Here is a 144,179-nt window from a genome sequence, read left to right on the forward strand (position 1 = left end):
TCTCTCCGTTCTCATCTAACCTGACCTAGATCAGCAGCAGCAGTATTTGACAAGATCACAATTCCCTAAAAGACCACATTCATCTGGTTTTCCTCCTTCCTTCTTTGTTGGTTCCTCCTCACTCTCCCAATCTCTTGACATAGGAGTAGCCGGGGTCCTTCCGGCTCATCTCTATGTGTCCATACCACTTTCTTAGAGATCTCATTCCATGATTTTATATTCACCCACTGCTACGGGCTCTGTGTCTGTGTTCCCTCTCCACCCGCCTCCCCCAAATTCACATAAGAAAGCCCTAATCCCTAATGCGATGGTACCTGGAGGTGGGGCCTTTGGGGGATGATTAAGCCAGGAGGGTGGATCCCTCAGAAGGGACAGGTGCCCTTCGGAAAAGAGGAAGAGACCAGAGCACTCACTTTCTTTCTCTCCCTCCCCACCCATATGGGGATACAACTGAAAGATGGCCACGCGCAGCCAGAGAAATAGCCCCCATGGGAACCTAACTCTGCTGGCACTTTGACCTTGACTGACCGGCCTCCACAACCGTGAGAAACAGATTTCTGTTGGACAATATAAGCACCCCCACTCTGGTACTTTGTTAGGACAGCCCGAACAGACTAATCCAACCTCATTCTTACCGATTTCAGTGCTCTTCATCCTCTTCTATCTAGGATATTCTTTCAACTTAAAGAATTCCCTTGAGCATCTTTTCTTGTGTGGGTCTGCTGGCAACAAATTCTTTGTCTTTATTTATCTTAAAATATCTTAATTTCACATTCATTTTTGAGATATATTTTTTGTAGGATACAGAATTCTATGTTGACAGATTTTTTTCTTTCATCACTACAAATACTAACTCGTTGTCTATTTTTTTATTTTAAAAATTTCTTTTGATGAGAAGGTAGCCACCATTCTCACTTTAGTGCCCTGCATGTCCTGTCTTTTTTACTCCTGTGATTTTAAATCTTATTTTATGTTTAATATGCTCATTTAGCAGTTTAAATTTATCCTGCTTAGAATTCACTGACATTCCTGGATTTGTGGGTTGCTGTTTTTGAGAAAAACTGAAAAATTTTGGCTAATATTTCTCCAAATATTTTTTTGTCCAATTCTCTTTCTTTTCCTTCTGGAATTCCAATTACATGCAGGTCACCTTTTTTAATACAGGTCATTGAGAGGTTTTTTTTTTTCCAACACCTTTTCCTCTGGGTCCCCATTTGAATGAGGATGTGTCTTCAAGTTCACTCATTATTCTTTGCTTGCATCCAATTCTCTGAATTTTTGATTGCATATAGTGAGTATTCCAATTATAGGTTTTCCTTTTAAATCTCTTCTTACAGTTCCTATATTTCTCCTGAAACTTTTGTCTCTTTACTAATTAATCCATTATTCCTACTGATTCTTAAAAAGACTTATCAAATTTATTTTAGAGTGATTGTCTGCTGCTTCTAACATCTATGTTAGCTGTGTGTCTGCTTCTGTTGACTGATCATTTTTGTTTGATTATGGGTCAGAGCTTCCTATTTTTTTTTTTTAATTTCATGTAATTTTGGACTGTATGTTGAACATTATGGGTGATTTCTCATATAGACTCCAAATTCTGTTACTCTCCTCTGAAGAGTATTGTGTGTTGCTCTAACAACCTGTTTAATTACTGGCAGATTATCTTAATTTTAGGTTCTGTAATGGTGGGTCTATTTCAGTTTTTCCTTAGTTGTAGGGCGAACCTCTTAGTGCTGTGATATAGCTCTACTCCTAAAGTATAGCTTCTGGAGTTTCAATAGAAAGTCTGAAACCAAGCACATCTAACTTGGAAAGACTTGAGCTGCAGTGGGAAGCTGAAATAAATCTCTGCTCAGTTCTTTCAGCTTTCCAGATGTTGCTTTTCTCTATGCACCTTGGAGTTTTGACCTTCACATGTACAATTAAGGAGTCAGGCAAGAATGCAAGAAGTTTATACACAGATTATGGGCTCTCTATACTCTGTGACTCCTTTTTTCCTCCTCATTTCCAGCTTCTCTAGAAGCCTCAGCCCAGTAAGACTACTGCGTGCTGCTGGAGTCCTCACTGTGTATGGCGCGGAACAGTGAGTGCCCTGGGGGGAGGGGCCTGTATAAACATGATTCTCATCCAGTGTAGCTCCCTCCTCTAAAGGGTTGAATCTCCTCCAGTGTCTGTCTGTTTTAGGCCACACTCCCGTGCCTCCAGAGCTTATAATTACTCTCAGGACAAGAATTAGTCTGATGCAAGCTACTCTGTGATTATCAGAGGCTGGAAGTTCTGTCTTTTGGCTGTAGATACCCTCCATTATCTGACAAGTCCCCCAAATTATATCTACAACTCCAATCTCTCCCTGATGTCCAGATTTGTGTACCCGACAGTTTCTAGAAATTCAAATAGGCATTTCAAAGTGTACATGACAAAAGTAATGTCATGATCATTTTCCTCCCAAAATTACTCCACCTACAGTCTTCCCTGTCTCAGTAAGTAGTACCTCCATTCTCCAGAGCGAGCTTTGGAGGCATCCTAGGCTGCTTCTTTTTCCGCACATTTCACACTCAATTCATTAGCAAATCCTTCAACACATATCCAGAATGAAATAGCACATCTTAGATTTCCATACAAATAAAATGAAAAAGGAGGGTGGGTAGGGGTATAAATGAAATAAGATCAGTCATGAGATAACTGTAGCAGTTTGGTGATGAGCATATGGTCATTTGTTATTATCCTATTCTCTCTGATTGTATAAATGTTTGAAATTACATATGTCATAAGCCACTTCCCACTACCGCCATCATTACCAGCCTGGCGCAAGCCACCACCGCCTTCTGCCTGGGCTGCTGCACGTGGCTTCTGTCCTTGCTTCCACACACATGTGCCACTCTCAGCTCAAAATCTGCTCCTGGCTTTCCAGCTCATTTACTTAAAACACAAACACCTAATAATAATCTACAAGGCTCATTATTGCCTCTCTGTGTTCATCTAACTTCTCAACACTCTTGCTCATAATTATTTTGTAGAATGTCCCCAAATTTGAGTTTTCCTGATGCTTCATCATGATTAGGTTCAAATTATGTATTTTGATGGAAAATCCACTCAAGCAATGGAAGAGTTTGTTTAGGATCCACTGTAGAGATACCATTTGCCATGATCTTGTAATTGACAGATAATCTCTGCAAATATCCTTATCGCCAATGAATTTTTACCCAATGGTTTTAGTGCCTATGAATGATCCTTACATGACTTAGTCATTACTCTGGTACTGAAACAATGGTGATTTTCCACAATTATTAGTTGGTATTATCTGTAAGCAAGTACTCTCCCCTCTCCGGGCTGGGACCGCCCTAAGGGCAGAGGTCAGTGTTGGCTTCCCCACGATAGGAGGGGATGAGCTCTGGGCAGAGACTGACACAATGTGAGAGAAGTGAACTAATACCACTAACAATAAAGAAGGCAGGCAGAGGAGCAGGCAAATGTGCTGTATAATAAGACGGCTGGAGATTGAAGAAGCCTGGTGCATTTGAGGGAAGAGGAGGGGGCCAGGAAGACTCAAGTGGTCAGGAGGAGAGGCTGGGAGACAGAGCTGGAGATAGCAGGGCCCGATCACAGGCGCCTTCTGGAGCTCCAGCAGTCTGTGTTCTAAGAACAGCGGGAAAGCAGTGATGGTCTTAACACAGGAATGACCTAATTTGATCGGCCTTTCTAAAAGACCAAGTCCTCTTTCCATGTTCACCCTTCAGATGTTTAAGATTCACCAAGTTTGATAGTAAGTTGGGTTGATGAGGGTAGGTGGCAAATGTAATTAGAGCCAGCAATTTTACCACTGAGGGTTTATCTTTCAGATATACTTGCATCTGTGCAAAAGAAGATAAGTATGATGTTACTGCAACATTATTTATAACAGTAAAACACTGGTACCAATCGAAATGCCCACCATCAGGGGACTAATTAAATGTTATAGCATATCCACACAGTAGAATGATATGCAGTTGAGAAAAAGAAATGAGAGTGGTCTTTACTTATAAACATGGAATGATTTCTAAGAAATAGGTGACATGACTAAATTATAGAATAGTGGGTCTAGTATATTTCCATTTCATGTGGGAGATAGATACAATGGCTTATATCGCCATGAACTCTATCTTGAAAGGTTATAAGGCAAACTGGTAATTGATTGCCTGAGGAGGAAAAGAAAAACTTTAAAGTGTCATCCTGTTGACACTTTTTCATATTTATACCCTAAAATCTATTTCCTATTCAAAAATAAAACGAATAATAAAAGATGTCTCTGGCTTCTATGTGAAAAAAACAGAAACTGAGAACCAGTTGGGGCCTGTCTGGTCATTCACGTGGCTGAGCTGGGTGGTAGTGGGAGAGGTCCCACTGGAGCCCCTTCTGGCCCAGAACCTCTGTGTGTTACTGTCTCTCACGCCCGGATTTTGGGGAAGAAGCTGTCCCAGTAAAATCCCCTTGTTAGGCCTTTAACACTCTGGCCGCTGACCTAGCCCATAGTAAAGGACTATTTAAGGTGTCAAAGGCAGTGCTCAAGGACAAATTCTCAGGTACGTTCTCCACACTAGCATGACAGGGACACGTACTGTCCCGTGGCATCTTTGCAGGAGGTGGGGGGATGGAGAAGTTCTGCCGGTATGGGAGCAGGCAGTCCGTTTATACCTCAGACCTTAATTAAGCACCCTAGTTCCCCCTCCTCACCCTTCCTCTTTATTCAGTTCCCTAAAGCATATGGCACATGTCAGCTGGTGCTTAAAGGCCACTGAAGCTTTCTAGACCAGAAGCAGGCAGGGTCAGCGTGGGGGGCAGGGGCACTGTCTACCCCTCCAGCCTGCAAACTGGACCAGGAAGAGGTTAAGGAAACCCGCAGGGGATTGTAAAGTTGACTAGCTGGTCTAGCTATGTGCACTCATGGGGAACGCCCCACCCCAGCCCCCCTTTCCCGGGGGCTAAAGACAACCCAGAACCAGAAAGGCACTAAGTACTCTTGAGTCGGCGCCAGGTCTCCCAGACTCTTCTTCCCTCCAGGTTTGAGTCAAGAACAGGGCAGTGACTTCGATCCTTTAAGAGCTTTGCTGGATGGTGTCCAAAGTTCAGCCTGTCTGTCTGTAATTCTCTTTGAATCTTCTGAGGTTTCCCTATTCTTGAACACTCCCCTGCCCCTCTCCTTGCCTGATGACTAAGCAGTTAGGGAGATACTATTTTTTTCCACCACATACCTGTTATTTGGGTAGAGATTTCTTCTTATTTCTCCAACCCAAGAGAACAAACTACCTACTTCCTCTTGACTCATGGTCTGAGACACGGTTGGATGTGGAGTAGAATGGACTTGCCACAGAAAACCTTTTAAAGAGAAGGCTGGGTATAATTTAAATGCATAATGGAGTTCTACCCCATTTGCCAAAAGCCATCCTAAAGCTGATACAGTCTGTTAAATACTGCTAATTATACAGTGGAAACACGCACCCTTGCAGACGTGAAGTCAGAGAGCTCCTGCCATCCTGGCTGCCTGGACAGATTTACCTGAGCACAGTCACAGAGGAGCCACTGGAAATTACCCCAGCCAGGCCAACAGCGCCTGTGGATGGCTCCTCATCCTACAAAGAACTTACCTGACTCAGGCATACTAAGAACCAAGCGAATTCCAAAGTGTACACATATGAAAAGACACCAAGTGGCTACTAAGCAACTCATTTCCCTTTCCAGAATCTCCTGGGTCTTCTCCTTGTCCAGTCCTCCTTCTTCTCCACCACTATCCCCCCAGCTCCTCATACCCCTCCCTCTCCCATGCCCGCATCCCCACTGTTCCTGCTCAAGCTATGATCTCAAAGGCCAATGGTAGCCACCCTCCCCGCCTGTCTTGGCAAACCCTAATTGCTCCTGCTGGGACTCTGCGGTACCTCGGACCACAGACTGTGCTTTCGATCCTCTGATTCCACACTGCTTTACAATCCAAATTGGTTCCATCCAGGCAGCCTATCAAGGTCCTCCCAAACAGGGAGTGAAAAGACCGGCTGATCAACCAACATACTTGATGTTGAAATGGAAATTCAATGGCCCCATGCCTCGGTAAGAGCACCTATAGCTGAGGTTTGGTACCCCTGCACCAGCATCTGGATTCAGCATCATCTCCCTGGCACATGATCTGAGGGATGCAAATGGTGGTTTTCTCCTGCCCAAACAAATGTACCAGTCTGGTTATCTAAAGAAAGTAATGACTGACCTAGAGCTTTCTCTCTTGGAATGGGCACTACCATCCCCCAAGGACTGGAGTGCCAGGGGATATTCATGAGGACCACATTGCAGGACAGCTTCAACAGAGACCAGTCTGACCCCAAGCCCCCAGCCCCAGATGTGCAATAATGTAGGCGAGAACTCGTTGCTGTCCACTTGGCTTCCAGGACAGAGTGAGAACCACAGAGCTTATGGTGTCCTAGATCTTAGGGTCTATACTGCTTTGAAAGACGCTACCTCTGAAATCCACAGAAGTGCCCCACGGCCCTAAAGGGACCACTTTCCTTCTGCAAGCTGGCTGGGTTGACCCCCTGCTGCCACCCCAAACACATACATTGCAAGGTTTGCCAAAACCTGTGAAAAGGAGAGAAGGAGAGCTGCTGATCGGGATGGGACTCTGTAAAAGTTAAAAAAAAAAAAAGGGCAGGGAGCATTTCGAGGAAAACAACTTAAAAATTAATAAGCTCTCAGGAAAGGAAGGCATTCGCAAGAGAATCGATCCAGCTAGGTCTTCTGAGCACCTGTCATGTGAGCGAGAGACATTTACTGCATGCATGCCATGCATAAGGAAATGCTGAAATGGACACGAAGACATAGCATATATAAAAAAAGAAATGTTTGGGAAAACCCAAGTTTAGCTTCTGACTCAGAAGCTTATAACCTAAGTGATGCAAGTCCAATCTAGACCACTCTTCCTGAAGGCCTGCCATCCTCACAAACGAATGCCCACGTCCCTGTGTCCCGGTGCCCCGTACAAGTGTCTGTGCACGAAGCTCGTGAGCATCCAACTGCTGCTGCCAGTTAGTGCCATGGGGGTAGGTAATTTTCAATAGGGGTAGATGGAGAAGACTTTGCAGAGGAGATCGAATTTAAACTGGGTCTTGAAGAATGGATTAAATCTGGGTGTGCAGAGCAAAGGCTGGAGAGCTTTCCAAGGCAGAAAGGAGCTCACAATTTAGCAAAGAACTTAGGTGTACATGGCCCCAATTATAATATGATGAATGCTCTCTCAGCAGTATAACAAAATACGAAGGGCATGCCCAAAAGGGGCCGTAACGTTTGGGGAGAATAAAGGAAGACCCATGGTGGTGGCAGTATCTGAGCTGGGCTTTGAGGAATGAGTAGTGTTAGACCAGTTGATCAAAGGACATTTAGGACACTAGAAGCAGAGGAGGCAAACACTGAAGCCAGAAAGAGCAAGTTCAGGGCAAGAATGCCCATGCTGGGTCAATAATTTAATATTATTTAAGATCCCATCTTCTTTGTACATGCCTCCTCCTGCTCCCACCCTGGCAGCCTTTCCAACAAAGCTAGACCATGAAGATTAACGACGACCGGAAAGGAAAGGATGCATACTAGAGTAATAACACAGGTCTACTGGCTGTGACTGTCAGAGTCTTTATTAGTCTTTGGCATCTCTAGGAAGACGCCAAAAGCAGTCTTGAAAGTGCGGTTTTATTGAGAATGAAAAAGAAGTTTTAATGCCAAAAATAAAGTTCAGACACTTGAACCTGGAGTTTTATTCTAAACCATAGATACAGGGAACTTGGGATTTGATGTAAGGAGAGTCTCTTCATTAGGGAGAAAGTGGAATGACTCCTAGGGTAGGAAGAGAGATTTAGGAAAAGAGCAGGTTGTAAAGAAGAACAGCTTCTACTTCAGCTTCTTACCTCTCAGGGTCAAATCTTGTGTGTGTGCGGGGGGGGGGGGCGAGGGAAGGGGCAACAGAGGTGGGAACAGAGAATCAGACAGAAATTGCATGGTGGGTTAATAAACCATTTCCTAGGCATAGCCTGGGCAAGACTGCGAGTCACGCAGGGCAGTCCTACCTGTGCCTCGGAGGCATGCCCAGGACAGCACAGAGGCACTTAGCTCAGCTTCGACAGAGGGAGAAATCAACAGTTGGAGAAAGCGCTCAGCTTCCCAAAGCTGGAGCAAGATGTTCAGGCCATCTCAAAATTCCAACCTCCTTCCCTCCCAACTCCCTTACCCCCAGGAGCCAAGCAGACCAATGGTCCTAAAGTTAGAAAATGGAGGCTGTTGGAAGGGAAAGGCCTCGAGACCAAAGGCAATGGCAGAGTTGCGGTCTGCAGCAGACCATGCTAACAAAAGCCAAGGAGCCACTCCATCAACCAGCAGATTCAGCAAGGACAGTGGCCAGCAAACAGACGGAAGGATGGAACACCAGCAGCAGACTGTCCGAGGACCTGAGCAAAAACCCTGGGGGACCCACTTCCCCTGTCATCCAGAGATGACCTCTGCTCCCCTCATTTGCTAGGTGCCATGTGAGGGAAGAAAATAGAGGCTTTGAAAGCTGAGCGTCTATTCCAAACAGGCCGTCTGCAGCCCAAGATAGACTGAAGAAGAGAGTTATCTTTGATTGGCAAGTTTAAGGCCATCTACCTCTTCCCACGCCCTCCCAAAGCCAGATGGGGCTCAGGAGGGATTTTAAATTAATGATATGAAATGCATAACTGCAACTTTGTTTGCATAGTCTGAGTTTTAATGTGTGGGAGGTGGGAAAAGAGAAGAACATTGATGGGGTAAGGTCTGAAAGCCCACAGGGCACATGGTCTCAAGCAGCAGTTTGCTGGCTGACAATCACCCTGGGCTTTCTGCAATAAAAATGCAGATCCCGGTATTCCAATGCCAGACTTGCTAAATCGGAATGCTCCAGGGGAGGCCGGGGAAGCTGCGTTTCAACAGCTCTCCTTGCGACTCCAACTTGGACACCACATGCAAACACTGGTACAAGCATTCACCTTGGACAGAACATCAGTTCCCCAAGACCGAGGGAAAAGACAAGGGCTGTGAGTGCCCAGGGCAACTGCAGTAATTGGAGGGGTGGCAGCAGTGAGTGAGGAGGAGGGATGGGAAATGAAGATGGCTGGTAAAAACTGGTCTCAACACACTTTGCTGCTCAGTAGATAGGAAGTTGTTATGCAGGTTACAAGAAACTTTGTCTTAATTTTCCTGTTGTCTTTTTTAAAGCAGGAGTTACTGAGCCTGTGTGGGCTGTAGGAATGGGCACGTGGCGACGGAGAAGGAAAATCTGGGAAGGAATAACTGACTAGAAGCATGTTAGAGAAGCCTTGCACAACCAGCGAGGGCGCGGGGCACGTGACTTATCCCTGACATGACAACTCTCCCTCTGCCCCTGGGCTGAGGTGAAGAGGAACTGGCAGTGAGGAGAATGGAAGTTTAGGAGTCACTGTGGCAAGAGCAGGTTGGCGGGGGAGGGGGGTCCCCTAAGGGATGGATGGTAAAGACGTGTCTCACAGTGGGTCAGCTTCCCTTGCAAATTTTAGCTCCCATTCCACATTTAGTAGAGACAAAAACACCAAAAGGCTTTCTTCAGGGAGGGCAATGGTGACTGGTAGGAATGAAAGGGAATTTCATGTTTTCTTACTGTACTTATGAATTATTCAGAAGTTTTGGTTTTTATGAAATAATGTCCTTCTATAACCCTGGAGCTTTTTAAAAAATACCCAAGGCATATTATGACATTTTGGATTATAGGTAAAATGTATAGTAATGCTTTTGGATAATACATTTATAAGCTTGAAAATAAGAAACTATAGATCCTGACCTAATAACAATTTATCCAAAACATTATCAAGGAAGTAATCACAAATATTTTAATGTGATATTACTAATTTATTAACTTTGCACTACGTAGGCCAATATACTTTCTATGTTCACTGTACCTGAACAATTACTGCTAGTTAATCAATAAAATTTTTTGGTTCCATGGCACACTTCTATTCTATTTCATGGACACTTGGAACTAAATGTTTCTTTGTCTTGTTTGTTGCAAGGGTCCTAAATAAACACTCAATTTACAGTATATAAAAATTATTCAGGAAAAGGATGTCTAAATTTTTTAATTTCAAACACCAAATTTTAAGTAGACCAACATAGACCTTTTGTGTTGCTCAAAGCAAGTGAAATCACATTACATGTCCATTGCGGCTTGCTGAATGGTTTAAAAATTTTCAGAGACTTTTAAGATTTGTAATAGCTTTTTCTAACTGAAGGTGCTGTTACAGAAATTTCAAACACTTCCTGATGAATACACATATATATCAAAAGTAAAAGTAGAAAAAATATAGCAGACAGTGGTTTTGTTTGTTGTAATGCAGGTGTTCTTTTTTGTAGGTGGTGGTGGTGTTTTATAAAAACAATAGGTGTATTAGAAGGTTAATAAATTAAAATAGTCCCATTTACTGGGTTATCAATAAAGACAAAATATTTGTGCATTTACATGAATGCGATAATCAAAATAAGCTATATGACCATTAAAGATGATTGTGAGGAAGAGGAACCCATTTAAACATATATTCAGGGAGAAGTATATTCAGTTTCTCTGGAAAAATGCGGTAAAGAAACGTTGGGCACACAGAATTTGAAGGCCGAAGTCAACTCCATTTTCTTGGGCTACCAAGCCCAGCTGTATCACCAAAAACAAGCTTCCTAACTTCCTTCCTCACAGATTCAGACTCTCTAGACAATTTTTGATTCTTGTAATATAGAAACAGGACACAGATAATTGTGGTGTTTCCTTTTTTAAAATGTGTCAGTTACGACATACCATGATCAACCAGATTATTGCTAAAGCATTATTATTGGTAAAGCTTCTCTAAAGCACTCCATGCTTCTAAAAATGTCCAGCACAAAGTACAGCAGGAATACAGAATCTCTGCACTTAAAAGTCCCAGAAAGGTTTTGGAAGTGGCATTAACGACTGTGAGCGTTCACCGTTAAGAGATTTCTCTGAAGTGAATGCTTCTTTTTATCTCATTTATGAGGTGGGTTCTTCTAGGTCTTGTACAAGCCGGGCTCAGGGTTTAGAGGGTGTGCATTCCAGTTATGTGATAACAATGGCCAGGGGCAATGACAATGAGGAACTGAAACAGCAGACAAGATACATTCCTTTGGTTTTAACCCACCTTCACAGTGTGTTAGAATAGGCTTCTACTTAATGCTCCATGAATTAAACCTATTTGAACGATAGATCCTAGCTTAGCATCTCTTCAGCATCTGCACATTTTCCACCCTTCACTGGCGCGTGCACACACGTCAACACAAAGCTTGGGCGTGGCTGGTTGATTGCATTTAGGGCCCCAGTTCTGCACCCCTCCTGTTACCTACCCCTCTGCCATTTAACGCTGTAGTGCCTTCCCACTCTGTGCTTAGCTGCATGGCTTGTGTCTGGAAAATGCTGGTCAGCACAGGCACGCAAACCCAAAAGGGGCCTGCAAGATGGGGCTCAGCTGCCGCAGCCCTCGGCCACCTCCTGAAGACGTGCCTGGGCTCGCTGACGGAGGCGGAGAGAAACGTGGAGCAGGTCTGAGTGGCTCCACTGGAGGCCAACTCCCCCTTCAAGGCCCATCAGGCATGACTGGAAACCTGCCCAGAGCCGCCCAGTCTAAATCATTGCTCTAACCCATAAACCAAACGAATGTTCGCTGATGCGCGCCACTGGGTTTTGGTGGCGGTTCTGCATTACTTTTGTGGCGACAGATCATTGCTACGATGGGTTTTCATTTATTTGACATCTCTCTCCCAACTTCTCTGAGGGGAAGAGGTGGTCAAGGCCTTCGCTGTCAGCATCTTCTTACGGTCCGTAGCAGGGAGGCAGTCATCTGAGCACCTACTTTATGCAAAGTGATCACTCAAGAGCTCTCATTTCACTCCTCTAACCACCCTGAAAAGTAACTTCCTCATTTTGGGGAATTTGAGAAAATGAGGAACTTGAGGCAGACTGATTAAGTGATTTATCTCAAGTCACCATAAATTGGCAGAATCAGGGCCCAAATCCAAGACCTCTGAGACCAGCTGCATTTTCCATTACATCAGAAGTGATAACTATGGTTTAAAACTAGCAGAATGCTATTCTGCCCGAAGTCATTAAAGACAGAAAAAAAAATGTTTAAAGAAGGCAATTGAGTTTTTATTCCATCATCCAAGATAACTGAAATATTTTACCATTACAGGGCTGTTTTCTTCAAGCATTCCACTCTTAGCATTCTTGTTGCTTAAATGGCCTTTAAAATATTACTATTCCCAGTTGAGAAATACCCAGACAACCAGAAACTAAATCACTTAGACCCTCCACCATTTCCCTGTTTTATCTTAAAGGATTTTATGCTCAACATTCCTCTTTAGCCAATCACTAATTACTGTAAATTTGTAAACTTGAAGATTAGTTGTTGTTGGCGGTGATACTAATTAGGAAAAAAGGTACACCCATACAAGTATATATTCGGAATAGTGGATACACAAAATATGAACTCATTTTCAAAGGTGATTTTTAAAATGTAGTAACAAGCCAGAATCTAAGACATCTCTGCCTTGTGTGATTTTGGTTCTAAAAAAAGTTTAGAAACAAATCAATTATTCTAAGGAAACGCAGTATTATTCTAAGGGTTTCTTTAATTGCTGGGAGTTGTAGGTGTAGGCTGGAAAAGAGGGAAGCAGGATATAGAATTGAGGTTGACATTTTGGCAAATGAAAATCACACCATACAAGGTATTATAGACATGGCTAGAAACTTTGAACTCCAAATTTAGTTTACCAAATCTAGCTTGATTTTAAAATATTTGATTTTATACCTATGTTAAACTTAAGCAAAAGGATACTGGAATTGTAAGACAGGAAAATGATGCTTTAGATAAAAGGTAGTGTAAAGCAGTTTGCCAGTGGTCATTTTAAAATTTAAAACCTAAATTTTCCTTCCCTCATACACTCTTTTTGCATGTAACTTGTAACAGAAAATTCTCCCTTTGACAACTTCGGAGCACAGCAAAAAAACCCCACAGTGGTTTTCAGGCCACTAATTCTGTTACAGACGAAAGCATTCAATTATCTATATAAAATTCAATTCCTTAAAAATGTGTTTGTGACTAAGTATACTTCTTAAAACATGGCGCTACCACATGCTATTATTCAAGATCTTAATTTAAAAGTTGGAAGTAGCATGTGGTTCTTGGGTAAAACAAAGACACTAATCTTTTTTTCAATATAAAAAGGCAACCCTAGAATATTTTTATTCCAAATGTTAAGCTAGGCTTATTTAAATTTTCATTGTCCCACTGCAGCCCCAACATACTTAAAAACTGCAAACCATTATGGCATTTATATTTAAAATAGTGTGATCAAATATAGTTTAGAGATAAGATTTCTCGTGAAAAAAACTTTAACAAGATTTAAAGTCAGAGTGAATTCTAGGTTAAGTTCAAGATAGGTGGTCTCAATTGTGAATTTCTGCAGAGCAGCAATAAGGCCACTGATACTTGCTAACTACATATATACAAAATTCACAATTTCAGAGGGTTCTCTAGATTAGTAATTTTTTTAAGTAAGCAAAAGTTAAGTTTCACTTAATGCACTTAAATGTTTGAACTCCTCCCCTTCCCCTCAAAACCATCAGCCCATCCTTGGCCGGGGTTACAGCTGCTCCTGTCCTTTGCTCTAGCTTGCCTGCTCAGCAACACAAGCTCACTGAGGATTATGAAACCCAAGGTGTTACCTGTGGCTTTCACCTCCTGGAAGTCTAGGCTCTATTATTAGATGCGGGATTCACAGTAGCACCTACCCTAGCTTGTGGTCGTCAGTTTCTTTACTCACCATGTATAGAAATAGCTCATGTCCAGCTTTCATACACATTCAGACCCACAAGCAACAGTTCTGTTCCAAGACCTCATTTTGACTGGCTTCAAAAGTCGTTTCCATCTGTCCCAATTCAATGCATCCTTGAAGACTGTGCTTAAATGGTATCTTGTCCATGCTCTTACAGCACTACGTTGTTCAGAAGCACCTTTCCCTCCTTTGTGATAGCTTTCCTAAGTTTTTTAAGGGACATTACCACATAGCACAAAGGAGGGTGCAGAAGCAGCCAATAAAACGATTACAGATTGTACGCACTGGCAAATGCCTACCTGAGCTTCATGTATTCCATAACCAATAAACGGCATGTAGCTAGGACCAGAGCACAGCAACACATTCTCCTGTAGCTTCTTAAAGAGCATGCTTAGTTTGTTTTGGCTTATCACTAGACTTGTCACTCATAAATCTGATTCAATGTTCTTGCTTTCTATCAACACGGTCAAGTATTAAGCCTTCCTATGCGCAGACTAGCATAACTTTTGCTTCTTTACCAAATCACTATCAGTTTGATCAATTCAACAAATGCTTCCATACCTATGCACTGTAGCAGAAAATAGCTCTGTTGTCTGCCTTTGGCTTTTTCTTTTGAATCCCTACATTTGTGAATTTATTTTTCAGGTTTGGTTCATATTGTGTATTTTGATAAAAAGGACGAGAGTCTGTTCAAAAGGAAGCTGGACAACTGCATGGTGTGACCACGCTTCTGAGCAGCAAAGGAGCAGTCTCTAGCCCTTGGTGCTTAAAATGACTGCACTGGAGTCCAACAGTTTGAGACGAACGTGCCTGCTTACCGCAGCACTAAGGGCTTCCAATCTGTTTAGAAGCCAGAAGGAAAAAAGGATTTGCCAAGTGAGGAGAAAGCGCAAACATACAACACATTATTTCTCCCCTACTCTTCAGCTCCTTGAGGAATACGTGCCGTTAGGGACACTAGGGTTGTTACAGAAACCTCCCAGTGCAGATAACCAGTGTCACGAACAGGCTGACTGGCAGGAATGTTCCCAGGAATGAGGTGGTTGACAATGGAAAAAAAAAAACTCTGCTAGTCTGTCAGCTGAAGTGATGTTTTAAGTTCAATGCTGGGAGGTTCCTTTTAGGGTGTTTACAGAAGAGTATAGTGTAGCATCTTAAGCAGAATTTGCTTAAATAGGTTTTCTACCAATACAAAATTGTGGATGAAACCTATGCTAGACTCTGGGCTGTTCAATGCCAAGTAAAGTAGCGTATTTTAGCTTTTGAGGTCCTAAAGCATGTCTGTTTTAAATGGTTTGGAGAAGAGTCTGCTAGTCAGAAAATTATTGCTTCATCCTAGGAACTGAGCTCTTACAAGGCACAAAGAAGTCTGGTTGATCTAAAAACTATTTTTTAAGTGTTTCAATTATTTCATGATGATAGAATTATGACTACACTGTATCACCTAATATTTTCCAATGAGGTCTTCTTTAAAAAAATAGCATTTGCCTCTTTATTAAGAGTACATTTTGAGATTTAATGTGAACTTTACTTTCTAATCTGTTTTTGTTTACAGCAAAGATCATGTGATGATCAGGCACAAGCAAGCTCTGAAATAAACTCAAATGCACATAACTTACCAGCACAGGGCTGGGGGAGGGGTGTGCTGTGGGGGGGGGGGGGGGGGGGCGGGGTATATATTAAGCAATGCATTTCTGTCTGCCAGGGCAGTGGGATTAATTTCTTATATAACACCAAACTTACAAAGGAAAAAGATGTTCTCTTAACCGTATCTCCATTATGTAAAATCCACACAATAATTTTGTTTCCATCTAATTTAGAGCACAGATAAGCAAAACATAATCCCCTCTAAAAAAGAAAAAAGATCAATTTAAAATCAAAACCAATTAGTCCCATAATAACATAGTAAACAACTCAAATGGCTTTTTGTTTTAATGCTAGGAAAAACGTTCACCTTTCAAAGGTGAAAGTACTGTTAACACAGGTGAAGAGCAAACAAGGTAAAAAGTGAAAGCACGTACAGACACACACAAATACATATAAAAATTGACCAGAAATCACAGAACAGTTCAGCGATATTTTCTTAAGTAGAACTATTTTTGTACTTTAAATAGACTAAAATATTTGGTGTGGGCGGGGGAAAAGGAAATCAGTATTTCACAATTTTAAATTGAAAACCAGCTGTAATAAAGCCTCAGCTCATTATTTAATTTTTAAAAAATGGAACCACATCATACTTTTGACAATCACAGGATTCAAGCTTACAAAGAACACGTCTACCATCTACATCACAGTGCACAGCGAATGCAGTCTGAGGACGACCCCGGGGAGGCAGGAACAGCCTCTGCAGCCACCCTCCTGCATTACACAACTAATGTCGCCTTAGAACGCCGCGCCCCCGTGGCCGGCGTACGGGCTGGCAGGCGCCCGGGCGCAGGCGGCTGTCGGAGGGGCGGGCCCTGCGCAGGCCGTCCAGTTCGTCCCCCTGCCAGTGGCGGACGCATTTAGTTATCTCAGTACATTTACAGACAATGTATATAATACCACATTCTGGCTTTTTGAGCAGGATAGTCAGGGGAATGTACTAGAGGATAGAGTATCAAAGGCCGTATTTTCCCTTAAGAGAGAAGAAATCCACACCACCACTCAGTTTTCACTTAATGTGAAAAACTTCAATTTCAGATAACACTTAACCCCACAGAGATGTGACTTGTACTTACATACACACACAGGGCCTGAAGAACTTAGCTATCTAGTTGCCTCTCTTCTACCTCATTAAACCACTAGTTTCCTTCCTTGGATTTCTGTTAGTCACACCACCATGTTGGTACCATTAATTATCATTTGTTAGGAATGTCACGTTCTGCCCACAGTCATGATTGAAGGACACATATCCAAGTATTAGAAATGGTGACAGCCACAGGGCAGTTGAATTTCATCACAACTGTTCCACATTTGAGGGAGTGAGGGGAAATCCCAAGAATTACCTAGCGTCACCAGCTCCTCCTGGGGTGCCTGGGGCCTTCCTGGGCATAGTGCTGAGAGGCCTGCATCCGAGGAACCCCAGTTCCAGGCACACCAGGGCAGTTGCTCACCCTAAAGATACCACCCACTCCTCCCTTGGCATCTCTAGAGAAACGATAAAAATTTTCAAGAGCATAAGGCTACCTATGTGGGCATCAGTTCAAAAATACCTTTAGGACACTTGCTAATGGCTAATTCCTAGGAAGTCCATAAATAACTTGTGCCAATTTTAAAAATAGTTCGTAGTACTTCAGTAAATTTGTGAGCAGTGTATAAAAGTTCATCCTTGTAAGCTGTTTTCAGACAAATCCTCTGAATATTCTGTTTTTGTCCAATTATGCAGTATTTTGCTATACCTGTTTGAAGTTTCCAGAGCTTAATGATCCAGTTTTACGTCTTTTCATACATTTTTTTAGGTAAAAACACTCATTGCCAACTATTTCTCCCATTCTTGCTTCAGCTGCCATAAAGGAGACTACCATACTAGAGATATTTCCCTCAGATCACAAAGGCCTGAATTATGTTACTTTTAACTGAGCTCTACCAGAAAGTCTGGCCTTGGGAAAGACAGCAAAAAGGATATTCTCAGATATAAACAATTTTGCCTACAATGCTGTGATCTAGTTCAACAAGCACAGAACTGCTTTCATCTTAATCTCTGTAGTTTTTCTTGTTTTGCCCTCTTGTATAAGAATGGTTAGTGTCACTGCTTCACTATCGCTAATACAAAGATACAAATATTTATGCCTTAAAGGTCATGGTCAAAAAAGCAAAAAAATGAAGCCTGAGGTAAAAATGGTCTAAAAAATGACCGATTTGGGTTTTGCATTTTGCCAAGAAATAGGGTTTTAAAAAAAAGTTTTAAATCCATGCATGTTATCTACTTGCTACATATGATAATTATTTCTTCCAATTTAAATTAATCTGTGTATATATTAGTTACATAAACCAACAAATTACTACATTCTTAAAGCAGGTACATACATTCACCAGGAAAAAAACCCCTATTCTTTCTCACCAATATTTTTTTCTGTTTGAACAGTCCAAGAATGTTAGTAATGAAAGTGACAAACAGATTATTTTCTTAGGGACTTATTCAAAAGAGAAAAATCTGTTTAGAAGAGACTTTAGTAGGACTTCTATTCCTACAGATAAATGTTGAGAACCAACTCTATGTTACAGCATTGTAAAGGGTAGAACTTAATATAGAACCAGAAATGTGGCAAGTTCTCTAGTGACTAACGTTGTAAAATAGCCAAAAGCTTTAAAGTCACAGGGAGAAAGAACAGTAGAGTGTGAAATGGAAAATGTTATTTTTATAATTCTAAAACTTTAATTTTGTTCTTAAATCAATATATTATGGATTTCATGATTCCATAAATTATCATCTTTAATTAGAAATAGAAGTAAATCCCTACCCCCAACTCAAAAGACCAAACTGGAAATTTTGGAGAAATTAAGAACTTACTTTTTTTTCTTTTTTGGAGGTTAGGAGAACATCATTTTGGGGGCATTTCTTTTGCAAGAAAAATCTAACAGTCTTTTGTGTGCAGCTAATGGATCCTTCTCACTCCCCTCATCAGTGGCACTCTCTTCCAAGGGCATCCTCGTATCTAAGTTAATGGTAAAATTTTGAGTCTACTTTGGATCTCACAGTAGCAAAACAACTGATATCGAAATGAACAGAGATCCTCTGTGAACCAGAGATGGCCCAAAGGACCTGGGAAAGTCTGTTGAGCACAGCTAAGAAAATCAGGTCTGCCCCATCTTTAGGCTACCCTTAAAGACAGGAGAATTTATCTTGGTAGTGGTACTTCCCAGGGTATCTTGAGCAGCTATCTTACACTAAATGGAAAAAAAAATTAAGGGCAGGGGGGAGCCACAATGTAACATTAAAAAAAAAAAAAAAGTTAACCCTAACTTAGTACCTTCCAGAGACCACTGAATGTGTAATAATTTAAGGAAGGGGTATATGGCAGAGCTTTATTTGATGATGATAAATTCCAGTTATGATTCTTAATTGTCATGCTGCCTAAAAATGGCATACTAACTGAACCACCAAATTAGGACTCTGGCAGAACGAAACAAAGTACTCTGATGGTCTATGAAAGGAAAATATCTGCAAGCAAATTAAGAACTTTTTACTGAAACAACAGAAACTATAATGATCCCTACTCTTAAGGTTTTTCTATGAATGTACATGTATGTATATATAAAGCCATACACACATTTTATTTCCTACTAAAAGGATTTAAGGCAGTTATTCTATCTATAAAGTTACCTATAATATCCAAGATAAAACAATTCCTACTCAAGAAATTACGTGAACATGTTAGACAAGAAGTCCTTCTCATAAAGGCCATCTAGATCTACTATAGTTCACATTTTCTGGTTGAGGCTACGAACACCAAGAGATCATCTGTCCCTCAATCCCCCTACATAAAACATAGTCTGAACAGACAAACTATTCATAGAAAGCTTGAAAAGGAAAATCTAAAAGGAACTCAATAGTAGGATTCTGACTACCTCTAGAGACCACACACTCATTGTTACTTTGGATTGTACTAAGGACAACAAGCTAATATGCTCCAAGGTAGGGAACAGGACTAGTACTCTAGGAAAATCAGTGGTTGCAACTGCCAGCAAAGTTCACAATCCTAAACGTAAGTTTAAATAAAATCTGGCGCTTTATGTTATTTGCTAGTCACAAAGACAGTAAACTGGAGGTAATTTCTCCTCTTCATTGATTAACCAATTTGAATATCAACCTTCATGAAGAAATTAGAACCCTGGGTATCAATAGCACCATCCTTATTTTGGTCTTTAGTAATCAAGTCAAAGGAGAAAAACATTCTAATGTATGCAGATAAAACATGGTTGGCAAAGAGGAGGGCAACCAACAAAACCACTAGAAACACATGTCAAGAGAAGGGGAGAAAGAATAAAATTCAGCTGACAAATATGTAAGATTTAGCAAAGTAAAAGCTCATGGAGGAAAGAAAATGGGAAATAGTATATGTCTAGACAGCAATGTGTTATATCGGAGTGGAAAAAAAATGGCCTTGCATTTCAATGTCCATAGACTACTTAATTATCTAAAGAGATACGGGGCAAGGGGATACGAGGAGGGGGAAAAAATGTTCAGCTATAAAAGCAAAGACAAATTTTATGTACAGGGAATAGTCTTGTGTTACTCTATATTCCTGCCATCAACCAGACCAGAAGGGTGCCTATTATTGAATGAATGTTCCAAGCAATTAGTTATTTAAAAAAATAAATAAATGACAGATCCTAAAGGTATATTTGGATAGCTTTTGGAAGAGGTAGAGAAACCAACTGGGTATATATACTCTTTTTATTTGATTTCAACTAGCAAGAGACTAGATTGATTGTTTTTCACCTTCAAAGTTTTAGTCTTGATGTAACTGACAATCAAGGTACAAATAAATTGAAATTACATTAATTTTCACAAAGGAGAAAATCTGACAATATTTAAAACATTCATGAATGAAGTGAAAAAGGATGTGGTTTAAGGTAAAAGAAAACCTTAGATATTCAAATTTGCAAATATATACTTGGAATACAGAATAAGACTATTTAGCTTTCAAGAAAAACTAGGCAGATTTCCTTCCTGCAAAGTGAGAGGTTCCGAGAGAGAAAGTAACCCCCATAAGACTAAGCACAACTTGAGAGTCATGACCAAATCCCAGTCCTTGTTTTATTACTCAGTGCCAATCACAGTGGCTAGGTGAAGACTAGGCGCCAATAAATATTTATTGAATGACTGCATACCATAACGTGTAATTAACATAATTAGTGTAGTTCAAACCTAACCAGCAAAGTTTCTTAAAGATGAGAAAAGAACATAAGCAAGGTTATTCCAAAAAGTGGTCCAAAATCCAATTTTTTCTAATTTTAACTAGTGGTTATAATGACTTTTCAAACCTTTTTTTCTAAGCAGTAAAGTGTTTTTGCTTTTTTTTAAATCTATGCAGAAATCTGATATAAAATTAAGATGAAGCTGCCACTGGTTGGACCCAAGTCAGTGGGAATGCCACCACTCTCCGATTGCCAAGGCCACCCCGAAGGCGGCTCTGGAATCTAATCCACTATGAAAATTGCCACTCATCTGCATGTCATAGGCAGCACAGTTATTCAGTTCTCACACTGTAAAACTGAGATTTCTAGCACTGTGAAGGAGAAATTCTAAATCATGTTGCTAATTCAAATAAAGTCAAAATTTAACAGAGAGGTCTCATCACTTAGAAAAATGAAAACAACCCCTATAAAGGGGATAAAAAGGGAAGGGTCAACATTAAGAGGCCACTGCAGATAAACAGAATGCAGAAACAGCACTGCATTAAAAAGCCAATTTGGAAAAATCTGCTGGTTGGGATTACTACTTGGGAACTACAGGTGCTCTTTTGTTGAAATAGTCCAAGAAATTTAAATTGTGAACAGCTCAATAAATAGCTGTACATTTGGGGAAATCCCTGAATGTGAAGAAGTGCTTTTTGGGTTCAACATCTTCAAAAAAACTCTGGGGAGGCGCTGCTTAAAAACACCTATATTGCTAATGCAAAACGAGCTAACTGTGCCTTTCTGTTAACTACAGTAGCCCCCCACGACCCGTTGTTTTGCTTTCTATGGTTTCATTTATTCCTGGTCAACCATGGTCGGGAAATTCCAGCAATAAACAATTCATTAAGTTAAAAAAAAAAAAAAAAGGCAAACATGACCATGACCATTAAATATAGTCACACAAATGTAGTCATCACCATGAAATCAACTGCTCCACAGGTATAACTGCTCAATACAATAGGTGTTTCCTAAGAGCTGAGTCCCAGCTTCATGTCTGTATTGACATGCTATAGTTGGCACTGCTTCACTTAACTTTACCAATGCAAGAGTAAGGACCTTCCACCAGTTTCAAAGTTACTCCCTGCCCCCAGAACTGTTCCCAAGTTCTCAAGCAAGTAAACACCTAAAAAGGGCAGAAGCTCCCCTGGTTATCTCCAGTAGATCTGAGAGCAGTAATAACTGGGACATTTACCCAAATCACAAGATGCACTGGAGAAGTAGCAATTAGTGGGTAGCAAGAAGTCTGGAAGCAAGCAGCCAGACACTACAATGGTGAAAACTTGCCCAAGGCAGATCTAAAGAAGTGGTTAAATGGTACTGACCAGGTACAAATGACAAACTTTACAGCAAGGGGTTGAGGAAGAAGAAACATTACTGAGAATGACACGAGAAGCAGTATGTCACAAAATAAGGCCACCTTCAACTATTATAAATTATAGAACCATTCTGACCATCATGTTGGATCTGTACAGAGGTTTATATAAAGTATCAATATCTAATAATGAGTTTCCTCTAAAAGGAGCCTTTACATTTGATACCATTCTCTTTGCCAGGAATGCCTATCTCCACTGGCTCTCCGCACGGCTTACTCCTTTCTCATGCCTGGTGTGTTAGCTCAAGCATCATTTCCGTAGAGAAGCCTTCCTTCTGTTATGCTCTATCATCCTATTTATTTCCTTCATGGGCAAGAAAGCTGATTAAGGGTTATAATAACTGCTGTCTCAGCAAAGGAGGGGACCCTATTTGACTTTGTGCACTTTTACCCAAAAGCGAAAAAAGTTTCTGGCACATATAGCAGTAAACAATAAATATCTGAATGAATTAAAAAAAAAAATACTACATGTTTACAATATAACATACAGGTACACACAAATATTGGAAAATGAGGAATACCTAACAGAACACAACCAAATGCTGAAAATATCAAAAATGACACCTGCTGAGACAGGTGAATATGGTTTCAAAGAACAAGTACCTAAGATATTTATCTTCAAAAGTATAAAAATTTACTAGAATAAAATCTGGAGTGGTTATTTTCATTTCTACTGAGATGCAAACAAGTCATGTTTATACAGCAATGCTTTAACATCAGACTTAAGAATTACTCGGTACAGGATGGATGACCAGCAGAGCTCTGGACTCTCCTCTCACTGCAGAGCAGAACATGGGGCTGGTTCTAATAGTCAACCATATAACCAAGGTTAGTTAAGAACAGCTCAAATCGTAGGTAATTATAAGCTAAAAAAAAGTTGCTAAACTGCTTCTCTCAAAACTTTTAGTAAAATAAGATTTTACAAATTGAATACAACATACTTTAAAAACAGATGGTCCTTATCTGCTGATCATACCTCAGCATCACTTTTCTCAGTATTTTGCAGGAGCAATTACATTTATAAAAGGTCCGTTCGTAAAAACAATCTAACTAAAACAAGTGAAACTCAAATCAAAGAACACTAGGTCTGCTTTGAAATATTTTAAAATATCTTTTAAAAAAAGTGTTTACATCTATAGATTGGCTTTAAAAAAGGGATAAATACACTGAAATAATTGCAGCATATCCCTGAAAATAATTATACTGCCACCTGTGCATTATTTTAATGAGGTGTAAGGATAAATCAATAGACTGTTAGGTCACATAAAGTCAAGTATCATCTGTTGAAATGTGGTGTTAAGACACAGCAACTTACTCCATGTGAATTCTGACTGCCGCCCAGAAGTGACTGGTGCTGGCAGCGGCCGTGCAGCCACGGCTGGCGGTGATGTCATGCTATGCTGTTTTGGTATCAGGACAGAAGCAGGAATGGAGGTGAGGTCTGGAAAGCTTTTCTGCAAGTCTTCCTTATGTAATATTGAGCAGTAAACAAACAAATCAACAAGAATAAATGTTTAAGACCCACCGAACACATTAAGGTCAAGGATTTCAAAAGTTAATCCACTTTTCTTCCCCCAAGAGTTTATTTTTGGTAAAAGGCAGAAAAATTAGTTTTTCTACAAGGGAACTCTGCTTCTAAATGATAATTTGAAAATCTTGATATATATTATATATTAAAAAAGACACACAAAAATAACGGAGAGGTGGGAATAACAGATTAGGTACTGTAACTTTATAAAGGCTTGCCTAATCAAGAAGCAGCACACACGCCTAATTTATGCAAACTAAAAATGTATATAAACAGCACAATACTGTGATACTGTATCATGATACATTACCTGTACACATAACTACTACTGTTATTAATAAACCTTTGGGACACTCAATTTTATGCCCAACAAGCCATCAGTAAGTCTTTAAAATCTTCTCTTCCTCCTTTATGGGAGGGTATTTCTAGACACTAATTTTCCCATCTAATATTTGAATATAGGAAACTGATTCCACAAGGTGCTTTAATTGATGAGACCTCAAGTGCTGTTCTTTCGTTTGAATTTTTGGATATAAACAGTCCATGGGGACCACACACAAATACTATGACAGAAGAGTTGTTACATTAAGTCTTTTGATGGGACTTGATTGGCGACGAAGCTTTATGACATGCTGGAGCAACGCACTGAAGGGGATCCCATCTGAGTTAATACTTTGTCCAACCACTGCAGAGGTCCATTCAGATGGAGTTCAATCCAGCAAGGAGTGCTCGTTACCGTCTGCCTTCTGTTTAAAAGAATACAAGCAAATAATTATGAAATTAAAAGGACATGGGTATATTTAGCTGGATACACTAAGAATTTAGATAAAGTAGAAGGTTGCCTATACTGAAACCTAAATTCTGCTGAACAAGTATTTAGTGTGGATATCTAATTATTTTGAAAACTGCTTTATCCTCAAAGTCTAACAAAGTATTTCCAATGACTTTTTTTCTTTTAAAGAGTTTTATAAAAAAACTTTTTTTTTTTTACCCTCGAGTTAGTGGCGTGATCTTATTTTTTACCATCTAAAATGGGGTACCTTTACGAGAGAATGCAGTCGCTATTAATAATCATGCCAGGGCAAGAGACGTAAACCAGGACTGTTCCATGTTCACCGGAATATTTAGTTGCCCTACTTATTTATCAACCAAAGAATAGAAGACATTCAAATACCAAATGAAGTCTAATTGGCACAGCGTTCAAATTTAAAGAATATTGAAACAAAATTCTAACCCAAGCTTATCACAGAATGTTCAGAGCTGTAGTTCAACTTTCCCAGACAAAGCCAACAGCATCCCTTTCAGCAACATCATGGAGACTTTTAGTAAGAAACACCCTTCGTTAATTCAACAAAAAGGGCAACTGTCTGGGAATCACAAATTGTTCAATGACATCCTGTCACTTCTATGCGCTGATTTCAGTTCTGTTTTATTTAATATACAGTCAGTCAGGAAATCTGCTTGCTTCTTCAGCATGTCAGCCCCTTGCACATGAGAAAAGGCCACTGTCACATTTCAACTCCAAGCAACACACACTCAATTTAATTTAAAACTGGATTTCAAAGGATGTGGTTTTTTTGTAGCAGAGGGTGTCAGTGCCCCATTATAAACTTCAAATTTTTCAGTATTCTCTAGACATCTTCCACCTGCAGGTACCTGCATTTATCTGCCTGAAAACTCAGCCCTGTGCGCAGCAGCAGGCTGGGAGTGCCAGGATTTTAACATCCCCAGGAGCAGCCCTCAAGCAACAACACAGGAACTGGCATTTAAATGCCCAGTTTCCTTTCCCTCTGGGTGGGATAATTCTCTCTGTTCTTTCCCATTTTCCAAAGTTTCCCTAAGGGAATAAGCTAGTGACCCATGTACTACAGTTGATGGATTAATAATGATATTGGCTGCCTTCCCTCTCCTACCTCACTTCCCTACTTCCTCCTTCTTCACCCGTGTCTCCTACATTTCCTGAACAAACTCTTTGCACTCGAGTCCTTGTCTCAGGGTCTGAGACACTAAGCCATTTTGATACATGATCATTCCTAAATCATGATACACAAAACCTAACAGTTCCAAATCTGATCTGTACAGACTCACTGCCCTGTTCTGATTTAGATACTGTGTATCATCCTAGGCACGAGCACACTTCACAAGATGCCTCGCTCATTTATCCATGAGGCAGAGGCAAGACTGGCCCTTTCTCATCTTTATTTCATCTTCCTCTCAGTTCTCTCTCTTTTGTTCTTCACACACAGTTCCTGCCTTTCATCTCTCCCTTGTATCAGGCCTTTGGCAGTAATTCTGCCAAAATCTCTTGATTTTGCCATTTGCTGAATTCTGGGTATTTCCCAGTTTGTTTTCACTCCTATCATTTTACTACTATATTTTTTTAACCTTTAAGAGTAATTCTTAATCTAGGTCACCAAAGGGTAGAAGTAAGTTTAAGGCTGTCCCTACACCTATTTAGGCGCAAAACTACACTTGAGGCATTATCCATCCCACTAGCTGTTTTAGCTACTCCGGTACTGGTTCACTCATTTCTCAATAACATATGAATTCTTTACACATGTATATCCCCCCCCCTTCTACTATATTCCTCATTTTTATGCTAGGAATTGAGCTGGCATTAAAGAAATGGAAAAATATTGATAGTTTTGGAAATCCAACCATTAACTCTACCTCCTCAGTTCCAGTGTCATTAAAGATAAAAGGATAGTTCACAGACATGAGTATCTGAAGTTATTTTAATCTATAAATGTTCAAGGAAACTTAATTATCCAAAGTAGATGCACCTGACTCCACACCCATAAAACCATACTATATATTACTGCTTCTCATAATTACAGATTTTAAATTATCTCTGGGTGAAAGAATGGCAGAGTCCACAGTAAATGAAGGGCACTCTCTCTCTAACAATTAAAACTGCTCTTAGCAGGAGACCTATAGAAGGTAAATGTGGAATTCTCCCTCAACTATTCAGTTCACATTTAATTCAACTGAATTTCTATCATGTTCTGCTACACTCTAATCATTTGAAGGAAAAAAAGGTCTGACCTGAAAACCTGGTATCAGATACTACTATCTGAATTTAATTTTAATACCAACTCAGGTCAATTCAAGTACAAAGGCAAAAAAAGAACTCAGCAGTCTTTAGAGGTATCACATCTCCAAAAGCAAATGGTTAGCAGGGGTGTCCAACCCGTGGCCTGCAGGCTGCATGTGGCCCAGGACGGCTATGAATGTGGCCCAACACAAAACTGTAAATTTACTTAAAACATTATGAGAATTTTTTGTGATTACGTGTCACAATGTATTTAATGTGTGGCCAGATAAAACTCTTCTTTGTCCAGTGTGGCCCAGAGACACCAAAAGGCTGGGCACCCCTGGAAGCAGAGGGAACTATAGCAAAGTCACAAAATAAATTATTCTACTAATATAACATGGATAAAACTGTGAGAAGTCCTCGGTCTAGGATAACAATATATTTTTATAAAAGTATTCAACCAGCAGACCTCAAATCTCACCATCTCGAAAGTCATATACCTCACACTACTTGTTTAAGATCAGAAATCAAGTCCAAATGAAATTAAATAAATTCTGAATAAGGGCCCAAGTTGAGAAATAAAACAGGAATACTCTCACTATACTATACGAAAGCCTTCTGAGGCAGGCATTCAAAGAGTAAACAATGTAAGTTGGAGAAAGATTAAGTATTTTACTTATGATTCTATTCTTTAATATGCTGAGGAAGTCCTTGTTTTCTCTGACATGGAACCCAACCTGTGTAATTTATCTTACCCCCAATGACAAATTTGCTTTTGTAAAACTCAATTATGCGATTGTTACCACTATCTTTAGAGAAGAAGGTAAGAGTCAAGGAGAGCCTTCCTCACATCCTGTCTCTACCACTCATAATGTGTCCTTGCACAAATTACCAAATCTCTTCTAAACCTACTTCCAAATAAGTATTAACCTGAACCACTTTATTTACAAAGACTGCAACCTTATAAAGAAAGGACAGTAACAGAATTCTAAACAATGTTGAAAGGCATGAGGTACTGCATTTAAAATACAGCACAGTTCCTGGCACCTAATAAGGACCCCTTCTATTACTGAATAAAGTTCTACTTCTTACTCTTACATGCAAGTGGTCTTAGTTTATTTGTTTAGCTTTATTCTTCTGTATTTTCTATACTCTGGGCAGACCGAACTGCTATTTCTTTTGCCAGGATCATCATGTGCCACATCCTCATAGCTATGACTACTAAAATACTATGCATCTTTTAGAATCTACATGCTCTCTGCATTCTTTACCAGAAGCCTTCACTGAGCACCAGTGAAAACCTCTCTCCCTCCATGAACGACATAACCCTTCCAATATACCTTTTATGGTACTGAGCAACCTGTAGGTACTATGTTACAGTGCCTGTCTATACATGTCTCAATTCTATCTTCTACACAGGCAGTGCAGGAATTTGCAATATTTCGAATTTAGGTCTTCAACTTTCTTTTGTTATTCCACATAAAGATCTGCTGACTCCATGACCTCAATGAAAACAAATACATGTGAACTCCAGAATATGCAAAGAATGGGGGGAAAAAAGAATCATATGGAAATTTAAAAACTGAATATTTCATACCGGTATTCTGCTCCCCACCCTTTCACAAAACTCATTCTTATGGTGCACATTCTAGTTAGCTGATACACGGCTTCAAAACCCTGATTAACAGACTGAGCCAGAAGAGCAGCAAATTCCTGGTTGTTGAAGATCTTCAGATTACAGCCTGTGATTGAAAAAAGTAAAAAAAAGGAAAAAATAAGTGTAAAAACAGTATCACTGTAAGAAAATAATTTTCAAAGAGCTACAGATATTAGAATACGAGCATGCAAATCATATCCTGACCCCTTAAGTTAATAGCAAGTAGAAAAGCTCAGCAAGTTGATATGAAAGGTTTATTTACATTGTTGTGCCCATACCTGGTGGAATTTTACACACTGTTGCAGGGTGCCAGCCGTATCTCTGATTACAATTGGGGCTCTGCACAAAGATTGCACTATCACTTAGGCACTCAGCAAAAACTTCCCCACCTATGTAATATAAGCGTACTCCTCTTCCTGAAACAAAATACATGGGATTAGTTTTTAACATTCACTATTTCAGTATGACTGTGGAATAGTCTTCTTGGAGAAATACTAAAATAATATAAGGTATTTAGATGATATTTTCCACAACTATGCTTTTTTGAAGTCTAACATTAAAACATAGTACTGAGTAGTTTGTTAAGTATTTTTTTAACAATGATTTTATTGATTTGTAAAAATAATACATGCTTATCAAAAATATTTAAGCGATATAGAAAAGTACATGGACAGTAAAATGAAAAGTATCATAAATTATATAGTTTAAGTAAAAGAAGTTGAGTAAATTTTAATGGAATTAACTAATGCTCAGAGAAATATACCTTCATTATAATAAACAGTATTTCCTTAAAGGTCCCACTAAAGTTACAGAAAAAAGGTAATCAAGAGGTGAGAGAAAGGGAGACTATCTTTGGTGGGCCTGACTTAATCAGGTGAAGCCACTTAAAGGGGACTGGGCTATATCTGGTGAAAGTGATTCAAAGAGTGAGAGAGTCAACGCAAGAGACTCTCCAATGCTCCGTACAAAGATGGAGGGCGCGCCACTTGGCAAGAAATGCAAGTGAATTCTAGGTGCTAACAGCAGCCTCTAGCTTACAGTCTGCAGGAAACAAGGACTTCAGTAATACAATTTCAAGGAAGTAAAGTCTGCAACAATCATATGGCTGGAAGAGGATCTCAACCTCCAGATGAGAAGGTAACTCAGATGACACTATGATTTTGCCCTGTGAGACCCTGAGAAGACTCCTAAATAATCCTGGAGTTTTGACCCACAGAAACTGTGAGATAAAAATACATGTGTTGTTTCAGGCTGGTAAGTGTGTTACATAGTAAAAAACCCCGTAACATATGGTACCGTTTCTAATACACTTCTGTGTATAGTGTGCACTTACACTTTTGGCCCAAATTTTCAGGAAAAAAATATTTCGTTTTAATTGTTCGTTTGTTCAACCAACCAACCAATTATTTATTTATTTGTTTATATTGAGAAACAAAACCAATTCTCATATTCCAGGGTATTATTTTGCATACAAATATTGTTATTGTTTTCCAGAGTTACTTTTAACGCCTAAGCATAAATAAAAGAATTAAAAACATATATACAGATAGGGAATTAGTACTATCCATGTATAATGCACACCCTACTTTCCTCTTAAAAATTTGGGCTAAAAAGTATACATTATACTGGCAAAATATGGTAATAACAGTACCAACAAGCCAGACTTAACATTAACACAAAATCTGGTGCCCTGTTCTCTTAGGACTACGGAATATTTGTTTCTAAAAGAAATCATGTACTTGACCATTATGAAAACATTAAAATAACCATGTACTTGATTATCAGGAAAACATTACTGGTAAGTTTAAAACGTAGAGGTTTTTTTCAGGTTGTATTCTTTTGATCCAATAATTAATTACAGCAATCTAAAACTCTGCAGAAATGAATATGGTAGAGGAAATCTTCTGTTAAGTTTTTATGCAGAACCCCAATTAAAACACAGAAAAAACAACCATGTTAGCTAAAGTAGGGTGGATATGCAGAAGCCTCCTTACCTACCAGACACCTTGGTATGCTAACAAGATTATGTAAAATTTATCAGTCAAGCAAGATTTGAGAAATTCCACATGGAGCCAACTAATGGACCTCTTAAATCCTTAACATTTGCAGTATCACACTCACTGTTTAGTGACCAGCATTATTTATCATAGGAGGTGATGGCTCATTAAATGGAAACAGAAGAAAACTATTGGTAAAGAAAGTTACTTTAAGGTGATGAGAACTACATTCAGTTATATCAGTGGTGCCCAAGTATTTTTCTACCTCAGTCAAAAACAAATACTGAAGACCCCAAGAGTTTTTGTTCATGTGAATGACATCTATGGAAACTTACCATATTATATATTAAAACTGAGATTCAAAAAAATTTATTAATTCATTTAAAACTCAAAAGGAAAAGAAAAAAGAAAAAAAAAAGCGAGAATAGTAGCAATGTATTTTTGCAAATCTCTTTCATGTCTGACTTAACAGAAGAGAGGTGGATTCTCACCAGTCTACACTGAGTATCTTGCAAGATCATATGCCATTTAGCCTCTGAATACTTCACTGTTTATGTGACAGAATGGGAGTAGAAACGGTAAACAGCATCCTAACACCATTATGAAACTAGTTTTCACCTTACAAACATGCTTAAAGGTTGTCGGGACTACCATACTTTGAGATCCTCTGAATTACTTTTTGAACTTCATTAAATGGTAACTCTCGTTTCAGGTATCTTGCTTCAGATTAATAGTGAGATTTAATGTATGAACTCACTGAAGAAGGGAATAAACAAGAGATGTAAACAAACAAATAGAATCAATCATTTGTTGAAAATATAACCCTAAAATCTGAACATGACAATTTTATGACTGGTGGAGACTCATCATAGTAAAGTCATTTTAACACCTATTTATTGAAGGACCTCCCAGTATCATGGGTGCCAAACAGAAGTCAAAGAGAAGAGTTTGCAGATAAAAGGATCAACAGTATCTATCAAAAGAAATGAAGCTGTGCACTTAAACTGAGAGAGAAGGCAGGCTTTCTTGCACACAATCTCTTGATGTGGTAAACCACATAATGCTCACATTATGAATATATGGCATTGGTTTTTCACACAAGGGAAAAAGAAAACATACCTATATGTCTTCTTGTCATTTCAACTGTAGCATTTCGGTTGACGTTGGAGAGTAAACCTAAGCAGAACCTTTCTGAATTTGATGGATCTGTGAAGCCGTCTACAGTGAGCGAGGGCTGTGATGCATGGAAGGTCTCTCCAACCCTCTGGTTTAATTCATAATAGGCTATTGAACACCAAAATGCAGGTTCTGAGTAAGTAACTGGCTGCAAATCTGGGGGGAAAAACCAAACCCATAAGAGCAAGAAATGTTGTGTCAACAGTTCAAGCCAAGAAGAGATGAATATGATCATCTCTTACATGCTCTATGCCAGCCTATCCTGGCAAGAGCTCAGGAAGTAGACCTAATATCTATATCGCGAACTCCAGTTTCCATAGATCATACCAGATTGTCAAATTTTTCAATTTCCCCCATCTCATTAAGTCATCCAATCTTCAAAGCTTTTTCTTTGTTTTTAAAAGACTTTATGGGGTTTCAGTTGTTCTCCTAGTAGTTTTACACTAGTTCCTATTCAAATAGAAAGCCACCATAGATAAAGTAAATCAATTTGCATAATAAAGCTAATTTTTGGTAGCATAAAGTGGAATAAAGCTGGAGCAAAAATTATTGAGTCAATAGCCACAGGGGAAAAAACTGTTATAATACAATACAAAAATGACACTTTTGATATTTGTCAATTTTAACGTCAGATTCTCAGGGGTTACCCTGGTTATACCCATATAAAACCCCCACATAGATAAGAAACAAAGTAATAAATACAAAGAGTGTGCAAGTGGAGAGAGAATATGGAATCGAAAGAATCTACATATTTCCTGGGAAAACTAGGATCACATGTATATAACTTCTGCAATTTTGATTATAATCCATTACAAGGAATATCATTTAAAAACATTGACCATTATGCAGAATAAATTCCAAATGTGTCACCTGAAGAGAAACTGTGAAAGAACAAAGTAAAATAAAGGCCAAAAATCAACTACAGAATGTTTATAAACATACACACATTAGCTCTTATATACACACAGCATTCCAAATCACATAACACATATATATATACACATAAATACATACATAACACATTTATATGTAACTATATATATATATATATATATATACACACACACACACCTCATATTAGTAACTGCTATTATAAAATATATCATTAAAAAACATACCCACAAAAATCGTCATAATTGGTCATAAAATTTACCATGAATAAAGAATATGATTTCTATGAATAAACAGATTATTAGTTTCTTATACTATGTCCCAGTAGAAAATAGGCTGAGTAATATTGAGGCATGTTACCATTATCATTTTTTTTAAAAACACTCATTTGAACCATTACTTGGTTATTTATTGAGTTCCCTTTCTCATGTATAGATAAAATAATGACCAGAGAAAATATTTAAGTGATACAGTATAAAAACAGTGATGGAAAAGAGTTTGCAACTTACCCAAACTATGATTAACAGGGGAAAGAGTAGTAGGAGATAGTTCAGCTGGAGATCCTAAAATAAAAGGAATCAATTTAAAAATAGATGTGAAAGTATTTCCAGAACTTATGACCAAGTAATAATAAAACTGGTTGTAACTAATTATCATAAGTAACACATACATAATTTACATCCCAAGAATTTAAAAAAAATACAGCTGCTTTATGTGAGAATAACTTCAGAGGCTTCAATATATAAAAGGTAAAAAAGAATATAAAACAGTCCTGGCTTCTAGTCAGAGTTACCCTTCCCAAATGCATCCAATATATCTTTCCAGAAATACTCTATGAACCATATAAGCAAGTATGTTCTGTGTGCCCTGCTTTTTATATACAAATGGTAACACAATTCTGAACTTTGCTTTTACATGAGTTATTCTACCAGAGGTGTTGATAAGTTTCCTTATTAATTACTTATCCATATGATTAGCCGCATAACATTATATTACAGTATATATGATCCCATATAGATAAGTAATATGCAGGCTATTTTCAATCTTTTCCTTAAGAACCAAGATTGCAATGACTAATCTTGGATATTTGCATACTTTTAGTCATATCTGAAGGATAGGCTCTTAAAAGAGAAACTGCCAGGTTAAAGTACTGTGATTTTGTAATTTTGATAGACTTTTGCCAAAACTGTCATCTCTAGAGCCTGTACTGGTTCGCATTCTCAACAACGAATGGTGAGGGGGTGCTCATGTGTTATTAACAGGCGAGTGCATGGTCTTAACAAGTATAGTTTTAATCTGTGTTCCTCTTATAAATGACATTGAGCAGCTTCATACTTGTTTAGAATGCATTTCCTTTCTGTGAATACTCTGTTCTTTTTGTTCATTTTTCTACTGTGGTGTTAAACACTTCTCACTGATCAACAGAGGGCTCTTTATGTATTACAGGTAGGAGTCCTTTCATGGTATGAGTTTCAAATATTTGGTTATCTGTTTTATGACTCTTAATCCTAGTTCTGATTAAGTAATAATAAAAACACCTTTTATGTGATATTTACCAATCATTTTGGGGTGTGTCACACTTTGATAAAACAGTGGTAACAGTGTATATTCCTGTCTTACTCTTAACTTTAAGGGAATACTTCTAGTTTTTTCATACTAAGTGTAATGCTGGTTTTGAGGATGAGAGAGGTAACATTGCTTACTTAGGTTTTTCGCATCAATATTCTCAACCAATACTAGTCTGTAGATTTACACTGCGAGTACAATGTTATGCTACTTCATAAAGACAACCTCAACCATATAGAAGCTATATGACTTTCCTATGCTCTGTAACAGTTTAAATAGCATGTTAATACATTCCTTACAGTTTGGTGGAATTCCTGTGTGAAATGGTTTGCAGTTAAAAATTTTCTAGGGCTTATTGTAAGATGTTTCTCTACTTCTTCCATGAAAATTGACTTAAGATAGCTCTATTTTCTGGAGTCAGTTTTGTAAGTTATATTTTCTTAGAAAATTACTCATGTCTTCCAGTTTTAGGTAAACAGGCTAAAACTAAGCAAGAAAATATGGGGAGGGGACACAGATTCACAAAGAAAAAGAAGGTACAACCACAGACACAGAAGAAAAAAAAGGAGACCACTCAATTCCATGCAACTAAATTAAACAAATTTTTGTTAATTTGTTAAATAATCATATATAATTATACATTTTGTTTTCTGATCGTCATTCTCAGTATCTTTTGGAAAAGTGATCTAAAAGAGCATGGCCTACAGCGCTCAGGCCTCACATACATAGCAATGGTGTCAATGCAGAGTAGGGCAGGTCAGACCCCCTCGAGCCCCTCTGCTCCCCACACCATGAGAACCGGAACATGAAATGCCAGGAACGTAAGTGCAATGGGAACCCCCAGGTAAAACAGAGATATTAAAAATAGAGAATGGGTAATAATTAATTTTTAGAAGACAGGAAAGTCTTCCATAAGAAAATTAATTTCTTATGTCCTTTTTCTGTTGTTGTTCCTCATTTTGAAAAATCTGTTGGCAAGTCCCAATAGGTACAAGTAAGAAAGGTCAAAATATATTTAGAACAATGAACTAAAACTCACTGCTGTTTCCTGAAGCTGTTATAAAATAAACAAAGCCACTATTAGACATGGAGGAAACTGCCCAATTTTTCATTTTTAACCGTTTACTCTTCTTTTAAATACTTATCAAAAATGACCAGTAGTTACAGTTCATTAATTTAGACTAATAGTTCAGTCAGATGTGATAAAAACAATTACAGATTACAAAAACAAAGGTTCGTTATAACCATAAATTTTTTAAAAAGTTAATTAAGCTAGTAATTCATTAGCTAACTGAAATTTTTAGAAACATTTTCTAAAATGCATGCAGGTCAACTGATAATTAACCTACTATTTATTCATACATGCATGCTTCTACTGAAGTCTGGAGCTTCCTTCCTGTTATGAGAGGTAAAAAATACCCTATTTAGCTAGTTTGAATCAGCAGTTTCTGTTACTTGTAGCTAAAACATCTAAAGAAATCTTTGTATACAAGTTCCGTGTTACTCTCTAGAATTACCTTATATACGATACCCAGCATCCGACTTTAACAAAAAATAAACAAAACATAAGAATGCATAGAAGTACAAAAAAACTGACCAATAATCAAGAGACAATCATCAACAGAAGCAGATCTACATATGAATCAAATACTGGGATTATCAGATAAAAAATTTAGACTGTAAGTTAGACCCATGTATAATTATCACTTGATTTTCAATAAAGAAGCCAAGGTAAATCAACAGAGAAAGAAAAGTCTTCAACAAATGGTGCTACCACAACTGGACAAAGGTCTACAGCAAAGGAATGAGGAGCAGAAATAGTAAATATGTATGTGAAATATTCCCCTCATTCATGGTTTCACTTTCTGCAGTTTCATTTACCCATAGATATAAATCATCCCTCTGTCCGGCATACCCACACTGTATACACTACCTGCCCATTAATTAGTCACTTACTAGCTGTCTAGGTTATCATATGGAGTGCTGTGGTTTTGCTGTGCTGGTGTTCAAAATGGCCTTAACCACAAGAATAGCTACGCTGGAAATTCAGATATGCCAGAGAAGCTGGAAAGCGCTTCCTTTAAGTGAAAAGGTGAGTACAGTAAGATATTCTAGAGAGAGATCACATTCACATAAATTTTACTACAGCATACTGTATTAAATGCTCCATTTTATAATTATTGTTGGTAAGTTCTTACTGGGCCTAATTTCCAAATTAAACTTTGTCACAGGTATGTAGAAAAATGGTACATACAGGGTTCTGTACCATGCACAATTTCAGGTATCCACTGGGGTCTTGCAACATATTACCTGCGGATATAGGACTACTCTGCCCCTCTGCTACCCAAACCATGAGAACCGTAACATGAAATGCCAGGAACATAAGTGCAATGTGAACCCCCAGGTAAAACAGATATATTAAAAATAGAGAATGGGTAATAATTTTTAGAAGATAGGAAAGTCTTCCATAAGAAAATTAATTTCTTATGTCCTTTTATCTTATGTGTATTTATGTGTATTATGTGTTCTTATGTGTATTTATCTTATTGCTCTTGCCATGTTTCAGCTACATTATAAAATAGGCATCTGTGCATTAACTGGAATCCTTGTGGCCTTTGTTTCTGGCTTCTTTCACTTAACACTTTCAAGGTTCACCCATGTTGTAACCATGGATCAGTACTTCATTCCTTTATATGACTGAATAATATTCCAATGCATGGACATAGCTGATTTATCAATTCATCATTTAATGTATAATTGGGTTGTTTCCACTTTTACATGAACATTTGTATACAAGTTTATACAAGTGTATAAATTTAGTTTTCAATTTTCTTGGGCATGTATCTAAGAGTGAAAATGCTGGGTCGTTTTTCTGTATTTTAAGTTTCCAAAGAACCTGAACCACTTTATATGCCCACCAGCAGCATATGAAGACTCTAACTTCTCCATATCCTTATCAACACTTGTTATTGTCTGTCTTTTTTTATTATAACCATTCCAGCAGGTGCAAAGTGGTATGTCACTGGTTTTTATTTGCATTTCCCTGATGCCTAATGATGCTGAGCATCTTTTCATGGCATTCACTGTTATTCATTTATTTTTAATCCTCATCTGAGGACACACTTATTTATTTGAGAGAGAAACACTGATGAGTTGCCTCCCACATGCACCAGACTGGGGATCGAACCTGCAACCTAGGTATGTGCCCTGATCAGGAATTGTCTCAGGAACCTTTTGCTATCCACGATGATGCTCCAACCAACTGGGCCACTCAACCAGGGGTAGTATTCACTTTTAAATGTATAATAGCAGTTGTCCATCATGGGGCAAACAAAAACATGGTTGATTCAGGGATACAGTTCTTCAATATACAGATATGTAAGAAAGATATATTTGGAAAGCCAAATATCATTTGCATTAAGATATACAATGTTATTTCCAAAAATCATTGGATCATCTATATTTCTTGGTCATCTACTGCTCTGAACAGCTATGATAAGCTATAGCAGAAGCTTTCTTGCCTGGAAGTCTAAATAATGGAAGGATGTAAACAACAGAATTATTCTCAAAGCCTGCCCACTTCCAATGTTAATTCATTTAAAAATAACTTAGATTATTGTAACTGCAGAAAGCTTTAATATAAACTACAGAACAGTGATGATATAATTTGTCAAGTTGTATGTAATATTAAGGTGTCCAACTCTTAAGATATTGACAGGTTGTAATGGATCAAAACAGACAATTACCAATGACATCACAGCTATTTCACCAGCAACCTATCAGTTCTGGTGGATTATACATTATTATATAACAACTGTCCTAAAGCTTTAATGTGTGCAATATTTATTATATGTTAAAACTTTTCTCCATTGTGTTTGGAGTCAATACCCAAATATTAGAAATTAATGGAATTAGGTCAGGTACAAATATTTTTTGGGGAGGTTTGATAAACAATTTACTATAATTCAGAATTTGTTCTTACATTAAAGGAGCACTGAAAAGCTAAGCTCCATCCCTTACCTCCCAATTCCTCTGAAAATCTGTGATTGGGTTAATTACGGTCTTTCATCACAAGGACATTTATTCATAGGATAACTAAAACTTTTCAACAGACGCATAGAATACTAAAAAAGAAAAGTATCTGAGTGTCCTCAATTTTCGTTTACTCTACCAAGAGAAAATTCTACCGATTATTTTGCTGAGCAGCATATGTTAATTTTTCATGGACAACAGGGCCCATCGATTGTTCAAATATAATTAAATCAAAGTAAAAGATTTTCTGATGTGCCCCAGCTTCCCTAAATTTAAGAGTCACCAATAACTCGTGTGAGTTTCAAACAAAGCAAAAACGTTTATCTAATTACTGAGAGATTTTGAAAGGTATTTTTTACCTGTATCCATACTTTGGTTCAACTGTTGATCACTTGTTTCTCCATCTTCACTGATGTATCCAGGGGGTGGCGTTTCTACAGAAGTTCAGAATAAATCAAGTACAGTTACAATTTAATCTCACCTTTTCTTCCAGCTACCAAAAAAACCCAACGAATTGCTCCAAATAACAAATATAAATGTTATATAACATCATTATAAAAAGCAGTATTGGATACTAAGAGCTTAGGATTCAGGTTCTGCTCCAAATCTTGGAGGTAAATCCTTAAAGCCTACTTGAAATACAATTGAGCTCTCTGGGCATATTTTCCTAGCTATTATTTACATATCTGGCTCATTCTCATATGTATATTTTCTGGGGCAAGAGCCAAAAATATAACTTCAAAGATGTCTCAGTTCTGGATCATTATGCTTCGAAGACATGAGTACCTACAATGTTTTGGGGTGTTTTTTTTTTTGGTATACTAATGGCCACATGGATGAGTACCTAGATGATTATAGGACCCCCTGCCCCCAATCCATACATGAACAGTTCCGATTACAAAGCAATACAGGCTTACACCTTTCACTAAATTTTACAAGGCAAAATATGGCAATATAGTTTAGGATTGGTCTAGCTTGAATTCTACCCAAAAAGTGTACTTCCCCAGAAATTTCTAACCATTAAGTCCTGCGTATTAAAGCAGAAAATTAAATTCAAATACAAAGTACTGCACAAAACTGAGGTAAAATACCTCCTGAAAATAAGTAAGATTCTAGTGTGTTATTTCCAACATGTTTTATGAACAAAATATTTATTTAGGAGGCCTCTGAATACCTGAATGAGCTTCATGAAAATAAAAACATTTATACAATTCTATCAATTATAATTTCAAGAGCAAAAAATAAGTTTAAATAATTATCAACAGTTTAATATTTACATTGCTGGACAGTTTTAAGCAATTCAAATGCAAACACATAAAAAGAATTTTGTAATTACCAAAAGGAGGACAGAAAGTATGTGAGTTAAAAGTTTTCTTCATTAACCCTATACAATCTCCTTTCAACAAGCTAAATACAAATTTTAACTTCTTAATATCAACCTTTTCATTTAAGTGTCAGTACCCCAAAATTTTTAATACTAAAGTTCTATGAATAAAATAAAGTACCTTTCTTCCTATGTTCAAACAATAAAAAATAATAAAGTAAGTGTAAATATATCAGTATTTCAAAGGTTAAAGCTGATGCAATCAAACAGAGCTAAGCTTTTGCCAGTCTAACCACCCATGTCTCAAAGTTCTAAGTAGGAAGAAATAATAAATTTTGATGTACTTTATCTTATTTTATTTTTCTCATCATGTATCTATAAACTAATAATTAAACTATTAGCATTTTGGAGAAAATATTAAAATTTCTTCTGAAGTGGAATAAAAAGTAAGCCCTGAGGTTTTGTTGTCAGTCAGAGCCAGATAAACCCCATTTGTCCAGAAATGCAAATAGGTACAATCCACTTTTGATTTTCTACTTTGTAAAATACCCAAATCTAAAAAAAATAAAGGAAAAACAAGTTCATACATCTCCACAAGCGAAAGCCACTAAGCATTTTGATTAACATCCTTCCAAATAATTGCTGAGTAGATGATCTTTTAAGAATGTGTGTTTCCTTACCCCTCAGTTTCCTAGTATTGCTAAGTCAGCCCCACTTCGAAGATTTAAGTGCCTCCCCCTCCTCATGCCCCAACCCTCCCCCTAGGGAAGGTGTCAGCCCTGTTCTCCCCTCCCATCCTCGCCCCCACATTGCATTCCACTCCGAGCACTACTTCCTACCTTCTCAAAAAGTTTGTTTCCTAGCAACAAAAAAGCAGTCTTAAATTCCTCTTTTGGAATAAAATAGTAATCAAAGAAAATGAACATTAAAGCAAGTAATCAAAGAAAATGAACGTTAAAGCAATTAGAAGACACTTTCTAACTTTAAGATTAGATATTTTGAAAAATCCTTATGTTTAAAAAATTGTTTTCAATGAACAGGCACTATTTCCATGATGAGACACATTAATGTTTTTTACGCACTTAAAACTCTAAGTTTCTTAAATACTTTCAGTTATGTAAGAGTGGGATAGAGGACTATTACAAAAGGAGAAAAAAAATTAACACAAAAAAATCCAAAGTATAGCTTAATCCTCATTCCAATATTATACCTTCAGGTCCTGTTTTAAAAAAGGGTGAGGCGAGGACAGAAAGGTAAGAAAACATTAGTTGTTTTCCTAAAAAATAGTGAAAATTAAGAGTAGGTAGGCTACCATATCATAGAATATGTTGCTGGATCACATAATACAATAATTAGAGCAGGAGTTACTGAGTCCCAGATAAAAAAGAACTAAAATAGAGGTTTTCTGATTTTCAACATAGGTATTGCTAGAGCTGAAGAACTAAAATACTTATCTCCTATAGAAATGTTACGTTTTTATTAAACATTATCTATGGAAGTAATTATCTGGTCAATTTTTAATTACATTTGCTTCAGGAATAGTCTTTTCCTGTATCATTTATTTTGCTTATATTCTACATCTCTCTTAGCTTCAACAACTAAGACAAACTTACTAAGATCTTTTCTTTTCTGCTTCTCAGAGTACTTTGATAAAAGCCACTGCAAAAGAAAATGAAATATGAAGTAAAACTTTTCTCCAGACAAAAGTGTTTCAAGTACTAGGTTTATACATTTCACAAAATAATCACCCAACAGATCATACTTTTCTATTTAAAATCCAAAAGCATTTTTTAAAAGGTGAAGCCACAGTTTACTAATACTTAAATTTTAGTTTATGAACAAAATTTGTACCTATCTCAATTTTTAGGAGATTCAGAAGGCAAAAATACCTGGGATATAATTACTCTGTGGTTCAATTCCCGCTGGGAAATTAGTGTTTTCTGGAATGGAGTGGGTATAATCATCCAAAGGTGGTAGTTCCGTTAGGATCTCAGTGTGCCGTGGCACTAATACAGGAGGCAGAACTAAAAAGGGGGGGAAAAATCCAAGTTAATGGCAAGAAGCAATGGGTGGGGGCCAGGATCTTTATTAAAAGTTTTCACAAAAAAAGGAAAAAAATAGCCTGCTTTAATTTTTTAATTTAGGGCCTCCCTATTTGGTATTATACTAGTTATTAAGAAACTGACAAATCTTATTATAATTTTAACTTACTATATAGTTCACAATATAAAATTTGAAGATCCAATTTATCTTGTACTTTTGAGCACAAGGTGATCCTGGTACTACAGTCCCATAAAAGGTCGAAAACCCCCATTGGAAAGGCTGGGAAAAGATTTGCAAAATCATATGTAGGGTATTTTCTATAGATATAGCTACAGTCCTGAAAAATTTCAAGTATAGAAACAAATAAACAAAGTCTTTCTATAAGTTTTACTGAACTGCTTATATAGGAATGATGTCATCAAACTACTTTAAAAAAATAAAAACACTCAGAGAGCAAACTGAGTGAAAAGAGTTAATGTAGCAGACAGGTAAACAGATTTTTCAGTTTACATCTAAGGAGACTGAATTTGTGGAATCAGAATTTCCTGTATAGGTACTTTAAGGTGAAATAGTATGCTATCCCAGAAATTATCTTTCCCACTAAGATACACTTTCCATAAAATATTTTAAAAATTAAAAAAGTATTTTTAATGGCTATCAAGTAATATACTGAATTTAAGGTAATTAGAATTTTACACCAAAATTTTCTTGGGTCAATTAGGTACAAGAGTACCCAATACACTTAAGTTCAAGTACTAACTTAAAAAAAAAAAAAAAAATCGTTTCCCACCTGGTGTCTCAACTCTCTGGTAGTGGTAAGGGTTTACACATACTTCATCCTTTTTAAGATTAAAAGCATATTCGCAGTTTTCAATTGCTTTGAGTTCATGATGACTGTGAAGATCAGGCCAGCGCCATAATCGGCAATATATAACGTGTGGCAGCCCTTTCCGGTGAGATACCTGAAGACGACCATCAAGAGACCTATTGGGAGGAAGCAAGGGGAAAAGAAAGGTGGGAGTTTTTAAAAAAGCAGGAATAGTCAACTGGACTAAATTAGTTACATAAAAGCATAAAGAAAGGAATGATAGACATTTAGTTAGTTTTAGTGAGTACAAGGAAGAAAAACGTACTATTTAATGGATCTGACATAAAAGTAAACAGCAGCTCTAGCAGATGTTTCTTAAAAACATGCCACACAAATGACTCAAGTGTCAGTGAATGGTTAACCATTTGGGAAAAAATATTCTTAAGAGTATCATATAGTTGCACTTGAAAAACTGTCAACGTTTATCTTTGGTAAATCAAACTCTTATTCAGGGATTCTTTTAGGGCCATTAATTCTGTAGGTGACTAAATTATCAAAAAAGGAACTACTGTGAAGAATGATAAATACCAACAATGATATAAAACTTATTACTTAAACTAATGTAACTCATTGCCCAGCTGTGATTGTGTTGAGTACTGAGGAATATTTCTATAGCTCACACATAAATGCAGATGGTGATGGACATGATAAGATGAAATGGACAAATATCAATATGCTCAAAAAGAGAATGAGGTGATTTAAAAAAAAACATAAAAAACGAGTTAGCCTCGTGTTAACCGTGTCAGTAATCAACTATGTTTTTATTAGTATACAGATGAGATTCGGATGACAGCAAGAAATTTAGCAAAACCTGGTTATGTATCTATTGAAAAATTAGGCCAACAACAGATCTCAAACTAAAATGAGAATATAATTATCAAAGTTCCTATTCTTTAGGGGATGCAATAATTTAAAGATTCGAAATCAGAATTTCATTGATCAAAATTTCCACTGAAACATTTAATATACTTTTAATACTGGCAAGCAGGTATTTTAAATGCCATGCCTTATTTTACATTAAGGTAACATCCTAGGCAAAATTATACTAAGCAACCCACACTATAGGTCTTCCAAAACACCCCCACCCTCCCACAAGACTGCTAGGATTCGACAGAGGGCAGAATATTCACCTGGTTTGTTCAGAGAAGCTGTAAAGGCCTGTTGTATCCCACTGATCTATCGTATTTGGTGTACTCAGTCCCCAAATTTCAGAGCAAGTGCTGTGCATAAATTGAAAAACAAAAAATTGATGTGAACATGGAAGCATGGTTATTCAAAATACCATGATGTAAAACATGAAAAATGTACAGAATACTTCCTTCACCCAGAAAATATACATTGCTTCACTTTTTCTCGGCATTTAGTGCAGGTTTCTATATTTTCTATATGAAGGAAGCCAGTAAAATGGAACATGTGACTCCAGATAAGTTATGATTATGTTTTTAAAATGTGAACACCAATGCTCTCTAGCTTAATGAAGTCATACCTATAACGCCCTTTCCAATTTCCTGTACTCAGAAGAGATTTAAAACCTATGCCATTAGCCTGACTAATAATGCTTCATTTTATAATTCAGTTTTTTTTTTAACCATCTAAACACAAATGTCAACCGGTATTTTTAATACAGGAAAATTTTCAGTTAAAACAGACATATATCCACAGTTAAGATTTCCAAATTATTTGTTTGAGATACTTACATATTCAGTTTTATAGAAATTATTGTTCTATTATCAGTACAAAGGACAAGGAAGTTGATTTTGAACACATTCTAATAGAGCATACCGCCTTAAAAGTCTTTAAGAAATTTCTATGAGGACTAAAGATACATGAAAGCACCAAATTCTTAAAATAGTATGAATATGAAAAATCTGTTTTATCTAGTTTTTTGTTTTGTTTTTTTAATCAGTACACCTGAAAGACACAGACCAGAAAGAACTCAAAATTTTTCTTCCCCAAATCCTTCCAGAACCTGGGAAGTCCAGAGATAATTCTCCCTGTTTCCCCTGCCGCTACTTCATTTTAACTTCTCATCTGTGGGAGAAGGAAAAAAGAGGACCTTAAAGGCAGTCTGCAATGGAACTTGTGACTGCCAAGGTGTCTCTCAGGTCCTAAGTTTTACTTTTAAAAATTGGAGTCAAAAAAGCTAATTACTGCAACTCAATTTCATTTCTTATATACTATAAGATCCTCAAAATTTCAAGGAAGAGAAAAAAAATTTCAAAACAACTTTTGAAAATAAAATCAAATGATTGAATTCCAGATGTACACACTGCTGATGTATGAGCTTAACTCAATCAACATTTCAAAGGACAGTGGTGAAAAGTGCCGTCTTCCAGTAGCTAGGCAGCATGCCTCCATCCTTGGCTCCAGTACTACAAGGGCCTCTTGCACAGCCAGTGGGAAGCAGAAGCATCTCATGCCATGCTTTGGGGCTATAGTGACTGTGATACTAAACAGTTTATTTTTTTTAAATGTATTTTCGGACACTTCCAGTACCTTGAGGTATTTTACAAATTCTCTAGCTTTTATGCTACAGAGGTCTATCTTTCATCTCCCAAACTGCAAAAGTCAGAAAAAGCCAAAAAAACTGGAAGATAATTTTTGAACTTTTCTCCCCCCCCCCAAAAGGTGTACTAACTAAATAACTTTTAAAAACGTTCTTTTATTTAAGATAATTACCAAATAGCTACTGGAACCTTATCGCACCACGTACTTTAAAATGACAATAAAATCAACTAAATTCTAGAATCTTATGAATCTGAAATTAAACTTCAGAAGGTATAGTATACAACTTTATTCTTTCTTAAAAAATAATTCACAAAAAGTGATTAACAAAAGACTAGATCAAAAGGCTATTCTGCTCTTACAAAACTATACTGAACGTTTCACTCTTACAACTCTGGAACAGACACAAGAACCAGAATCTAAAATAGAGCATGAAGAGCTTAACTCGTGCTTTATTCGAGCTTTGAAATAGAGAACAATAAACAATAGTTGTTAAAAACATATAACCAATCTAGAGGCAGACAGACCCAAATCCCAACTTCAGCTCAGACACTTTCCAACCGCCAGCATAGGGTATATTTAAGCCTCAGTTCTATTACAATATTCTCTCTCACCAAATTGGAAGTTGTATTTAAAAATAAATCTGCATCTAGTCGGTAAAATTTTTGCTTTTTTATTTAAGAAAAAATATTTCTAAAAAGGATCCATTTATAACAAAATAGACAAAGCACCTATAATGTTAACTATAAATGAGTCAAAATTACACAAACATTTAATTATTACCAAAAATCACAAAGTAGACTGAGCAAAGAAAAATACGCACATCTTCCTACAAAGACAACACCATAATGACATCAATTTTGCCAAATTTATGTATTCAATGCAATCTCAATTTTAAAAATTTAAATTTTAACCCTGACAAAATTATTCCAAAAATAACATACCAAAATAAACAAGGATGACCAGGAAAACTCTGACAAAGGAGAGTAGAGACTGGACCTAACAAATTCTGAAACACATTATAAATCCTTAATAATGAAAACAGTATGCAATTAGCAAAAGAATACACAAGCAAAACAGAGTAAGAAGTTCTGCCTTTACAGTAGCCTCAAGTAGACAAAACTTCCTTTGAATAATAGCGACAGCCTCTGAACATAATAAAATCAACTATTTGAAAATACAGTACAATCAACTACCTAAAAACAGTGGAAACAAAAAAACTGAAGTCCATCTAAGGGGGGAGATGTATTGAATGAGACCTGTGTCGATGATGTGGCTTGGTAGACCAACGGGCATCCCGCATTCTACACCTAGGCAGGATAACTAGGACTGTAAGCAGAAAACTACAGTTTTACTGACCAGCAGAATCAGAGAATGGAATTGAAAGAGGGCTGGAAAAATTATGGGAAAATCTGTAAAAAAGGGAGTAGGAGGAGGAAAAACATCAATATATGAATGTGGACTCTGCCAAAATCCTGGACTGACCCCAAAATCAAACATTTGGGAGAGAAGGCAGAGGCCTGCTGAGAACCAGCACTTGGAAGACAGAAAGGACTAGCTGAAGTTTCAGCTGTTCTTACATCACAGGCAAACTGGATATTGAGGCCACCCAAAACTATCAGACACTCTTTAGTAGAGGAAGATAACAGAATTTAGAGTCTCTACAATATTTTGTCCCTAAAATCCATTACAAAACCACCAACGAATGAAGAAATAGGAAAATGTTACCCCTTAGCCAAGAGAGAAAACACCCAGTAGAAACAGACACCCAAGATGAACTAATACATGAGGATTTTACAGTAACTATTTTGAATACATTCATGGACTTAATGAAGATGTGAGAATCTCATCTCAGTAACAGGATCTAAAAACAACAATCAAATAGAAATTCCAGAACTAAAAATTACAAAATCAGAAAAAAAAGAATTAACCTGATGGTTGGAGAAGACAGAAGAGTCAGTGAATTTAAAGATGTATCGATAGAAATTATCCAATCAGGAGAACCCAAATTGAAGACTGTATAACAAAATCAACAACCTCAGTAACATGTGCAGTCCCAGAGAGAGGGGAAGCAAGAACAGACCAGAAAAAAATATCTGAAATAATAATGATTGTAATATTTTCAACTTGAGCGAAAAAACTAAATTTATACTTCCAAGAAAACTCAGTAAATACCAAGCTGTTGAAATACAAAGAAAAATCACACTTGGGCACATTGTTATCCAACGCTAAAAACCAAAGATGAAAGTGGTGAGAACTACAAAAAAACTCTTGGCACAAAGGACTCCATCCAAACCTCTGCACTGAGACTTAATCAAATTCTAGCATGGCTTCTGGAAGCCTAAAGCAGCATCCTTGGTATGATCCAGACCCTTTTCAGTTGTTTGAGAAAGCTCAAGGCTGCCAAAAGAATTTACCACTTATTTCAGCCAACACCTGTTAATAGGCCCCTGATCTCTTTTTTTAGAGTATTTATTTAAAAAGCTCTCAGTTTTAAGTCCTCCATCTCTCCTACAAGTCCGAAAAGTCTTTTTCAAGAATCTGAAAACCATTCCTTTGAAATGTAATCAGTCATCAGGAAGGACAAGGCTTCAGTCTACCTGGAGGGAGGACAGAAGCCTAACTTTGATAAATGTCATTTAGCACGGGGGTCCCCAACCAGGCAAGGGAGCAGCTGCTCACAGTACCGCATGGCCTCTGCCTCTTGTCTCACCCCGCCCCCCTACCTGTCCATGGAAAAACTGTCTTCCATGGAACCGGTCCCTGGTCCCAAAAGGGTTGGGACCAAAGACTTAGCAGACACAGGTGGCCCAGTCTAACACTGACCAACCCTCTTACTCACTTTTGGGGTAATTTTTTATCTCCCTGCTCAAGTCCCCACTCATCCCTCCCCTCACACACTCCCTTCCCCCCTCCCCGTCACTTCTGTGAAAATCAGAACTGAGCTCAGCTCCATCCCCTACTGCAATGCTTACTGAATAAAATCTATTTTTACCCCTTTTAACCAATGTCCAGCTTTAACTTGACAGCAGCCAGAGCATAATCATCCATAAACACGTGAATGATAATTTCTCACCAGAAACAACGGAAGCCAGAAAGCAACAAAACATCTTTAAAGAGCTGAGAGGGAAAAGAAAGCTCAACCTAAAATCTGTACCCAACAAAAAACTCCTCATAAAAAAAGTCAAAAACATGTTCAGATAAACAAAAACTGAGAAAATTAATTTCTAGTAGACACTGCACAAGGAAAATGTCTTCATGGTAAAGAGAAATGACAACAGATGGAAACATTAAATCGCAGCAAAAATTAAGAGAACTTGAATGTACAGGAGGCATATAGGTAAATGTAAAAAAAGATATTCTTGTCTTCTCAATTTCTACAAAAACTCAGAGATTACCAATTACAGCAAAAATTATAACTCTAAAAGTATGTGGATGTAATTAATGTAACAGCAACAGAAGCAACAGTAAGTGTTAAAAACAACTACACTGTTGCAAAGCTAAGGATGCACACTGTCATTGGGAAAAGCAACCCCTCATCCTCCAAAAAGGAAAATTAAAGTGAAATACTAAAATATAATTAACCCCAAAGGAGAAAAGTGGGAACAAAAAAAAACCCCAGATGATAATGATAAGGGCAAGATGATTTAAGAGGAACAGCCTAGCCAGAGACCCCTCCCAGGTTAACTGTTAATCATTGCTTATCTGTTCCTGTAGCCCGTTTTCACATCCCTTCCCCTGCCTGGGTAGCACATCAATCTCATCAATCTCCCACCTGAATGCTAATCCCTTCCCCCACCTGGGAAGCCCATCCAATTCCCGCCTGAATGCTAGGGCTTATAAACCCCTATCTAACCCCGATTCGGGGCTCAGAATTTGGAGACTGCCTCCTCTGAGCCCGTGCGTGTGAATAAAGGCTTACTCCGTTCCCTGAATCGTGTTTTAAGTCTGGCTTTCCGCAACATTTGGTTCCCTGACCAGGAAACGACTCACACGAGCAGGCCGTTTGCCTCCGGTGAAGATGGCTGGGGTCGGCCAGGCGAGCCCGGACTCCAGAGGGAAGCACGTGCCCCGGTGATTTCGGGTCCCGAGGGACTGGGCTCCCCTTGGCCCCGACCTCGGGCCGTTCCATAACCCGGGCACTCGGGGAGCGGACCCAAGCCTACCTGAAGGCGCCAGATTGGTAAGTTCCCCGGGGACCAGACCCGAATCAGACCCACCTATAAGTGGTGGAAGGAGAGGCTGATCACCTCTCAGGCCGACCGGCCTCTGGCACAGTTTCCCTGTCGGGAGGGAAAGTGTTAACCTCTGTGTGATTGAGTGAGTGACTGACTGTGTGGCTCCACAGGCCAGCGGTGTTCCCCCGAGCCTACTACGGAGTCTGAGTGAGCCCTAACCTGCGGGTCCTCGGTCTGTCATACGGCATAACGGCTGGGAAGCTAACCCGGACTCGACTCGGGCAGCCTTAGCTAAGACAGACCCAAGTCCCTCGCAAGAGGAGAGGCCAGGCGGGAGAAAGTGAAAGTATCCCTGCTGCCCCCGTTTGTCTGCGCCGTTTCGGGAGGGATCATGGGGGGCAGACAGTCTACCGTCTTAGATTGCATGTTAAGGAATTTCGACCGGTTCTGGGGCCAGCAGCCCGATATGGATCCGGGGCAATTAGAAATTTTCTGTTCCGCTGAGTGGCCCAGGTTCGGGGTAGGCTGGCCTCCTGAAGGAACCCTTGACCTAGACATAATTAGGGCTGTTCATCTCATAGTCACAGGAAGTCCAGGACACCCAAACCAATTCCTCTACATAGAAAAGTGGCAGGAGCTAGCGCAAGAGATGCCCGACTGGCTCCGGAAGGGTGCGGGGGTCAAACCTCGTCACCTAGGCGCTACGGGAGGGCGAGCCAGGGGAGCCCGGAACTGTTGCTCCCGATCAAAGGAAAGGGATGTAACCCGCATCCTAGTTGCCAAAGCAGTGGCGAGACCCCCTATCTATCAAGGCCCGCCAGAAGAAGACCCCCCGGTGCAGCCTCCCCCTTACCCAGCTAGGAACTTGGGAGGTCAGGCAGAGGCGCCTGAAACACCGCCCCCTTCAGTCTTGCCCCCGCAGCCCGAGGCAACAGCGCCCCCAGAATCTCCTATCGCCTCCCGCTTAAGACACCACCAGTCCCTCCAGATGCCACTGCGGGAGACCCAGGGCCCGCCACGAACGGGGCCTGATGGGACCTTATACCCGGGACCGGTCGTGTTTTACTATCAGCCCTTTACCACGACTGACCTCTTGAACTGGAAACACCACACACCCTCATATTCGGAGAAGCCCCAGGCACTCCTAGACCTAATGGAGTCCATTATGCAAACTCACCGGCCAACGTGGCACGATTGCCGCCAATTGCTCCTAACCCTTTTTAATACGGAAGAGAGGCGCAGAGTCTTCCAGGAGGCCCAGAGATATCTAGAAGCCAACGCTCCAGTGGGCACAATAGACCCAGCCCAGTACGCTCGGGTGGCAGCCCCAGAGACCCAACCCGACTGGGATCACAACACCGAACAGGGAAGAGCAGCCCTGGACCGGTACAGGGAAGCCACCCTCCAGGGGGTCAGAGCTGGGGCCAGAAAACCGACCAATATGTCAAAGGTGGCCAGTGTTGTCCAACGGCCAGATGAATGTCCCGGGGACTTCTTAGAAAGGCTCCTAGAGGCCTACCGGATATACACCCCCTTCAACCCAGAAAGCCCAGATACACGGCTAATGGTAAACACTGCTTTTGTCTCCCAATCGGCCCCTGACATCCGCAAAAAGCTCCAGAAGCTAGAGGGCTTTGCAGGCATGAACATCAGTCAGCTGGTTGAGGTAGCAAATAAAGTCTACAATAACCGGGAGGAGGCCGCTGAGAAGGCAGCCCAGAAAAGATTAGAGAAAAAGGCCGCACTGCTAGCACCCGCCCTCAGTCAGCCGGCAGCAAAAGACAAAGGGGGACCGAAAGACCAGAAAGGGCACGCCAAGGTAGAGAGAGACCAATGTGCCTATTGTAAGGAAAGAGGACATTGGAAAAGAGAATGCCCGCACCGGAAAAAGAAGGCTGGTTCGGTGCCCTCTGAGCCGGCGCCCACCATCCTTAGCCTGGCGGGCCTAGACTCAGAATGAGGAAGACCGGGCTCCCTGAAACTAGGCCCCCATGAGCCCATGGTCGAAGCGATTGTTGGGGGCCAGACTCTCTCTTTCTTGGTAGATACCGGGGCAGAGCACTCGGTCGTCACCACCCCTGTAGCTCCCCCATCCGGACGAGAAGTCACCATCGTAGGGGCCACTCGTCAGCCAAGTAGCCCAAAACGCTTCTGCCAGGCCCGAATTGTTGATCTGGGAGGCCACCGGATTAGACATGAGTTCTTATACCTACCTGAATGCCCTGTCCCACTGTTAGGGCGAGACCTCTTATCGAAGCTGGGAGCTCGAACCACCTTCCAGCAGTCAGGGGAGGCCTCGCTGCAAGTGGACGGCCCTAGGCTCATGGCCCTCATTTTGCCACGAGAGGAAGAATACCAGTTGTATTCTGGGGAATCTGGTGACCATGGCCCCAGACCTGAGGCTAGAGACAACCTGCTGCAGGAATTCCCCACGGTCTGGGCCGAGGACAATCCCCCTGGACTAGCCAGAAACCAGGTCCCAGTAATAATTGAACTCAAACCGGGGGCTAAACCGTGCCGCCAGCGCCAGTACCCTATCTCAAGGGAGGCCCGCCTAGGAATATCGGAGGTCATCCAAAAGCACCTCCAAGAGGGTATATTGGTCCCCTGTCAATCAACGTGGAATACCCCGCTCCTGCCAATCAAGAAACCTGACGGAACAGGGTACCGTCCAGTGCAGGACCTCCGGGTGGAAACGAAGCCGTCGTCATACTGCACCCGGTAGTCCCGAACCCATACACCCTACTGAGCCGACTCCCGCCAACCGCCGCCTGGTACACATGCCTAGACTTAAAGGACGCCTTCTTCTGCATCCCGGTAGCTCCAGCCAGCCAACCTATCTTTGCCTTTGAATGGGAAGACCCGCCTACGGCGGTAAAGACACAGTTGACATGGACCCGGGTGCCACAGGGATTTAAGAACTCCCCCACGTTATTCGGCGAAGCGCTAGCCCGGGACCTGCAATCTTTCTCAGACGAGGGAAAGGATTTAACTCTACTCCAATATGTTGATAACCTCCTCTTAGCTGCCCCTGACCAGAGCCGATGCCTAGAGGGGACAAGAGCGCTCCTAAAACTGCTAACCCAACAAGGGTACCGAGTCTCACGGAAAAAGGCACAAATCTGCCAACAAGAAGTCAAATATTTAGGGTTCCTAATTTCCCAAGGCAAAAGATCCCTAAATACAGACCGGAAAATGGTCTTTACCCGCTTCCTGGCCCTGAGCGAACGAAGACAATTACGTGAGTTCCTGGGAGCAGCCGGCTTTTGCAGAATTTGGATCCCGGGGTTCGCAGCCAGAGCAAGGCCACTCTACCAGGCCCTGCGTGGGCCAGACACCTTACCCCTGGCATGGGGAAAAGAACAGGAACAGGCCTTTGCTCAAATAAAGGACCTCCTTAGTAAAGCCCCAGCTCTGGGCCTACCAGACCCCAGCCGGCCCTTCTATCTACACGTGCATGAAAAGGACAAGGTTGCTCTGGGGGTCTTAACTCAATCAGCCGGACCTTGGGAGCGCCCAGTGGCTTACCTGTCTAAGCAACTGGATAACGTTGCGGCCGGGTGGCCCCCTTGCTTGAGGGCAGTTGCAGCCGCGGTATCCCTGCTACAAGAAGCGGACAAATTAACTTTGGGGCAGGAGACCACTCTATTCGTTCCCCATAGCATCCATAGCCTCCTGGCAGGACAGGGGAACTGATGGCTGTCCAACCCCAGACTGACACAATATCAGGGCATACTCCAAGAGAATCCTCGGGTCCAGGTAAAGACTGTAAAAAGATTAAACCCTGCAACCTTCCTGCCGACCGAACTAGGGGACCCAGACCACTGCTGCCTAGAGGTTACTGAGGAGGTCTATGCCAGCCGACTGGACCTGCGGGACCAGCCTCTGCCCAATGCTGACGTGACCTATTTCACAGACGGCAGCAGTTATATGAGAGAAGGGGTCCGAGTGGCACAGTACGCAGTAACCACGCTTGACCAGGTGGTAGAAGCCAATAACCTTAATAACCTAGAGACCGCGGTCACCAGACGAGCCGCTGCTCGAGTGCTGCTCCTCCAGCATCACCGATACCAAAGGCTCCCGACCCAACCCCAACAGAGTGACCACCATGGCTTGTGTGATGATGCTAAGACTCAGGCCAATCTCGTCTAGCATCAAAGGGGGGAATGATAAGGGCAAGATGATTTAAGAGGAACAGCCTAGCCAGAGACCCCTCCCAGGTTAACTGTTAATCATTGCTTATCTGTTCCTGTAGCCCGTTTTCACATCCCTTCCCCCGCCTGGGTAGCACATCAATCTCATCAATCTCCCACCTGAATGCTAATCCCTTCCCCCACCTGGGAAGCCCATCCGTTTCCCGCCAGAATGCTAGGGCTTATAAACCCCTATCTAACCCCGATTCGGGGCTCAGAATTTGGAGACTGCCTCCTCTGAGCCCGCGCGTGTGAATAAAGGCTTACTCCATTCCCTGAATCGTGTCTTGAGTCTGGCTTTCCGTAACAATAATAAAGAGTAAAGTGTAAAGCCAATCATATCATTAAACATTATACACACCTTATACTACATATTCTAATTACAGGCAGAGACTTGTCAGAATGAATACAAGATGCAAAATGTCTACAAAAAAAAAAAGATGTTGTCTAAATATAACACGCAGATAAGCTGACCATGTAAGAATGGAAATACATAGTTCATGCAAGGAATAAGTTTAATGATAAAACATAATATCAACATCGGAAAGAATAAGACTAAAACTATCGCCAGAGATTCATCGGAAGACATTAACACTCCTGTATGCACCTAAAAAGAGTTTCAAAATAACATGAAGTAAAAATTGACAGATCTAAATGAAGAAATGAACAAATAAGCAGAGTAATATCAGTAACTGCTTGGACAGCTAGACTACAAAAATTTAAAAACTATGTCACAGAGGAACTGCATAGTGTATCAGCCCCCTTTATCTAACTGATACTTACAGAATCCTCTTTAAGCATAAGAAAAGAAGGAGGAAGAAAGAAGAAGGGGGGAGGGGGAAGGAGGAAGAGGAGGAAGAGAAAGAGGAAGAAGAAGAAAGGAGAGACATCACATGCTGCAGCCATTTAAAAAGGGCAACTAATTTTAAAATTTTGGAATCTTACAGATTCTGTTCTTTGAACACAAGAGAATTAGAAACCAATGACTGAAAGATACTTAGAAAAGTCCCAAATATTTGGATATTAGCAACACACCTTAAAATAACGCCCGTCAGAGAATAAAAAAATAAATTAGAAAATACTGTTAACTACATGATAATGAAGCTACAATATAAAAAGTTGGAAACAGAGGAAGCTAAGGCTAAAGTAATGCTTAAAGGAGTGGTTCTATGGCGTGGCTGGTTAAAGTACTCGTTTTGTAAAGTAGTAAAGGAAAGTTTATTGCTTAATGTTTACATCAGGTGAAAAATATTTTAATTAGTAATTTAAATTTAATTCTAATTAATATTATACTGGAGGTCCTAGCCAGTGAAATACAGCAAGAAAAAGTAAAGACAAAAATATTGGAAAGAGAAGGAATAAAACTTTTTTTACACCAAACTCAAAGAAATAGAAAGTGAAATGGTAGTTGCCAGGAGCTGGGTTGTGGGGGAATGGGGAGATGTTAGTCAAAGGATACAAACTTCCATATATAAAATGAATAAGTTCTAGGGATTAATGTACAGCATGGGGACTATAATTAACAATACTGTGTCACATATTTGAAAGTTAAAGAGTGTAAATCTTAGAAGTTATCATCGTATACATACAAAAAGGTAATTATGTGAGGAGATGGAGGTGTTAACTATTCTGATAATCATTTTGCAATATGTGTATCAAATCATCACATTGTACACCTTAAACTTACATATATTATATATCAATAATCTCAATAAAGCTGAGAAACCTGCCTGCTTTTTTTTGACAATGACGTAATTGCTCTGAAGCAACCTCTACAACTCATTAGTGAATTTAGCAATGTTGTAGGATAAAAGGGCAAATTACAAAAATCTGTATTTCTACTACACTAGCAATAAACAATTTGAAAATTAAAATTTTAAATTCCATTTACAAGTGTGAAGAAAAAAAATTTTTTAGATAAAAGGTTTAATGGAAGATCTATATACTAACACCTAAAAACTTTGCTGAAAGATATTAAATAAACCTAACTATATAAAGAGACACACAATATTCAAGGATTAAATAACTCAGTGTTATGATGATTTTTCCCTAATTCCCTAATATTTGGTCTATTTTATTCAAATCCATTGCAATCATGACTTCAACAAGGTATTTTTATAGCAGTTGACAAGCTGACCTGAACTATAAATGGAAATGTTAAACTCTTGATTAGCAAAACAGTCTTAAAAGAGAATTACTGATATATATAAATGAATCCAAGAAATATTTAGATGGCTAAGAGAAGCTGAATATAAAAGACTGAACAAAAGTACTGAATGATCCCATTCATATGTTTTACAAGGGGCAAAACAAGCTGAAAGTGAAAAAAATATATTAAAAAGGGGTTGCCTCAGAGGAACCACTGGGAAAGAATATGAAAGAACTTTCTGGGTGGCAGAAACGTTCCATATCCTGATATACTGTATATCCATTTGTCAAATCAAATCCTACTGGGCACTTATGATTTGTGTACTTCAATAGTTTACAACAAAAAACACAAAAGAACTCAGACAATAAAACAAATTTTGGTGAGGGGGGAGGGGGCGGGGGAAAGTGGTGGGGGGAGGGCAGAGACAAATGTAAAAAAAACAAATAAATTTTGGAATGGAAAGTAGCAACAAAAAAAATTCCTATGGTAATTTAATATATAATAAAGCTCTCTATGAACTGATCTGGAAAGCCCTCTAAAATATATTAAGTAAAAAAGCAAGTATATTATGTATAGTAAGTTACTTTTGTGTAAAAACAGACAAATAAAGTTATAAGTATTTGTGTATGCATACAGGAAAAGATACACACATATACATCATGAACAGTTACTTGAGGTGGGGGAAAAGAGAAAGGAGACTTTTCAATGTTTGTCCTGTTTGTATGTACACATGCATATTGTATGAGCATACATACAGAGATGATAGATTTTTAATACTGAATGCATTGCCTTTTATAAAGATTAAACAAATGAAGCAAAAGAAAATACTGTCACAGAATTAAATATAAGTCAAGTCACCTTAACATTTTCCTTAAAAGATACGCTTTTAATCTCAGATACCCAAGCGTAAATACACGTTGTTATTTCCTATTCTGTGTCATTTCAGTTCATTTTGGGCATTACTATATGAGACAGTAAAATGCCAGTCTGAGCTCTGTTCATTATCTTCTTGCACAATGTCCTCTATCTAACATGGGCCTTTGATACCCATTTTTTTTCCATATGCACTTACGTGGGGGAAAGGGGAGGTGTTTGGGAGCTCCTTCATAGCCACTTTTACCTTAATTACTAATTCTTTAGGTATGTCCAGCAAACCAGGTCAATTTTTAAGACCTAGTAGTCTGAGATTTAAATCAGGAGGTTTTAATTACCCTCTCTTCATTAAAGATTGATTCTCTCTAACCAAATTTTATTTTCCCTCTAAAACCCTGGAGTCCCAAAGGTCTCTGTGTACATACCCCCTAGCAAACAAGGTATCTGATGACTAAATTACTATTTTTATAGCATAAAAACTGGTCACAATATTCCTAGTCAAATTCATAATATTTTAAATAACAGTGGGGAAAAATGGATCTCTGAGGTTTTCAATTTGTTAATAAGCAGTGACAAATTTTAATTACAAGTATGCACAGTTCCTAAAAAATATTAAAAGAAACAAATGCAGATAAAATGTTAGAAAAATACCAATTGTAATAATTATATAAAAGGCCTTTTATACATTCCCTATTTCAATAAATTTAAAACATCATCTACTTGTTTAGATTCAATAAATCTAACACATCAATACAAATATAACATTGTTTTTATACTTAAAAGGAAAAACTTACAATTTTATTTATAAGATGCATCCTAATGTGAAAAAGTGTGCATCTTGGAATCAATGAAATATGTAATAAAAATTACCTTCCTAAGTTAGCTACTACAGGTCAGGTATTACTGAATAAGACTTTAAATATATTTTGGACCTCATAATGACCTATAGTGTACTACAATCTCACTTTACATTTGAGGAAACTGAACCTCAAAGAGTTAACACAATATACTCACCAGCGTCATACACCTAACTATAAGTGGGAGGGAGAGCCAGGATTCTAGTCCACATTTAGTCAAACATTACCCATTCTACCAAGAGCTTTCTGAGCTTCTAATTTAATACCACCTACCTCAGCATTTTGATGACTAAATCCTGGGGACCCCTGGGCACCTCAAATACAGAACTGTCTGTTTGGTTCCTACAATAATTTTTTAAGTTACATTTTCATTCTCAGTGAAGAGTAACTTACATAAACCTTCGAACCACGTAACCCTGATCACCTGGATAGGCACCTGTCTTGTACTGCTTCATCACCTTAGTGTCTGGGTTTGGATGCTGTAACTCCTTAGTACCAGGAGGAAGCAGAGAGACTGACTTGAATGCACATGATGACATAACAACAAAAAGTCCAAGTGATATCAGGGTGTAATATTTAAGTTACGTTTCAAAACAGTTTTAGAGAAAAAAGGTAGAATTTAACAACACAAGGCAGACATCTCAAAAAACCTAAAGTTGTGGGTAGCATTCAGCACCTCAATCACAATGGAAACAGAAAATCAGTATTAACAAGAACAGCATCATTTATTCAGTTGAAGTTCGTTAGAATTTTCTTGGTTATAGGCCATAGTAATCAAAACAGCCTGGTACTGAAATAAAAACAAACACATACATCAATGTAACAGAATAGAAAGCCCTGAAATAAACCCACAACTTTATGGTCAATTAATATTCAACAGAGGAAGCGAGCACGTACAATGGGCTAAAGATAGTTTATTCAATAAATGGTGTTGGGAAAATTGGGACAGATAGGTTCAGAAAACTGAAACCAGACCACTTTCTTACACTGCACACAAGAATACATTCAAAATGAATCAAAGACGTCAATGTCAGACCCAAAACCATAAAAATCCTAGAAGAAAACATACGCAGCAAAATCTTGGACATTGCCCATATAAGTTTTTTATCGGATACAACTTCACAGGCAAGGGAAACAAAATAAAAAATAAACAAATGGGACTATATATCAAACTAAAAAGTTATTGGAGAGCAAAGGAAATTATTAACAAAATAGAAAGACAACCCACAGAATGGGAGAGCATATTCGCCAATATATCTGATAAGGGGTTAATATCCAAAATGTAAGTACTTAAAAAACTCAACACCTCAAAAACAAAGAATCCAATTAAAAAATGGGCAAAGGATGTGAACAGACACTACTCCAAAGAGGACTTACAGATAGCCAACAGTCATGAAAAGATGCTCAACATCACTAATCATCAGAGAAATGCAAATTAAAACCACAATGAGATACCATCTCACACAGGCCAAAATGGCTATCATCAATAAATTAACAAACAAGTGCTGGTGAGGATGTGAAGAAAGGGGAGCCCTTTTGCACTGTTGAGGGGAATGCAGACTGGTGTAGCCACTGAGGAAACCAGTATGGAGATACCTCCAAAAATAAAAAATAGATCTGCCCTTTGGTCCCACTTCTGGGAATACCTCTGAAGGAACCCAAAACACTAATTCGAAAGAACATAAGCACCCCTGTGGTCACTGCAGCATTATTTATAATCACCAAGATATGGAAACAGCCCAAGTCTCCTTCAACAGAGGAGAGAATAAAACAACTATAGGACATTTACACAAGGGAATATTACTTGGCTGTAAAAAAAGAAGAAAATTTTACCCTTTGCAACAGCATGGATGGACCAGGAGACCATTATGCTAAGTGAAATAAGCCCGTCAGAGAAACAAATGCCACATCATTTCACTTATACTCACTGGGGCTCACTGGGTTCCTGTTGATGGACCCTCTGTGCTTCCTGGCCTTGTGTGACTTTTTCTCTCCTCAAATTAGGGAATTTTTCCATCATTGCTTTTTCAAACAAGTTCTTTATCCCATCCTCCTTTTCTCCTCCTTCTGGAATCCCTATTATATGGATACTATTATGTTTCAGGTTGTCCTTCATTTCCCTAAACTCCTCTTTATTCTTGAGTCCTTCTTCATTCTCTTGCTCTTTCTGGGAGATTTTTTTCTACCTTATCCTCCAGCTCGCTGATTCAATCCTCTGCTTCATCTAGCCTGCTTTTGATTCCTTCTGTGTTCTTCAATTCAGAAACTGTATTCTTCATTTCCTCTTGCCTCTCATTGATAGTATGCACTTTTTCATGTTGCTATAGTTTGCAGTAAGTTCCTTGTAGATTCTCTGTAGATTTCTGTAATTCTCTCTGAGCTCCCTGAGCTTCTTTAGAACCACTGTTTTGAACTCAATATCTGACAGTTTACCTGCCTCTATTTCATTTAGTTCTCTTTCTGGGGATTCCTCCTTTCCCTTTGATGGGGGAGTGTTTGTCTTCCCATTATTTGTGAGACTCCTTTTTTGCTTCTGCTTCTTAAATTGATCTGTCTTGATTTCCTGACTCTGTGGTGTGAACTTCTATGGTAGGAGACCGCGGTTTTTTTTTTCCTTCTGGATCTGCCTCCGATGATGTCAGATGTTGACTCCATAAGACCTTAGGCAATTAGGCCATCTTGATTTCTCCCCATTATTACTATGACAGCACTGCTCCAAACAACAGTCATTAAATTTATTTGACTACTGATTTCAAGACATTCTAAAAACTCTTAGTACTGAAAAATGTTAATTGTTTAAAAACAAAAATTGGTATCAGACACATTCTGCCTGATCGAAATTCGGTCACTAACTATTCACTAATGCTATTAACACAGAATACTACAAATATGTGTTGAAATAAGATATAAATAGTCTACAATGCTTTCTCTGCATCAATACAAAAACAGGTGAGTAAGTATGGCCACGTTAGAATCTCATGCAAAGTCCTGCAGTTCTCTGTATAGAACATAATTTCTTAAAGGCAGATTATCCCCGATCAACTCTAACTTTCTTGATTATATAGATTGAATTAAAAATAAAAAACCCTCTGGGAAAGAAAGGTTGGAACAGCTATTAAAATCATCAGGATATTAGAGTGACAAAAAGGTCTGTATGGCCTAGAGTGTATCAACTGATCACTGGACTAACCAAATGATGTGGTAGTAAACCTGGCAGCAATCTTCTAAAATTTCCCTAGTACTACTTTTACAGTAAGTATTAATAAAATTAACACATTTAAGCTTTTCTTCCTCTAATAAACTGACCTTTGAAAACTGATGTTAAAATTTAAAAATCTAAAAATGTACAAAGATTTTTAAAAATCTAGGACAATTTACCAACTATATACATGCATAAGTATTTTATACACACATCTACATTAACATTTTGCACTTCAGTTCAAGCAGACATTATGTTTGTTAATGAATATACTTTTTGTGTTAAGGACACGTATTCATATATTTATTATCAGGATATTACAGAGAAGAAATGAGAACTAAGTTCAAGAAAGTAACACTGATTTTGAAGGTTCATGCCAAAGAATCATATAAACCATTAAATAAGTTTTACTGTTCCTGCCATATTTGCATGATTTACTGCAGCAGTTAAACCACCACTGTCAAAAGTAATAAACCTATGTTTTACTAATGTATTATTTTTCATGACCTTCTAGCCTAAAGAGTGTATTTCTTCCAAAAATTAAAAGGAAAAAGAATCTAGGCTGTCACTGTGTAAAGATTATAAAGCATGCTGAACAATGAGTAAAATTAAAGGAATTAATAAATTAGCTGAATAGTATCCACAAAAGAAACTTCCAGTTCAGGCTTCAGCTTTTGATTACTGATGTACTCCTGAAATATGGACATCTACAGAGTAATTTGTAACTATTCATCCACAATTATTTCTACTTAAAAGAGTCCTTTCATTTTATATATGACTAGCAAGACCAGAAGCTTCTATTTTAAATAGCTCAGAAATCAAGAGCTGATCACTGTAACAAAACAAAGTCTCTATAATTACATGTCCTGTATCTATCTGTGTACTTAATCTCCACTCGAAAACTAAAGAGGGGGAATGGAAAAATAAGAAAACGCCTGTCTTCAGATAGTTTGTTTTTTTTTTTTAACCTTTGTTTCGTCAGCAAGAAAGAAGCCTTGGGAACAACCCTGTCCGTAACAAATTAGCAAAAGACAAGAGTGAACAATTAAGAAATTTTCATTGGCTACAGAAAACCTCACAATTCCCAACACTTATTTTAAGGGTTTGCCATGTACCTAGACCTATTCAAAGTGCTTTATGTGTATTATGTGATTTATATTCATAGAAACCCTATAAAGTGAATTAACATCATTATTTTCAAATAAAATCAATGTAAGTTAATAAATAATTCAAATGGTTACATAACTTGAGATAAGAGCCAGGATTTATATCTGGCTGGTTTAAGAGCCTAAATTTTTCAAGGTACACTTCTGCAAAATGATGACTTAAATTGGTGATTTCAATCTTTTATAGGAGTAGGTGCTGACTATTATTTTATTATCCCTGATACTCTGGCATTTGGGGCCTTAATCCTGGAAAGACTGTCCCTCCCAGGGCTAATTTCTAGACATAGCAAGATTTTCTCATGACAGCGTACCTTTTACACACAAAACATCCAATCCAGAGCCCATCTTCCTATTTTATCAAACTCAAACTCCAAGCCAATATTATAACCCTAATGACACTAGAACTAGATACTGGACCGCTAGGAACTACCCCAACAGCCCAGAGCCTGCCAAAACGATTCGGACTATCCGATCCTAAACTTAACTTGGCATATCCACTCAGCATTACCCATGCCTTCTCTGAAACGCTCCAATAAAGGCTTTGGGCCATGCTCTATCCTCATCCCTCTATTAATCAATCTACCTTATTTTTTATATATAGATTAAAAATTTTAAGTTGCAAATACTTCAAATCTAGACAGTTAAGCATGCATATACTGTATTATTAACTGGAGTTCTTGTTAATTCTTTTTGAAATAAAATCTGCACAATGTGAAAGAAATCTTCATAGTACCATTTTATTACCAATGTGCAACCCTCAACTCTACCAAAAATATTCACCCAGAAAGTCCCACATGCCCCTTTCTCAGTCAATCCTTGCCATCCTCTCCTCCCATCCCCCAAGGTAATCCCTGGTTTATTTATTTTTTTCACCACAGGTTTAATCTCTTCCAGACCTTCACATAAATGGAATCATACAGTATACACACTTCTGGGTCTGGCATTTTTGACTCAGCATAATGATTTTGAGATTCATCCACGTCAAAGTATGTAACAGTAGTCTATTCTTTTCAGTGCTGAGTTTTCCATTATGTAAACAGACCACAACTTGTTTAGTCATTCTTTTACTGACGGGCACCTGACCTGTTGCCAGATTCTGGGGGATAAATGAATACTGCTGCTATGAACATTCAAGTAAATACACGTCTTTTTGTGAACATATGTTATAATTTCTCTTAAATACCTAGAAATGAAATTCTTGGGTCACTAAGTATAGATGTTTAGTTTTATAAAAACTATTTTCCAGAGTGGGAAGTAGCATTTTATATCCTTTTCCTCAATATATGGAAGTTTCTGCTTGTTCCATAGCGTCATCAACATTTGGTGTGGTCAGTTTATTTAACTATAACCATTTTGGTAACTGTGCAGTGGTATTTCATTGTGGTTTCAATTTGTTTTTTCCTGACAGCTAACTATATTGCACACTTTTCCATCGGCTTACTGGACCTCTGTATATATTCTTTTGTGAAGTATTCAAATGCTTTAGCCACTTTTTAATGAGGCTATTTATCTTTTCACTATTGAACTACATATAGAAATTCTTTTAAAATTCTGCATACAATCCTCTTGTCAGAAGAAAGTTTTACAAATATTGTCTACTCTGTCATTTACTTATTCATTTCTTAATTTCTTTGATGTGTTGCTTTTAATATTGATGAAGTCTAACTTTCAACTTCCTCTTATTTCTTTCTGTATCCTTTATAAAAAGGAAAAAAAAAAAAAACACCTTTACCACCGCCAAGTCACAAACATATTCTCCTATACAAGCTTTGAAGTTTTAGCTTCTAGGTGAGAACTATAAACCACCAAGAATTGTGCTGAATGGGGTTAAGGTTCATTCTTCCATATGAACACCCAGTTCTTCCAGCATTATTTGTTAAAAAAGACTTCCCTGTCCCCGCTATGCTTTGGCATCTCTGTCAAAAATCAAATAACCAAAGAAGCATCTATTTTGGGGTTCTCTATCTTATCCTATGTTATTTGTTTCTTTTTGTACTGGAATCACACTGTACAGATTACTGTGGCTTCATGGAAGGTCGTGATGTCAGATAATTTAAGTCCTCTGTGTTGTTTTTTTTTCCCCCCTCAAGACTGCTTTAAATATTCTAGGTCCTGTACTTTCCATGCCAATTTTAGGATCAGTTTGTACATTTCTACTAAAAAAATTTAGTTTACTAGGATTCAGATTAAAATGGGAGACAATTAACTCAGTACTACTGAGTGCTCCAGTTCACAATCACAAGGCAATTTATTGCATTGTAGTTTCAACATGTAGGTCCTTGCAGTGTTGGTCTCCATTTCTGCCCATTATTTTGTTTTTCATATGGTGAGTAATTTAGGACTGTATGTTGGACACTGTGAGTTATGTGATGAACATGCCAGTTTCTATAATATTCCTCCAACAAGAAGTTTTTGTTTTGGCAGGCAATTAACTTGTTTTTACTCAAAGTGCAAAATCTATCTTTGAACAATTCAAATCAGTTTTTTTTAAAGATTTATTTATTTTCAGAGAGAGGAAGGGAGGGAAAAGGAGAGGGAGAGAAACATCAGTGTATGGTTACCTCTCATGCATCCCCTACTGGGGTTGTGGCCCATAACCCAGGCATGTGCCCTGACTGGGAATCGAACTGACGACCCTTTGGTTCACAGTTAGGCACTCAATCCGCTAAGCCACACCAGCCAGGGCTCAACTCAGTTTTTTAGCCTTTAGCTAGTCTACACTAAGCCTAAGTCTACCCCACATGTGTGTGAGGATTAGTGATTTCAGTGAAGTGTTAAGCAGAATCTGGGTAGCTTCAGTAGCTTTCAGTAGCTTTCTTTTTGCTGGTTCTTCAGGAGAGATAGTTTTGTATTAAAATTTTAGCTACCCTGAACATTCTGCATGGACAAAAACTATAAAAGCAGAAAATTCACCCAATTCCATTACCTTTTTCCAAGTATCATATCCCCTCCAAGATGTCTATTTTTGTTTATTCTCTAATGCTTTTTGTTTTGTGCAGTTTATAATTGTTGCCTGAGGGACTGTGAGACTGGTAAAAGTGTACCTGGCTATACAAGCAGAATCACCTCTCTATCTGTTTAGCCTTTAATTTCACCAAGGTTTTGAAATTTCAGTGTTTGTGTGTCTTTAAAAAATGCATTCTAGAGAAATCCATGAACAGAAGATGGAGGCATAGGTAAATATGACTCGCAACTCACACACCCACAGCAAAAATTACAACTAAACTACAAATAACTGTCATCCAGAATGGTCAGAAAATCAAGTTCTATGAAAGTCCAACAACCAAGAAATTAAAAGAAGTCACACCGATTCAGATGGTAGAAGGGGCAGAGACACGGAGACACAAAAGGACAGTCCCCCAAATTGGGAGGGTTATCTCGGGAGTGAGGGATCCCAGCCCCACACCAGACCACACAGCCCAGGGTTCCAGTGCCAGGAAGATAAGTCCCTATAACTTCTAACTATAAAAACCAGTTGGGGTTGGAGTAGAGGAAGAAACTGTGGGATTCTCAGGCTTCTCCTCTTAAAGGGCCCAAAACAGACTCAGGCAGACTCAGTCCCTGTGGGCTCCAGCACTAGGACAGCAGCTTGAAGAGCACCAGTGGCATATAGGGAGAAACAAGTGTCCTGGCGTCAAGGCAAGTGCTGAAGGACAGATTCCTTCTGGACAAAACCCCAAAGGCCAGGCAACGGCCATTTTCCCTTTTCTGAGCCCTCTTCACACAAAGCACAGAGCAGCCATGCCCTATCAGAGACTCCATTAACCCTGTTCACGGGGTTGTCCCGCCCTGACAAACAGCTAAGACTCCACCCCATCCAACTCAGGAGTGCACTTTTCTACATGAGGCCATGCTACTAAGACAGAGAGTCAAAGCAGCTCTACCTAATACATAGAAACAAACACAGGGAGGCTGCCAAAATGAGGAGACAAAGAAATATGGCCCAAATGAAAGAACAGAACAAAACTCCAGAATAAGAAATAAACAAAATGGAGATAAGCAATCTGTCAGATGCAGAATTCAAAAATTGGTTATTAGGATGCTCAAGGAATTCACTGAGTACTTCAACAACATAAAAAAGACCCAGGCAGAAATACTGGTTACACTAAGTGAAATAAAGAAAAATTTACAGGGAATGAACAGTGGAATGTATGAATCCAAGAATCAAATCAATGATTTGGAACACAAGGAAGAAAAAAATTCTATCAGAACAGCAAGAAGGGGGAAAAAACCCTTAGGCTAGGCTAAGGAGCCTCTGGGACAACTTCAAACATACCAACATTCAAATCATAGGGGTACTGGAAGGAGAAGAGAAAGAGCAAGAAACTGAAGGCTTATTTGAAAAAATAATGAAAGAAAACTTCCCTAATCTGGTGAAGGAAATAGACATACAAGTCCAGGAAGCATAGACAGTTCCAAATAAGATGGACACAAAGAGGACCACACCAAGACACATCATAATTCAAATGCCAAATGTTAAAAATAAAGAGAGAATCTTAAAAGCAGCAACAGAAAAGCAGATAGTTACCTACAAGGACATACCCATAAGACTGTCAGCTGATTTCTCAAAAGAAAGTTTGCAGGCTAGAAGGGACTGGCAAGAAGTATTTAAAGTGATGAAAAGCAAGGACTTGCAACCTAGATTACTTATCCAACAACACTATCATTTAGAATTGAAGGGCAGATAAAGTGCTTCCCAGACAAGGAAAAGCTAAAGGAGCTCATCATCACCAAGCCATTATTATATGAAATGTTAAAGGGACTTATTTAAGAAAAAGATCAAAACTATGAACATTAAAATGGTAATAAATTCACAACTATCATCAAGTGACTATAAAAAACAATCTAAGCAAACAAGCAAAACAGATACAAAACCATTGATATGGAGCTCATTTGGATGGTTATCAGTTGGGAGGGAAAAGAAAGAGAATGGGGGAAAAGTGTAGGGATTAAGTAGTACAAAAACTGGTAGGTACAGAATAGGCAGGGGGATGTTAAAAACAGTATAGGAAATGGAGCAGCCAAAAAACTTACATTCATGACTGATGGACATGAACTAAAGGGGGGAACTGCCAGAGGGAATGGGGGTTACTGGGTGGAGGGGGCAAAGGGGAAAAACTGGGGCAACTAATAGCATAATCAATAAAATATATTTTCAAATATGCATTTCTAGTTATTATAACTTTATTGATGCTACTATTCATAAAATTATTAATATTGCTTCATTTGTTTGCTGTTAATATTTATGGAAATACAGCTGATTTTTACACACCGAACCTGTGAAGTGTTTGTTTTTCCATTTATTTTTGTAACCTTAACCTCCTTAAGGTTTCTTACATATTTGTGTCATCTACAAAAACAAGTATTTTGACTCATCCATCCTTTCAGACCTTTATGGCTTCTGTATTTTGTTTACCTGGCTCACTACACAGGCTAGGTATTCCACTGAAATAAAATAATGAACTGAAAACACAAGAGTGAACATCCTTATCTTGTTTCTGATGTCAGGGAAAGCTCAGTATTTTATGATTAAGTATATTCTTAGCTGTATTTCTTAAATGTCTTTTATCAGACTGATGCAATACCACCTGGACCTAGAATTTTCTTTATGGGAAAGATTTTATTAATTCAACTTCTTTAATTGATATATGGCTATCCAAATTTTCCATTTCTTATCAATTGGGATAACATTTTTAGAGAAATTTGATCTTTACAAATTCAATGGCATAAAGTTGTTTAAAATATGTGCATTATGCTTTTAGTATCTGTAGACTAGCATAACAATCCCTCTTCCATTTCTGACATGGGTAATTTATGTTTTGAACTCTCTTTTTTTTTTTCCTCCATCAGTTGAACAGGGGTTTATCAATACTGTTGATCTTTGTAAAGAACCTACTTTTAGCTTTATCTCTATTGCTTCTTTCCTAGTCATTAATTTCTGCTCTACTTTTTGCTCTTTCTCCCTTCTACTCACTTTCCACTTCTTTGACCTTTTTCTCCCCTAGTCTCTTAGGTGAAGTCTATGTAACTTTCCTAATATAAAGTTACAAATTTCAATTTAAGCACTGTTTTAGCTACATCCCACACACTAATATGTGTACTTCATTATCATTTTTAATTTGAAATATATTCTAACTTTTCTCTTGGTTTTCTTCTAAATAACCCATGAGTAGAGAATTGTGTTAATTTCAGGTTTTTTTAATAAATGTCTTACTGGTATTGACTTCCAATTTTGCTTTACTGTTGGCAGAAAACATACTTTGTTGATTTCAACCAATGGGAGGTTATCACGAGTACATAGAAAGACCATGTATTATTACAATGGCATTGAATTTAGTATTCTATAAATATCAAATAGGTGGTTAATAGTATAATTTAAATCTTTTATGTTTTCACTGATTTTTTTTGGCCTATCTGAACTCCAACTATAATTGTAGATTTGCGATTCTGACCCATTAATTCTATCATGTTTTACTACATGTATTTTGAAGCTTTTTTTAATTAACCTGATACATATATAGTTAATGGCTTCTTGATGTCAGCACTTCAGAGATGTCATTTAACAATATTTTGATTCCCTTTCTTCTGATGAAGTCACCTCTCATTCTTCTTCTTCTCCTCCTCCTTCTTCTTCTTTATTCCCCGTATGTAACATGTTGTTTTTCACTGGCTGCTTTCAAGATTTTCACTTTCCTGGGTTTGAATATCATGCACCTAGGCGTGGATTTCTTTTCACTTATCATGCTTGAATTTAATGAGGGATCTGACCCCCCACTTTTGATTTTCAACTGCTGACAGTTTGAAGTCCCATTGTGCCCTCACATCTCAAATCTGAGCAAAGCTGATAAGAAAGGAGGTGCTCCCTCCTTTGACGCTGGAGGGAATGTCAAACCAGGCAAGCTTGGGCAGATGCAGGAGTGCAGGAACTGTCAACCCAGCCCCAAGTCTCCTACCGCTGCTTTCCCAACTCATTTCTGAACAGCTTGAGCCTGTCCTTCTTGTCTGAGAAAGCCTCATATGAACAGTAATCCTTTTCATGCCCTCAGAGTTTGGCTTTATCAGTCTCGCATCAAAATCAAATTTGGGGAGGGATCCACCCTACACAGTTTACAATGATTAAGTACTTACTATGTATCAGGTATAACACTCAGCCCTTACACATACTGAATCACTTAATGCCCCAAGACCACCACCAAAAGTTAGGTATTGTAATCCCTACTTGACAAAGGAGGTAAAAGAAGCACAAGGATAAAGTAACAGGCCAAAATGGCGGGGAGAGAGGCTGCAGTTCTAATTATCAACACTATCCTGCCTATAGTTACTAAAAATACTAAAAAGAAGTAAATAAAAACACAGCAAGACAATAAAACAGTAATGTTGGTATAGTATCTCAGGTAAGTAAAACATTTATAAAATGTGCTTACTTATAAAAACCTGATATTTCACTATAAGAGTTATTTCCTCAAGAAAAAGAATTTGGACAAGTAAATTGGTAGAGCCATTCTCAAATTAAAAAAGGGGCAGTCAACAGAAATTTCCATAGTCCGAGCACTACAAAAAATTAATTCTCTTCTTCTTTGGTTAGATACAGCTATTCTTAGACGCAGAAGGAAGGACCAGGTAGTGACTGAATAAATTTTCAGCTTTACTTACAAATGTTATGTTGAAAACATTACTTTATGAGATTTCGCTAGATGTTTCTACTGCCACTGAAAAATAACAAAACATCTCCCACAAAAAAAAAAATAGTCCTTACCATTAAAAGGATTTAAATATCAATTCTAAAAATAGTTGCTAGAAATATTTCAAGTCCTTCCAAACACAGAAACATTAAAAAAAAAAAAAAAAAAAAAGGCTGACATTAAGTTCAGGAATATTAAATTATATAGCTGATGGGTTTTCTGTATTTATTTTAATATACATTCTATGTTTTGAACAATTAAAAGAATAGTATCCTAAACAATAGAAATCCAAACAAAAAAAGATGTCCCTACAACATTTTAAATTAAATTCATAAAACATACAAGAACTGCAATACAGAACTCCATTCTGTAAAAACTCATCTTAAATCATACATTTTTGTGCTTATGTTTGGTTTTTAGAGAAAGGTTTTTTAATCTGACAATTTCAAAAACTGGCATTCTACAAAATACAAATCATCTCCTAGTTGTATAGCATTTTGAAGCTAACAATGTACTTTACATGGATGGAAAGGTTAAAATGTTTAGATAAGGTACACAGACTAAAGCATTATTTATACCTGTTAGTGCAAATTATAAATTATATAAACCATTACATAAAAACTACAGGGAAAAGTTCTCTTAATTTACTTATTTTTCATTACAAATTTTTGTTCTATATCTAACTCCAAACTTTCACATCATCCTTAGCATAAATATGCCTCCCTTTACCCCTTCCTTTCTCCCCACTGGCTCAACAAACTTGGAGTAAACCAAGCTAGGGGGAAATTATATCCTCTTACATACATATAAAGCCATCAAGATAAGCAAAGTTCATAAAAGAAGTTTGGGATAAGAAGTTAATGAAAAATCATGTATTTTATTTTAAGCATTATTCACGATCATAGTTTCATAAATGCCTCAAGACCACAATGTCACAGTGCTTCCAACAGTAACCCAAAAGCAAAGTTAAAATAATTCTGAGTTCTGAGAGTAAAGACTAATCTAACAAATTCAAGGAAAAAATAAGATGGTAATAGAAAACTCCAGTTATAATAAAATAATCTCTTTGGAAATATAGCATCATTGGAAAACTTAACAAGTATCAGGGTCAAATATTTTCTTTAGAAAAAATGTTTTATATTTTGTTAAAATGGTATGTATTTCATGCAGATATATGTAACAGCCCTCCATTCTCTACATATATGCCACCCATTCCCAGCATCACTGTATTTGAATTCCAAATTTTCAAAAGAAGGATACAGCTTATTCAACAAGCTGGCTTTGGCAAGCTCCCTCCTCTCTCATGTCATTACTCTGAACGATGCTCTTGTTAAACTTCTTTACCCCTTTCTGTATATAATCTCACAAAAAAAAGAAAGAAAAGAAAATCCCAAGTCTGTTCTAAGTTATACCCAGATACGTGGACTAACAATCAATCTCTTTTTACAAATTAAAAATTTGCCCTGATGTAAATCAAAATTTTAGTCTCTCATTCAACATCGTTAACTCTACCTCCTCCAAGACTCTTGGTTCCGGACAAGCAGGAAGAAAAGCGTTAAAAGGAAAGGGAAGCAGCCTTACTGGGCTGATGTGATTGAAATCTGAAATGACAGTACTATAGTGGAGGGTTCCTGTGTAGACCAGAAATTCAAGTGATGCCTCTTACCTGCAGTTAGTTCCTGTTGCAGGAACTTCTCTGGATGGTTTGGCTTGGGTCACTCTGACTCTCCAAGCTGGGCCTCTTGGTCTTTTCTAGACAAGTCAACTTCAACTACCTTGAAGTCTACCTGGCCCACGGGAAATGTCTTGCATCTTTGACCCATCAAACTCTGAAGGTGTAGACCATTCCCACTGTGCCCTTTCTTCGTTCTACTGACACAGGAGCAGCTCCAGCTGGTGAAAGTCAGGACCAGTATTTACTTCTCAAACCTTTGCACATGCATCAAACTGGGAAGTCTCCCTAAAAGCCCCTCAATTAGGATGAGGAAAAGGAGAAATGCCACAGCATATACGGGGTTGGCCAAAAGAATTTTTTTTTCTGTAAAAGATACATTTTTCATTTTTATCAATAACTTTATTGATCTGCATATTTTGAGTATGTCAGCTACCTCCCACATGGTGGAACACTGACTGCTCTCAATTAATGTCTCAATTTGATCACTGTCAACTTTGACTGGTATACCCAACCATGGAGCATCATCCAGTGAGAAATCTCCAGCATGAAACCTTGCAAACCACTGTTGACACGTTCAAGTATCAGTCACAGCACCTTACCCATACATTGGACAAATGTTATTTTGTGTTTCAGTTGCATTTTTACCTTTCTTGAAATAATAAAGTATAATATATCGAAAATGTCACTTCTATTCTTCCATCCTCAGTATTTAAATGGCTATACAAATACCAATTTTGGTAAGTTTAAAAAAAAAAAAGGCACGCTGATATGACATCTGTCACAACACAACCTAACAAAACTGTTCTGAATGAAGTTAAAGACAGCTAAGCACTACTAGAGCCATCTTATGGAAAAAAAAACCTTTTTGACCAACCCAGTACTGCTCAGTTCTCTATGAGACCCCCTACACAAACTCTGTATTTTATTCATGTGGCCTAGAGGTGAGTAATGACTTAAGTACAGTAATACTTATCTCAGGAAATCCTTTCTGCAAGTCCTCAATGAATGGTATAGCACCTCAATTTTGTTTTTGTTTGCACCTCAATTTTGAAAGTAGCTTACTTGCAATGTATTTTTTTCAGATTTGGGGTCTCTGAATAAATACTAAGAGTTTTCATTTTAACATTCTGTTACAATTCCACTTCCAGGTAAGAAATAAGCAGGTCCTTGCAGGCTCCTGTTCCTGCTGCAGGAGGAAGAAGATAACAGAAAGGGGGAGGGAAACAAAGACAACAGAGAACTATAAGTAAATGCGATCCAACAGAAGTAAGACCAGCAAGAGGAAAAGAACTCTAAGTGAACTGACAATTGCCTGCCATCTCCTCTTCCCTGAAAGCATTTGTAGCTTCCAGGTTTAAGCTTGGTCTGTGAAGAGAAATTCTACTGAATAAAGTGACAGAATAGAACTTTTGACAGTCACAAGAGTCTCTACCGAGATGTCTGCTAGATTTTAAAGCTGCAAAGCAACAGCAGGCTCAAGAGCCAAACTCAAACTATGGAAAAGGTAGAAGGAACTCTCTCAGTATTTGAGGGAGTAGGTGATGGAGGTCTGCCAGGCTTTCAATAGAAATCCCAGGAGAGCCCTATTTGCAGAAAAGAGATGAGCCAGTAGTAGATTAAATCAAAGTAAAACGGCACCTGAACCCCAATGCAGCTCAATTCCTGATTAGACCAAGGTGATCAGCCTCTGTATCCACCTGACGTGGGAAAGGTCAAACACACTTCAGAGAAAGCATTGTTTGCAGCATCTATAATTCTCTTATATGTAATATATGACACACATAAATAACCAAAAAAATGAATAGACAATAAAAGCAGACAAAGACTTTAAAATAATGATTTTAAATGTATTTTTTAAATTCTGGAAAATAGAAAAAAAAGGACGAAGAATTTCAATAGAGAATTTGAAATCTCTAATATCAAAACATAATAAAACTGAAATATATACATTTTAAATTACAAAATCAACAGATACGTTTAATAACAGGCTGGAGACAGCACAAAATAGAAGCACTAAACTCAAACTTAAGTCAACAGAAAATACACAAACTGAATGAGGAAAAAAATGAAAAGAACAGAGCATAAGAGACATGTGGTATCCATTCATTTTATGCCAAATATGAGAGAAGATTTAAGGCAACACTGCCAGACTGGTGTTTTACTATTATTTTCCATCTCCACAGCCCTATGTGTGGTACTATTTATTTCCTGTAGATAAATAAAGGTCCTTTATTTAGGTCCTTTTTGATGGTGGTACACTTACTTGTATCACCAGTGGGCACCACAGAGGCCTAGAAACACTCTACTACAAAACAGTAAGGAGGAGGAGTAAACAGTATGGTTAAATGTTATCCCCCAAAATTATGATCTTTCCAGAATGTGGTTAGTCATATAAGAATGGCCTGAGCAAGCTGGAATGTTTCCTGATCAGACTGGAAACAAACCAAAGATGCTGGAAAAGCTAAAGATGGTTGTACTTTTTTAAATGCCCATTATTTTAGCTAGCTTGGTAAATGAATTATTTAAAGTCAGTACATTACAGAAATTAGACAAGAAAAGTGGGGATGTTGTTTAAAAGGGAAGTTGCTGTAAAAGTGGAGGTAGGTGTTAAGTTTATAGATTAATTAATCTGGGTATAAGTCAGCAATTTTATAAAGCGACAAAGGTCCTAGGGCAGGTGGGTATTTTTAATAATAAGATAAATAATAAACATGTCCTATATCTCAGAATATATCACACACATAAAAGGGCTTTGAATATCAGTGTCTTGGAGCAGGAGCACCATCAAACAATCTACCTGTAAATGTACCCTCCAGATAAAGGTGAAGGTTTCTAGCAAAGTGTCTTTCAAATAGTGTTTCACAGGGCCCAAGACCTCATCAGAAATGCTTTTTCCAACTTAAACACAGAACATATAGAAAGCAAGAAAACAACAAATCGAATGCTGAGACTGATAAAAGGTAGCTATTACCCAACATCTTAAAGTTCTAATTTGCATATATAAAAAATTTTTGTTCTGACTAATCAATTTTATAAATATTATTCATTTGATTAAACTGAATTATAAACACTGCATAACACAATGTTGCCTGGCAGAAACATTTTCTAAGCATGGGTAGACAATACAATTTAATGCAAGTTCTCTAGGCAAAACTAGAAGAAAATGAAGACAGGATATCTGCGAATATTTCAAATAAATCATATTCATGGCTATAGTGCTTTATAGCTTACAAATTTCACATTATTTCAAAAAAACCAAAAAACATACTGCAAAAGTACTGATAATTCCACCCCCTTTCACAGATAAGGAAATACGTAATAAAGAGAGTCATCACATGCTCAGGATTCATTCATCAGTATTGAAGAAGTTGACTCAAAAACAGACTATATCAATCTTAATACTCAAGAGTTCCTTCCACCATAGTATTCCATACATATTATGATTAACAGAGAAATACACAGACACGTCATCTATATCTATATATAAATGAGAGATTTTTACTCTCTCCTGAAATAATTAAAAAAGCACTAGTTTAAGAAGAATTGAAGGATACTATAGTTTGAATTTAAAAAGACTTCTCTTTAGCTCTTCTTGGGGTATCCAGAGAAGTAGAAGGGTAGGAATGTGAAGTTAGAAATGAAAGTTGACAATCTACATGAAGTTTAATTACTCTGATGTTTAAAAACTTAGAAGATGGAAAACAAAATCCTAATGTCAATGACAGTAGTAAGAAGAAAAATAAATGACACACAAGACACTAGTAATGTAATTACTTCTAAAGAGAAAAATTAGGTGATGAGACATGTGACAATAGGGGTAGGAGAGAGATGCTACCTGTGGTTGATTTTTGAATGTTTTTAAGGAATGAACTTTTTTTAAAGGCTAAAACAGATACATATACAGAGGTACCTTGGTACTCATCATTAATTCGTCCTGCAACTCATGAGGAGTGTTGAAACCAAGAAGTCCCAAAACCGATGAGTACCAAAGGATGAAGCATTGTATCCTGCAACAGTGGCGTCGTGACTCATAAAAGTCCTAGAAAGTGCGACAGCTCCTAGGCCAGTGCTGAGTGCTGAAATATTTTTTTCTCGTCAAAATGCAACAAGTACAGGTTTTGATGTTGTTCTGAAGCCAATGCACACCAAGGTATGACTGTATATATATTTTAAAAAGAATGTGTTTAAGAAGACAGTAACATAATTATCCTTTAACAGGAAAACTAATTTCAAAAGGCTAAAAAAGACAAGACTAGCCTTAAATTGTCTAAATGCACCATTTAAACATTTGATTGTGCTAACTATAAAGTAAATCCTATTTTTATATAAAAATATTAGGAAAAATTTTTTTAGGTCATCCATAAATAACCACTATTAAAAAGTTGGTGTATCCCTCTCTACCTTTCATGACTGTGTTAACATTTTTAGATGTATGCTTTATCAAGTTAAAAAAACCTTCTGTTTCTAATTTGTTAACATGAATACTGAATTTTATAGAAAGTTCTTTCTACATCCATCAAGATGATCAGAGTTCTTAAATATGAAGTATCTCACATTAAAAGATTTTCTGTAGTTGAATTGTACTTGCATCCCTGCAGTAAACCTTACAGAGTCATGATTTTGCAGTTTTGTTCTGAATAATTCTAGTTTCTGATATTTTATTTATATTTTTGTATTTATTTTTATAAGTAAGATTGGCATAAAATTTTACTATTCATATTCAATTCTGGTATAAAATGAGTTGGTTAAGTTTCTTTTATTAATAGAATTAAAGAAATTATAGGTTAGGGTTTTTTCTAATTCTTTGCTATTACAGAACAATACTGAAATGAATCAGAAATCTTGACCATATTCCTGATTGTTTCCTTGGGATTAAAGATAAAAAAATGTGATTACATGGTCAAACTGCCACTTTAGGAAAAGTCCTTATAATTTATGTTTATGAAATAAATCCTACATTCCTACACATTTATGTATAATGAATATAAAACCGCCATTTTAGACCCCACAGGCTCTTGCTTTTAATGTTACAGAATCTCCATTCCCACTGCAGTTTCAATTTTTGTTTACTGTATATAATATGCATTGGAAGCCATTCTTTTTCTGACTCATTACCTAAAGATCAGTTGCATTTACAATTTAATGACTGAGAAGTCTTCCATTCCTCAGTCTCAAAAATGTTTGAGATGCAAAAAACTTTCATGAAACTTTAACTATTCAGCTCACTGCAGCTTAAGACTAAGTTCCACCCATGAATCACTTTGTGTCACTATATACAACAGTGGGAAGGAAGCAGTTACACCTATGTGTAATTACAGTTTCTACCCCTTTGGAGACAAAACCATGAAAGCAGAGTAAGTCAGGGTGGGCCGAGGGACGTAAAGCCAGAACTATGTTTCTGCCCTAAGTTTGGTCCCACTCTAACATTAAGAGGTAGAGGGGTGAGGTGAAGAAATGCTGCTAAGGGTCAATGAAACACATACTTTAAAAGAAAACATCTGCCATATTTTTAAATTAAAAAATTTGTTTCATGTTCTTCATCAATTGAACTTAAATGTATCTTTCAGGTATCTAAAACCCTAAGTGTTTTATTAACAACTTACTTGCAACTGTAAGTAAATAAACTTTCATTAAATCCACTTACCATTTTATTTTAAATAATTTTGTTTAAACTGTGGTTTGGACTTCTCCATAATGGACCTTTTCCACCCCATTCCCCAACTTTTACAGTCTACATAATTAAGAGCTGACTGAATTTTTAAAGACATTTAGTAGTTAGCAAATGGCTAATCATCTGACCATCTAACTATTTTACTTCTAAAAACAAAGTAAATATAAAATACACGGCACCAAATTATAATGTAAGAAGCTTGAATTTTTTTGATAGACTCAAGCAGTATTAACAAATCTACATTTCTTGCACTATTTAAAAAAACACAAAGTTAGACAAGCAAGTTTCTAAGCTTCAAGGAACTTTTGATAGTTAAAACAAAAAACAAAAAACACCACAAAGGATAATGGACAAGCACTACTTCACTTTCATTGGGTACAAGGGTGGAAAGAAAACTTTTTAATGATGAAATAGTCCTAGAATATGAAAAGGTCTAACAAGAAGTTTTATATATAACAAGTAGATATAACATACATCTACATATAACATATATAACAAGTACATATAACATGTAACAAGAAGAATGGAAAGCAAGGAAAAGAAATCTAAGCTAACCTCCATAGTTTAACTACCAGTATCTGTGAAATCTTAATCAGTACTTTGCTACCCACTGTGCCTTCTGAAAGGAGGGAATTGCACAGCCCTATTATCAGGTTCTGCTCTGTCAATAATTTCACTGCAACAGCAATTTGAGCTTTAGATGAAGATGTCTTCCTGGATTACATCCCTCTGATAAGGGAGATAACATACACTAACTGGGTCTGCTCTTGATAGTCTCACAACCATTCTCCTCACTGAAGCCAGATGCTCTACTTAAAATTAACCTGATTTATGAGTCTTCTTTACCTAAGACTCTTCAATGATATTCATCCAATCATACTCAGGTGCAGTGTAAACTCCCCAGCCAAGCATGCCGCGGTCCCTCATTATCTACACAGACTTGCTCCTGCTCTGCCCCACCTCCCACTTCACACTCCCAGGGCACATGCTAACCCCAACCCTTCACCAGTCCCCCGCTACTGCCACAGTGTCAATACCACAGTGCTCCTCTGGATGAACGCAGCTTCTCCCGACTACATTCCTCCCTTGCGCCCATCAAGATTCAATCCAGGCACCGATCTTCCTCCAGAAGGAAACTTGCCACAAGCCACAAGATAAGAAAATTTCCCCACCTTCAGACATAACTTCCTGAGACGACCTACTGTACCCTGTAAAATTATCTTTTTATGTTTTAAAGTTTATCCCCCCTAACAGGAAGTATGCAAGTGCAGAAACTGTACTTTAACTCCAATGAGGAAGAGCCTATCACACCTTTAGTGGCTATTTACAAATGCTTATTGAATTGAAATGCTGGGCACTACACAATGAAAAATTAACAAATACAGCTTCACTTATTCTTAGTCAATTCATTAGCAAAATTTACCAGTTCTACTTCCAAAACACATGCCAAATCCATCCGCTCAATGTTCGCACAGCCACGCCAGTCCAGCCTGCAGCCTCTCATTTAGATTACTGTAACAGCCTCCTGATCTTCCTATTTCCCTACTTCCAGACCCACATTCATTCTAACACACACACTCTACAACCTCCACCATTATGTCTCTAGCAGCCAGAGATGTTTCTGTAAAAGTAAATATTAAAAAATCCTTGTAAAAGTGGATTTAAATTGTAGAAGTCCATTAAAACCCTTACTTGCTTTCTATTACATTTAGACTAAAATTTAAACTCCCACAATGCCCTATAATGCCCTATATGATCTGACTCCTCCCAAATTTTGTATTCATTTTGTATTACTCCAACTCTACTGAACTCCATTACAATAAGCTATTTTCCAACTCAAGAGTCTTTACAATGGCTCTTTCCTCTGCCTGGAAGACTCTATCCTGAGCTAGCCTGGCACTCTCAAAGCTTAACTTACACATCAAAATCCAATCCAAAGTGGCTTTTTAATGCCTCAGTCATTGTCTTCTTTGCACTCATTACCATCTCAAATTATATTAATTTGTCCACTAGTTTAGTGCATACATCTATCCCTCACGAGGGAAGGAACTTGGTGTTGTGTTCATCACTGCATCCGCACATGCCTAGAAACAGTACCTTGTACCCAATCAGGCACTTATAAGCATTTGTAAAACAAAAGAATAAACCAAGAAAAGTCACTCTTACTTAAGATATACATGAAACAAGCAAAGGAAAAGAAATGAATAATTAATCTACCAAACCAGCAGGAAACATTCTACTATTAGTATCTGCAAGTAGGTAGGCTGGGTATTACTGGATCTACTATCAAGAAGCATCCAGAGTGTATTTCCCAAAGGTCACTGGAAACATGTCAAGTGGAATGCTTTCATGTGCTACATGCATACGCTAGCCCTCATGTATGACACTGCAAATAATCCTTTTATGTAGACACTCCAAAAAACCCTGTAATGTACAAAAAAATAATGAAACACTTAAAAACTACTTGCTATGTTATTTTAAAAAACAAACAGTATTTCTGACAGTGGTACTCATCTATAAATGATTATAGATTTAATTATAGGTTAAACATAAAATCACACTAATAAAACTCAACCTCTTAAGTAAGATGTCCTTGCCATACAAGAAGTAGATCTTCAAGACAGGTCTGACTACCTATAATATCTAAGAAGCTGCCTCACACACTATACTTTCTTAGAAGTAATGCTACAACTCAAACAAAAAAAATATATATAAAATTCATCACAATGTTAGCAGCCTTTTCTAACTCCTTACTGCCTGAAGTTTTAACCAAGGGGGAAGAAAACTATCTATCACTACTGTATTAGTGATAGAAAAGCACTAACTCTTTATTCAAATGCCATTCAATCACAGAAATTAGACAACATATAAGGAAGCATTTAGGCAACAAAGGCAAATGAAGATAAAACTTAATACCATCAAAGTATTTTATTTTGCTTGATTAAACCTCACTATTCAAGAAAATGACTTGTAAAATAAACAAGTTTAAAAACTAAAAATACAGCAGGTCAAAAACAGCTTTCCTATTGTAATAATATTTACAGGTGACTTGAAAGTAACAAAATTTCAATTAACTTTTCTTCAGATTCCTTTAAGCAATTCTCAACGGGATAACCATCAAGTTTCTGATCTAGCAACACTTACCTTGGTATGGTGACACATTTAGTATTACAATTTTGAGTAGTGATGGCTTTCTCAAGCTCATCTAATCGTCCTGTTTTCTTTAGCTTCTTCACCAAACTTTTAACTGCTTTCTCACACCACTTTTCTTCCTGTCCGTTCTGCTCTCCTCCACCGGCTCCTCCAGATCCACCAGCTGATTTCTTCCACCCCAACAGTCTCTTCACAACTGGTGGAGTGAATGGCAGGATGGACGACATGTTCTTTCCAAAGGCAGCAATCCACACTAAGAAAGTGTCCTCCTTTATCTAACCTACAAAAGATATGGAAAAGGTCATTTAGAGGCTAACTTTAAAATCAAGTAATAATTTCAACCTGGCATTAAAAGCAAATTACAAAATGAGACAGAAATTCAAATTATTACTCTCTCAACAGACTTTCAAAAGTTCTCTTCTATTCTTCACCCATGAAATGTCTTTACTAATTCAAACAAATTGTGGAAATAAACCCTTTTACAAAAAAGACAATCTTATAAGTGGGTAAATATAATAATTTTGCAAGTAAAATCTTTATCAACACTGGACCAGTTTATCACTATTGCTACTACTTCAACTTTTAACAGTGTCAATAATTAAAATATTTTCACCAAAAGAAAAGCTTTTCTCACTTTTTAGAACTTCAATCTAATTCTCAAAACACTTAAAAATATTTTAAAAAAATTTTCAAGCCCACTCTCCCCAAAATTTTAAATTTTCGTAACTGACTTGGTATCATAAAACAAAATCTAAAGTTATAAGAAAAAAGGAATCAAGTATAAAGTAAACAACAAGAATAAAGAAATAAAGATAGAGATTGTAAAGAAAAGGTTTGGTTCCCTTTTACATCCCTTGCGAAGACTTTTAATTAAGCCTCTTCTAAAAAATATATTTTCAACTAAATAATAATGTGCCTAGTGAGTAAGTCAAATACAGTTGCTCTTCTCTCACCAAGATAAAATTCTTTAAAATCTTTAAACTTGTATTTAATTTGCTATTTATAACTCAGTACAATAGTCTCCTCCCGCCCAGCCCTGATCGTCAGTATCACTTTCCCGGGTTTCGGTTCTCCACAGTCAACTGCAGCCCATAATTATTAGATGCAAGATTCCAGAAATAAACCATTCACAGGTTTTAAGTTGCGTGCCATTCTCAGTAGTGGGATGAAATCTAGCACTGTCCCACTCCATCCTGCCCAGTATGTGAATCATCCCTTACTCCAGTACATCCTCCACGTGTACTCTCCCCACCTGTAAGTCACTTAACAGCCGTCTCGTTATTAGAGTGCTTACCAGAGAGAGAGAAAGACTGACCACATTCACACAACTTCTAATATATTGATATAAATGTTCTGTTTTACTATTAGTGACAGTTGTTAATCTTTTACTGTGTCTATTTTATAAACTAAACTTTATCATAGGTACATATTATAGGGAAAAAAAACAGTATATATAGAGCTCAGTACTACCTGTGGTTTCGGGCATCCACTGGGAGGTCTGGGATACATTTCCCATGGATAAGAGGGGACCTATTATAATAGGCTTATAATGGTAACCTTTGAAATATCAAGTTTAGGTATTATCTATTAATTTTTCTGTGGAAAAAGAGGATTTAAACCACAATCCCTCACATTCCTCCAACCTTAAAGATAATTAACTCCCAATTGTAGTTTTGTACCTGACGAGATTAGCAGTAAACTACTTAATCACGTTTCCCTTTTTGTGCAACTATTTCTTTTCCCCACAGTTAATTATCTTAGTTTTTCAATTTGCTTAGTTTTCTATGCACCTACCACAAGTTCTTCCCACACTCTCCACAAGCCCCTCAATTAAATTTTAATATTGATGACTTCAATCCCAAAATAAGAGACAAGATCATTTACCACTTGAGGACAGAACTGGAGAGTTAAGATGTGAGATGAAGCCCTGGTCGGGTAATGCAGGTGGTTGGAGCTTTGTTCCAAACACCAAAAGGTTGCAAGTTCAATTTCCAGTCAGGGCACATACCTAGTAGGTTGCTGGTTCAATCTCCAGCCAGGGTGTGTACAAGAGGCAACCGACTGATGTTTCTCACATCTGTGTTTCTCTCCCTCTCTCCCGGGCCCTTTCCCCTTCCTCTATCTTTAGAATCAACGCATATCCTCGAGTTAGGATTAAAAAAAAATTTTTGAGATGAAATATATTCAGAAACCTAGCTCTAAGAAACACTACAGAAAATCAACTAGAGTTAAATAAATTTTATCAGGTATCTACCAGACCATATGTTAAAAAGTATTCCATGAGAGGAGTTACTCTTCTAATCAGGTTTTAGAAAGTCAAAATAAACCATCACTTTCACCCTAAGAATCACAACAAACCACATAAGCTAGAAAATCACGGTTTTTCTGAACCCATCAGAAAGAGTCAAGGATGTAGAGTAATCTAAGTGGAACTAACTTTCAGAAAGTGTTGAGCCTTGATAGAAGAGAGGCCCGGAGTGGTTGAGGAGGAATAATTCCACTATAGATGAATTTAAGGAAAAACCAGCCTAACTTTAATAATCTTATCAGCAACATGTATGCAAGCTGACAAATTAGAATTCCAAAGATTTCACAGAGCAAATCTGCACTACACAACCACTTATTCCCACAGGTCTTCACCAAATGTCTGCCAAAATATGTCAAAGGTTGGGGGACAGAGCTGGAAAGCTGAAGGATACCCTAAGAAGCCTGTGGTTCTCCCTTAAATGGAATAAATATGTCCTCTGATGGGGGAGAGGGGATGGATCAGGAGAAGGGAAGGCTGGGCAGAAGGGGGAAAAAAATCACCCCAAAAACCTCCTGATACTTCAGCTGCCAAGGGCTGAGGGTGGACAGGAAAGTTGAGAGAAACACTTCTATCCAGATACTCTGGACATTAAACTGCCAAGACTGGGGTAGAGAAGGTTCGTTGAGAGAAAACCCTGGACGGTATTACTACTGGTAGAGAGGTTTTCACATTAGGCAGGAACAAGCCTGAGGAAGGACTGAAGAGCAAAAAGAACTCCAGAATGACCAAGGAATATACACAGCTGTGCTATAAAGCAGAGAAATCACCCACTGGTCACAAAGCTGATGGCTCGGATATAGAGCACAAAGAAGTAACTGAAATTATAATCAGACAACAAATCTTGCAGAAAGTCAAGTCCTAATCCTGCTCTCAAAACACTTAAACTAAACCAGAACTAGTTGAACTATTCATCTTATTGACTTAGCCCCACTATCAGACTAACGTAAGAAATGATGGCCCATTTTCTGGAAGTAAATAACATTTACTTCAATCTGTATTGTTTTTATATAAATGTTCAGCAGCCAATAAAAAATTGTAAGACAGGAAGTAGCAAACCACAAGCCAAAAGATTAAATTATTAATATAGTCAGATGAGAAGGCCCAGATATTGAAACTACCAGACATGTACTTTAAAAATAACTATGATAAAAACACTAAAAGGTCTGATGGAAGATAGAAAGGCATGCATAATGAAATGGAGAATTTCATCACTGACACTGAAGCTATAAAACAAAATCAGGGAAATGTTAGAAATAAAAAATACAGTATCAGAAAATAAAGACCTTTGGAGGGGGTTATTGACAGACAAAAATGAACAGTGAACTTGAAGAAAGGCCAAATTAAAGTACCTAAATTGAAATACAAAGAGAAAAAAGTATGGAAATAAACCCCAAACTATCCAGGACCAAATGTCACCTGGAGTTTAACTGGAGTCCTAGAAAGAGATGAAAGAGACTGAGGCAGAAAAAAATACATGAAGAAATAATGGCCAACAGCTTTCCAAAAATGATGGTCAATATCAACCCACAGATGCAAAGGATAGCTACTCATAGTAAACCTACTGAGTATTAAAAATAAAAAGACAAAGAGTGAGTGTCAGCTACGATGACTTAAGGATCCCTAGAAGACCAGACTGAAGGGGAATCTTCACTCATTCACAAGTGATTTCCCAAGGACTTCAACTGAGTTCTCTTGGAAAAGACTGGCCTGGGGCAAGAGATGGAAGAGAGCTCCTCTCCCTAGCAGCATCTCATATAAAACAATCACCTTCTACCAGAAGGGAAATGCAGGAAAGCCTCCTACGACCAAGGAAAGATACCCTGCCTCAATGGGAAGAGTAGAGCAAAAGGTATGTGCTTGGGGCTGGCGGGGGCAGAACCTTCTTGCCCACTTCTCACAAAACAAGCTTTCTCCACTAACCACAATCAATCTCCTGCTAGAAGGCAGGAAACACTGCCATCGCCAGTCCCTGACCAAGATAACAGATAGACTGATGCTGAAGAACAAATAAAAGGAAAAGTACCTGACACTGAAACAGGAGCAAGAAACTGGCTTGGGCGCAAGATCCAAAAATACAAAGGTCTGCTACTACTAGGTGCAAAAATCCTTAACAAAATATTAGCAAATCACATCCAGTCACATTTATAAAAATTGTAATACATCATCACCACAGGGCGTTTTCATCCCAAGGAGCAAAACTAGTTTAACATTAAAAATACCAAGCACCTCACTTGCAGTGTAAAGGAGAAAATCCTTACGATTTCCTGATGTCAAAAGCATTTGACAATGTTAATGTAATATCCCTGATTAAAAACTTTCAGCGAAATAGAAAAGAGAAAGTTGTTCTTCAATCTGAAAAAGGACACCTATGAAAAATCTTGCAACAATAACATAATGATGAAACATTAAATCCCCTTCCCTTCAAATCTGGGAATAAGACAAGGATCTCCACTGTCACTTCTATTCAATAATGTACTAGATGACCTTAGCCAGCCTGCTAAGGCAAGAAAGATAAACAAAAGTCATAAAGATTAGAAAAGAAAAAAGAAGTATATTCTATAGTGATTTTACTGTCTCCATGGAAGACTGCATGGAATCTCCAAAATACTAGTAAAACTAGTAAGTGAATTTAGAGCAAAGTTTGAAGATAAAAGGTCATCATACAAAAATTAAGTATATTTCTTCATACAAAGAACTGAAAAATGAAATTCAAAGAAATACCAGTTAAAATTGCAACAAAAAAAATCTACAGATCAATCTAAAGAAAGATATTCAAAATCTCTGCACTAAGGAATGAAAAGTATTACTAAGAGAAATGGAGGAAAACGGAAATGAAGAACATATTCATTGACTAGAAGACTCAATATTGTTTAAATATCCATTCTTCCCAGTTTGATACATAAATTCAATGTAATCTCTATCAAAATTCCAGCGGGATTTTTTTTTTTTTGAAAAAGAAATTGATATACTCATACTAAAATTCCTATGGAAATTTTAACAAAAAAACTAAACTAACCAAATCAATCCTAAGAAAAGAAAAAGGATATTGGAGGGCTTATACCACCTTATTCCAAGACTTACTAAAATGCCTTAGTAACCAAGAGTACAGAGTGGGCACGTGAAAAATAGATAGATAGGTAAAATAGAAGAGAGTCCAGAATTAGACCCCTGCATATAACAGTCAACTCGTTTTTCACCAACACACCAAGCAAATCTACTTTTCAACAACTTGTCAACAATATGGAAAATAATAACCCTCAACCACTATCTTATACCATCCTAAATGGGAAAGCAGAATCTTAAGCTCTTAGAGGAAAACACAACACACACACACATACACACACACACCCCCCCCACAAAGGACTACTACCTAGAATGTATAAAGAACTTGCAAGTCAAAGGAAAAGGTGAACTCAATTCTTTAAAAAAAAAAAAAAAGAGTCAAAAGACAAACTACAGATATTTCATGAAAGGGGATATATGAATGGCCCTTAACAGGTGTTTAACATTAATGAGCTGCAGAAAAATGCATATTAAAACCACAATGCAATACTATTTCACACCATCTATAATGGTTTAAAAATATCCTCACACCACCGTATGTGAAGCTAGAGTATATTAGTTTCCTATTGCTGCCTTTACAAATTATCACAAACTCAGTGCCTTAAAAAAAAAAAAATCAGATTAATTTAAATGGGTTTCAATGAATTAAAGTCAAGGTATTCTCAGGACTTGAAGAGCCTGAGGGGAGAATTCATTTCCTCAACTTCTTCAGTTTCTAGTAGCCTCCGGTATTCTTTGACTTGTAAACCATTTCTCTCCATCTTCAAGACACACAGTTCCAATCTCTGCTTCCACTGTCATACTGCCTTCTCCTTCTATAGTCAAGTCTCACTTCTACCAGTTCTTGTGATTACATTTAGGGCTCACCAGATATTCCATGATAATTTCCACATTCTCAAGATCCTTAATTTATATTCAGCCTACCACATGTTGATGTGAGTATAAAATGGTACAGTACTTCTGAAAAACTGTCAAGTTCCTCAAGTTAGGCATATATCTACGCTATATGGTAACATTTCCACTCCCAGACACATATTAAAGAATGAAAATTTATATCCACAAAGACAGGCTTGTACAAGAATATTCATAGCCGCTATAGTCAATATAGCTAAAACAGCCCTAATATCAAGAAACCACCATGGCATATTCATACAAAGGAATACTTCTTAGGAACAAAAATGAGTGAGCTATTTATACACTTCACAACATGGATTAATCTCCAAAACATAATGCTGGCAAAAATAACACACAAAAAATGTATACTGATTCCACTTATGACTTACAATCTAGTGTAAACTAGAGACAGAAGTCAAAACAATTGTCTCAGGAAAAGGAGTAAGACACAAACAAAAATGCTAGGTCAAAGGCACAAAGTACCTTTTTGAGGTTATAAAATTGTTTTCTATCTTGTTTTGAGAAGCAGTTACATTTCAGTACACAATTACAAAACTCGCAGAACTGAACATTTAAAGTTTGGACATTTTATCAAATGTAAACTACAGTTCAAAAAAATAACACAGTATCACAACAAATACATTAAAGAAGTTCCATGGTAAGCAAAGTTAAATGGATTTCTTTATTTAAGAATTTCTCCAACGGTCAAAATGCCAATAACATACTATAAATTTTGGAAGAGAGGAAGCTGCAGTTGACTGACGATGTGAGCCTAGAGGCCCCCGCCCACAATCTGCTGGCAGCCCCTGCAGGCACATTTAGGCAAATGTGAGGGAGCAGGGCCTGGGGCGCTGTGGGCAACTTTTTTTGACATTTGGTCCAGTCACAAACTTACGTGGGGCACTGGTGATAAGGATGCCCTACTAGAACTATACATTCACTAAAGAAAGAAATGTAAGTGTAATTCTCAAAAAAGGACTTTGAATTTTCAGATCATTCTCAAAAAACAGTCTTCCAAATGAAGATACTTAGGCCTTGATCTAGTTCGCTAGAAAATAATGGCCACAATCTAATTATAATTATATTCATCCCCCTCAAAAGGGAAACATAATTAAGGAGTCCACAACCTCAATTCAGGAGACTGCCCCAAGGGTCTTCCAGAAAAGGCAATATAATATGCCAAATTTCCTCAACTTATTTAGCCACAGAAACCCTTTTCTAGGGACACCGCAGGGAACTCCACATCACAATGCTGCCCTGCCACCCTGGAGAGCGCAGCTGTGGTTCAGACACTAAAAATTTGAAAGGAGCCAATAAGCAGTATTATGTGACTTTCTTTAGCAATACAGTAGAAATGATGGCAAAGTCAGGTTTGCTCAGAGTTATGAGTAAAGGACAACTTGACAGTAGCACTGCTGTCTATAGTGGTAGGCTAGAATACACATAAACAAACACTGTAGTATATAATAAAACTACAACTTGACAAAATAAATTAACCCACAAAAACTCCATCCAACACATGTAATAATCCACCCAAAGTAGACGTTTAGGACTGCCCTGCAGCAAAAGGTATTCTTGGCTACCTTTGGCCTCTGCTGAATTCCTACTCTGTCACAAAGCATGCTGTGGGCGCCAGCCATGCAAAGATCAATACCATGGGACGCGGTCTCATCCCAACAGAGACCGTGCTTATTAATTCAACCTTCTGAAAGGAGAGGTAGCACAAAAGTGACACCAAGGCAGAAGTCTAAAGGGAGAAAGAATACACCTGGCAGAAAGTTCATTTTTTAGAGACAAGAAAATGTTTTCAACATGGTAATTTAAGAAAGTAATGTGGTAGGAGATAGAGGAAAGGAAGACCAGACTGAAAGGCTGAAAGACAGAAGTTAGGGCATTTAATGGTAGGACTATTACTTCAGTTATTCTAAAGAAAGTTCACATTGTTACTGAGCAACTAGATGCGGACAGTTTAGGGAAACGGTAGATTCAAAGACAACTGCTGCTAAGTTAACTGAGCAGCGTTTAATGCCACACTAATCACTATTTGGAACACACAAAGAAAAGCAAGTCTGAAGGCTATGGTTACAGGGTCAGCATTATACATGCCTTTATATATATAGCCATGTTCATCATATGACCAGGAAGCAGAGGCTCAGAAGAGAGGGTAGTCAGGGCACAAATAATAGTGTGTGCCCAAACAAGGCAGAGACAACTAGTCCTGCAGAAAAGCAGAACATCTAGTCTCCAGGCTTGGTTTGGAAACACTCTACGGGTCCCGTTCCAGCCCCACGTCAATTTTATCCTTTGAACAAAACTCTAAATTACAGAAAGGATCCCCATTCCTTGTGAATAACTGATGTGACAAACACAATATACAAATTATCTATCTAAAAGTGTCTGTATCTTTGACTCAACTGATCCATTCATGAGAATTCGACCTAAGAAAATGAATAAAAATTAAAACTGTACAATCCACAAAAATGAAAGGGATTTCGAGTGTTAGGAAGAATCTGAGTCAACAGGTTCTGTTACATTTCTGTTAGGAGCATGTTTCTTGTGAGTTAAGATGTATTGTTGGGGATCTAACTTTTCTATAAAGGCTTTTAAATTATTTTTTTCTTTATGGAAATGAAACATGAAAAGTTTAAGCCTATTCTGGGTCATCTGAATGAGCTCATGACCTAGTACTGCCACATAATTTCAGTGTCCCATGTCTTAGAACAGTAGTTATGCCCACTTTGGAACTATGTGTTCACTTAAAGTTATCAGCCTTATGTTGTCTTTATTAGTAACCATGGCTGACTGACACCTTGCTAATTATTTCTGGAGAATTTTTAAATTGTGTATTAAAATAATATTTTTTAGTAATGCTAATAATACATTTCAATCAGTTGAGCATTTTAAATATCTAAGATATCATATTTAGCCAATAGTATTAAATGGTAAACAGAATGAGTTTAGGTTTTCACAAGGGATCAATGTCAATATGTTCTAAGTTGAAGACCAAATGAAATAAGAAAACTAAATTTCTGATCAAGTTGTTACTGAAATGTGAGTGAGTCATTTACAGAATACACAGATTTCCTTCAATAGTGTGGCAGCAAGCTCTGTACTGAAGCTAGAATTTTTTTCAACATCTGCAAGACCTGAAAAATAGGTTCAGATAATAATTCTGTTCCTAATTCCAGCAATAAATGATATTTATATAATGCAGGTTTCAACAGAATAGGAAGACTTTATCTTTACAGTCTAGTAAGAATGCTTATCAAGTGATATCTTAGTAAAAGTGGGATTATAAGATTACTCACTGGAAAGTTTCAGTTAAAAGGTCTGATTATCCTGAACTAGCAAACAAAACATTCAAGTTATTAATAAATGTGTAACAGCTTTACAAATAGCATTCTCTACATGTTTTATTAAACAAGTCATATTCTTTGCAAAGTTATCAATTGTGCTGTCCTTTGCTTACGGCTTTTATTCTGACATAAACCCTATCAATGAATATGTATTCCAAAAAAATCTCCAAATCTTCAGAATGCTCATTTTCTTTTATCATCTTTTAGCATACACAAATTTATACTTTAAAATATTTTATGATACAACTTAGCTTCTTTTTAAGAAAACCTCTTTCTGACCCCTAATACAGTAGGAAACATTTAGTGAATGCTAATTCTACGACATATTAGTCTGAGAGACAGGTAAGCACTAAATCATTCAATATTCATCAGAACCCAGGGGGGCAGGTACTACTAATTACAAATGAGGAGTCTGAGGCATGAAATACCCCAATGTTATAAAGCTATTACCCCGTGTATTCTTATAGACATTTTAGTTTTGCTTTTCACATTTAGGTTTCTAGCATATCAGCAATTTGTCCTTATTTAAGCGGTGAGAGAGCAATCTCAGCATATCCCATAAGGAGACACTATTTTATCGGCACCATAAAGTAGTTTTATCTTTTCCTTAATAATTCACAATGCCACTGGTGCCACATATCAAACCCCTATAAATGTATGATGATTGGGGGCTTTATACTCTGTTCACTGGTGTGGATACCTACACCACATCACGGAATTTTAGTTGTTGCTTTTCATAAGTGTTGATATCTGCAGAGTGAGTCCCTCTCCTTACTTTTCACATTTGTTATTTTAGCTTGTCAAGTTCCACCAATATAGGGTTTTGACTGAAGTGTGGTTAATTTATATTAACGTGGAAAACCAATGTATTTATCATATGCACCACTCGTATTTGTGCAAATGAGATGTTTCCACCTATTCTGGACTTCATACTCATCAGTAAGTTGTATCATTTCCTCCATAAAGTTCTTACACATCTTGTTAAATCTGCTTATTCCTCCAGGTATCTTGGGTTTCATTGTGAACTGCAATGTTTATTTTCAAAAATTAAAGTACTTCCAGCTCTGTCAGCTCTTAGCATTTTGCAATGTTTGATCAAATAAAAAAAAAAAAAAAGAAGACATTCCTAGATGGATATAGCTAAAATCCCCTATTGTATGCCTTTCTGACCCCATTTTCCTCCTTGCTTCTCAGAGATCCTAATTTGCCCCCATGGTTATTTAACAGTTTGCTACATATTTTATCCATTCAATAAAGTTTTGCACATTTTGTAAATCTGTATGAAATTTTAATACTTTCATGTCACTTGTCTTTTTCACTATTAAAACTATCCATGCTGATACATATCTAATCCTCAACTCTAGTTTTTTCAGTTTAATCATCATATAGCAGCCCATTGTGTGACTGTCACAGTTCATTGTCCAGTCTCTTTGATGACTACATAGGCTATTTCTAATTTTCCTCCCTTATAAGCTGCCATTAAGTAGTCTGGCATTTATCTTATCTTCTTATACATACGAGAGCTCTTCAAGCTCAGAAATTTTCAAATTTCTTGATCAAAAAGGAAGCAAGCCCTACAGTGAGAAATACATTTTACATTGCAACCTAATACACACACACACACACACACACACACACTCACACACACTCACACTCACTCACTCACTCACTCACTCTTAATTAAAAGACATTTTACCGTATGTTATACTCTATTTCTCTAAATTGAGGGTCATCAACCATTAGTGAAACTGAAATCAATTTAGCCAATCCTGAGAATTCTTTTTAAAAGAACAAAAAAGAAAGTAGAAATGACAAAAACAAAATTAATAAAATTGAGAAGAAACAGAATACAGGAGAAAGCAGAACACATAGTAGTTCAAATACTATAATTCAGTTTTTCTCACATGTAAAATATATTTTCCACCATGGGTCTGTCAAAAATGCATAAAAGGCACTGTCTCAGGATATACTAAGGAATGGAAATGCTGCATAGAACAGACACATACACAACTTTACTAAGTAATTGTCATTCCCCCCAGGGAACTAAGAATTCCTATTTTCCCCACTATCACCAACATTTGGCATAATTTGTTCCTTCAAACTTTTATCAAAAAAGCAGGTACCATAAAGGTGTCTAATGATGTTTTGTACTTCACTAACTACTAAGAAGTTTGAGAATACCTTCATGTTTATTGACTTTTCAGGATTCCAGCCCTTTAAATCATTTTCTCACCCTCACCATCTTTTTCTTAATTCACATCAATTATTTATTCACATGTCAAATACACGTGCCACATACATCTTCACCCAGAAAGTGACTTTAATATGCTCAAATTTATCAACTGAAATTTGAGCACATCAATTTAAAATCTTATATGATGTATACAGTTGTACCTTAATTCTTTCATATGCTGTCATCTTTTAAAAGTCATAGAGTCTAAAGTTTTGCCTTTCATACCCGCGTTTTTGTGTATGGTGTGAGACAGGTGTCTTCACCTACCCAGCAAAGATAAGAAAGTACACCAGCATCACAAACTGAATCTTTTCCCATACGGATTACACTGTTACTTGTGTTTCTGGGCTCTTTTTTCTCCTCTCCTTCCATTAGTTTATATCTAAGGCAAAATACGATGGTTTAACCAGTAAAGCTACATGTCTTGGTACCTAACAAAATAAATTCTCTTAGATTTTAATTGGAATAACACTAAGTTTATAAGCAAGTGGAGGAAAACTGACAGATTTATCATACTGTGTCTTCTAGTCATAAACACAAGTATGTGTTCTTACAGTTTGAATTATGTGTGTTGTATTCTCTCCATTAAGGTCCTACATGTTTTTTATTTTTACTAGAATTTTGTAACGTGTTCCCACTTTAACCTGTGGGTTTTTTAAATTTAAATTTTGTTTGTTGCTGGCATACAGAACAGACATGATCTGGTTTTATATGTATTATTTTTTAATCAACTTCATTGAGGCATAACTTACATATTAAAAAATGCACAGATGTTAAGTATGTAATTTAATGAGTTACTTACTAATAAATGTACATGTCCATATAGCCATCTTCTCAATCAAAACAGAACAATTCCATTGTCCCATAAAGTTCCCTTGTGTCCCTTTTAGTCAATCTACCCTCGTCACCCCAGACAATTACTGATGTGACTTTAGCAAAGTAATTTAACTTGTTCTAGAAATTCATATAATTGGAATGATACTATACATACTTTTCTGTGGCTGTCTTTTTTTTTTAACCAACACCCTCTTATATTTCTAGTTTCTAAGAATTCATGTCAAGAACATATACCAAATTTTATCATGTCTTTTTTTCCTTTGCCCAGTTGGGGTTCTCACTTGGGTTTTACTTGTTTTTGGTTTACTTAACTTTATTTTGGTGAAGGTTATGAATCAAGTTTTTAAATTATAATCTAGTCAAGATCATATGTCTTTTTTCCTTTGATGTGTTAATGTGATGAACTTCATTTATGGATTTTCTAACATTTAATCATTTTTACATTTTTGAGGTAACCATAATTAATCTTGGTATTTTTGTTTTGAGAAAATACTAACATTTTACCTAAAATTGTTATTGCCATTTGAGATGTGGCCTATACTTTTCCCTTGTCATAATACCCTTATCCCACTGAAAGTATCAGAATTACAATAGACTTGCAAAATGATTTTTTGGTTTTTTTCCTATAACATTTTGTATTGACTGGAATTACTGATTCCTCATGTGTTTTATAGAACTTGCCCATCTGAGGTTTTCATTTGAGTTTTGCTTTTGGGGTTTTGAATTTTTACTCAATTTCATCTTGGTGTAGGTAGATTTCTAGATATGAATTTAAGTTTTTAAATTACAATCTACTCAAGTTTCTTCCTATATTTGTTTAGTCCTCACCTGAAGACATGTTTACTGATTTTCAAGAGAAAGGAAGGGGGAAGAGAGAAACATTGATGTGGGAGAGATAAACTGATCTGTTGCCTCCCTACCTGCCCCAAACCAGGGACTTGAACCCATAACCTTTTGGTGTAAAAAACGATGCTCAAACCAACTAAGACCCTGGACCAGGGCAAGTTTCTTATGGTTAGGCCAATTTTGTTAACTTATTTTGCTAGAAATTGTCTTTTCAACCTTTTTTAAATTTAAAGGCAAAAAGTTATTTGTTCAGTGTTCTTAGTTTCAAAATCTCAATTTGTCTGTAGTCATAGCCTTTCTTCATTTCTAATACATCTGTACTTTCTTTTTTTTCCTCTAGCAATCTTGGCAAACTCAAGTCTTTTCAGCTTAGCCCTTTGGTTTTTCATTAATGTCTCTCAACTTATTTCCCTCCTTTTTCTAACTCATTACATTGTATATTAACCCATCAATTTTTATTTAGTTCTTTACTAATAAACATTTAAGGGTCTATCTAAAGTGTCCCAGATAGGCATATGAACTTTTGCTATATTCCAGTTTTGACAGTATTTTCATCATTCTGTTCTAAATAAACTTTCCTAATTTTTATGAGTTGTTCTTCATCTCAGAAATTCAGAAATAATCTTTTCACTATACCCCTTCAGATTTGGGAACTGCTGCTATCCTCCTGTTATGCTTCAACTTAACTGCATGAGGGTCCAAGAATGTGATTTTTAAGATATAAATTCCTAGGGAATTTGTTAACATTTGCTTTGAAGTCTAGTACATAAACAATTCTTGTAAAATTCCATGGATACTTAAAAAGAATACATATTCTGTGATTGCTGTATTGTTACTAACTCCACCTTCCAATCCTTTAAAGCTCTTGTATGAGTATTTTTATCTACATTTTCTTAAATTACTGAGAGGTGTGTTAAAACTTCTTTGATTATACAGGTATCAATTTACCCTTGTAATCCTGCCAGTTTTACCACACAGACTGCTATAGACTGAATATTTGTCACCATTTCCCCCAAACCAGTGTGGAAATCTAATCCCCGAAGTGATGGTATCCGGAGGTGGGGCCTTTGGTAGGTGATTAGGTCAAGAATGGAGCCCTCAAGGAACAGGATTAGTGCCTTTGTAAGAGACCCCAGGGAGGTCCCGTGCCCGCTTCTCCCTTAGGAGATTACAACAAAAAGGCAGCTGTCTATGACTAGGAAGCAGGCCCTCACCAGACATCAGATCTGCTGGCACCTTGAGCTTGAACCTCCCAGCCTCCAAGAACTGTGAGAAATAATTTGTTGCTTAAAAGACACCCGGTCTATAGAATTCTGTTACAGAAGCCCAAATGGACTATGACACAGCTTATGCCTAATATGTATCTTTATTCATTCCTTTACTTTGAAATTGATGTCACCATCCTTTTAGGTGTGTCTACTAACAGAAAGCATTTTTGTTGAAATTTTTCAAAAGTTTTCACTCTCGGCAGTGGGGAAAATGGTGGGCAGGAAGGCAGGAGAGAAGCCTGCGAAGCAGCAGTGAGCTTGAGCCCCCAGAGTAATGGAGAGTGAAAGGATCAACTGAAGAAGCTGCAGACCTGCCAACAAAGCCTACAAAGATCTCCAAGTTTGGATTTGCCATAGGTAGATGACAAAAAAAAGCCTCAGCCATATCCATCAAACTTGGACCAAGTAAACCTAAAGAAACTCTTTCAACTGTTGCTTGCTCCAAACGCCCTTTCACTAGCAGCAGCTTTTAGTGAAGAGGAAGACAGTGATCCAGAGTACATTCCTTCAGAAGCAAAGGTGAGGATGAGGAATATTAGAAGGGATACACCAACATCAGCAGGAACAAACTCCTCTAATGAAGGAAAGTATGGCTTTTCTGATAACCAGACGCTATGGGAGGGAAACGTAAAATCTCACCTTGGAAATGTCCATGACCAAGACAAATGATGTGTTTTGAAATTACTATGTGAGGTAGGTGTAAAGTTAAAAGAACAGTTTCCTTTTTAAAGAATGGTAGAAGACTATTTCTGGAGCTGCTTTTTTATCCCCCTTAAGATTGAATGATACACTAATAAATCAGATTTTAAAATGAGACATAATTTATGTTTTATATACAGATTTTAAGACATTTGCTAATTTTGTACTTTGATGTGATTAGTTTCCAAAGGTTACAGAAAATTTTTTTAAAAATCAGAAATGGTTTAAAAAAAGGGGGGTGGGGGGACGGGTCATTCTCCTTTAACCAGCAAGCTTAATCTGAAATTATCTATTAGGTTTATGGAGATATTATTTTCTATCAACTGATTCTGTGTTCTCTAATTCCTATGGATTTTCTCTGTTTTTTTTTTTTTTCTTCTCCTTTCCCACCTCTATTTAAATGATCAAATTTTCTTAATTTCCACCTCTTCATCCCCACTGACTTGGAGTTATACTCTTTCAAAGGGTTATCCTTAAAACATTTTTAACGGGAAACTTTAATCAGTGGGTTACAGATGAAGACAGCAGTCTACTAAAAACTGTAATCAAGGAATTTTAAAAGAAAACACAATCTCACAAGGACAGAGAGAAGAGTAGGGAAGAAAACAGGCAAAATTTTGATAATTGGAAAATGGATGGGTGAGTAATAACTGAGAACTATTGAGAGAGACAACTAATTCTTGGCTAGCTGTAGAGAAAAGGTCCTGATTTACATGGCAGAATCCTCATAAGGTTAAGTAACAGTTCTGGTCATAGCAAAAACAGGAGGGGAAAGGAGATGAAATAAGCAGGATTGGGGGATTGGGTGAGAGAGATCTGAGAAGACTTCAGATCATTAGATGGGTAACTGGCCCTCTCCTAAGGACTAAATATTTATTCTCAGAAGAGGGTAAAACAGTCTCCCTAGACTAGGAGGTGGCCTGGGTACCAACAGGAGAAGCAAGGACTACATTAACATGAACACACTGCATGCTAAATGCAGTTTACCCAACTTTTCTTCCATGGGGTTCTGGCTCCCAAAATACTAGCAGCTAGAGCTAGACCTTTACCCAATGAGTCAGATTGAGACTCTTCTCTGGGGGACCTGACCAACCAAAAAGGAAAAATGTACAAATACTAATATTGAGAGTTTACCAACAAACAGCCCACTCAGATCTCTCTACAGTGAAACCGAAAGGAGACAAGCCTCACCCACATGCTTAGTTTCCCTACAGCTTGTTAGACCCCCACCTACCTTCTTAACCAAGTATTACTTTGACTATCTGAGGGAAAAAAGGCAAACAAAAAAATGCTATGTCAAGAAATCTGAGACTGCACAGAGGAAGAAAACACTGTAAAAATCATCCATATGCAGAGAAATAAGAGAAGATATAGCCACCCAAAGCAAGAGCAGCACGCTGTACAAAGAGAACACTGATTAAGAGCTCTTGAATAGCTTGACAGCTCATGATGGCAGAAATGGCGGTGGGAATGGGGGAAGAAATCTATAGAAGAGCTGGAAGACAAAATAAAAGAACTCTCCCAGAAAGTAGAAAAGAAAAATGAAACATAGTAGAGAAAAGTGAAGAAAACTGGAGGACTCCTGCTCAGGAGGTCCAATGTCCAAACAGAACTTCCAAAAAGACATCAGAAATAATGAAGGGGTTTACCAAAGGAATGAAAACAAAATCCCGTGCACTGAAAGATGGGAGTTTCCAGACTGAAAGGGCCCATCAGGACCCCAGGACAATGGATAAAAACACACCCACCCAGTGGCTGTGAAATTTCAGAATGCTGAGGAAAAAGAAAGAGGCTAAAGTCTCCATTCAGGGAGACAAAAACAGGTCATAGAGCAAAGAATCAGAATGCCTTTAGTTTTCTCAACAGTAACACTGTAAGTGAGGTCAACAGAGCAATACCATCATAATTCTGAGAAATTATGAGAAATAAAAAAAAAATTATTTCCAACCCAGAATTCTATTACCCAGTCAGGGTAGAATGAAGGTATTATTTTTAGATGGGCAATGCAGTATAACCAAATATTTACTCCACATACTCTCTCTCAAGAAAAGTCCTGAGGAATGTGTTTTATCAAAAGGAGGGAGTGCAAAACAAGGACAGGAGATTTAAGGCGAAAAGAAATCCCATAAGATGAGGATGAAGGAGGATCCCAGGTTGACTGCTATGTACTAGGTAGAGAGGCAACCAGTGCCAATGGGAGCAAGTTCAAAAGCATGTAGCCAAGACTAATCCCAGGTTTCTTCCTGAAGTGAACAAACATCGCAGTCAATGGAAGCATGACTTTCACTGAGAGGACCAACAAATATCATGGTAAATGATTGAGAGTGAAAAATAAAACAACACCCTAGCAAGAGATTTCTGTTCCCACAGACTGCAATGCAAAAGAAAAAAAAAAAATTCGTGCCTGATTAGAAGGATTCTCATATATGAATAATACATGTTTATATATGTATGAATATATTTCTCCAAACCAGTGCTGTCCAACAGAAGCAAACCACGTATGTAATTATAAGTTTTCTATTAGCCACATTAAAAAAGTAGAGTAAAATATAAGTAAAATGAATCATTTTTACAATTTTATTAATTCATCCCAACATATCCAAATTTATATTCTATTTTTTGGACTAAGTGTTATAAATTTAGTGTGCATTTTACACCTGCAGCCCATCTTAATTGGGACGAGCTACATTTCAAGTGTTCAACAGCCACAAGTAGCTAGTGGCTTGAAGCCAGTAGTAACTGGTTATAATTCTGGAAAGTAGACCAGGGTAGCAGGGCAACGAAGTGAAGGAGACTTACTTTTCATTATTTACTAATGTTCCTTTTGAATTTTGTACCATGTGCGTGTATTACCTATTCAAAATAAATAAATAAAATACATGCCCTAAAATAAATATACAAAAGTAAATATCCTTTGACCTATCTCCAGAATTCTATCTTACATATGTATAAAATGATGTATAAACAGCTATTTGTTGCATTGTTTTTAATACTACAAGACTGGAAATAACTTAAGAGTCCATCAATAGAAGACTGATGAAATATATTATAGACAACCACACAAAAGGATACTGTACAACCAAAAGAGAAAGTAAAAAGGCACTCATGTATAAACATGGAATAACCTATAAGATGCATTATTAAGTAAAATATACAATCATCTGTACTAAAAGCTAATATATGCACAAAGTTGCTCATATATGCATAAAATCTCTGGAATAATTCACAAAAACCTAGTACTACTTGCCTTTGAAAAGGTGGCAAGGAACAGGCTGACAAAAACACTTTTCAACATATATCCTTTGAACCTTTTGAATTTAACATTACATTAATGTATAGCTATACTACAACAAAAACAAAAAAAACCACTTTCTACACCTAGCTGGATTCTTGCTTTTTATTGACCCTGCTTGGCCTTCATGTAATATTTAAAGTCCCTCTATAAAGTCTAATATTTTTCTAGTTACTCCAAAAGAGGTTTGATGCTTTTTCTCCCCAAAGGCCACAGATGTTTCAATGACATCGTAACAGTTTTTATACATATTTTTTAAGCATACAGTTCCCTTATATCTCACTTCCTGGAATAGCATTACAACCCTCTCCCGTTACTAGATTCTTCATCTACTAAATACCCGAAGGCCAGCTTTCCCTTAACACTGACTGGTTTTCCTAAGTTTCTGGTTCTTCAGGACTTTTCCTCTCTAGATCAACTATACAGAAGCAAAAACAAGTCTGACATTTTACCCAACATTTATAGCTGGAAAAAAAGAGTCTAATCATCTGTGTCTGTTCTAGCACGCCTGTGTGATTTTAGAGATCTAGAGAATAGAGTCAATAATGGCAAAGACTGAATAAAGTAATAAGAGAATTGAAAAAACTGCTACAACTTGGCAGTTCAAAATTCACTGATGACTTCTGAAAGGGCAGTGGGAAGGGGAATATGAAACAGAGTAGCAAAAAAACATTTCACAAAGTTCAAGTCTAGAACAAAGGAAATGATTAAATATAGAAAACAAATGTACCATAATTTCAAATATCTTCAAACTACAAATACAAAATATTCCCAAATACCTATATGAAGTTTTACTTCAGGAGAAAATAAAACTAGACACTGCAATATAAAACACTTGAAATGTGATGGTTCTGACTCTATAAAAAACATCAAAGGTCCCACCAGAAATAGTATAAATCACTGTTAGATTTTTTGGCAATCCATGAACATGTATTACACATGTATGCATATGTATACAAGAGAAAAAAGCAGATTACTTATGAACTGGACTTTTACTTTAGTCAAAGAAATCAGTAAAATAGAAAGAATTAAAGAAATAAGAATACATTAAAAACCATTTTAAAAAAACAGATTTCTCCATTCTCAGTGTAACTATGCTTTTTCCAAAGTTGTAAGCTCATAAGGAAATACACTGCCAATTGGAACTCTAAGTTGGCCCCATGGAGAACGATGGGTAATGTGCCTTTTAAACAAAAGCAACTAGAAAACATTCATGTGTTCAATTCTGTGAACTGCTGGATCTAATGCTGGAGCTTGAATTTAATCCTAAAAGTAGTCTTAGTTCAGTGAAAGTCACCTTATATAGGGGCTACTGTGGAAAGAGACTATCTGTTCTTTACTTTATTCCTTTCACCTTTCATGAGTAGAATCTACAGTTCTATAATCAGCTTGTAAACATAAACTTACACACTGGGTATCACTCCCAGATTATGAAAAAGCATCCATTTATCAGAAGACTACACAGGTCCAGACAAATCAGCACAAATATTCAGTACTTCAAATTCCTGGATCTGTCTTGACCCTCTGCTGAGCAGCAGCTTACACCCAGGTCATGTGTATACAGTACAATCAAAACAAAATCTAATAGTGCTGTCCAAAAGAACCTTCTATTAGATTAAAATTAAAGTTAAATTTAACATTCATTTCCTCAGTTGCAGCTTCCATGTCAAGTGCTGCCACATCTGGCCAGTGGCTACCTTAGTGGACAAGAAGGGTCCACAGCAAACATTTCCTTAAGACCAAGACTTCCTGGGGGTAAGAATGACAGGAAAACTAAGTAGGCAGGGCTTTAGCATCCATCCGCTCTCCTTGCATTTGGAGGTTCTGCATGTTGTTTTGTTTTTTTACAAGCCTTATCAATGCGGTTTTGTGTATAGGTGGGTGTTGTGCATATATGCGCATGCACACATGGTTTAAGTCTGAAAGCTAGTATTTAGAGCAAAAAGGTCAATGCACAGACCTCAGGCCAAAACTGGACACTCTTCATACTTAAAACAATTTATTTTTTTAAACTTAAAACAATTTATTTTTTTAAAAAGTTTAATTGGCCAGTTTACATGAACTATAGCCTAACCACCTGTCTATAAAGTAAAACTTGGCGGGGGGAAAACTTGGTCTAAACTTGGAATATTTGCATTCGCTGCCACAGATAGAGCATCTTTAGTTAAAAAAAAAAAAAAAGTTTCCATAGTTCATTCAAATCAAAGGAGAAAGAAAGCTCACTGGCCTAGCTTCCACTGCACCATTTATCAGGAGTTCATTCTGTGAGCTTTGCAAATCAGGTTCACCGCCCCACATTGTGTAATGAAGGATGTGATTACGAAGGGCCTATTCACAATACCTTAACTATTATCTCTCTGAAGAATTTCTGGAAGAAGCTGAAGTAGCATATGAGAATTTACTTTAAACAGGCAAATTACAAGAGCACAGATTTACTATGCTACTTCCTCAGACCAACTGTTTTTTGAATTAAAAACTCGAACTTCCAGTGGCTCCCCTAAGATTATTCTTCCTTACTGAGTATATTGAACATAAACTATACCCTCACCCCTAAAAGGGATGGGAGCGGGGAATAGGGCACTGTACATTACTCAACGAAATACAGCTTTTCGAGTGCAAACTGGACATGTGTACTGAACAGGCTGCAACTAAAGCCTACACTTAACTTTCCATTGCTCAAGTCGTGGACCAAAGTAATTCCAGTTTTTGAAAAAATTACAGAACTACCTAGAAGAATCAGTGACAATTTCAGAGTAAACTCACACAGTTTAATAAGAATGAATCATTTTAGGATTTCTGTTTTCTTAAGAGTACAAATCTAAACACAGATTAATTTACCGAACATCTGCCCCGTCAGTGTAGCCCCACTACGTCTAAAAAGAACTCCCCTGAGATACAGGAGAACCCCTTACACCCTAGAATGTAAGTTTAAGTCACAGAACTACCCAAATCTTTCTGGGTACTTGACCAAACCAGAGGCAGTGTCTAACTCTACCTAGTCTGACAAAATTATATTTTTCCCTACATGAAATTACTGAAATTGAAGCTAAAAGCTATCCTTGAGATACATATCCAGAATCACTATTGAAATACATCCTAACTGAATACATCATAATTATACCAACCTAAAAATGACCAAAATTGACAAAAAAAAACCACACCAAGCAATAAGCCTTTAACTGCATATTTTTAAATCAAAAAAAAACCAAAACTGGATTACTTTTGTGCGATTGGTTTTTAAAAATCCTGGTTGTTTTTTTTTAAATACTCAAGGCTATATATTATGTCAACAATTCGTATTTGATGGAGTAGATAATTTAGAAAGTAACTCTGAGGTAGGAAGGAGGAAGATTTAAAATATTTATGAAAATTAATATTGGGTAGAAGTCACATGTAAGAGGCAAGAAGCCCTCAACAGACAGATTAGCCAACTGCGTACGTTTGGCCCTAGAAATCTCTAACATACTCTGTCTCAAAGACTAAGTGAAAAGTTTTACATGACATCCTTGCAGAATGACAAAAAGACAGATTTAACTCTGAAGAAAATGTGTGGTATGGAGTGCCAGGCCATTTAGATCACCTTTCCTTACTATCAGCTTAGCATGAAAGGCTTTTCAGTCTGTAACCGTGGCACACTGAAACGGCAAACCAAATGAAAAATATCTTGGTCCTAGCAGGTACTGTTGTTCTTCCAGGAAATAAGTTATTCCACATAGTACAATGTTCTACCCTTTTAAGAACACGTGTTAATCATCCTGAATAACAATCTAAAGTATATTATGTAGATGACTGCACTCTTAAAAAGATTTCCCCAAACATGACTTAAGCTAATTGATGAACATTCATTACTACACCTTCAGGTCTGGTCCTGCACTGAATGGTCCCAGACATGCCAGTTAGGCTTTGAATATTTGTTTTTGTGTTTTGTAGATTACCTCTACCGGGCTGTCATCTGTTTTTCCGTACAACAGTGGCAAACAGTGCCCCATCCTCCCACCCCCACCCCCCACCACACTCCCCTTAACCTCCCACACTACTCACAACCTACTTGTTTCTAATCTATTGTGGACTTAGAAGCCAGATAACTTTCCTTGCTAGAAATACCTGAATTAAATGCCAACAGATTCTAATTAAAGGTCTCAATGGTTCTCCTATGACTAAAGCTTTACGGTACATGAACCTGGACAATTTGACTACCCCAGGTCTTCTTTGCTTAGTGTCTGCTTCTCAAAAGCTTTTTATAATAGGTCAGAGATAAGAGTGTAGACAAATCATTTGGATTAGAAAGAAAACAACTGAAACCCACAAGGAGAAGAGAACAAGAGATCATCTGGGACGACACTTCTGTCTGAGACAATGTTCTACCTACTTTAATCATGATCATTTAATCCTTATAACAACCTTAAGAGCTAGGTGTTACCTCAATTTTCAGTCAGAAAACCAAGGCTTAGGAGTTAAGTATTTTGCCCAGTATAGTAACTGAGAAACCACTACTAGCTTAGCTCCCTCTCTAAAAGCCGTGGCCTTTCCACCACATGATATTGCAATCCAATCCTTATTCTTGGTTTAGCTAAACTGTTTTTATACTTTATTTCTGATGCTTTTATTGAAACCTGACTGATTCGTTTGCTTTCTTTCCCTAACCAGTTTCTATAACTAAAGAATGGGCAAACAAACTAAGGCCAAATTAAGCTTAGCTCTGCAAGTGTTCATCTGCTCCCCAACAAATATTTTTGTGTAAGACTGGCCATATCTTCAGTTTGTATGGATTGTGCAAAAACAGTGATGAGTTCCCACTCCCCATACTGACAGTTCCCAGTAACGGTGTCAGTTAACGCTTGACATCTCTAGCACTGTCCTCTACATTACGGAAAGCAATGCAAGATCACTTCAGAAAGTGGCCCAGTGATGCACTGCATGCTTCTTCAGCTTGCAATAACATGATTTTTTTACTCTAAACATTGGACGACAGGGCAGCAGACATGAAAAGCTTATGCTTTTCTAATTCCATTACGGAACACGGCTATACCTGTTCCCTGTTAGATACTTTATGGCCTAGTCCAGGGCTTGACACACATCAAAGGCTATTTCATCTGTTGAATAAATTAATAAATGCTACTTGTTCAGTAAGTACAAGTTATATGTTGAATAAATGTATGCACTCTCCTGAACTGGCTCTGAAATCTTCTTCTTTCACATTTTCTGGCATACCCTTGCAATACTTAGTGGAAAACATCTTCCCTCTTACAGAAACTAAGAGGTTAAAAATGACTCTTCTGCTCCCATCAAAAGACCCAAGGAATCTAAGACATGCATGCCCCTCTCTATCTTCTAAAAATGACTCTTGTCCCAAGAATATGAATAAACCTCCATCTGCCAGAATGCACTAAATACAGCTTTTATATACATTACAAATACACCTGTATAAAAAAGCTGCTACAAACGAGGCCTTTGAAATACTAAAATATAAAACCAGCAGAATCAAAACCAAACAAGAATAAGAAAAGCATTCAGACCTTTATAAAAGCCACAACTGAAAATATTTGCAAAATGTAAAAATTCAATAGGTCTACGATCAGCAGGTTATGCCGTTAAACGGAGTGTAGGGAGAGTTTTTCACTCACGTCTTCTCCCAAAGTAACAAGATCATAGCAACATAGTTCTAACATTCACAAACAAAATATGAAAAGGGAGCTTTTTGCCATTCTTGCAGTAGAAACAACTTTTGTTTCAATTAAAGAGATTTCTGCTGAAATATACAAAACCATCCCCAAATTCCTGCTTCAGAGTTAAAACACATACCAAGCCTGACAAGCCACAAACAACAGGAAATTACCCTGCACAGTTTCTTACAAGACTATCATTTCACCAACCTTACAGATTGTGTAGAAATTTGACCACTTATGATTACATACAGATAACTTACAACCTTGAAAAATCTAACTTGTTGAACACGTACAATGTTAAATCACTGTAGAAGGTATATCATATAAAAACAAGCTCCTTCTAAGTGCAACTTCTTACTAAAACAAGCCCAGATATTGGTCTTTCCAATCAAATTACATTAATTAACACTGGCAAATGAACTATGGCCAATGAACTACTTTCAAGTCTATTAATTGTAACTTTAAGAGTGTGAGTACTCACCTTAAAAATGCCCACAAGACTTGAACTATTCTTATTTTCTACAACTAATTTGATGGCAAAAACTAAGGAACTTTAAAATGAGTTATTTTCTAAATTGAATGTAAATGTTTGCTAAATGATCTTTTGGTGGATAAAATTCTATGAATATCCTGCATGGTTTTCTTAAGGCAAGTAAAAATATCTTCAAACTGTGATACACTTATGAAATCCATTTTATATTACTTCTCCAATCTCTATGTTATATTTGCTATTTATTCACATTAAAACTCCTCAAACTCCTAACTAATTGCCTTATACTTCCATGTAAGAGAAACTTTTTTTTAAAAAGCAGGTCAAAACTAGAATAACAAATGCATTTGTAGAGTAACAGCAAACTTACTATCTTATTAGGCTCAAGTAAAACATCCTTACAATCAGTGGTACATGTTCAATTTGTATGAAATCAGAAGAGTAGCAATGAAAAGAAACAGATTACAGAATCATTCAGAACTAACGTTAAATTTCAAGGACCACTTTTAAAAAGATGAAATTATTCCAAGGAAGTTTGTGTGATCATTTATTTATTAACAATTACCTTATATGTGTCACTGAAAAGTTTAAAACACAAAAATTTCAAACTTGAACTATCCTAAATTGTAACAAGCAAGATATGACAGAAAATGCTACTTCCAAATTCGTTTTGACCTAGAGAGTTGTTTTTTTTTTTAAATAAAGGTTTAGTTGACAACAAACCTATAGTATTTAGCCATTTAAAGGGTAGAGAGGAAGGAATAACAAAACCAACCTAGGAATTGTTTTTCCTTTGTTTAGGATCAAAAAGAAACCATTAACCAAATAAGGATTAAGTAAGTAAAAGACAAAAGTACCCAACCCAAGGACTGTATCCCCCAGGAGGGAAAACAATTAAAGCTACAAGTTTGAATACCAAGTTTGAAATACGTGAAATCAATTAGCGTGCTTTCCAAAGGCGTGTGATAAAACCTAACAGGCTCCACTCACAGAGCAACTTTCACAAGTGTCGAGAAGGATCTCGACAGAATAAGAGCAGTATGCATGTTTGTGTGAGAGTACACACAAGCACTTCGGAACTCCAAGGATATAATGGTTAACAAAGGTTACGGGACCAAAAGTGAGGAGGGGACTAGTGGAAAAAAAAAAAAGTGGAAGCCAAGTATCGCACGCTCCTACCACGGTTTCCCAACAACCTCCGAAACAAGAGCTCTGTCTCTCCGGCTTTGAAAATCAGAATCACAAACTTACCAACTGTGTTCGAGGCACAGGGAGAGGGCCCCAGCGAACCCCTGGGCCAGGTGGCAGGCAACTCCGGGTGCCGACCCCTTCCCTTCGGCCAGCTCAGCCCAGCCCCCCCGTTCCCGCACCCCGAGGGCCCGGCGCACCGCTGCCCCGACCTCGCCACACCCCAGCCACCAGCCCCCGGGGCCAGGAGACGCGGCGAGCCTCACTGACCCGAGCCCAGCACAAACACACCCCTAGCCCACAGGGCCCGCTGGGAGCCGCGGCTTTACCTGGACCAAGGCTCCGGGTCCCGCCCCGCCTGAGCTGGGGGTCCGGGACCTTTTGTTCCTTCCTCTTCCGAATGGGATGAGGGGCTGGGAGGGGAGAGGGGAATGGGCGATTGGAGGCGGAACTGAAAACACTCTCGCGGCCGCCCAGCCTCCCGCCCCGCCTCCTCCAAGCTAGTGCCCGGCTCGCGGCCCCGGCGCGCGAGGAGGGGGCGCGGGCCCGGCCACCGCCCGCGGGAAGGAGGGGGTGGGGACGCGCGTCCCGCCGCTACCGCCCCTCCTCCCCTCAGGCGCGCGCCCGCATCACCCCCCCTTCCCCGCCCCAGCCACCCCGGGCCGCCCGGACGGCCAAGCCCTCCCCCGCCGCGCCCGCCGGCCCACCTCCGCTTCCGCCCTGCGCCCTCCGCCGCCGGCCGCAGCGGCGCGGCGCACCCACCTCTGGGCGGCTCGCTCGGAGATCGCTAGCTGCTGGCTAGGAGCTTCTCCTCCGATGCCGCGGCCGCGCGGTAGACCCGCCTCCCACCCCGGACCGCGAGCCCCGCCGATTCGCCGGCGCAGCCCCGGGGCTGGCACCCTGCCGCCCGCTGATTGGCGCCCCCGGCCGCCCGTTAGGGCGCGAGGCACGCCGGCCGAGCGCAGCGATCGGCGCGCACGGAAGAGGGACGAGCGGAGGAGGGAAAGAAGGAGGCCGAGCGCCCGGGAAGGGCCGGGGCGCGAGCGGGGCTTCGAGAGTCGCGGCCACTACCTCCCCACCTCCTTTCCCTCTGGCCCGCCCTGCCCTCTCGGCCCGACCGGCGGCGCGCGCAGCCAATCAGCGCGCGAGGTGCTCGGGGTGTGAGCCGCGCGTCGGGGGCCTCGAATCGGAAGGGAGACGTCGCTCCCTGATTGGTCCCGCCTCCCCCGTAGAGCGTGAGGCGAGGCGCGGCCGGGACGGCGGCCGCGGACGAGGTGGGGTGGAACGCCCGCGGTTTCGGTTGACTCGGTCTTCGGCGAGCTCACAGGACAGGCTCTGGGAAGGGAGGGAAAGAGAGGGAAGCACATATGGGAAAACGGCCCCGGAAATCACTCGTCCCTCAGTGCCTCGGCCCTGGACCCCCTCCTCGGTCTCTCCAGCGCCATTGGGTGGGGCCTGGTGGGGGCCGCCGCTTGGCCCACCTTCCTTAGTCGAGACGAGAGTGGACACGTGCTCATCTTTTGGGAAAACCTGGGGGCCGTCCGGAGGACGGCACGAGCGAGACACAGAAAGATGGTTCCGCCGAGCCGTGGTACTGGACACACGCTGGGCGCGCCCATAAGCGAAGGAGCGGGCGAGTGGGCGGGGCCCTCGTGGTGGTAGGCGGGGGCGGGGTCCGAGATGTAAATAAGTCCAGAGAAGGGATGTCAAGTAGTTTTAACCTGCGTCTTGGTTCTCCGGTAAAAAATGCTGCCGTGAAAGATCCTTGTGAAGACTAAAACATAAGAACGATGCTCCTTAATTGCTGGATTATCTTCCCGTTCATTTCTCCGTTGTTCAGGTGATCTTGGTAAGCTCCCAACGTCTGCGCTGCAAGGCCTTAATTAAGCTGCTCACTGCCCATAACTGGTGGGGGCACTCGGGTAACTTCGCTTTCACCTTAGGGGCACCCAAGGCTGCTGAAATAATGAACCCAACTAATCAGTCGCATCAGGTATTTATGAAGCACTTACTGTATTATAATAGAGAGCACCATAAAACTAAAGTTGAATAGAAAGTTAGGTCTCACACAGGTAGTTGGTGGCACAAACAAGACAGTTTTCTTGGCTCCCTATTCAGCGCTCAATCTCTCATGTGTTCCTTCATGAATTTCACTGGGGACTTGAACAAGCAGGAAAGGGGCACTAACAATACCAATCAGTAAACAGAAAGTACCAAATGACCAAACAGTAAGAGTCCTTTAAGTATAATCTTTTTTTTCAGAAATGAAGGCTTGCTTCCCTGAGGAAGGGGTCTTCTGGAGAGAGATTTGGCCATTCCCTGTGCCTTACAGGTTTTCCCCATGTCCTTTCAAAATCTCCATGACTCTCCTCAAACATAGAAGTACTTTAATCATCAAAAGTTTGTGATGAAGAACATGAACCCTGGAGGTAGGCAAATTGTAGTTTTCAGTTCGACTCTGTTCTAAACTGTGATCTTTGGCAAGTGGAACTCACTTGCAGTGATAGCTATTCTAATACAGTTGTGCAATGATTAAATAAAATAATAGCAAAGTGAATAGCACAGGGCTTTGAAGTTAAAGGAAAATCAATAATTGTTAATATTTCTTCCCTTCTGTTGCCTGCATGTATTTGTGCGAAGTTGAAACTACTCAGAAATTCTTCAAAAGTTGTTTTCTTCCATTGTCAGTTTAGAGGCAGCTCCACTCACCCCTTTTTTAAAAATAGCTAGTGAAGAAGACCCAGGAAGCCACCTGATGGAACTGTCCCACCTTTTAAGCCTCTGTTTCCACATCCCAAAGCCACCAGAGAGGATGGTCTTGGGCAAAGTCTCTTCAATTTAGAAGTAGGAATCCTACAAGCCAACCATTTTAATATGAAATGCACTATAAAAAAACTAACCTGGGTCACACAAATATTTTTTCCTATGTGATCAGGGTGTACATTAATTTGGGTATCCATCTGGGTGAGTAGGAATAGAAACAAAAGCAGGACTGGCTGGGATTCCAGAAAATTCTGCGATGGGAGTTAGGGACCATAATCCAGTGGATGATATGCTTGAGGTTTAAGAACATCTCTACAAAGTGTCAGACTTTGAGTCCCTAACCTTTCCATTTAGGAAGTTTTTCAGGATATTTTAAGATTGAGGAAATGGGAGGGGAAACCAAACTACCAATGCAGTCTCCAAAGGGCTTAGAAATGGGAACATGCCTACTGCCCACTCTGCTAGAAATGCATCTAAACAAAAGTGGGTCAAGAAGTGAAACTGAAGACAGATGGAGCAGCAATTGCCGCGGCAACAATCGACTTGGAAATCGACTAGGGCATCTCAAGACTTACCATCATTAGATCCCTATTGCATAAACTGCATTAACTGAATCTTATTTTTAAGTGAGTAGACACTAGTTTAACCCTTCATTATTTATGCCACTGCAAAATCAATGAAATTAAAATCAACTCAATCAATTTAAAAATAGTTTAATATTAGAAAAACAGAAGAATAGTAATGGTAGTTGCTTCTGGAAAGAACCTGGAAGTCATGAGCAAAATATATAAATTTCATTATTATTTCTTCTGTAGTTGGAATTTTTTAAATATTTACTCCTGTGTTGATTTTTCAAAAGACACAACTCATAATCCATCTCCTCTCTTATGAGATCTGGAAAGCCCTGCCTGGTTACTCCAAACCAAAGAATATCACTCACCTATGAATTTTCTGTCATGGTCAGAATGATATATGAGTACCTATCATGACTTAAGTTTGATTAATCCTGATCTATTAGTTTTGAGCAGTTTTTTAGCTTTTCATGTATATATGTTTTTGCCTCCCCATATAGGTTGTACAATCCAGAAGGGTAATGAAAGTATCTCATTCTCAGTTCTTTCCACACCCTTACCAAAATACTAATGGAGAAAAGTGCAATACAGCATTTGCATAGCAGAAGAATGCTATGTGTGTCATAGGTCTGCAAGCATTCTACACAACTTTGCCTTATCCTTCTAGTTTATAGTTGCGCTCAGTACAGCTATTGAGCATCTCTTCAACATCTAATATCTATATTTGCTCATCATGGTGGACCTAAATTGAAATGAGCATTACTACATCTTAAGGAAATACCCAGTTATTTGACTGAAAGGACACTGCATGAGATAATCTAAGTAAAAATTGTAAAGAGCAAAAACGTGGTGTTAGTTTTGTTGTAAATAATAACAGAAAAAATTCAACACCAGCTGAATTTTTATCTCAATACATTTCAATTTTATGTTTTAAATGAACTTATATTAAAGATGTTACACCTGCTTCTGCACACACAAGCACACACACATTCATATGCTATTTTTTTTGTTAAAAATGAAAACTAACATCTGATGGAGACAAGAACAAAGCATATACAAGAAAAAGTTGAATCTAGCAGGTGTTTATCAGATATCTGTTATGTGCCAATAATAAAAGCATTGGTTGATCATGATGGAAAATTCTTATTCAATGGCCAAAATTACTCAAACGAAAAACAACAACAAACATAGGGGTTTTTTAACTGAAAGAAAAAGAAGTTGGCTCTGGTTGAGAAAAAATATTTGGTGAAAATAAGTTATATTTCTTATATATATTTAGAAATATTTCTCAGCTGATAATATTATATTTCTTGGATATACATTTAAAAGTATAAATAAATGGTCATTGGATCAATTGATCATTAGATAGCTAACTCAATGAATGTTCAAATATGACTTGGAGTGTTACAATGCCAATGCAATGAGTACTCCCATAGGGGTATTTAAATATCTAAGACCTACATTATTTGGTGTGAAATGGGCCAATATCTAAACCCTAAAAGAACAAATGTACAAATTATTTAAAGTTCTATTGTGAGGGGACATAATTTGGTAGTCATATGTCAACAATAGGACTTTATGCCTTGTTTATAATTGTCTGTGTGTGACAATATTGACTGAACCAGGCTGCTGGTAGGCAGAATAAGTGTGTGAAAGTATAACACTCTTGGGAAATTTCAAGCATATTTGCATAATTGTTCTGATGAAGACTGAAGAGCTTATTTAACATAGCTAACTAGAGTAGACAAAAGATGCATAATCAGTGTCCTAATGATTGAATTAATGAGCCCCAATTGTTTGTCCTTACTGTAAACAGTCCTCAGTTATGAAAAAGACATTTTGCTGAAGGAGCCTGACAATTGTGTTAGCTGATAAATGGCCAGAATATAATTAATGGTGGGAGAGAGCCAATTACTACTGGGTCCTAAATGCTTCAATGGTGTATTTCAAGGAGTAAATTACATAGCTACTTAGAGGTTTCATATCAGCTCCTTCTTGCCTTCATATAGTCATGGAGCTTGATCAATACTCTTTATTTCTGGAGCTAAGGAAGCCAGGGACCAGGCTTCTCCAAAGTACTATGGCCATTTAGTGTCAGGGGTTGTACCCATAGTGGCTACCCTTTCTCCTCTGGCACTGCTCATACTTCTACCTGTTCCTGGTCTGCACCATCTTCCTTATTTTGCTACTCTCTTCAATGTCCCCGCTCCCATTACTTCCTACGCATATGTCCTAACCAACTATTTCATAGTGAAAATAGGGGCAAATATCCTGTCCACACAACCCTCACCACTAGACACTATGTCAGTATCCAAATTCATCTTTCCAGTGACTTTGTGGACGGTCCTGATCTTCTTTTTAGGAAAGCTTCTACCTAGTCTCTGTCCCCTTGACCACCCTGTCTAGGTTAGCGTCCCCACACATGTATGAGTCACACTATCATGTCACCTTTTACATTTTTCTTTAGAACTGTTGTCACTGTCTGGGATTATCACGTCCATTTACTTCTATGCTGATTTATCATTTGTTACCACCCCAGCACTGAATGTAGGCTCAACAAGGGCAGGAAACATGTCTGCTTCATTCACCCTAGTGTCTCTAATTCAAACATACATGGAGGCACTCGAGAAATTTTTTTGAATGGAAGGATAATTTTTACTTAAGTTCACTCAAACTCATCCTCTCCTGGTTTTCTATGTGGATGTGTCTTAGCCCAGTTCCCTAGAAAACAAAACCTGATGCCAGGATTAAGTGCTGATGCTTTCCTTGCGATGTATTGTTCCAAAGCAACAACAGTGAGGGAAAAGACAAGGAAGAATGGGGAGCAATGCATGGTGAGGCATTAACATGATGCTCACTGCTTAGTGACAAGCCTTGAAGAGAAACAGCCAGTCTCAATAGGTGCAACCACTTGGCCATACAGGACATCTTCATACAGACGCTATGCAGTAATCGTGCCTTGAAACAATCTGAGGAAGGGAGGAACTCTTTCCCCACCCCCCTACCCCCCATCTCCTGTTGGTGAAAGATTGTCCCACAGCAAGCTAACTTTCCCACGCTGCCCAGTCGTGCTATCCATACTCTGATAGCCACTCAGAAAGCTAGGTGCCCTGCCCTAGAATATAGAAGTGATGAGAGGAGCCGTGGGCATGTCGCCAGCTGGCCTCGGACAGTCAAACCACAAAGAGCAAACCACGCTGAGGCCCAGAAAATCTGAGAAGACACATTAACGGTACCTGATACAGGGTAAATTGTTACCACAGCAAAGGTAGGGCCAGGTCTGCACTGATTAAATTTTTGTGGAATGAATGAATGCATGCATAAGTGACATCACCATCTACGGACTGACTGAAGCTGAAAGCTTGGAGTCATCCATGATCTTTCTTCTTCCTTATACCTGTGTATTGAAATGGGGACAAAATTCTTGGTTCTACCTTTATAATTTATGTCTCAGACCCAATGCCTCATCTCCAAGCTCACTGCCTTGATTCAGACCTTTGTCATCTTTCATTGGAATTATTGCAATTGCTACTTAACTATCCTTCTTGTATCCAGTCTTGCTCTCCTCCAATTCATTCTTTTTCCTGCTGCCAGGATTACTTTTAATAGCATGTTTACTAATTATAAATATGAGGTCACTGTCTTGATTAAAAATCAATTGTTCAATTTTCCTGGGTTTTTTTCCCCAAGGTGGAATCAAGACTCTTTAGCATGCTAAAAGATCCTCTGCGAGCTGTCCTAGGCTAGTCTTGTTAGCTCTACACCTCACCACTCCCCACCTCACGCCTTCTACCCCAGCCAGACTCGGGTAGTTTTCCCTGGCAGTTTTCCCAGTTCACCATGCTCCCTCCTTCCTCAGGGCTATGCTGTGCTCTTTGTTCTGCCTGGAGTGAATCTGTGCCTGATGAATCCCTACTCCATAGCCCCATTCATCTATCCACCCACCCACCACTTACCCACCCATCCAGTTTTCATTGTAATAGCAAGCATTCTTAGTTGCAAGCAACAGAAGAAACTGACGTTGCTGACTTAGGAGAATGGAATTTGTTGAAAAGATATTGGGAGGCAGACACAATTGCTGGGAAGGCTGCAGAAATAGGCTCCAGCAATAAGGAAAAACAAGGAAGTCTGGGCCACACTACAGGATGTTGAGGGAGGTGTCCATCACTGCCACCACCATTCAGTACAGGATACTGCCATTGACACTTCCAATTCAATGGCACTGGACACTGGTACCACCCACCACTAGTACTCCCAGCACTGTTGCTCTTGGAAACCAGATGCCACTGTAGTACCTGTTACTGCCACCGGAATGGATTCTCCACCAAGCCTACTTTTCATTACCAGAGCTGCCTCTTTGAAGCTGGGGCAGATGCATTAGGTTTACCAAGTTCAGCATGTTTCTTGCTGTGGTTGCAAGCAGGGCTGGGAAAATAAGGAGCTGACATTTTTTTGGTCTTTATATTGTAACTGGGATTTGCTTCTCAACAGTAATCATTAGATTACCCCAAACAAAGTCAAGGGAGTCAAATGCTGGGAATCCTTGAATGACAAATGTCCACTGTGTTCTCAAATTTGCTCAACAAGCAAGTTGTGCATTTACCTGTATCAGGTTCTTTTTGAGGCACTAGGGATACAAAAATGAATAAGGTGACCACTTCACACCCTGTGGGCTATCTGTGGTTAAAAAAAAAAAAAAAAAGGTTGGCAAGGACAAAGAGAAATTGACAGGAGGAATGTAAAATGGTGCATTCACTTTGGAAAACAGCTGGCAGTTCCTCAAAAGATTAAACAGAGTAACCATATGATTCAGCAATTCCACTTGTAGGTATACACCCAAGACAAATGGCAACACATGTCCATTCAAAATCTTGTACACAATGTTCATGGGAGCATTGTTCATAATAGCCCAGAGTGGAAACAACTCAAAGGCCCATCAGCTGATGAATGGACAAATTGTGGCATATTCATACAATGGGATATTATTTGGCCATGAAAAGGAATGAAGTTCTGAAACATGCCAGCACATGGGTGAATCTCGACAACATGAAAGAAGCCAGTCACCAAAGGCCATGTACTGTAAGGTTCCACTTATATAAAACATCCAGAATAGGCAAATCTGTAAGGATAGAAAGTGGTAGCTAAGTCTGGCAGTGAGGGAGGGTGGGATGGGGAGTGGCTGCTAATGAGTACAGGGTTTCTTTCTGCAGTAATAAAGATGTTCTAAAGTTATCTTGTGGTGATGATTGTGTAAGTCTGTGAATATACTAAAAACCATTGAATTGTATACTTTAAATGGATAAATTGTGTGTGGGATGTGGATTATGTCTCAATACAAACTTTTTAAGAAATGAATAAGAAAAGGCTCCCTTTCCTCAAGGAGCTGAGGCACTTGTGGGACAGCAAACAATTAACAAGAAAGCAATAGACTTCAACTAATGGTAAGCTTCTTCTTCATTCCTGTCTCTTCTTTATTCATTCCTCAAGAGAAACTAGGTCCCCTCCTTCCTGTCACAGCAGTTATCATACTTTTTTATTGTCTTTCTCTGAAAAGTGAGATCCTGGAGGTAGGTCTGTGTCTTTGAAACTTTGGGTAACCAGGGCTGGATGCAGAGCCTGGCATACAGCAAGCTTGCGATTGTTGCTTGCTGGACGGTGAATAAGTACCAGGGCTAGGACTAGAACACAGGTCTCCTAAATCCCAGACCAACACTCCCTCCAGCTACATCAACCACATTGGTGCCTGAAATGAAGACTCCTCAAACCTGACTGCTAGCCAGAGAAAAGTCTACAAAAAGCAATCTTGTTTTCTAGAAGCTGTCAGTTTCCAGGTATGTGTTTATGTTTTACACTATAAATGTGATTTTGCTGTTTCCTTCCTAATTATGCTGTGCCCTTTGAATAATTTTTCCACTCACCTCATTTACAGCTCCCTCCCTGGAGTTCATCAGTCAGCATCAGCTTTGCTGGCATCTTTAGCATCTTGTCGCTGTGACTTCTCACCCATCAGCTAGTCAGCAATGAGTGGGACTTCCTGGCCTCTGCACGCAGGATTTCAAAGGCCCGGATTTCAGAGATTTGGTTTTTCACTTACCAAGAAATGTCATGTAGAACTATTACAAGTAAAGATTATTTAGAAAAGTATTTTTTTCACAGCCTGTTGAAGTATAACTTTATAACAAATGTTCTCTACTATTTTTTTAAAAGATTTTATTTTATTTATTTTTAAAGAGAGGGGAAAGGAGGGAGAAAGGGAGAGAAATATCTGTGTGAGGTTGCCCCTCGCAAGCCCCCAAGTGGGGACCTGGCCCACAACCCAGGCACATGCCCTTTCCAGGAATCTAGCCTGAGGCCTTTTGGCTCACAGGCTGATGCTCAATTCACCAAGCCACAACAGCCAGCACCCCTGCTACTTTTTAAAAACAGCTTTACTGAGTGCAGCCACTAAAGAAAGCAGTATGGAGTAACCTCAAAAAAATAAATAAAAATGGAACTGCCTTATGACCCAGCAATTCTATTTCTGGGAATATATTAAAAGAAAACCTGAAATACTAATTCAAAAGACTATATGTACCCCTATGTTCATTTCAGCATTATTTGCAATAGCCAAAATTTGGAAGCAGCCCAAATGTTCATCAGTAGATGAGTGGATAGAAAAAGGTGTGGTACATTAACACAATGGAACAGTTCATGGCCATGAAAAAGAAGGGACTCTTACCTTTCATGACAGCATGGATGGACCAGGAGAATATAATGCTAAGTGAAATAAGCCAGTCAGAGAAAGGCAAATGCCATATAATTTCACTTATATGTGGAATTTAATGAACAAAATAAACTAACAAAATAGACTCATAGAACAGACTGCTGTCAGAGGGGAGGGGCTGGGGAGCTGGCTGAGAAAGATGAAGCGATTAAGAAAAAAAAAGAAAAAGAAACAAAAATAAGTCCCTCATAGACAACAATATAATGATTGCCAGAGGGAAATGGGGGAAGGGGGAGGTAGGAAGGGGTTATGGGGGAATAAATGGTGTTGGAAGGAGACTCGACATGGGGTGAACACACAATATAATATACAGATGATGTATGATAGAATTGTACCCCTGAAACATATATAATTTTACTAACCAATGTCACCCTAATAACTTTGATAAAAAATAAAAATTAAAAACCTTTATTGAGTTATAATTCATGCACAATTTGCCAATTTAAACTGTACATTTCAGTGGTTTAGTATATCCACAATCTAATTTTAGAACATTTTCATGACTCACCAAATAAACCCCTTACTATTAGCGTTTGTTCTCCATTCTTCTTTCCCTTACTGCAGCTCTAGCCAACCACTGATCTACTTTTTTTGCTTTCATAGATTTGCCTCTTCTGGATGTTTCATAAAAATGCAGCCTTTTATGACTGGTTTCTTTCATTTAGGATAAGGTTTCAAGATCTGCCCATGAAAGAGCATGTCTCAGCACTTCATTCATTTTCTTGATGAAATAATATTCCATTATATGGATATGCCACATCGTGTTTATCCATTCATCAACTGATGGACACTTGTGTTTCCACTTCTTTATTATAACTAAGGCTGTTAAAAACACTCATGTATAAGTTTCTCTACTACTTCCTAAATTATAACTTTATTCTATAATTTCTTCCTTCTTCTGATTCTCTGTCACTTGAGTATGCTGCCAATCAATTTACAAGATTCTGCTAAGCTTTTTAAAAGGAGTTATTAATGACTGTTGAAGGCCCGACAAACATACAACATGCTGCTATTGGAATTGGTTGCCAATATATAAAATATTTCACTGAAATAATGAAACAATTATCTCTTCAAGGACATTTTGTGACTTCTGTTCTAAGATGTCAAGGATCCAACTTTTCTACTCAAAGTGCTCCTGTGGAATCTACTTGTACTGGGGACTATGCAATGTGCTGGGAAGAGAAGGAATAGGACGCAGTTCTTGTCTTGTAGGATCTTCTGTTCGAGGAGACAGCTGTGGGGAGGTGGCTCTCCTGGTCTTGCAGATCAGGATAGGCTTCCCAGAAGAAGAGGCAACTACTGCTAGGATGATACTGCTAAAAGTAGGCAGAGAGTCAAGAAAGCAAAGGAAAACACGTGTGCAAAGATCCGGATGTTGGAGGCGCATGTCTGTATGGGAAAGAAGGAGAAGAGAGAGAGGGAGGGGCATCAGGAGGTGCTGAAAGAGACGAACAAGTAAAGAGGAGTCACACCATTCAAGGCTTTGAAGGTCAAGCTAAGGAAAACATCCACAGCTCAAAGGGAAAGTGTTCAAAATTCAGCAGAAGTAAATGTTCACCAAATGCTAGAACCTCTAAAAGAAACAAAAACAAGAGCTTGTTGAAAATGTACAATATGAGATAGAATTCATGAATTGCTACTGTTCAATCTTATTAGAAGCAAGTGTGTTTCTCTTTTAATCAAAATTTTTAAATTTGATATCAACTTGTAATAATAGTATTGTTTTAAATTATTTTATTAGCCTCTCCTATGAACAAGCAATTACTCTGATCTCTGAGGCCATAAAATATTAAATATATAATGCTTGGTTCCTCAGTTTCAGGCACTAAGTAAATCAAGTAAGATTGAAGAAAGAAAAATATGTTTTTTACATATTACATGTATTTAATGAATTACTTATTCAAATAGGCACCAGAAAATAATTTGAAGCATATTAGGACTAGTCTTTCTCAGTAGCACAATTATAATTAATACAATTTTTTAAAAGAGTCCTACACCTTCATTTAAGAATCTCTTAAATATTTTAGCTTTGGAAATCTTTTTTCCTCTGGTCCAATCTGAATGGAACACTGGAAATATAATAAAAAAGCATTTTTAAACATTACAGGCAAAGTACTATTTTGTGTGCTTTGAAGAATATAAAGGCGTGGCAAGTATGGTGCCTTGTCTCAATGAACTTCCAGTTCAACTGGGAACATGGGAGGTGGTGTGGAGGAGGTTGGGCAGAGGAAGGGAGCAAACCTTTAAGACAAGTCCTATCATTGTGCAGGGCCCTTAATGCTCACTTTATCTCAATCTTCAAATGATCCCCCAAAGAAGGAATTTTTGTTTTAAACAACAAAAATCCCATAATGGTAAAATACCATGCCTAAGATCAACTAGCCACAGTGGTCATTTCCAACTGCAGATCCTTGGGCAACCAACCTCTGCCTTCAGCTGAGCAGGAATGGGACTGGGTCCTCTCACAACTGACCTTCGGGGTCTAGTTTGCATACCTGCTCTTCAGCTCTGGAGAAGGCAATCGAAAGACCTAAGACCAGGAGGTTGGACACTGGCAACCACCAGGGAAATGAAGGTGTATCTCTCCATGGCCTTGGTTCTACTTTTTGGCTTGGGTCTCCAAGACCAGCGGGTGTCCTGGGGTGCAGGGGTGCAGAGAGTGTGTGTATGTGGGCACAAGGAAGGACAAGAGCTGCAGCTGGGAGCAATGTGCTTTAGCCTGAATACAGGAATGTTGCCCAGAGGCTCTAGAAAGAGCAATGAGGCCAAGTGACCAAAGGTGCTGGAGGTAGAACTGTCCCCAGTAAAGAGTTATGGAAGATGGTGGGACAGCCAGGCTGAAGAGAGCAGGGAAATTTCTACTGCAGTGTTTCAGCAGGACTTTGCCTGGAGAAGCGCATCCCTAGAATGTAGAGTCACTCGTTCCAAAATATCTATTAAGCACATACAATGTGTCAGGCACTTTTCTGGATCCTGGAAAACAGCAAATGTCAGTACATGAAACAAAAATCTCTGTTCTTTCAGGGACTACATTCTAGATGGGAATAGGGCAGGGGAGTAGAAAATTAGGAAAATGGTAGTAAATATTAAGGGCTGCTAAGTTTAGTGGCAAGAAATAAAGCAGGGAAGGAGAATTGGCTCATGCTGGAGTAGGAGCGGAGGGCTGCATGCAGTTTTCAGTAGGTTGGTTAGAAACGTTCATACTGAGAAGGTAACACTGCAGAATTGCAGGCAGTGAAGACCTAGGGAAGGAGATTCCCAGACCGTGGGAAGAGGGAGTGCGAGGCTCTGGGGCAGAAGCATGCCAGGCAGGCCACTTTAAGTAGCCCAGCAAGGAGGAAGAACATGGGTAAAAGACGCATGGGGGGTCTTTTGGGGGAGAATATGGAAGGGGCCTCCCTTTTAGGGACTTGCCTCAATCTAAGATGAACATTCCCCACATGTTCAGCTACAAGGGTCCAGGCATGGAATAAGGAGAGAGTGGGTTAGCCAGGGCTGGGTATTTTCTGCATGAAAATAAAGTATTAAGAGAGGGACAAAGGAGCTGAGGAGTAATTACAAGGATGGATTATTCCAGTTATCATTGTTGTGTAACCTGCTACCTCAAAACACAGTGGCATAAAACTACCATGGGTTCCATGTGTCAGGAGTTGGGGCAGCACCCCGTGGAGATGACCTGTCTCTATTCTGCAATGCCTGCGGTCTCAGCTGGGCAACCTGAAGGTGGGAAGGGGGCTGACTGAGCGCATGCTGGCATGGCTTGGAGATGCTTTCGCTCACACGCCTGGCGGGCGATGCTGGCTGTTGGCCAGCGCACCTGTGCGTGGTCTCTTCATGCAGCACAGCTTCCTCACAGCCCAGAGGCCTCAGCCCACACGGCAGCTCAAGGCGAGTGTTCTAAGAGAGAAAGTGGTAGCTGCCAGTGTCTTAAGGTCTAGGTCTGGAAATTGGCTCAGTGACACTTCGACCATGAACTACTGGTACTTGCAGAGACCAGATTCAAGGAGAGGAAAGATAGGCCCCACCTCTAGATGGGAGAAACGATGTTTAAAGTACAGACCAGGTGAACTCATCTAAGGAGAGAGAATGGTTATAAGCAAGAAAAGGCCATAGCAGCCTACCTGCAAGAGTACTGCATCATTTAGTAGTAGGAAATACAAAAAAAAATTCAGCCAAGGAGAATAAAATGGTAGGAGGAAAACCAGGAGAAAGTGGAGATTGTTTCAAGAAAGAGGGAACGATCCATCATGCCCAGTGACACTAAGAGGGCCAGAAGATAAGGCTGGGAAATGACCTTTGGACATGGCAAGGTATGGTTACAATGGCAGGTTCAATAAAGCCATGGAAATGAAAGTCAGGATAGATTAAAGAGAGAATAGGGGATAGAAAGTAAAGACAGCAAAGATAGATATGTCTTTTGAGATAGTTTTTATTGTGTTGTGTTTTTTAAGTGTTATCAAGAAATAGGACAGACCACTGAATGGAAATGTGGGTTTAAGGGAAGATCTAATAAGATGGAACATACAACATTTCTGTAGGCTGAACAGGATGATCTAGTTGAACGGGGGAAAGGAGGGTACAGGAGAGTGTGGGTAGCAGTGGGAATGCTGGCCTTGAGCTGGTGGGAGGGAATGGGCCTTGGGGCACAGTGGAGGGTTGGTCTAAGACGGTAGCGTGGATGGTTTACCTGCTGCACATGGTCTCAATAGGGGAGAAAATTGGTTCTTACTCTGTTTAGGTATAAAGCTCAGATATACATATAAGGCATGAACAGACATACAGTATACCTGTGGTATTAAAATTTCATGGGTGTCGGAGACACAATTAGGAAAAAATATATCTAAAAAGATTCCTTGAGGGGGGTTATAATAAAAAAAATGTTTGGGAAATACTGGCCTACTGTAACTGAAGAGAAGGCAAAGTATACGAGTAGATACCAGTTCAGATGCAGTGGTAAGAAACATGTGGAAGCTCTCTTCTGCTAATACCTTTGTTCTTAGTGAGATATGGTACAAGAAGAACCAAATGCAAAGAGGAGAAAGGGAGGTTTTCAAGTTTTACAAGAGATGAGAAAGGTGGAAACATGTTTCAGAGGGTAGGAGAGGAGTACAGTGGATGGAGATACGGGCAGGAGGGTATCCAAAAGAGTGACCATAATGGCCATCAATACCCCGCCCACTCCTTAACAATACAAGTACAAGCACTTGCAACTCTCCTTCCAATTATCTGCTGGCCTGTGTTCTGGACAGGCCAGAAGCGCTGGGATGTCAATGCCCCCAGCAGAAAACTTCAGCCAGTGTTGGAAGAGTTACCCCAGTTTCCTTGCCTTAGAGACGGGAGTAACTCTAAGGAGCATTTTTGCACACCTGCTTAGGAAATGCTCTTTGTTCACTTACTTCTCTTCCCTTTCTGACTTCCCTAGACCCTTAGCAACATTTCCTAGGATTACCACCCAAGTAAACTGCACTGAAATCCTGATCTCAGGACCAGCTTCTGAGCAGACCAAGCTAGGACAACAGTGAACCATAGTTTTAAACCCAGATAAGGAGAGAATTAAGGACATAATGCTGGGGGTAGGGGAAGGAAAGTGTTGATAAGACAATGGAAGGTGATAGGATCAATAGATTGGAAGACCCGATGAAGCCCAAGAATGCTGGAGTCAGGGTACCAGAAGTAGTGATTGGAGAGTAGGACATTTAAAATTGGGATTATGCAGCTATTGGAGATAAAGTTTAGGTCATAACTGTGGGAGTGTGTAAGTGACTTGCTGGGGTGAAAGTTACGACCACACAGATGAGGGATCAAGGAACTGAGAGGTCAAGGCCAAGAGCAAAATCACCTGTTGAAGAGTGATTTTTTTTTTTATTTGCCTTCTACTGCTCCTGTAGGGTTATTCTGAAGATATAATGATCTAATCCACACAAAGTTTCTGGTACAGAGCTTGGTACATAGTAAGTTCTCAATAAATATCAGTAGAGGTTCATAGAGGGCATAGGATCCAAACTACACCAGTCAATCCTCCCCAAGGTTTGTTATAACTTGATCCTTTGAAGAAGTACTATTTCCTCATTGGTTGTGAGGCTGAAACTGCCTGTGGCCACCTACACTGCCGAAAGAGAGAAGGAAGGAGTCAGGGCAACACAAGACAGAAGAGATATAAGACGGAGAGAGGATTCTGACAATGTTTGAGTTCTGAGAGTCACTTCACTTGTCTTTACAACGACAGCTACCCTGCCTTCTCTGTAATTATTTAGTTTGGTTTTATGAGACAATAAAAATTTTATAAAATTTTAATTTTGTTTTGCTGAAGCTAGTTGGAGTTGACTTTCCATCTCTTGCAACAACAATAAAAGCAATAAAATAAATAATAATGGAAGTTGCCTCTGGCCCCATGCTGCTCAAAGGTACCTAACACAAGTTTCATACACGGAGATCTTTTAGAGCCACAGAGAGGAGGAAGTATTGTGAGCTTTAACCAACAGCTGATTAAGACTCATACCTGGTGGGCTCTCCCTGGAGCAACCACACCCCTTTCTTCCCCAACAAACACGCATCTACTTTTTTCTCCTAAATCCTAAGGGCCCCAAAGAGATTTACACCCAGGTGAGCAGCAGGCAGTGGCAGCTTGTCCTGGGCTAAACCCCTGAACCTGTCTTCAAGGCCCCCTTTTATCTGACTTCAGTGAGCGGACAGCAGCCCAGCCTTTGCTCACTTCTTTCCTATAACATTCCTAGAGAGCCAAACAGCCCTGCCTAGGCTCTCTCCTGTTGCTTCTTCTATCCTAAGCCCTTCCTTTCACTGTCTCCAGCTTTAATAAACATACTCTCAAAATTAAAAAGAAAACAACTCACGCCTAAATTTGTCTCAAGTCTGCCATGTGCCAGCTGAGTGGGCTGGATGGCTTAGGGTTTCATTGGGAAACTAATGCTGTAACAGAGTTGTTGAAGACATCATTTACCTCACTTCTCAGTGCCCTCCTAGGACGCACACAGGACCAGTTTATCTTAGAAAGTTTTGCCAGAAAAAAACTTAACTTCTCTCAAAGAATGGGCAAGCGTTTTATTTGTATAAAGAGAGAGCTAGGTAATCTATTGTGCTTATTCACTTTGTTTATCCTGGAAGCTCAGAGCCAAAGATATAGCCCAAAATGCGGACCTTATAATCTGCAGATGTGAATATGTGAATTTTATATTTTCCTTCTAATTCTAGTATTTTATTCTAACTTATATCCCTTATTAAAACTTTGTATTTTACTATTTTAAGTGTTATATAAAAATTCCTCCAGTCATTTATGAAATAAAGTATAAGTAAATACATACATGTACCAGCATTCAATCTGAGGACCATCCCTTCCCCTCTCTACTGTGGAATGATGGAGTTAAACAAATTTTTTTTCCAGTGGAGATGGCAAATGCTGAAGCAGCCCCTTTACTCCAAAGTATAGCATAGGTGACTATAAAAACTAAAACTGAAATAACCCTACCAGGTTCAAAAACAAGATAAAAATCTCCATGACCCAGAAACAACATAGAAACATGAAGAATAAACAGAACTGACGCCATGGCTTGCTGGCTCCTGGTCTAGAGGCAGCAGTGACGGCAAGATGTTCAGCTTCTCCAGAAAAATGGGGATCAAATGTGCTCCATGTAAGAGAGTATCAAAGCCAAGGTCACTTTTCTGATCATGAGGGCAAGATGAAAGAAAAAAAAAAACCTGTTGTTGACTAATGTGTGTGTTTACAGCTGTTATAAAGGCAAGAGGGAAATATAGGAAGGTTGGAGACAGAAACACATTGGCATGACCAGAAACTGATAAGCTGCCCAATGGCCTGATGACCAGATCGGAAACATCCTCAGTATTATTGTAGGGCCAGAAGCCCGAATCACATATATAAAGCTTGGTTATATAGAAGACCCACTTGTATAAGTCCTAGACTGAGATACTGGGGTAAGGGTGGGGAAACTATTAAGAAGCAATCTCAAATCTACTAAGTAGGGATGAGAGATAGAAACAACTTTCATTCTCAAAGTGATTTACAAACTAAAGTTACCCATGTCATATGAAGAAATCTAAGGCTAAGAAATGCCACAATCAAAATCAGAAATTAAAATGCAAATTTACCTAAAACTACACAAAATAATTTTGAATGTCAACTGTAATTGAAAAATAAGACTTTAAAAACTGTCTCTGAAAATATAAAATAAAATAAAATTTGCTCCATTAGTGATAAATTTTAGAGGTTATTCTGAAAAAAGACCTAAATATAAGTATGTTACATGCTAAAAATCACACCCATAAAATGAAAGACATAAAAAAAGCAAACAGGCAGAAATCAGAATAGTTATATATGACAAAATTGATTAGAAATTTTGAAATAAAAATATAGATGTTGAAGTAAAAAATCTTTTTTAAAAGATTTTATTTATTAGTTTAGAGAGAGGGGAAGGGAGGGAGAGAGCAAGAGTGAGAGAGGTTTAGAAACATTGACGTAAGAGAGAAACATAAGTGACCTTTTGCTTTGTGGGATGATCCCCAGCCAACTGAGCCACACCTGTCAGGGCTGAAGTTAAAAACTTATTGCCACTGGGCATTTTTAAAGAGCAGAGGAGTGAATTAGATGACAGTATCCCAATTCACTCAGAATGCAGCACAAAACACATAAAAAGTTTTAATGGCTAGTTTAAAAACATGGAGAATAAATTGAGAAACTGTATAAGACATCTAATAAGAGTTCCAGAAGAAAAGAATAGAGAGAATAAAGGAGAAACAACCATTGAAGAGGTGGCAACTGAAAACTTACCAGAATGTCCTTACATGTCCTTGGCTTAAAAGTACCAAGTACAAGATAATAAAATAAAACTAAGTCCACATTTAGATACCTTATGGTCACAAAATATCAAAATTAAAAATCTTCAAGAATTGTTAGAGAAAAAGATATCACATAAAATTAAATGATAATTAGACTAATAGCTGGCTTCTTACTGGCAACAATACAGGCCAAAAGATAATGGATTAATATCCTCAAAATGCAAAACAATATACTTGGCAAGCTAGAATTTTATACGCAGTTAAATTGTCATTCAAGAGACAGCAAAATATAGATAGAGAATTTAGAATATAGATAAAGAATAACCCAAAAGAATTTACCACACACAAATCCTCACTAAATGAGAATACTTTAGCTGTTTAAGCAAGAAATGAAGAAGAGAAATATGTTCCATACTCAGACTAACCACCTAATGAATAAATTGATGTATTCTTTTAACAAACAGTATTTGCCTTGGCCCTGGGAACATATGAAGCTTCTGTCCTTGCCCTATTAGAGTTTTTTCTTTTTAGTTTGTTTATTTGTTTTTGTTTTTAAAAACTGTTATTAAATTTATTGGGGTGACATTGATTAATATGGTCATGCAGTTTTCAAGTATACATTTTTCTATGATTCATGATCTATATATTGCACTGTGTTCCTCCCACTCAAAGTCATGTCATCTTCCATAGAGTCTGAACTTAACAAAGAAGAGTAGAAGCAAGAAATTCTTTCAAAGGAGAGAGAAAATGAGCAATAGGCTCAGAAAACTAATATTTTGTCTGCCCAACAGGAAGATATCCCTTTCTTTAGGGAACTGTACCTCCCTTCTCTACAAACTGTTCCTCTTCCACTAATAAGGATCCCATTGGGGCTGCCATGTTCTTAGGGGATCTCAATCTTGTAGCCAGAGTTGACTGGCCCAGGGGTGGACACATAACCCTATCAGTGCTGCTCAGAACCCTACCCAGGGCCACTGCAATCCCATGTGGCATCTTTGTTGAAATTAGAAAGGGCTCCCCTTCCTTAACACTTTGTGTCTGTCTGTACAGATACTGTCGAGATCTACAGCATTTATAGTTTGAATGATTGTCTTCCAACAGCAAGATTTTTGAACCTCAAACTGAAAACAATATGACAGGCAGTGTCTCTCTAGTAGTGGAGATAATAGCGGTTAGGAATTGGGGGCAGACATCCACTCTGACACATGGCGAAGGCTGGTCTGCAATGAGATAGAATGAATCCATGCATGGGAAGAAGCCAAAATGCAGAACAGAGGGAGATGGTTCTGGTTATACTTGGGGCCATGATTCCAGTCGTTCCTGGAGGCCCCATCACATCCCTGGCTCTCCCATTGTTTGAATGTTCAACTCTTTCTTTTTTCCCACAAGCCAAAACATTCCTCTTTTTTGCTTATGCAAGATCAAATAAGACTTTTTTTTGTCACTGGCAACTAATGCAGCTGTGAATTTAATTTCACTAATTTTCACATCCCTCAATTTTAAAAGCAAATGGGGGGGAGAACACATGAGCTTTAATCTCCACTTGATCAAGTATGATTTTTACACAAAGGGAAACAGCTCTGTTTCTATCTATTCCAACCTAGTAAGTAGTTTCTCATTCTATGTCCATGCCTAAAAGGAAAATTACATGTTGGCTGCCCGCTCTAATTGTTTGTAATCACTGAAATTTGCAGTCCCATCCTGTGGTGTGTTCTGAGACCTCTCCATATGGGGCATTCTTTCAGTGTGTTTTGTTGGCAATCGCAGTAGCAATTAGAAAATTGGGAAATGTATAAAATCCAGAGGGATATCAATTTTGGCATTTCTTTCCTTTAGTTAATGTTGTTGTTATAAGTGTGTAGGGCCCTAGAAAAAATTAAGTGGAACCATGGGCTTTACTACTGACATACAGAGCTTATCTTGTTCCAAGAATCACTTGCTATTTCCATTGGTGAATCTGAATCTCAGAGGATCAGGATCCAATGAGTCTCCTTTTGGAGGGGGAGAGAAGGACCACAGAGTTTGTTTAGAGGCCATTGAGTATCTTAAGAAGGCCATCTTCTTCCCAAGAGCACATGACTTTCTTATGCTTCTCTTTGTCAGACTTTAATTTATAGTTATAGTTGAATATGTAAAGCAGAAGATTGAAACTTATTTGTGTACATGCATATATACACCTGATTAAATGCAGCTATAAAGTCGTAAGATTGATGTTAAAACACAACAGTACAGAGGTCCATTTCTGCATCTTCGGTGTGCTTCAAAGTGTATTTTCTCTTTGGAAACAGGAAGTCATTTGGAATTAGATTCTCTGGCAAATAAGGTGGGTAATCGGGCTGCAGTATGCAATTTTGGTTCCGAAAAGAAGTATTATTAACTTACAAGACTGGTTTTCTATGTGGCTCAAAAGCTGTTTCCAAAAACAATTTCCAAAGGAAATCAGCAAAGAATTTTCCGGCAATGGAAGCATCCTGAAAATAATTATGTAGTCTTCTGAAGGGATTACTCAGGAGGAAACCACTCACTGGGATGTAAGAGGTTGTATATGCTTGTCATTCAAAAGAAGTCAGTGATGAAAAGCATAAACTAATACATCCACACCAAATACAGCAATATAAATATTTCTGTTTCTAGAATATTCACTAAACTACTCTGGAAAAATCAGCAACTTAGAAGTAGTCAAGTTTGAGCTTCACCTTACTTATATTCTAACAGGAATTCCCAATATAGTAAAGGGGAAAGATGAAATCATAAAAACCTTAGTGATTAAAAAATGTGAAGGAAATATAAGTGGGTATTTTAAATAGTCTTGGGATAGGCTTCCTAAGCATAATGTTATGAAAGAAATAGAAATGCAAGAATAATATATCTGTTTACATAAAACATTTCATAAGGCCAAAAACATATTACAGGAAAAGGATACATTAAATAAAACAAAGAGTAAATAATCTTACTATATACAGAATTATTCTAAAGCAATAAAACATATTTTATATTTATGTAAACATGAGACATGTTTTTGAAAATGTTCAATCTTACTAGTCGCCAGAAATATTGCACAATAAAAATTACGTAACTGGAGCAGTATTTCTAAGTATATTAATGTGTTTTTTTCTTGTTTAATGGTTCTATGCCTTTGACTTTAATCAGCGTATGAAATCCATCTGTGTTGGGAATGAAAGGAGGAGCAATTCTTACTGTTTTTACTTACAGTATGTGGTGTAAGAAAAAGGAAGAGTTAATAATTTGTTTTATAAAAATTTCATTAGTTTATTTTCTTGCCGCTGACACTATTACAGATAGCCACCGTTTCTGCACCCGTGCCCCTTTCCATCCGGCCCCCTCCCCAATAATTTGCTTTTGATATCCAAAGTAGGGTTTTGGAAAAAGCCTTGAGAGACATACTTTGTCAGAGCAAACAGGGTTTCTAAATTCCTGTAGCTCTTGTTTAACCAGGTTAAGGACCAACCCAGGAGCACTCAGGGCAGGCCGCTCCTCCACTGTGGAAGGAACTTGCTTCCCCTCCTGCCTGTCATGATCAAGTGCTGCGCCTGCCTAATTTAGGGATGAGGAGGGTATAGTACGGAGACAGCGGAGAGTCCCAGGCAGACGTTTCCTGCTTAGGGGGCAGAACACAGGAGAAAGACTAAGTTTTTTTCTTCTCCACTTTGGCCAGGCAGGCACTTAAGAACTCAAATAAGTTTGGGAAGCCCAAGGACAGTGAAGCCAGCAGTTCACTTCCAGGGATGTAGTGTAGGAAGTACCGGTGGCTACTTCAAGAGCATAGAGAGGCTGAGGCACATTGGGCAGGAGTTGGACAAAGGGGGTGCTCCTCGTTCTCCATGGCCTGCTTGCGGCAAACAAAGGATCCCCGTGGAGCTGGATGCCCGATGCCATAGCGCTGAGAGGGTCCGAGGACCAGTGGAAGCACATGCGGCTGAATGGTGGGCTTACACACCTTGGCAATGACACATATAAGCCAAAGAGGTGCCCTTCAGGAGTAGTACCAGGTTCAGGTAGTAGAGCATTCCAGTCCCCGAGCAGCTGATGCCTTATGAGGAATTGCTCTCTGAGATGTCTTAGTTTGTAAATTAAAATGACATGTATAACCAGAGGACATGGGATGTTATTCATTGACAAGTCTTAGAACTTTCTCCATCCAGGGGCAAAGTGCTCATGAGAAATATCAGAGCCTTTAAAAATTTTTATAGCACAATGAAACTCCAATTTCATTGTGTATAACTTGAATAATTTGCAACCCCACTAACACAACACATTTTTTTAATCTCTGTAGCTCATGAGTTTTATATTTTGTATCATGTATTTCTGTACTTTCAATTCTTTTCTATAGAAATAAAATTATATTTCTATAAAAGCATACATTAATTTTAAAATAAAAAATATGATAATTTTAAAAAAATATTTATTTAATTTTTTAGAGCGAGGGGAAGGGAGGGAGAAAGAGAAGGAGAGAAACATCCACATGACGGAGACACATCAATCAGTTGTCTCTCACATGTGTCCAGACCAGGGAGCGAACCCAAAACCTAGGCATGCACCCTGACCAGGAATTGAACCGGCAACCCTTCACTTTGTGGGATGATGCCCAATTAACTGAGCCACACTGGCTGGGACTCAATAAATGTTTTTGAAGACATATTTGCCTATTAAACACAATCAGAAAAGAATCTAGAGTGGTGTTTTAGTTAAAATTAGTCTTTGTAAAGTTAAGTATACAATAAAAACTCAAAGGTTAACAAAATTGGTCTCCTTAATCTAGTACCCCTTACCCATATGTGTATCTCTTTTTTTTTTTTTAAGATGAAAACGAGCCATCTCCTGCCCTGCTTTTCAATCATCTGTATCGTGGGAGTCCCACACAGCCTTGCCTAATTAAGCATATGCTTACCGGGATTAGCGCTGGAGAAGAGATTTACCACCTAACGAGGCCTGCTCATCTCCCAGCGCCATCTGTGCAGTGAGCTGTGCCTGGAGCGGCCAGGGACAGAGATCTGGTGATTCATTGGAACCTGGTAAAGAGTCTGCTGAGACTCCAGCCGAAAACAGGATATGGTAATTCTCTCAGGGCTTAGCCCAACTCGGCTGTGGTTTCCTTGATAGGCTCTCTGATTTCCCAAGACCTTCGGTTTATTGCTCTGCGGTGGTTTGTCCACACACACTCTGATTCAGACTGAATGAATTAGATACTGACTCTGTGAGCTTGTTACTCCTCCAGGAGCCCAAGAAGAATGGAATGTCTTGCCCAAGGTCACACCACTAGCTGGTGGCAAAATGAAAACCCTGCCCAGGTGTGAGGACTGGCCATCCAGGAGTATAAGAATTAGGGGAGGGTTCACAACCCAGGATAACACCCCTTGTTCACCTATTAACATGTCATGAGACCCTTTTTCATTTTTATGATCCATTTGAGTGTGGCTCAAGTTCAAACTAATCTAGTTCCATGTGGAACTCACTGCAAATGATTGCTAAACTTGGGCATGGTTGAAATTCATTTAAATATGGGCACATGCCCCCCTGAAACCCCTGCACTTGCCACACGCTGGGATTTCTCAGTAATGCAGCTAAGGATGATTATTATTATCATTACTATTATTACTATTTTGATACATAATACAAGTACATTGCACAAAAGTAAAACAAAAAACAAAAATAAATCCAGTGAAAAGTAATTTTCATTCATACACTCAGCTGCTCAGTTTTCCTTAGATACAACTGCTGTTTTCAGATTTCAGGGTATCTTTCCAGAGTTACATATGAATATATAAGTATATATATTTATATACACATATTATTTTAAAAATGGGTGAAGGTATGCTATTCACACGGTGGACCCTTGCTTTGTTTTCACTTAATATTCCTTGACTATGTTCCATATTATCATCTCCAAAACAAGGTATCTATGTACACATATTTTCAGTGCCAAGTATACCTAATGCTTTAAGATCTACTTCCAAAGTGGTGATGTTCTGTGTCCATTTATTCTCAACCAAAACTTTTCTATTCATGTCATGGTTATGGCTGGGAGGATTTTAACACCCAATGGCCAGGATACACATAAACACACACATATACATAAACATGAGATACTCTCCACATATATGCATCAGGTAAATAGCCAGTGTCAGGCCACAGGATCCGACACATCAACATTGGAAGGGAACTCGAAAGTTATAAGGCCTGACCTTTTTCCCAGTAAAAGTGCCCCTTCCACATTCTTCCTGACAGTGTCACTTGACTTCTGCTTGGAAGCTCCACAAGAATCCAGTTTCCTCCCAAACAAGCCATTCTACTGGTAGGGTATGTACCGTCTTCTCATATCCAGCTTGACTTCCTAGCAGTTCTTTCAGGAATCTGATGACTGCCGAGGTGGCACCTTAAGTCTGATCTTCAGATTGCCCTTCCCCGGGGCCTTCCACTGTTCAGGAGCACCCACGCGCCCATGTCCCCTGCTATCCTGGGCAAGCGCCTTGCTGCCATATTGTCTGAAAGACATGCACTCAGACCAGGGTGGGGCCGTGCAGTGGCGGGATAGGAGGGTTGTGGCTGTCCAGCTCAGGGTGATCTGCACAGGGATAGGGAGCTGTGCCTAGGGATAGAGGCTGTTACTTGCTCACCTTTTCCAAATATTTCCCTACTTTCTTTGAAAATACCCAGAACAAATGTTACCCCATGGATTTAGTGGCCATATTTTCTGAGCCAAAAAGGATGTGTATCAGCCACCAGGCAAAGGTTTGCCTGCTCTGCAGAGAAGACCATGATATGTCTTCCATGCAGAATGGAGCAGGCCCAAGCGTAGGTGGGGTGGCACCTTGGCCCACCTGTGGCCACCATTAGGAGTTGTATTGGTTCTCTGATGTGAAGTTATGATGTCAACCTGGAAAGAACTGAAGTGATGATTATCCATGTTTGTCTTTTGTTTATGGGGCTAAGTAACTATCATTCTCTGCAAGTGAAAATGGTACTAATCAATGCATGACAGATGAGAATAACCATCTACAGAAGTCTCACCATCTAGCTACAGGTGGCTTGAAAATTAGCGGCCGGGAAGATAGGAACACATCTATATGAGACCCGCCCAGGTGACCAGTCGTTGTCTTTAAGCTTGGATCACAGCATGAGGGAAGCTATAGTTTCAGCAGCCCTAAGGGGCCCTGTATGACTGAAGGAAGACTTGGGGACCGGAGCTGAGAGTCATGCGCACAGACTAGCCGCAGGGTGTTCATCTGCAACACCGCTGCTGAAAAAGCACGCTAACCTACGCACTCTGGTTCCAGGCCCATCACACAGTTTCTGACTATGGATTTGGTTTTCCAGTGACCTGGACACCAGATAAAGGAGACCGGGAATCGCCACCTAATTCTCAGTGTGCTGATCCAAGGAAAGGCATATTTCCCACCAAGTTAGTCAATAGGCACATGGCTTTCCAGGTTCAACTTCATTAATCAAGAGAGTGAGAGACTGTTCTTGAGCATCTGGCAAACCTTGAAAAATGGAAACAGACAGTTGCTGTGACGCTACCAAGACAAGGCTGGCTGGTGAGATGCTGCCTGGGTGCTGGCTGTTACTATCTTTAAGTGCAGCACTTGGTCCCACTCTCTGGGACGATTCCTAAGCCCCTAGATAGCTCTCTGGCACCTGACCCTCATTCTTTCTTTTCACCCTGCCATTATCCCAGTCACTTTCAACATTCATGTCAACAGCCTGACTGATGTGTTGACTTCTCGTCTACTGCATACAAGCTGCCCTGCCAGCCTCCCGTCGCTCTCGCAGCTCTGCTCTGCCACGCTTGTCCTGGGAGCACCCTTTCTACAACTGCCTTCTGGCCCATTCTGCAGCTGCCAGCAAATAGCCCTCTTTGGTGCAAACTCTGTTCCCTTGGCCACTAACATGCTATACTTTCCTGGTTCTCCTTTTAGTTCTCTGACCATTTCTTTCTTCTCCCTGGCTTTCTAACCCGCTGTATCATTGGGGAATTACATTTAGCTTCACATAACAGTAACCCTACTAAGTGGCTTAACAAAATAAACACTGTTTTTATTCTATTGCAAGTGCAGAGGTAAACAGTCTGGACCAGGTGCAGCAGCTCCCAAAAGGATCTACTGGGGACTATGAACATTTTCATAACCCCTTTAGCAGTCACTCCCTATTTCCACTCCAGCCTCCAGGCCTAAGTAACCAAAATATACTCTTTATCTCTATAGATAATGAGTATTCTCATTTCATATAAATGGAATCATATAATATGTGACCTCTTGTGACTGACTTCTTTCACTTAGCACACTGTTTTCATGGTTCATTCACGCTGTAGCATTTATCAATAGTTCATTCCTTTTTGTTGCTGTATAATAGGCTATTGTGTGGGTCTACCACGTTTTGTCTATACAGTTAATGGAAATTTATGTGGTTCCACTTTTGGATCTTATGTGCCTTCAAGTTTTTGTGTGGACATGTTTTCATTTCTCTTGGGTCCTCCATTAATTATCCCTAAAATGGGGGTTAGCAAACTTTCCCAGCAAAAGACCAGGTAATAAAGATTCTAGGCTTTGAGGGATAGACAATCTCTATAGAAGCCACTCAACTCTGCCATTGCAGTAACAAAAGCAGCCACAGATGACATACCAACAAGCAAATAAACATGGCTCTGTTCCAATAAAAGTTCATTTATGGACACTGAAATTTGAATTTCATACAATTTTCACATCATGAAATATTATTATTTAAAAAATTTTTCCCCAATCATTTTAAAGTGTAAGAATCATTCTCAACTCTCAAACCATATAAAAAAAAGTGGCAGGCCAGATTTGGTCTAGAAAACATATTTTGGAATCCTTTTTATAAAAAACCATTATATTTATTCCTCTCAAAGCATTAATGACAAACCTTGTATCTGTTTACTTATTTGTTCTGCTATTCTTCCCACAAAAATGCAAGCTTCGTCAAATGGTGGACAATCAATATTTTGTTGAATAAATAAAAGTATTCTAATCTGTTTCGTCAGTCCAATGTCAATACGTGTTGGGGTTGTTTTTAATTTTGTGAAACTCCAAGTGATGCTGCCTAGAGCGATTCTGCCAATAAGTATAAATATTTCAAGTTTTAATAGATTTGACAAATTCTCCTCCTAAAAAATTACATTAACAAACATATGAGTGTGCCCATTTTCCCATACCCTAGCCAACATGGGCATTACCTAGTGAGCAAACAAGTAAATCACATTTTTGTTTTGTTTTTATTTGTCTAAATATTAGTGATGTTGTATATCTTCTCTTAATTATTGGTCAAAGCATCCCATGTGACTCATGGGTTGTATGCACACAGGAGAGTATGTGCATCTGCCACATTTCTCAGCTTTGGCATCACTGTAACGCTGAAGCTGTCGGGGAAAGGGGGAGCAGAAACTTCCCTTATTTTGCAATGCCCTGGAATATTTGAATAGCAGCAACACTAATCTGTTCCTTGAAGGCTTCACCTGTAAAACTCTCCAAGCTAGCAGTTGGACAACTTTCTTTCTCAATCTCTCCCATTGTTTTTGTCCTTGTTCTTCTTGCTCACTTGAATTTGCCATTTTTGATTCATTTATTTTGAATAATGTACCTTTTCTTAAAAATTTGTCCATTTCATTCAGATTTTTAAATTTATTAGGATAGAGTAGTGAGAAATTGTTCATTGCAGTCAGATAACATAGCATAACTTCTTCTTTTTGGTGCTTACTCAGGTTTTCATTGTGGCCTATTTAGTAAAACCTTTTCAAATATTTCAGAGAGTACAGCATAGGCACGAAGAGTCAAACCATCCAGGGGTGGAGCTCCATTCCACCACCCAGCAGTAAACTGGGGAAGTTGTTTAATGTTCTCACATGTAATACGGAAAAAAAAGAATACTATTGTTGTTAGTTTTAAATGACTAATAACATGCAAAATACTAAGTAAAAATGTATCAGGCACATATAAATTCTCAGTAGATGTTAGATTTTATTATTATCTTTTAATATCATTTCTTTTTGAGCATGTTTTATAAAACTTTGTGGTGTTGACACTATGGAGAATTTAATCTAAAAATGTATTTTTGTTTCCTAGAGTAATTCTTCTCTTGTTCTTTATCTAACTGGTACTTAGCAGGTTTCTTCCTGTCTTTTTCTCTTTTCTTTGTGTAGTTTCAATGCACAGAATTCCTGGGAGTGGAGGAGACATATTATTCATCTTCAGATGGGACATTCTATTCCAGCTCTTTACTTGCCTGAGATTCCTGTTTGTGGGTCATCCTTAATTGTCTGCCCCCCCCAGCCCCCGCCCCCAGTAGTGTGTTAGGTACTGAGAATCTGAGTAGGGAGGGGGGTCCCTGACAGCAGCCTCTCAGAGAGTGACCCTTGCGGGTGGTGTGGGATGGGGAGCGAGCAGCAGTAAAAAGGAGCCTGAACAGGCTGCCTCTGTTCCTCCCTCCTTTGTACATAACTCACCCTGTGAAAGAGCAGCTCTCTTTCGTTTGGGCTATTCCCTCACTTTGGGACTAGAGAGTCATCCGGAAGGGTGTTCCCTGTTAGGAAATTGAGTGAGACCTCGGAACCACAGCCTGGGGAACTCTCGTTCTGCCTCACCTGCCCGGCCTGTCTTCGTCATGAAAATGGGGCCCAAGTAACACATTCCTTTTTCCTTCTCTGTCCTGCTCATTGCCCCTTCTCCATATCCATGGTAAAGGACCCTCCACCATTATGGAGCCGTGGTCCACAAGACCGCCCTCACTTCAATAATCGCAACAGCAATTGCACTCTGGGGATCCCCAAGGCCACCCTTCAGCTCAGTAACTCATTAGAAGGGCTCAGAACTCACTGAGCACCCATTACACCGCTACACTCACAGTTACAGTTTGTTACAATGGAAGGATACAGGTCATGATTAACCAAAGGAAGAGGTGCACAGGGCAGAGTTTAGGGGAGTTCCAAGCACAGATCTTCCAGTTGTCCTCCCCCAGTGAGGCGAGGGACAGTGTCCGTTTTCCTAGCAATGCTGGGTGACAATACGTACAGAGTACTGCCCACCGGGGCAGCGAACCCAAGCCACGGTGTTCAGAGTTCTCAGGAAGGCTCTGCCTAGGAGGCAGAGCTGACCGCCCCTGCGTCCACTCTTGGTCTCCAGGCCCCCTCCAAAGGTCTCGCTGATGCCCTGGTACTCCAATCCCCCACCCCCAAATCACACTGTTAGACTATCTGGAGTGACCCAAGGCCCCGAACAAACAAAAACATTCCTATCAGGCATGACATTCCAAGGGCTTTAGAGATTACTTCCCAGAAGCTATGCAAGACCAGACCTCGCTTTGGGGAAGATTAAAGCCTTTACGGGAGTCCCTATGAACGTTCTTACTCACATTCCTGAATCCATACCTGTTTGGCAGTGGAGAAAAACGGTGTCAGACCTTGGGGCTCTCCTTCCTTTGGGCTCAGTTTTCTTTACACATAGCTGATGAAGCTCGGACTGAATATTACAAAAAAAACCCCCCAAAACCCTGTGGTGTGAGAGTGTGGCCATTCTCTAGTCACATTATGATTGACAATTTTTTTCTTCGTTTCGCGTTTGTTCATTTGGGCGGGTTTCAGAGAGTGGTGGCGCCAGCTAGCATTTCGATGTCTGCCTGGGAGGGAGCCCCCCGCCCCCCTTACAAAGGAGGGCTCTGATCTCTGGAAAGGCCGAGCCCCGAGCCCCGAGCCCCGCCCCATACAGAGGAGGGCGCTGATCTCCAGAAAGGCAGAGTCACCGGTCCCTGGCGAGGGATGGCGATGGGGGCAGAGCACAGGGTCCGCGGCTTTGGAAACTTCTTTTATCCTAGTGCTTTAGATCCTCTTTACCTTACAGAAATGACAACAAAACTTTTTCTTTCCAAAGCGTTTGCTACCAAGCAGCGTAAGTCCCTGTTTCGGGACCCCCTTCAGTTGCCCCGGCTGCTCCGTGATAGCGGTGTTACTGAGTCAGCAATTCATCAGGGCTGGCGTGCAATTAAGTCGCGCAGGGCCGCACGCTGAGTCCCCCTCTGGGCAGCAGGAAGGCGGAGTGTCCGCATTTGCTTGGAAGCTGGATGGTCCAGTTGAATCCTTCAAACGTTCTGGTTTAAAAACCAGAATTCACACACAGGGCTACTTGGGGCCTTGTCCAGAAGCCAAGTTCTCGGCAAGGAGTGTGTTCTTCAAAAGTACTTTTTAAAGGTAAGGTCTGACCTGATTGTTAAGACTGTGACGAAGACAGTAACAGCAAGGCCAGGGGGGCCTAGAGAGAAGGTATTAAAATGGTGTTTCTTTCACAGGAGCAACCTCAGGCTGCCTGAGGTTTGTTTCTGCCACATTTTTGACCCAAGTGTAAATGCAAGATTAACATTTCCTGAGCCTTTACTATGTGCCAAGAAGTTTTCCAAGCGCTTTATATTTTTCACAGTAAACTATGGGGTGCTGTCATCATCAGCATCTGGACTGGGGAACCTGAGGCACAGAGAGGTGAAGTAACACACTCATGTTCACCCGGCCAGTAAGTGGTTCTAGAATTCAATGCTAGCACATCAGCTTGCGTGTGCTTGAGCTCTCAGGTGCTATCTCCCCGGCGTGGCCCCCGGAAGTCTGGCAGCCAGGCCTTCAGCCTTCAGGCAGGAGCTCGATAGAGTCTCCTCTGATCATCTGACCAGGCCCAAGGAAAGATACAAACATGGCAGTTCCACAGGGAAAAGGGCCAAACACCCCAAGATGAAGTTTACAGCTGACAAGTTCATCTGTAGTCCAGAGCCCCCAGTTAGGTTCTTTGTGCCCTGGACCTAAACATGGACCTAAACATGGTTCACTGCCACGTCTCTAGCACCTACAGCAGTGCCTGGTACATAGCAAGTACTCCAAAGAATATCTTTGGATAGAGAAATGAAGGCACCTGAAAGAAAGGCTAGACTGGCATTCATCAGCTAGAAACTCTGAAGCATTCAGGGAGCCCCTGGGAAAGCTGATCTGAGTGAGCAGCAGGAAGAGCAATGCAAAGCCCTCATCTGCTCACCACAGGCCGAGTCCCTGAAGACGGGTTAGGGAAACACCTAGAGCCTAACAAACAGTTCCTGTGTCGGAACTCCTTCCGACAGAAACATGGCAGAGGTAGGCACAAGGTAGCTGAACAAGGACTTTCACTTCAGCCTTATTTACAGCAGAGAAAAATGGGAAATAACCTAAATGTGTAATAATTAGGGACTGGTCACAGGCAAATGTTTACTATAGTTGCTTAATAAAGAAGATAAAACAAAATTATAGGTGCCTTTGCTTTGTGATAAGAAAGATTTATGCATATATATGTGCATATATGTATACATATACATATATCTCTAGAAATAGAACAATACTGGAAAGATATATATGAAGTAATTACAGTAAGAAAATTAAAGTTTAGTTTTTGTTTTTTGCCTTTGTACTTGTCTATATCTTTAAAGGTTGCACTGCTTTTGTATTTAGCGAAACATGTATTTTACTTTTTTAAATGACCTTATATGGCAACATTTCTGTCCAAGTTCATACGCACAACAATATTAGTGAATAACTAATACATGTTAATCAACACTCTCACAGACACCAGGAAATCCAGGAGAGGAACGATCCCCTGCCCCTCCCCCCATTTTGAGACAAGTGGAGGTTTATTTGGGACGTACTTAGCAGCTAAAGAGGTGCGATTCTGAGTGATGTGCCAATTAAATGTAAAAAGTGTAACTCGTCCATCAGGAGATACAGATGTTACAAGTGATGGGTAAGAAAATGAGCCTGTTTTTAATGCTTGGGGGGACCCGGCTCAGAGAGGCAGGGAGGAGAACACAGGAGACAGGAGCCAAGTGGCTGGAGACAGGTCATTAAACTTCTGCTGGGTGTGCCCCACTCTGTGGCAGGTGCTCTGAGACATTAGAGAAGCAGAAGGCCAGTTTATCGTCTAATTAGAAAGACAAGCCTCGCACTTCTAAAACCACTACAGACAAAGGCCAGACTGGATTGTTTATAATTCGTGCTAAACAGTGAGATCCAGATGCTAAACATTTTAAGATGCTTTTGATATACATATGTATGTGTACTCACACAGAATTTCATTAGGAATTCAAAGAGGCTAAAAATAAGCAAGGACTGGGCATTGGAATAAGATTACGCATTTTGGTATCTATAGGATTTTATATACAACCTCTTGGTAGGGAAGTCCCAAGAGATAAGCGTCTTGGACAGGAAAGATCTGTAAGGCCTAAGGACTGGAGGTGCAAAGGCTGTTAATGGATTTAGTGGGGAAGGGAGGAAAAAAAAACCCCAAGGTTTTAAGGAGATTGGATGTGACAGAAATAGTACAGGTTGATAAGGACATGAGACTAGAAGCTGCTGCAAAGTCTGGGGGCCTTGGACCTAGACAGGGGGCTGGCCGGTGCTCACGCTCTGCAGTGTCCTCCCTGCCTCGACAGTCCACCTCTCAAGCCTGACCCAACAGTAAAACGGCCATCTGCTCAGAAATTGGAGTGTAGGATTAGGACTAGAATTATTTTCCCCTGATGCCAAAGTAGTACCTGTTCATTAGATGATTTAGCAAATACAGAATCAAAGGCAGTAATAAAAAGCACCTGTAATCACCTTCAGATAGAGTTGCCAGATTTAGAAAAAAAGAAAAAGAAAGAACATAAAAGAAATGCAATATATGGGCCACATATATACTAAAAAATTACTTGTGCTTATCTGTAATGCAAATTTAATGGGGTGCCCTGTATGTAACCTGGCAACCCTACCTTCACGGGTGGGGTGGGCTTCATTTGCCACCTCCCACCCATTTCTGAACCTCCTTCAGCCTTGGTGGTCTTCCTAGTAAAGGAAGTAAACATTGGATTTCATCCTTTAAACCAAATTTATCAGAACTGTCACGAAAGTCCTGGGCTTCCCAGGGCCACCGCTTCTCTCAGAAGTACTAGCTCCCACGCGTCTTCCCTAGGGTCAGCAGCAGCAGCTCCCCTCTTCTAGAAGGGCTGGATTTGTCCTGGGCACTGCCCCTCGGCAGGCACAGGAGAGAGCAGGCCCGGGGCTTCTGCGGCAGCCCCGGCTTCCAGGCCCACCCAATCCCAGGGCGCCTGATGCCAGCCAGGTGGACACCATCATTCTGAAAGAAGCCAGGTGCCCGACCCAGGGCACTTCCACGAGGCGAAAGTGATAGCCAACGTGTGCTCACTTTGGCTCCCCTTTTGGCCACTTTCCATCTATTATGAGTCCCCACGCTTCTAAAACCACAAGGACCCAAAGGGAAATCAGACTGATCCTAAGCCTGCCCTGGGCCCTGTGCACTCTATCCAATCCCCCAGTTGGGCCCTTGGGCCTGGGCACCTGCTGTTCCATCCCTTAGGAACACCCTCCTTCTCTCTCTTGCCTGTCTGGGCCCCATGGATCTCCTTTACCTCAGGCCAAAGGTTAACCTTCTGAAGCCCAGGGCCCTCCAGCCCTCCCCCCGCCCTAACACGGGGTGGGTTTTCAGTGCCCTCGAAAACTCTTTCTTTCAAAACCTGTCTCAGGGAAGGGGCTGTCAAGGGTTAACAAACTCTTCCAGGGGTGGTGTGGGGGTGGGGGACTAAAGGAGGAGATAACATCAGGGTTATTTTCTCCCTTCTCTTCCCTCCTACAGGAGGCCAGGTCTATTTATTTTGCTTTTATCAAAGAGTATTTTGGGCTGCAGTTCCCAGCCACACTCCTGCCTGCAACCTCTCTGTATCTTGCATATCACCACAGGGCTTTGCGGCTCCCTTATATTGAACAAAGTGTTTTGGTCTTCACTGCTTCTTCTTTTTTTAAATGCATGGCTGTACTCCAGGGAAATTTATTTTAGCTTATCATTTCCTGTTTCCAACTTTAGAAAAGACAGCAAAACCCTGTTGAAAACCAAGGTAATCAATAGGGTTTGGAAAAAAAAACACAACAAAAAACAAAAACCAAGGCCAGCTCGGGTTGTTACTGCAACAATCCCTGTCAATTCTGTATTCATGATATTGACATATACAAGAGCTTAGTAAACCAGAAGCTGCTTTCTCACTGGATTAAATGGTACTCGCTGAAATAATTACCTTATTTCACAGGAACATGCTATTAACCCCAATCCCAAATTCAATTCTGTAGATGCTGGGTATTTGATTAAGTATTCCTAACTGTAACCCTTTAATCCACCTTAATCTCCACCCCACCCACCTCATCTGATTACTGAAATGAAAGAGCCCATCAGTGCCCAAGCTCACCGGTCAATTCTAAGAGGCCCTTCAGCCTTCCCAGGGAGGGCAAATGCTCAGAGAAGGAGCCCCGAGCAGCCCCAATGTTGAATCCTTTTGCTCCTGATGCATTTAGAGTTTAGCACCACCAACAAAAACAAAACTAACGAAAGCCAAAGAGTGAACAGTTTGGTACAAATAATAATTCCTCTTTACCTCGCCTTTTGTTTATTTTTTTCTTATATTTAAAATGTTAAAATGACATACCTGCTCTTTGTTTTTTTAAAAACACTCTCAAATCATCTAAAAGTATAAGAAGTATAAATAATCATGATTTTTCTATTGAAAATTAAAAGCAGAAGAAGCCACTTTGAAGAGTTTGCGGGTATCCTGAGACCTCTGGTTTCCAAGCCACACTGGATTCCCGTGCTGCCCACAGGTGCCAACCGGAAGGCGAGACACAGGGCTCTGAGCCCCTGAGAGGAAGGCGAGCAGTGCCCCTGACATTCCTTCACTGATCTTTTGCTGTTTCCACGTAGAAATAAATATTAGGGTGTCTGAGGACACGGGGAGGAGGCAAAGGTGAGGAGAGCTACAGCTGCTTGCTATTCAAGGCCAAAGTCAAAGGTTTTCTTTGATAAACACAAACTGCGGAAAGCTGGAAAGCTCCGCTAGCTCCAGCTCCTCTCCTGCCTCCCTACCTGCGGGGACCTCGCTTCGGGAATCTGCGTCCTGAGCGGGAGTCCCGGGGTCAGACACTGCAGTCTTGTCGTGCCTCCAGTCCCCCACCTGTGGCTAGGGGCTCAGTAAAGGCTATTTCTCTTTTTGGTTCTCAGCTGTGCTGTGTCAGGTGGAAAAGATAAATATTTGTTATTCCTGAAGGCAGGGGCACTATTATGTTTGCCCTTAAAAAAGAAGAGAGGGGAACAGGCTTCAGGATACAGAGGAGACTCAGCACCCATTCTTAGAGAGGTCTGATGCCAGTGGTCCTCGCTATGCCTCCCTGTCCCATCGCAACAGGATAGAGTCCCAGCCTTTCACAAGCCCATTCCCACTGCCAGCTCTGTGGCCCGATCCGCACTCACGCCATGTGTGAGCTGCTTGCAGCTTCTCTTGCATGAGCAGCTGTTCTATACCTGCATCTGGACTTGGTCAGCCTGGGGGCAGGTGGCTGCTTTTCTGGGCGCTAACAACAAGCTGCAGCCTGGTGGCATGGTCTACCGGGGGTGACCAAACTTTTGGCGTCTCTGGGCCATACTGGGAGAAGAGGAGTTGTCTTAGGCCACACATTAAATACACAAACACTAACGAAAACAAAAACATCTCATGATGTTTTGAGTAAATTTACAATTTTGTGTTGGGCTGCATTCATAGCCATCCTGGGCCACGAGTTGGACATGCCTGGTGACAGAGCCCGGATTTCTAGTTCACACAAACCCCCAGCAGACATCGTCCGCACCGGCGTTACCCCCCAACCTGTGTTCCTCTCTCTGTTTGGACCCTGAAGACCTCCGGGTCTGAGGTCCCTGACCATCCTACCCCATGCCAGGCACATGGACCCAACACAATACCCACACCTGCTGAAATGAGAACAGGACTCTCACCCCTTGGTCTCCAGCCTCAGAAGCCAGAAGAGCAAAGTGCATGGCTGGACAATGACAATGGTCTTCTGGAAACTCTAGGCCTGGAGCAGGAGCCTCCGCCGGGGCCGCCAGTTTCCCAGCACCTTCCTCCCTCTCTGCCTCTCCCACTCTGCTTCCTTCTACCCACTCCCATCCCCACCCCTGTCTTCTCCCTCCCCTCTCCCAGCAGAATCCAGATGGCCTGCCACAATTAATCCCCAAATTGACCTTCCATCAAGCGCCTGAGGCTGGGGTCAGGCTGCATTTCCATTAGTGCCTCCTCTCCATCTTGGTCCTGCCCGACAGGCGCTGAGAGCCTGCTAGTTAAGAGCTGTCACAGGCTAGTAGACTCCCCGGCCTGTGAACATCCTTGTCTCTGGGTTTCTTTTTTTTTCCTCTGGGCCATTCCCTGACTCCTCTTCCTATTTTCCCAATATCCTACATTTAGTTGAAAGCTAGAGAGGTGTCATGTAAGGGACTCTGAAGGTGGTGCCAGCTCGAAGACCACCCACCTCACTCCTCTGGGAAGGCAGCAGCTGACACCACACCACAGCGGGGAGGGGAGTGGGGAGCCCTCACAGCTCTGCTGTCGGGAGGGTCAAGCAGGGTGTGTGGCTCTCCAACTCGAACTCCCGCAGGCATCAGAAACACCTGGAGCCTTGTGAACACCCAGCCGCCTGGGCCCCACCTGCAGAGGCTTTGATACAGGAGGTCTGGGGAGAGGCCTGAGAATTCCCATTCCTAACAAGTTCCCAAGTCACACTGGTGCCGCGGGGCCGGGGACCACACTTGGAGAACTGTCGCTGCCATTGTCCTGCAGGGAACCTCCAGGCTGAGAGAGTTTTTCGGGCACCACCCCTCCCCCCACCCTGCCCCACCGTGAGGAGGAGAGGACTTCCTGCAGGAAGGTCAGGGTCCTCAGGAACCTGCCGGCTTACCTGTGAGGGAGAACCTGGGCTCTCCTGCCTCAATGTCCCTTCCCTTGGCCACTCTCTCTCTCATTTTTTTCTGCCTTGCCTGCCTCATTTTTCATCTCTCCCTGCTCTGGCTTTGTGTCTCTCTCTCTGGGCCGCTACTCTCTCTCTCTCTCTCTCTCTCTCTCTCTTCCCCAGCGACAAGTTGGCATCCGGCTTGCAGAGCGAGCGCGCAGCCATCTGGAGACGCTGGGCCGCCCTGACTGACATATGCTAAAATACAGGCGGTGGAAAGACTCTGGGCAAAGAGACCAATTTGTTAATTTAATTGAGTCGTAAACAACCAGGAAGCCAACAGGGTTTTATGAAACCTATTAGGTGTTCTCAGAATCACCCCAGAGAAGGGCCCTGAAGGAGGCGGAGCTCTGTGGGCCCAACCCCCAAATACAGGGGCCAGGCGGATTGGCCTGGGCTCAGTGCAGCTTCCCAGCTGAGCATGGAAGGCAGGGAGAGGCTGAGAGGCTCGGTAGGGGCTAGTCTGGGGAACAAACGTCATTAGTGACTCCCTCATCCCCTTGCTGGGCTGGTGCACCTCCATCTGCCCCTTTCACCAGAGACCTGCTTTGGAATGAATGAGCACCTCTGGCCTAGGAATCTTGTGCTTCTCCTGCTGAGGAATAGCCCAGCACCAATGACCCACGGACCTGGGCTACAAAACCTGACCTGTTACAGTGTTTGCCTGTAACTGAGGGCTTTCCTGGGACAAAGAGCTCATTGCCTAAGCCAAGACAGTTCCAGGCAAA

The 144,179-nt window shown here is 39.2% G+C and overlaps 1 protein-coding gene across 2 annotated transcripts; it reads right to left on the reverse strand.

Moving 5' to 3' along the window:
- Positions 1–23,234: 23,234 nt before the first annotated feature.
- On the reverse strand, positions 23,235–106,549 carry SMAD2 (SMAD family member 2). 2 transcript variants are annotated; one of them, XM_054583609.1, is made up of 12 exons: positions 106,461–106,549; positions 106,028–106,111; positions 79,550–79,838; positions 43,388–43,477; positions 42,180–42,373; positions 41,236–41,370; positions 38,382–38,456; positions 32,934–32,987; positions 31,477–31,689; positions 28,639–28,776; positions 28,301–28,445; positions 23,235–24,415 (listed from the first exon to the last, which is right to left on the reverse strand). In XM_054583609.1, the coding sequence occupies exons 3-12, from the start codon at positions 79,783–79,785 to the stop codon at positions 24,292–24,294; spliced, it is 1,404 nt and encodes a 467-aa protein (XP_054439584.1). In that variant the 5' UTR covers positions 79,786–79,838; positions 106,028–106,111; positions 106,461–106,549; the 3' UTR covers positions 23,235–24,291. The 2 variants fall into 2 exon arrangements, with proteins under 2 accessions (XP_054439584.1, XP_054439585.1); XM_054583610.1 differs by lacking the exon at positions 106,028–106,111.
- Between the last annotated feature and the right edge of the window lie 37,630 nt (positions 106,550–144,179).

The sequence above is a fragment of the Pteronotus mesoamericanus genome, unplaced genomic scaffold (genome assembly GCF_021234165.1).
Source record: "Pteronotus mesoamericanus isolate MK-2021 breed Mesoamerican mustached bat unplaced genomic scaffold, CSHL_Meso_final contig_74, whole genome shotgun sequence".
Taxonomy (NCBI): domain Eukaryota; kingdom Metazoa; phylum Chordata; class Mammalia; order Chiroptera; family Mormoopidae; genus Pteronotus; species Pteronotus mesoamericanus.

Bases quoted from the DNA above. Each gene is read 5' to 3' on its own strand.
- SMAD2 (XM_054583610.1), bottom strand. From the start codon at position 79,785: ATGTCGTCCATCCTGCCATTCACTCCACCAGTTGTGAAGAGACTGTTG. The intron at 31,690-32,933 runs GTAAGTTGCAAA...TTTTCCCCCCAG, and splicing joins CCCTGTTAATCATAGTTTGG to ATTTGCAGCCAGTTACTTAC. The intron at 28,446-28,638 runs GTATGGGCACAA...TTTCAATCACAG, and splicing joins AGTGTGTAAAATTCCACCAG to GCTGTAATCTGAAGATCTTC.